Here is a 144179-nt window from a genome sequence, read left to right as displayed (position 1 = left end):
ATACAGAACATTTCCTTGACAACGGAGAATTATTCAGAAATGGGTACGAGAGCCAAGTCAGGACACTTAGAACCAAAGAAAATCAGTTTCCAGGACATTTGTATGAACTATGTCCTGGAAAGAGAAGCAGACATCTTTTTAACTGTAGTAATTAAGCAAATGAAGATATGTGGATGGAGTTTTGGTAGCCTCTTGCCTCCATTAGAGGGAGAATCTGTCTGGGGCTCAAGTCAGCATGGAAAAAGTTGAACCCAGAGATGAAGAGAAACTGGTTCTGATGACATAGCTTGAGAGTTATTCAAGCTTTATCTGGAGTCAGCCCTTACCCCTGGAGTTTTCAACATGTGAGTCAATAAATTTCCTCTTTATTTAAGCCAATTAGGCTTGGGTTTTTTGTAACATGAAACAATAAGAATCTGTAGCAGATTGTATTTTCCAAACATAGCTCTATCAATATATTTATTCAGTTCTTCATGCTCTTTTTGCAATGTGACTGAAACTCCTTCCACTGAGAGATGGAGGTCTATGTTCCTCTTGAGTCTGGGTGGGGCTTTTAACTGCTGTCACTAAAGGAGGTCAGCACTGTCATGCTATGTGATTTCTGAGCCTAACACATAAAAAGTGTTATAGGTTTCTCTCCTCTCTCTCTCTCTCTCTCTCTCTCTCTCTCTCTCTCTCTCTCTCTCGGTACCAGGGATTGAAACCAGGGGTGCTCTACCACTATGCCACATCCCCAGCCCTTTTTTAAAAAATAACTTTATTTTATTTATTTATTTTTTGGGTGGTGCTAAGAATTGAACTCAGTGCCTCACACATGCTAGGCAACCACTCTACTACAGAGCCACACCCCAGCCTGAAGCCTCCCCACTTTTCAAAACAAATTTATTTAGAGACAGGGTCTTACTGAGTTTTTTAGGGTCTTGCTAAATTGTTAAGGCTAGTTTTGAACTCAGGATCCTCCTGCCTTAGCCTCCTAAGCTGCAGGGATTACAGTTGTGCATTGCTGAGAGCCACGGCCGAGTCTGTATGGCCCCTGGCATTTTGCCAACAGTATTGATTGACAGGCGAGGCATTACTATCCGCCTCTGCCGCAACTTTTGAGTTCTCGCACTATTTTGGAGTTCTCGTGGGGATTTCCGGGGATTCCCTGAGAGTTCCCATTGGTTGGGGAAGTGCAGGAGGAGGGATTTCCGGGAGAGATATTTCCGGCTGGGGGTTCCTGGACAAGCCTCGTGGCGGCGTTCGGGAGGATTCCCCGGGAGCTGTGTGAAGTGTTTTCCTGCAGTTTAAAAATAAAGTTTGTTCCTGCTTCAGTGGCTCGTGATTTGTGCCCAGCCAGACTGCGGCATTTGGCGGCCCGTGCGAGGAACGTCTGAAGCTTCGGGGTAAGTGAAATTGCTTGCCCCTAAGGGAAGGCGAGAGAATGGGTGACCATTTTAAAAAACAATGTGTTCTTGTTTTGATTTGTTTTGTGTTTGTTTCAAGCTGCCTATCCCTAGAATTTTCTCAGGCAGATTGGGAAAAATGGTTGGCTCAAGGTTTGAAGTTGTTCGCCCCTGAGGAAGAGATAGAAATAGACCACAAATGCACATGTCAAGAAAATAGGAAAATTGATACAACGATTTTTTGTTCCGTTTTTGTTTCATTCTGTTTCGGTTTTGTTTTGTGTTATCTTATTGGGTTGAGTTATCTTTATAACAGATTAGAAATTAGTAAAAAACAAACTGAAAGAGTGTTAAGTAAATTGTTAGAGGTTCAGACCATGGAGAAAGACATTTTAGATCAAGCGAAAGAGAAGGTCTCTCAAGCTAGTCAGACAGAGGAAGAAAATTTAAAGGAAGAAAGCTTAGAGGAGAAACAGCTATTAGGGAAAAAGCTACAACAGGAGGCTGCTACAAACACCGTTCCATCACCAGAGGGCGTAATTCAACCAACAGCACCCCCTATGGAGATAGCTGAGTGGCCCTCAAACCCCGTAGTTGATAGATGGGATCCTGAGACAGGACCTCAAAGATTAGCATGCCCTGTACTTGAGCAGGCAGGAGGGCAGCGAATTCACCATGCTTTAGATTTCAAAACAGTGAAGCAGTTAAAGGAGGCTGTAACAACCTATGGTCCTCAAGCACCGTTCACTGTAAGCATGGTCGAATCCATTACCAACTTGGACATGACGCCAGCAGATTGGGCTAGTATGTGTAAATCTGTGCTAAATGGAGGACAATATTTGTTATGGAAGGTTGCCAATGAGGAATTTTGCAGGGAGACAGCTAGACGAAATGCAGCAGCCTGTTACCCTCAAAGAAATCTAGATATGTTGTTAGGAAAAGGACCTTATGAGGGTCATCGGCAACAAATTGAATATGATCCTGGCATATACGCACAAATTGCTGTAGATGCGGTTAGGGCATGGAAAACTTTACAGGGGCATGGAGGTTTACAAGGTCAATTATCTAAGGTAATACAAGGAACTAATGAACCTTACGCTGAATTTGTAGATAGGCTTATTCAAGCAGCTTCCAGAATTTTTGGGGATACAGAACAGGCAATGCCATTTATAAAACAACTGGCTTATGACCAAGCAAATCGTTGTTGCAGAGAGGTCATTAGACCATGGAGACATGAAGATTTAAACACATATATTAAATTATGTAGAGACATTAATGAACAAGGGCAAGTCTTAGCAGCAGTACAACAGGCTTTAGATGCCAGGCCAAAAACATGCTATAATTGTGATCAAACAGGACATTTTAAAAGGAGTTGCCCCATAGGAGGAGGGTTTAACAAAGCTAGATATCAAACAAATAGAATACCGGGTATTTGCCCACGATGCCGTAGAGGGAAACATTGGGCTAATGAATGCCGTTCTCAAACCACCATAGAGGGTATTCCGTTATCAAAAAACAGACAAGGACCAAGTGTTTACCCACGATATCGTGGAGAAAGGCATCGGGCTCCATTGCCAAAAAACGGACAGGGGGGCCCAATGCTCCAGGGCCCACGACCACAAATGTACGGGGCACTGGAGGAACCCAGAAACACCATGGAGGAACCCAGCAACACCATCAGGGTAGTGCCCAGGACACATTACCCATCAGATCTCTCATCAGACGAACCAGAGGGAGCGCAGGGTTGGACATCTGCGCCTCCGCCAGAGCAGTACTAACTCCAGAGATGGGAGTTCAAATCATTCCCACAGGAGTAAAAGGACCTCTTCCCCAAGGAACAGTAGGCTTATTGTTAGGACGCAGTTCTTCTACGCTAAAAGGACTTATGATAAGTCCCGGGGTAATTGATCCCGATTATGAAGGTGAAATAAAAATTATAGCTAGTTCTCCAAAGGGTATATCAGTAATTTCACCAGGAGATAGAATAGCACAGTTATTAATAATACCCAGCCTACATGATAAATTTTCCAGTAGTAGTATAGAAAGAGGTTCCAAGGGATTAGGCTCCACAGGTGTAGATTGGGCTATGCTGTCTTTAAATTTAGATTCTCGCCCCATGCTAAAACTAAATATTCAAGGACATGAATTTAATGGCCTACTGGATACAGGTGCAGACCTTAGCATCATATCTCGTCAAGAATGGCCAAAACATTGGCCGTTACAACAAGCCACTCAAACGCTTCGAGGCCTAGGAGTGGCAACTAATCCCCATAGAAGTGCAATGGTATTAGATTGGAAGGATCCTGAAGGATGTGAAGGAACTATACAGCCATATGTATTGGATCATCTTCCTATAAATTTATGGGGACGAGATGTTCTAGATCAATTAGGTTTGACATTAACAAATAACATCAATCCAAATGTGCCCACTATTAGGGCTAGACAAGGTTTCAGGAAAGAAAAAAGATTAGGAGAACAAGGCATAGCACCACCAATTCAAATAGATCAGGGAATAAATAGACATGGACTGGGTTTTCAGAAGGGGTCACTGAGGCAATAAAAATTACTTGGAAATCAGATAGACCAGTATGGGTTCCTCAGTGGCCCCTGACTAAAGAAAAGATACAAGCAGCCCATGACCTGGTCAAACAACAATTAGCGGATGTACATATACAACCTTCTGTATCTCCTTACAATACTCCCATTTTTGTCATTAAAAAGAAATCTGGTAAATGGAGATTATTGCAAGATTTAAGAGCCATTAATAATGAGATGGTTATTATGGGACCTGCTCAATCGGGGATTCCTCAATTGTCTGCTTTGCCAAAAACCTGGTACGTTTTAGCTATAGATATTAAAGATTGTTTTTTTTTCAATTCCAATTCATCCTGAGGATAGTCCACATTTTGCATTTACTATCCCTGCACTGAATCATGAAGGTCCTGATCAGAGATATGAATGGAAAGTACTCCCTCAAGGGATGGCTAACAGCCCAACTATGTGTCAAATTTATGTTAACAAAGCAATCCAGCCACTTAGAAATCAAAATCCTAAACTACAAATATTTCACTATATGGATGATGTATTGTTAGCACACAAAGATAAAAACACATTGCTAGAATGTTATGCCACACTTACAAATTTATTAAAAAATTATAATCTAGAGATAGCAATAGATAAAGTACAATTAAATTTTCCAATTAATTATTTAGGAGTTCTATTATCCTCAACCATGGTCCGTCCACCAAAAATTCAAATACGGGTAGATCAACTCAAATCACTTAACGACTTTCAAAAGTTATTAGGAGACATAAATTGGATAAGGCCTTATCTAGGCATACCAACAGGAGAGTTGGGACCTTTATTTGATATCCTAAAAGGTCCATCAGATCCAAATTCACCCCGCATGTTAACGCCTGAAGCAAGAAAGGCATTAAAAATTATTGAAACATATATGGAAAATATGCATTTGGATAGAATTGATATAAGTTTGCCTTTATTATTTATTATAATACCAACAAAAAATATTCCTACAGGAGTATTTTGGCAAGAAGGTCCATTATTGTGGATACATTTATCTTATTCTCCTAACACTATTCTTACTAGGTATCCTGAGGCTGTAGGACAATTAATACTCAAAGGAATAAAAGCAGCAAAGGGAGTGTTTGGAATTTCTCCCAATAAAATTATTACTCCATATACTATGGATCAAATTGATGAGTTAGCTAATGAGTTAAATACTTGGGCAATAATCATGTGTAAATCTAATGTTTCATTTGATAATCACTTACCATCTAATCCTTTGTTGTCTTTTTGGTCTTCCCATCCTGTAGTTTTTCCAAAAATGACAAGAAAAACCCCTATCATGAATGCTCCAAATGTATTCACTGATGGGTCAAATAACGGTACAGCAGCAGTAGTTACCCCTGATCAAACTTTTACATTTTTAGTACCCAAACAATCAGCTCAAAAGGTAGAGCTTAATGCAGTTTTACAAGCTTTTGTGATGTTTAAAGATTCTGTATTTAATTTATTCTCTGATAGTCAGTATGTAGTTAATGCTATAGTATCCCTTGAAGATGCTGGCAGGATTTCCCCTTCCTCTACTATTTTCTCTTTGTTTTCTGCTATACAAAGTCTAATCTGGGACAGAAAAGATCCATTCTTTATAGGACATATCAGAGCACATACAGGATTGCCTGGAGCCCTTAGTTTGGGCAACGATTTAGCAGATAAAACTACACATGACATACATATTTTCTCTACACTAGAAGAAGCTACACATTTTCATAAAAGGTTCCATGTCAATGCTAATACTTTACAAAAGCGTTTTAAAATAACTAAGGAACAAGCTAGACAAATAATAAAACAATGTCAAAATTGTGTGACCTTTTTACCACAAGTTAATCTTGGAGTCAATCCTAGAGGACTGATACCTAACCATATTTGGCAGATGGACGTCACACACTTGCCACAATTTGGAAAATTAAAATATTTGCATGTTACAGTTGATACTTCTTCCGGATTTTTGATGGGCTCCCTTCATTCCGGAGAAAAAACTAAAGATGTTATAGCTCATTGCTTACAAAATTTTGCCACTGTGGGCGTTCCAAAACAGTTAAAAACAGATAATGGTCCTGGTTATACTTCTACCTCTTTTAAACAATTTTGCTCATCATTTGGCATTACTCATATAATGGGAATTCCATACAATCCACAGGGACAAGGCATAGTTGAAAGAGCTCATCAAACTATTAAAATGTACTTACTAAAGCAAAAAGAGGGAATTGGAAAGGGGTATATGTCACCCAAAGATAAACTTAAAATAACCCTTTTTACTCTAAACTTTTTAAATTTGGATTCCTCAGGGTTTAGTGCTGCGGAAAGGCATATGTGTCCAAAAAATGTACATAAGCCTAAGGTACTTTGGAAGGATATTCTAACAGAACAATGGAAAGGTCCTGACCCAGTGATTGTCTGGAGTCGGGGTTCTGTTTGTGTTTTTCCACAGGGAGAACAGCAGCCGATTTGGATTCCAGAGAGATTAACTAAAACAATTTCTACAGGCCAAAAGGAAGATGATTTGACTCAAACCCATAACAGCTGATATCCAGAACTCCAGTTTGGCTATTCTTACATCTACGACAGTGATTAACCAGGATGCTTTTTTCAATATTTATTTTATTATTTGCCTTTTCCCACATCATAAAGTTCTATTTTATTTTTGAGCTCATACAGACCTAGGTTAATGTTTTTCTGATCAGTTTTATTTATTTATTTATTTATTTATTTATTTTTTATATTTATTTTTCAGTTTTCGGCAGACACAACATCTTTGTTTGTATGTGGTGCTGAGGATCGAACCCGGGCTGCACGCATGCCAGGCGAGCGCGCTACTGCTTGAGCCACATCCCCAGCCCCTGGTTTTATTTTTTGACTGTGGAGTTTTTAAGCATTGCAATGGAGATTTCACCTAGGTAAAGCTACAAGGCCTTTACTATTGTCTTATGTGTTGTATGTTATGTGTGCACACTTCTGTTTTGTGTTGTATGTCTGTATGTGCGTATGTCCATATATCATATATGAGGAGCGCTCATGAATAAATGGATCCAAATTTTTTTATTCACGTGATTTTATTGGTTTAATTTAGATTGGGTAAAGAGCTGTTGAAAATTGTTTTAATATGTGAACAAATAAGGAGGTTAACAGATCTGTTTGTTTACTTTCACCTTTCCTTCTCATTATATTTAATAATTCTGTTCAGGATAATGTAAATTGTTCAGAAAATTGTTTTCTTAGTGCCTGTTGGAATGTTACATAATTTTTTTCTTAGCATCATTGCCAGAATTCCTATCTTTATACCAGTGCCGGTGAAGACAAAGATAAAACCAAACTACAGCTTCTTCGATAGTTATCACAACAAACTGTAAAAACTGATGCATCAATGAATAATAACTCCACAAGTAATGCTCAATTAAGGAGTCGATTTACTTTGGGAGGAAACGGACATATTGACAGATTCCTCTGCTTTGAATTGCTTGCAGACCTTGCCTGGACTATGTATCACTTGTATGCATTGTGAACTATCTGTTGGTACAGCGAATTGTGGTAGTGCTGGAGTATTTTTGCTGATGGTGTCACCGGTGGTACAATTTTTCAAAGGAGCCCTCAGTTGGCTTAGTGTCATGGCATTTTGCATCCTCCTCCCTTCTACTAGTGATAGTCTAAAATTTGGGGGCCAACAGAGGTGAGGCAAAGAACCTCACCCCCCCCATTGGTGCAAAGGCCTATCCACAAGTATGGCTGTATGCTGGACCGGTAGTCAGTGATGGGTATGATCCAATTGCAGTGGTACCAACCTAAGACAGGAGGCTGACGCCTAGAGGTCAGTTCATCCGATGACGGGTAAGGACCATATGTTGAATTGGACTGCCTAACAGGCACGGTCCCTAAACCACATTGCTTGTTGTTTAATTAAACAAAAAGGGGGAGATGCTGAGAGCCACGGCCGAGTCTGTATGGCCCCTGGCATTTTGCCAACAGTATTGATTGACAGGCGAGGCATTACTATCCGCCTCTGCCGCAACTTTTGAGTTCTCGCACTATTTTGGAGTTCTCGTGGGGATTTCCGGGGATTCCCCGAGAGTTCCCATTGGTTGGGGAAGTGCAGGAGGAGGGATTTCCGGGAGAGATATTTCCGGCTGGGGGTTCCTGGACAAGCCTCGTGGCGTTCGGGAGGATTCCCCGGGAGCTGTGTGAAGTGTTTTCCTGCAGTTTAAAAATAAAGTTTGTTCCTGCTTCAGTGGCTCGTGATTTGTGCCCAGCCAGACTGCGGCAGTGCATCACCACACCCAGCCCACATTTTAATCTCTTGATGTTTCCTTTTGAAACCCAGTCGATATACTGAAAGGGAAACATAACCACTTGGGGAAAGCATGTGTAGGTGTTCTAGCCAATAACCCCAGCTAAGGTCTCAGCTATCAGCCAGAATCAATCACCAGATGTGAGTGAATGAGACTTCAGATGATTCAACCCCGAAGTTTTCAAGCCTTCAGCTGAGACCCAGACATCATGGAGCAGAGACAAGCCATTCTGGCTGTACCCTGTTGGATATTCCAACCCACAGAAATTGTGAAAGATAATGAATGCTTGTCATTATTTCACTGCAGCTAAGTTTTGGGGGTAATTTGTTCCGCAGCAATAGATAAACTAATACAGAGCCTTAATTAATAGAATTGATGTTCCATGTGAGAGTGTTTTAAGAAGAATAGTAGAATGGGAAATAAGATTGCAGAGTAGGAGGAGAGAATGGGAAATGAGAAAAAAGGAGCCAGAAAGTAAAATGCTCTAGAAAATTTCCATGAAAGTTTCTTCCTAGTATTAAAAAAGGATTAAAAAAAATGAATCCAAAGTACACAACAGCCATTCATGCCTCTGCTGATCATCAGAGGAGTAAAGGTTATGAGTTTGACAGAATGAAGAAAGAAAAGCTTCTGCTAATAGATTTTGTGAATTCCTCTGATCCCAAAAGGCATTAAGCAGGAATCAAAGGGGAATCAGTGAAACCCTTGAGAAGGCATTTAACTGAGAAGCATTCTCTGTTCAAAATCTGCAGGTTCATTGCCTCTGATAAAGATCAGCCTGTTTAGCCCTGCACTGAGGGGTCTCCTTGCCATTTCTGTTTCCCAGTCCTCTCCTTCATATTCCCAACACTCTAGCAAAATTACACTACTTGATGTTCTCAAACTTTCCTTCATTTTGCCATCCCTAGGCATTCCCTCATGGGATGGGAGCTCTGGAACAGCAACAATGGTTACAGTGCTCTTCAGGGCCTGTATGCATTCTTACTCAGCCAAAGTAGAGAAGCCTCCTGGAGAGAGGCATCAATGGGGAGGCTCTAGGGCCTTGTGATGGTTAATCTTGGTTGTCAATTTGACTGCTTGACTGAATTGAGCTGCCTAGAAAATTCATAAAACATACTATGGGGCGTATGATGTCAGAGACAAATGGCATGTGAATCAGTCAACTGAGAAATGTGGATCAAACCAACAAAAATATGTGGGAAGCTCACACCTGCCCACTGGATTCTTCTTGGTCTTGATTTCCGCCCCGCCCCCTTTTATTTTTTGTACTGGGGATTGGATCCACGGGTGCTTAACCACTGAGCTACATCCCCAGCCCTTTTTAATTTTTATTTTGAGACAAGGTCTTCTTAATTACCCAGGCTGGCCTTGATATCCTGCCTCAGCCTCACGAAATACTGGAATTACAGGCTTGTGCCACTGCACGCAGCTCCACATAATGTTTTTGAGATTCATCTGTGCTTTTATGTGCAATAAATATTTGTTTCTTTCTTACTTCTATTTTTTGATACCAGGGATTGAACCCAGAGGCACTTAACCACTGAGCCATTTTCCTAGCCCTTTTTTATTTTTAATTTTGATACTGTGTCTTGCTAAGTAGGGCCTTACTAAATTGCTGAGGCTGGCCTTGAACTTGTGATCCTCCTACCTCAGTCTCCTGAGCCTCTAGGGTTACAGGCATGTGCCACCATGCCCAGCTATTTGTTTCTTTTTATTGCTGAGTAGTATTCCTTTGTTTATAAAACTATTCGCTTATCCATTCTACTGTTGATGGGCATGGGATTTGTTTCAAGTTTAGAACTACTAGGAATAAAGCTATATGAACATTCTTTTTTAAAAAAAGTTTTTGTAGTTGTAGATGGACAGCATGCCTTTATTTTATTTGTTTGTTTTTATGAGGTGCTAAGGATCAAACCCAGTGCCTCATACATGCTAGGCAAGCGCTCTGCCACTGAACTACATCCCAGCCCCTATATGAACATATGAACATTCTTAAACAATGGTAATGGAAGTATGTCTTTACTAGAAGTAGAATTGGTGGATCATTGAATAAGTACATGTTTAACTGTGCAAGAAACTGCTATAAACAGTGTATCTAAGTAGTTGTGTCATTTCTTGCTTTCACCGACAGTGTATGAGAGTTCCAGGCGCTCCACCCTTACCAATGTTTGTTAGTTTTTTGGTATTGTCAGTGGGTGTGAAGTCATATCTCATGATTTTAATATGCATTTCCCTGAGATATTGAGAACCTTTTCTCAAGATGTTTATTCATATATCTTATTTTATGAACTATCTGTCTTTTTCTTGGGCGGTATTGGGGATTGAACCCAGGACCTCATATGTGCCAGGCAAGCACTCTACCACTGAGCTACATTTCCAGCCCACATTCACTTATTTATTTTGAGTCAGGGTTTTACTAAGTTGCCCAGATTGGCCTAGCACTTGTGATCCTCCTGTTTCAGCCTCCTGAATAACTGGGATTATAGGTAAGTGCCACTGTGCCTGACTGTCTTGCTATGTTTAAAACTGACTTACCTACAGACTTCTTTGTTTCAGAGGTTACAGAAAGACTTCAGAAGTCCACCTGGAATTCATCTGGTTCTGGCACATGGGTCAAGACAAGAAGAAAGACCAGGTGCCTACAATACAAGGGATCTGAACTTTCTTAGGGGTTAGACTATAAAAGATTATGAAAGAGTTGCAAGTTGTGTTTTTCTTGTTTTTTGTTTGTTTGTTTGTTTTGTTTTGTTTTGGCATTGAACATGATACAGTGCACCTGGACAAAGAGCAGAAATCCTGACTATCATAACGTAGTAGTAGTTGGTAATCTTGTATGCAAATTAGAAAGTTCTGGCCCTCAGAATCTGATTTAATTGGCAGAAGTACAGTCTGGGCATTTGGAGGTCTAAAAACTTTCTAGAGGATTTTAATATGTAGCCAAGGTGGAGAATCACTGACTTAAAGGATAGACATTCTCTCATTACTAAGCATCTGCTATGCTGTTTTGCTAAGCCACCAAGCTAATTTAAACAGAATATTAGAGGTTTTTTTTTTTACATAAATAAATTGGAGGAGTTAGGGATTTTTAATTTTTTTTATCAACTTCAAATATCAAACAGTACAAATATGAATCATGATCTGTTACTTTTCTGTCTCCATAATTCTTTCAAGGCTTCAATAGGTACAACAATCATATTTTAAATAAGTGAGGATTTAGCACTCATAGTTCTCTCTAAACATATTCACCTAGCAGTTAAAATTAAATAGAAAAATTAGATAGAAAAGTATTTTATTTTCCTTCTCCCCCCCCCCAATATTGGGTCTCACTGTGTTGCCTAGGCTGTTCAAAAAAACCATCTTTATTTTGTATAACGCTGATATGGAGACATCCCATGTATTTGTAACTATGTCAAGTTCCATCCCAAGGAACACCAGGTTTTAAATTTGGAAAAGGTTGTGGAGAAATTATGATGAAGGGCAAAAGTCAGCAAACTATGGATAGTAGACCAAATCTTTCCTGTGGGCCAAATCCAGTCTGCTACCTGTTTAAAACCTATGAGATGAGAATAGCTTTTACAATTTTAAATTATTGAAAAATTTAAAATGAGGATAATAATTACATGAAAATCAAATTTCAGGTCTTTTAAGTAATTTTTTTTAGTTCGTGTCTTTTATTAACTCATACATATTATTTTTTGAAAATCTTTATTTTTTAGTTGTAGTTGGACACAATACCTTTATTTCACTTATTTATTTTTATGTGGTGCTGAGGATTGAACCCAGGATCTCGAACATGCAAGGCGAGGGCTCTACTGCTGAGCCACAATCCCAGCCCTCATACATATTATTTATTGGGATTGTTGAAGCAGTAAGTCAGACAACACTTGCCACAATAATGTCTGTCAAAGCGGCTGGCCATAAAAACTCCACAGATATGTTTTTTCATTTACTTATTATTTATGACCACTTTTGTAGTCTAATAGTGGAGCTGAGTAGTTGTAGTAGAAATTGTATGGGCCACAAAACCAGAAATATTTACTGTCTGACTTTGTGGAAAAGGTTTGTTGATACTTGGTTTAGATAAAGATTCTCTGAATGGAGAAGGGGAAGAATTAAAAAATCGAGGCACATGTAGATACTATGGCTCTTTCACAAAGAATGAGCCCTGTGCTCCCCACTTTCTCACTAGCCTAGTATCTGAGGGAGAAGGCATAGATAGTAATAAAGAATAGAACTTCCAGGGCTGGGGTGTTGCTCAGTGGCAGATCATGTGTATAGTACGCATGAGACCCTGGGTTCAAGTTCTCCAGCATCAAACCCTGCCTTCCACCCAGAAACCAAAACAACAAACAAAAAACCCTTCCAATTTGTTTGGGTAACCTGAATATAGAGGGGTGATCCTCTTTCTGATTAAAGGAGTGTATCCACGTGGGTAGTCTGATACAAAGTACAGCCATGGGAGTGATCAGAAGAATTTCATAAGGCTGAACAAATGGACTTGGCAGTTTTTCTCCAGAATTCTTTTTGTAGCCCCGGTTCTTCCAACTGGAATGGATGCGTTGGCGTAGAGTCCAGTCTTGGCATGAAAACCACTGTGGATCATGTGCCTTTAAGTTGAAGTTTGCATGAGTATCCTGATTATTAAAAGTCATTCAGTTGTTGAAGGATGTCTAATTGCAAAGTTCGCTCAGTCCTTGCTTTGCAGTCTATTTGTCAAAGTTTTCAGGATGACACAGAATAGGTAGTTGAAATTTGATGTTTAATGTGTTGAAAAGTTTGTTTGTATAAAATGAGAATCTTGGTCAGATCTACATTAAGAGAAATTTCCCAAAGAGGAATTATAATATTTTTTAGTTGTTGGTGGACCTTATTTATTTATTTATATGTAGTGCTGAGAATCAAACCCAGAGCCTCACACATATGAGGTAAGAGATCTACCACTGAGCCACAAACCCAGGCCAGGAATTATAATTTTTTAAATAAAAAAATAATAGTACTTTAGCTTTCTTGCAGGGGAAATACCTTGAGCCATTTTTTAAAAATATTTATTTTTTAGTTTTAGGTGGACACAATATCTTTATTTTATTTTTATGTGGTACTGAGGATAGAACCTAGTGCCTTATGCATGCTAGGCAAGCGCGCTACCACTTGAGCCACACCCCCAGACCCGAGCCATTTGAAAAATAGTAATTTCTTCAAACCACCCCAAAACTTAGTGGGTTAAAAAAAAAGTATATTATTTTCATGATCCTGTGGATCAGAAGTCCATGTGTTGTGCTTCTGTTTCACATGACAATGGCTGGTGTCACCATTTACCAGCTTGCTCAGTTCCAGAAATCTTTTTTATTTTTATTTATTTTTTTGTACCAGAGATTGAGCAGGGGTGCTTAACCACTGAGCCACATCCCCAACCCTTTTTAGGGTTTTTAAAAACTTTTTTTCATAGTTGTAGATGGACAGCATGCCTTTGTATATTTAGTTTTTTTATGCAGTGTTAAGGATTGAACCCAGGGCCTCAACACATGCTAGGCAAGCGCTCTGCCACTGAGCTACAGCCCCAGCCCTTAATTTTTTTATTTTGAGATAGGTATGTTGCTAAGTTGCTTAGGGCCTTGCTAAGTTGCTGAGGCTGTCTTTGAACTTGTGAACCTCCTGCCTCAGCCTCGCTCTGCTGGGATGGCAGGCATACACCACTGTTCCAGTCCTGGTTATTTAGCTTCATGTCTGGGTCATGTTAGTTGTAAAGTTTGTGATTAATTCAAGGGTTGAGATAATCATCTCCTGAATGAGGTAAGATTCAGAGCTGCCTTACTTTCCCAGCAGAATGTCAGTAGAATTCAGAGGGGGAGTAAAAGTGACCAAGGCCTAATGAGACATAATAAGAAATGGTTACAGATATATAAAAGACTAAAACTGAATTCTATAAAAACAAGCCACAGATGCCTGGAACACATTTCAACTTCTAGCAATATGGTGTAGTGATAGAAAGAGAATGGGATTTGGAGCTAGAAGTCCTCATTTTGACTTCTGGCTTTTGTACTTAAAAGGTATGGAATCAAAGTCAAGTGTAGCTGGGCGTAATGGTGCATGCCTGTATCCCCAGCAGCCCCCGAGGCTGATACAGGAGGATTGTGAGTTCAAAGCCAGCCTCAGCAATGGTGAGGCGCTAAGCAACTCAGTGAGACCCTGTTTCTAAATAACATACAAAACAGGGCCGGGGATGTGGCTCAGTGGTCAAATGCCCCTGAGTTCAATCCCCAGTACCAAAAAAAAAGTCAAGTGTAGTGGCTCATGTCTGTAATACCATCTACACAGGAGGCTGAGGCAGAAGGATTTCAAATTTGAGCAACCTTAGCAATTTAGCTAGACCCTGTCAAGGAAGAAAGAAAGAAGAGTTGGGGGTGTAGCTCAGTGGCAGAGTGCCTTCCTAATAAACTAAAGGCCGTGGATTCAATTCTCAGAACTGCAAATAAATAAATAGAATATAATTTAAAAAGAGGTATGGGGTCTTTGAGTCATTTGATCTCCCTAGACTTCAGTTTACTCTCCTTGAAATCTATAACAGGGGATACTTTGGAAGCTTTTTGTAAAGATTAAATATGTTGATATGTGCTGTATTTTAAACCACAGCACACTGCAATTATGATACAATTATTGACAAGAAAACTAGAAATATTTGCTATCTGAGCAGCCTCTAACTCATCCCAACCAATTTTTTAAAAAATATGTTTTCAGTTATACATGAGCACAATATCTTTATTTGGTTTATTTATTTGTATGTGGTGCTGAGGATCGAACCCAGTGCCTCACATATGCGAGGCAAGTGCTCTGTCACTGAGCCACAACCCCAGCCCCCAACCAATATTTGATGAGCATTTTTTATGCAATATATTTTTAAAAGAGAAAGAGAGAATTTTTAAATATTTATTTATTTTTTTAGTTTTCGGTGGACACAACATCTTTGTTTTTTTATTTTATATGGTGCTGAGGATCGAACCCAGTGCCCCGCGCATGCCAGGGGAGCGCACTACTGCTTGAGCCACATCCCCAGTTCTTTATGCAATATTTACTGTACAAACTCAATTAAAAAAAATTTGTTTTTAGTTGTAGATAGGCAAATATTTTTATTTATTTATTTTTATGTGGTGCTGAGATTTGAACCCAGTGCCTCACACACGCGAGGCAAGTGATCTACCACCGAGCTACAACCCCAGTCCCAACAAATTCAATTTTATTGTTATAATTTTTAGGACTTATACTTTTTTATTGTGCCAATTTCAAACATGCACAAAAGTGGAAAGAATATGTTGGTACTTTCAAACCTCAGTGTGCCTATAGGTCACTCAGAGATCTTGTTAAAATGCAGATTCTGATTCAGCAGGCCTGAAGAGGGGCTTGGAATGCTGCATTTCTCACAAGCTCCCAGACGATACTGAGGCTGCTGGTGTGCTGATAATGAAAGGCAAGGATATGATAAAGTTCCAAGTACCATAAATCAGCTTTGAGAATTATTAACTCTTGACCAGTTTTGTTTCTGTCTCCTTTTTTTTTTTTGTACTGGGGTTTGATCTCAGGGGCACTCAACCACTGAGCCACATCCCCAGACCTTTTTTAAATTTTTATTTAGAGACAGGGTCTCACTGAGTTACGTAGGGCCTCGCTAAGTTGCTGAGGCTGGCTTTGAACTTGTAATCCTCCTGCCTCAGCGCCCCCAGCCTCTGGAATTACAGGTGTGCACCATCACACCCAGCTTCTGTCTCCTTCCTTTTTTTTTTTTTTTTTTTGGTTCTAGGGATTGAACGCAGGGGTCCAGCAACTTAACCACTGGGCTACATCCCCAGATCTTTTTAAAATATTCCTTGTTTTGAGATAAGGTCTTGCTGAGTGGCTGAAGGTTGCACTGAGGCTGAATTGCTAACATTGTTCTAGAACTTGGGATCCTCCTGCTTCATCCTTCCCAGTCACTGGCATTGTAAGTGTGGATCACCATGCCTGACTGGTTTCTACCTTCTTATCTCTTCTCCTTCTTTCCAGGTTATTTTGAAGTGAGTCTCAGACTTTCTATCATTATCTGTATTTCATTATCTATCTTTTTTTGGGGGGGATACCGAGCATTGAGCTCAGGGGCACTCGGCCACTGGGCCACATCTCTAGCCCTATTTTGTATTTTATTTAGATACAGAGTCTCACTGAGTTGCTTAGTAACTCGCTTTTGCTGAGGCTGGCTTTGAACTTGTGAACTTCCTCTCTCAACCTCCTGAGCTGCTAGGATTACAGGTCATTATGTATCTTTTTCTATTTTTAATATTTTTTAGTTGTAAATGGATTTTTATGTATATGCAGTGCTGAGGATTGAACCCAGTGCCTTAACACATGCCAGGCAAATGCTATACTACTGAGCCACAACTCCAGCCCGCCTCATTATGTATCTTTAAAAGGTTTTTTTATTTGTTTTGAACCCAAAGGAACTTTACCACTGAGCTACACCCCCAGCCTCTATTTATTTTGAGACAGGTCACGCTAAATTGCTGAGGATCTTACTAAATTGTTGCAGCTGACCTCGAATTTGTGATCCTCCTGCATCAGCCTCCCTAGTAGCTGGGATTAGAGGCATACACTTTTTAAATTTTTAAAAATTAATTAATTAATTATTACTATTATTATTTGGTACCAGGGATTTAACCCAGGGGTGCTTAACCACTTAGCCATATACCCAGCCCTTTTGAGGGGGGTCGGGTATCAGGGATTGAACTCAGTGGCATTCAACCACTGAGCCACATGCCTCATTTTTTTTAACATTTTTTTTTAATTGTAGTTGTACCTTTATTTTATTTTAATGTGGTGCTGAGGATTGAACCCAGCACCCTGTTTGTGCTAGGCAAGTGCTCTACTGCTGAGCCACAAACCCAGCCCCACATGCCCCATTTTTGTAGTAAGAGACAGGGTCTCACTGAATTGCTTAGTGCCCCACCATTGCTGAGGATGGCTTTGAACTCGCATCCTCCTGATCAGCTTCCAGAGCTGCTGGGATTATAGTCATGTGCCATAGTGCCTGGCTATCCCCAGCCCTTTTATTTTTTTTAATGTATGTTTACTTGTAGATGGTGCAATAAATTTATTTTGTTTATTTAGTTTTTTATGTGGTGCTGGGGACTGAACCCAGTGCCTCACACATGCTAGGCAAGCGCCCTCCACTGAGCCATATCTCCAGCCACCCAGACCCTTTTGAGACAGGATCTCACTGAGTTGCTTAGTGAGATCCTTGTTAAATGACTGAGGCTGGCTTTGAACTTGCTATCCTCCTGCATCAGCCTCTGGAGTTACATGGATTACAGGTGTGCACCACTCTGCCCATTTTAAATTAATTAAATTTTTGAAAGACCCTGTTGGGTTTGATTAAGGGAAATCAGACACTGGGGTTTGAGGAAACATATAAATATCAATTGATGTGCAATCCTATCATTTATCATTTCTGTAGAATTTTTCCTTTTTAAAAAAGTCTTATTTATTTACTTTTTGTGGTGCTGGGGATTAAGTCCAGTATGTCACAAATGCTTTAGGCAAGTGTTCTACCACTGAGCCACATCTCCAGCCCCCTTTTTAAGTTTATTTAAAAAATTTACGTGTAATAATTCTACAAATAATGGGATACAATTCAGTGTTTTGATACATGTATACATTTGTATACATTGTGTATGTACCTTTCAAAACACTTCAAAGGCTGCAAAAAATTCAAAGTATTGACTTTGAAATATAATCACAATATTATCATAACATATAACCACAATTATATCATCAATATTATATACATATATATATATATATATATGTGTGTGTGTATTCAAATATATATGTATTCATATATATATATATATATATATATATATATATATAATATTTGAATATTTGGGAGGAAAAGGGAGGAGGCACTGCTACATTTCAATCCCTTTTATTTTTAATTTTGAGTCAAGATCTTGATAAGTTGCTTAGGGCCTCGATAAACTTCTGAGGCTGACCTTGAACTTGGAATCCTCCTGCTTCAGCCTTCAGCGTTCCTGGGATTAAAGGCATGCCCACTATGCCCTGTTACCCATAATCTTTTTAAAGGATTCATCTCTCCAAGTAGTAGAATCCGTGATTGTGGTATGCTGCCACCAAGTGGTAAAAGTATGCCACAGCCACAGGTTTAAGTAGTAAGAAAGGAAAACTGCTGTGAGATCCCAGAGAATAGGACTTGTCTTCCGTCATTGAACCTACCATAAATAGCTTCAGTTCTTAAATATGATACTTCAAAGCTACTCTTTCATTTTAAAAAGTTTTTTGGTAGTTGTAAACAGACAGAATGCTTTTATTTGTTTAGTTTTTTTTGTGCTGAGGATCAAACACAGCACCCCACACAAGTGAGGCAAGAGCTCTGCCACTGAGCTACAGTCCTAAACCTCTTTCATTTTTTATTTTTTGTTGTACTGGGGATTGAATCCAGGGATGATTTACCACTGAGCCACATCCCTGTTCCAGAAGCTGAATTTTCACATACATACCAGTTATTTATTTATTTATATTTATTGTGGTGCTGAGGATTAAATCCAGTGCCTCCTATGTGCTAGGCAAGCACTCTATCACTGAGCTACAAACTCAGCCCCCAAGTTATATTTCTTAAAGTTTATTGGGCTCCTCCTGTGTACCAAGTTGGGATCATCCACCCAGAAACAGTCTCTGGCTTCCAAATGTTGTCAGGAGAGCAACATTTGGCCCACCAGTAATAAACCTGGGTGGTAAGTGGCCTGCTGCAAGGGTATTTAAAGCTGTATGGTCAGAGAGGTGAAGTATGCTTTGTTCTGGGACTCACAACTCAGGCTTTGTGGATTCAGAAGGCCCCAGTTTTTAGGATGCTCACAGCAGTCACTAAACTTCAGTTCATTTCATGAGTGTATCCTTCAAGGGACATTCACTTCATTTTGGGTGCAATGGTGCATGCCTGTAATCCCAGCTACTGGGGAGGACTGAATGTTGAAGTCAGCCTCAGCAATATAGTGAGAACCTATCTCAAAATAAAAAATAAAAAGGCCTGGGGATGAAGGTCAGTGGAAGAGTGCTCCTGGGTTCAGTTCCCAATTCCACAGGGAAAAAAAAGAATCCACTTTTTATATATTACAGACAAGCATATTGGTTTTTTTCCTCCATGTAAATTACACAATATTACAGATATTCTATGATTTGCATTTTCCCAATTCATTTAATGACATTACCTAATACTTTTTTTTTTTTTTTGGTACTGGGGATTTAACCCAGAGGTGCTTTATCACTGAGCTACATCCTAGTCCTTTTTATTTTTTATTTTGAGACAGAGGCTTCCTGAGTTGCTGAGACTGGTCTTGAACTTTTGATCCTCCTATCTCAGCTTCCGGAGTGACTGGAATTACAGGCCTGTGCCACCACACCTGGCTGCCTAATACTTTCATAGCATATGGCAGGTACTAGTCTAAACACTTTGATTTCAGAGCTATGCAGTAACTCATTTTATCCTCACAACAACCCTTTATGGTTTGAACCAGGAAATACCAATGCAGACGCCACTTTTTTTTTTTTTTAAACTGGGGATTGAACTCAGGGGTGCTTTACCATTGAATTACATCCCTAACCCTTTTTATATTTTATTTTGAGGTATGGTCTTGCTAAATTACCTAGGACCTCAGTAAATTGCTGAGGGTCTCATTAACTCGCTGAGGCTGGCCTTGAACTTGTGATCCTCCTGTCTCAGTCCCTGGGTCACTGGGATTACAGGTATGTGCCACTAAACCTGGCTACCAAACTCTTTGATATTTGGCAATTTGTTAATAAAACATGGTATCTTATCAAAGTTTCAGTTTGTATTTCTTTTATTATGGGTGAAGCTGAACATCTTTTCATATATTTGAGTCATTTTTTTCTCATCTGATTATGTCTTTTACTTATAGTAATTTTGGGTTAGTTTTCTTATGGATTTAGCTTTCTTATTGATTTGTAGAAACTATATATTAAAGAAACTAGCCCTTTATTGATTCATAGTGATAAATATTTCCCAGTTTGTTTGCTTTTGAATTTATTTTGATTTTTACCATGTTGATTTTTTTAAAAAAATATAATTTAGTTGTAGATGAACACACAGTATCTTTATTTATTTTTATGTGGTGCTAAGGATTGAACACAGTGTCTCACACATGCAAGACAAGCACTTTACCACCAAGCTGCAGCCTCAGCCCCACCATGTTGATTTTTTTGTATGTATATTTTTAGCTGTTGATGGACATTTATTTTATTCATTTGTTTTTATATGATGCTGAGGATTGAACTCAGCCCCCATGTTGCTTTTTTATAACTTTATTTTACTTATTTATATTTTTATGAGGTTGGTGTTAAGGATCAAAACTAGTGTCTCACATGTGCTAGGCAAGTGCTCTACCACTGAGCCACAACCCCAGCCCCATGTTTATGTTTTCACATTTTTATATAGTTTATTATTTTTAGATGTAAAAATTAGTTTACAAAATGAAGGTGAGAGATGGGGATATAGCTTGCGGTAAAGCACTTGCCTAGCACATATAAGGCCCTGGATTTGATCCCCAGCAACCTCCACCCCAAAGAACCTAACAACTTGCACACAAATGTTCATAGCAGATTTGTTAGTAATAGCCCCAAACTAGATCATTTCATGTCATTCAACGGTAAATGGTTAAACAAACTGTGGCACATATACATACCATAGTGTATATTCTGCAATACAAAGGAATGAACTATTTGGACACACAACAACCTGGATGAATTTCAAAGGAGTTATGCTGAGTAAGTAAAAAGCCAATTCCAAAAGATTAGATCTGTAAACCCTATTTATAAACCAGGCACAGTGGCGGTACATGTCTGTAATACCAGCAACTCAAGAGGCTGAGGCAGGATGATTGCAAGTTCAAAGCCAGCTCCAGCAATTTGGAGAGGTCCTAAGCAAATTAGCTAGACAGTGACTTAAAATAAAAAAATAAAAGGGCTGGGAATGTGGCTCAGTGATTAAGCACACCTGAGTTAAATCCCCGTTTAAAAAAAAATTAAATTACAAAACCTTAGGTGTACACAATATCATTTAATTTAATTTTGTTTTTATGTGGTGTTGAGGATTGAACCCAGTGCCTCATGCATGCTAGGCGAATATTCTACCATTGAGCCACAACCCTAGCCCTACAAAACTTTTCTGATATTATAAAACTTTAGAAATAGTGGTTGCCGAAAGTTAGGATATAAGGTGGGGGTCAGGGTAAGTTTGGAATAGGTATGGCTATAAAAAGTGTTGATGGAACTTTTCATTATTTTGACTATGGTAGAGAATACATGAATTTACACAGGTGATAAAATTATATAGAATTTAAGGAACTCAAAGGCTTGAAACACAAAGTAATAATAAGGAGATAGAAATGTTAATTACCTTGATTTGATCAGCACACATTGTATACATGTATTGAAATATTACATTTTTATTTTCCCTAAATATGGCCAATTGTTTTAACCAAAAATTTATTTTAAAAAAGTTTAAAGAGATGGAAATGCCAAGTATCCTGATTTGATCTTTTTTTTTTAAATATTTTTTAGTTGCCAATGGATTTTTTACTTTGTTTATTTATATGTGGTGCTGAGGATCAAACCCAGGGTCTCACACATGCCAGGCACGTGCTCTACCACTGAGCCACAACCCCAGTCCCTTCTGATTTGATCTTAACATATTGTGTACATGTGTGGAATTATCACAATGTACCCTATAAATGTGTACAGTAAAAATAATAACACAAATTTTTAAAAAGGTAAAAAAGATGGCACAATATAAAGATGAAAAATATATAGAATTTATTGCATACATATATAAATAAGTACCTTGGGAAAATCTGAATAAAATTTTGGATTATTTAATGAATGTCAATAATCTCTGACTTTTTTTCCTCATTTTTTATGATGCTGAGGATTGAATCTAGAGCCTGTACATATGAGGCAAGCACTCTACCAACTCAGCTATATTCCCAGCCCAATATTCTGATTGTAATATTGTATCATAATTTTGCAAAATGTTACCAGTGGGGGAAATTGAACCGAGCATACAAGGAATCTCTGATTATTTCATACTATTGAATGTGTATTATTTCTTCTTCTCCTCCTCCCCCCCTCCTCCCTCTTCCCCCCTCCCCCCCCTTCTCCTCTTCCTCCTCCTCCTCCTTCTTTTGTGTTAGAGATCAAACCCAGGGCCTAATGCATGCTATAGGTAAGTGTTCTCCTTCTCACCTACATCCTTACACTTTTTTATTTTATTTTGAGACAGTGTCTCACTGAGTTGCTTAGGCTGGTTTTGCACTTGTTATCCTCCTACCTCAGCCTTCTGAGTAGCTTGGATTATAGGAGTTCACTACCATACTTCCTTCTTATACATTTTCTTAACAAAAATGGGGCTATGCTATTTATTATCTTGGTAGTTTATTTTGTTGACTTAAAAAACAGATATGCTGGGGGCTGGGGTTGTGGCTCAGTGGTAGAGTGCTTGCCTAGCATGTGTGAGGCACTGGGTTCAATCCTTAGCACCATATGAAAAACTAAATAAAATAAAGATATTGTGCCCGTCTACAATTAAAAATAGTTTAAAAAACCCAGATATGCTTCTGTGGTATTTAGGGTTGTTAGATATAGTAAATAAAAATATAGGATGACTAGTTAAACTCAAATTTTGGATAAATAATGAACAATTTTTTAGTTTAACCATGTCTCTAAAGTGTTGGCATTTTATTTGGCAACCCCAATGGCAGTGTAATTATATAATTTTTTGAAATATTGGTTGCATAATATTCTACTTTAGATTATTTTGCCTTTGCTTTTTTATTATTTATCTTTGCATGCTGGGGTCTAGCACTTTCCACATGCTAGGCAAGCACTTTCCCACTCAGCCATAACCCCAGCCCCACCCTATGCCTATTAATGAAGGTGACCTTTAGATTGGTATTCATCATTATTCTCATTAATATATAAAGTCTCTTATATTTGTATGGTACCTAAAATTTTAATTCTTCAAACTTCTCCCATATTCAGTTCAGCAAACATTAACTGAGAACTATGATAGAAAAACCCTGGGCTTTGGATCCCTGGATCTATTTCTCACAAGATACTGAAACTCCTTGAGCCTTAGTTTCTTCATCTGTAAATGAGAATAGGAATACCTAGTTTATAGGACTAGAAATAATATTTGTATAAACCCTAATATAGTGTCTAGCAAAGAATGATAACTCACAGAATAAATCATTGTTTATTTATAAGTGCTATTAAGATACTCTGGTGTGTAGTAAACAGAAATTTAAAAAATTAAAAACATGTAATCCAGAAAAAATTAAAATTATTTATTTATTTGGTACTGGGGGTTGAACCCAGGGGTCATTTGCCACTGAGTTATATTCCCAGCTCCCTTAAGAATTTTTTTCCCCCTTTGGTACCTAGGGGGAACACTTTACCACTAAGGAACACTTTAGGAACACTAAAGAACACTAAGGAACCTAGGAACACTTTACCACTAAGCTCCATACCTAGCCCTTTTTATTTTTTTTATTTTTTTATTTTTTTAAAGAGAGAGTGAGAGAGATAGAGGTAGAGAGAGAGAGAATTTTTTAATATTTATTTTTTAGTATTTGGCGGACACAACATCTTTGTATGTGGTGCTGAGGATCGAACCCGGGCCGCACGCATGCCAGGCGAGCGCGCTACCGCTTGAGCCACATCCCCAGCCCCCCTTTTTATTTTTAATTTATTTAAAAAATATTGAGGCACAGTCTTGCTAAATTACTTGGGCCTTGATAAATTGCTGAGGCCAGCCTGAAATTTTTAATCCTCCTGCTTCAGCCTTCTGACTTGCTGGGATTACAGATGTGCACCATGGCCTGGCCCCTTTTAAAAATTTTTTAGACAGGGTCTTGCTAAATTGCCAAGACAGTCATGAAATTTGTGTTCCTTCTGCCTCAGCCTCCTGAGACACTAGGATTACAGCATGGGCTGCTGCCACATCAGGCTCTGAAGTTTTATTTATTTATTTTTACATTTTTATTGTTGGTTGTTCAAAACATTACATAGTTCTTGACATATCATATTTCACACTTTGATTCAAGTGGGTTATGAACTCCCATTTTTACCCCATATACAGATTGCAGAATCACATCTGTTACACATCCACTGATTTACATATTGCCATACTAGTGTCTGTTGTATTCTGCTGCCTTTCCTATCCTCTACTATCCCCCCTCCCCTCCCCTCCCCTCCCCTCCCATCTTCTCTCTCTACCCCATCTACTGTAATTCATTTCTCCCCCTTGTTTTTTTTTTCCCCCTTTCCCCTCACTTCCTCTTGTATGTAATTTTGTATAACCATGAGGGTCTCCTTCCATTTCCATGCAATTTCCCTTCTCTCTCCCTTTCCCTCCCTTTTAAAATTTTTTTAAAATATTTATTTTTAAGTTTTTTTAAGGTGGATACAATATCTTTATTTCATTTTTATGTGTTGCTGAGAATCGAACCTAGTGCCTCACGCATGCTAGGCAAGCACGCTACCACTTGAGCCACATCCCCAGCCCTCTGAGGTATTTTTGATAGCTTATCTTTTTCTTTTCCTTTCCTTTCCTCTTTATTATTTTTTTTAAAGCCATCTCTTTTTCTACCAGGACTATGATCCCAAACTTAGTTTTGTGTGTCTTTCCTGCTCACTATTGGATTATGTATACAAATCAGGTCATTGTAGACTGAGGTTGGCTTACCTGGATGACCTCAGAAAACACATAGCAAAGCTATAAATGAGGTATTCAGACACAGGACTGCAACCTTTGTTTCTTGTTCCACTGATGACACAGTTACTCATGGCACTGAGATTCATGACATTCATTCTGTCAGCAGAAACACACAGATCTCACTTTGTCTCAGCAGGCCTAGCATACTCCTAGGATGCTGGTGGAATGGTTTTCACTGAAATGTGAATCCAAGCCAGGCATGGTGGTGCATGCCTGTAATCCCAGGGGCGCCCGATGCTGAGGCAGGAGGACCACCAGTTCAAAGCCAGCCTTGGCAATTTAACGAGGCCCTAAGCAACTCAGAGAATTCCTGTCTCTAAAATACAAAAAAGGGCTGGGGATGTGGCTCAGTGGTTAAGTGCTCCTGTGTTCAATTCAATCTTACGAACACGCCCCCCCCCCAAAAAAAAAAAAAAAAAGAATAAGATGCAAATTCCTTCATCTCCCTTTCTTAGTCAGCTGCTCTCATAACCATAGCCTGTGCACAAAGCCATTCCTTTCTTGGACACTCTCTATGTTGTGCTCCTCTGCTTCTGCTACTTACCAGCTCTACCTTTTATGCCACACCCCTCCCTGTAGGCTTTTATTTTGCTCCACCTAACTTGCTTTTCCTTCCTTCCTCCTTCCCTCCCTCTCTCTCCCTCCCTCCCTCTCCCTCTCCCTCTCTCTCCTCCCTCCTTTCTTTCTTTTTTTTAATATTTATTTTTTAGTTGTAGTTGAACACAATATCTTTGTTTTATTTATTTTTATGTGGTGCTGAGGATCGAACCTGGGCCGCGAACATGATAGGCGAGTGCTCTACCGCTGAGCCACAACCTCAGCCCTCTTTCTTCCTTTCTTCCTCTCTTCCTCTCTTTCTCTCTTTCTTTCTTTCTTTCGTCTTTCTTTTCCCGGGAATTGAACTCAGGGCCACTAGACCACTGAGCCATATCTCCAGCTCTTTCTCTTACTGCGTTGCTTAGAGTTTTGCTTTTGCTGAGGCTGGCTTTGAACTCGTGATCCTCCTGAGTGGCTGGAATTACAGGGTGTGCCACTGTGCCCGGATAACTTGCTTTTCTACACCGAGACTTCTGAATGTTCTTCTTCCCTTGTCGATGTATTTTTTTTTCTTTCTTTCTTTCTTTTTTTTTTCAAGGTCCAGAGCCAGTACAAAATATTTCAATCTCTTGGGCAGAATTAAATGCTCCCCCTTTTGAGTTCTAAACCTCATGGCTGCATGCACTTGTATATAGCACTACTATTTGATCCTTTATTAGCATTGGTTATCTATTAGCTCCTGTCTTTGAACTCCTTCAAGCAGAAGAAACATCTCTTTTTTCTGGCATTACCTTGAACAGGACCCGGCTTAGGGTAGACACTGGTGACTGAAGAAAGAATAAATAGCACCAATTACCCTGTGTGAGGGGGCAGACATTCGGATATAGAGATTATGTATGTAAGTACACATTAATTGTTCAAAAAAATGTACTGGATTTTATTATTGCTGCTAATGGTGTTATTATTGATAGAGATGTTACATTTCTAATGGCCTGATCCATCCAGTTCATGACTCTCAAAACAGGGAGCAGTGGAACTGTAATCTAACCTATTTATTTATTTATTTATTTTTACCAAAGATATCATTCTTTAATGACAACAACACTTAGAAGTAACAATAATAACACCTGTAGGTAACAGTAGTCACGCCAAAGGTAGGATGTGCATTTACATTACACCTGGTTTCTTGTTCCGGTGGGCTTGGGAATGGGTGGAGAAAGAGGGCTGGCCAGACCCTCTTCTTCTCCTCTCCAGCCTGGTCATCTGGGTTCTCATGAAAGAACCCTCTTCCATTCAGTAGAGGGGGAAAGTTCCTCCTTAGTGAGCAGTGCCTCTGAGATCTCTGTCCATAGCTGGCTCCGTTCAGCGGGCTGCATCTCTCCCTGGGATTCTGGAAGCACTGGGGATGACTGAGCTAGGGCAGCTGCCTTCCTTCTGGGTGCCTCTGGGGTGTGAGGGTCTTGCAGGAACGGAGGCCGTTTGCTGCTCTAGCAAATGCCAAGGCCATGGGTGGAGAGACGAGCCCCAATATGGGACTTCTGGAGGATCCCCAGTGGGCAGGACTGGAGAGAAGCAGCTCTGAACGCTGCAGAGGGACAGCAGCCTTACATCTCAGACTTCCACACACTGTAGATCCAGTTGAGACAGGCTGTGACCTTGGTGTACACTCCTGGGGTACTTGGGCCCCCACAGCCATGTCCCCAGCTCACAATGCCCACCACCTTCCAGTGGTCAGACTGGTACATCAGGGATCCACCACTGTCACCCTGGCAGGTGTCCACACCACCTCCTGGGACGCCTGCACACAGCATCTTCTCAGTGACTTCTCCCTGGTAGGCATCCTCTGCATTGCACAGGGTGTGGTCAATGACCTGGACTGACGCCTGCAGCAGTGTGTCAGACATCTTCCCACCATTCTGCTCCATAAAGCCCCAGCCGACAACCCAGAATTGGGTGGCTGGAGCAAGCTCCTTATCAAAGAAGGGCAGGCAGATGGGCCTGATTGTACCTGAAGCAGTGGGCTGCCGTGAGGATCCACTGGGGATCCTGGATGCTTCCTCCACAGATGTGTTGCTTGTTGTACTGGAGGCTGACCTGCCAAGGCCAAGAATCCACCTAACCTCTTTATTGTTCATATGAGGATAGCCCCTAGAGGGTAGGGCTCTTCTTTCAGGTCTCAAAGCTCAGAGCTCCTAACTCCTGGCACTGGGTTGTTTTCTCTTGCTCATAATTGTCTTTAACTTAGTGATATTCAAACTGTTTTGGATATATACACTCAAAACAATCTTGAAAAATTTTAAGTAGATGTGTAAAATTTTTTCATCATAATTTTGAATAGTTGCAAAGGATGTAATTTATTGCAATTTTTTTAAAAAATGGGATTATTATAAACATTTTCAAAAAAGCTTTTTTTTTTTTTTTGTACTGGAAATTGAACTCAGGAGCACTTTACCACTGAGCTACATCCCCCGTCCTTTTAATTTTAATTTTTAAAAATTGAGACAGGGTCTTGCTAAGTTGCTGAGGGCCTTGCTGAATTTCTGAGGCTGGGTTTGAATTTGCAATCTTCCTGCCTCAGCCTCCTGAGTCAATGGGATTATAGGCATGTGCCACCATATACAGTATATTGTAAATATTTTCAAATGTAGGTGTGTAACATCACTCATTTAAAGGTATGTAAGAAGTTGGAAATATTTGAATGATTTGATACCTACTGTCATCTATTGAAAAAAGATCACTGTACAATACACAGCCTCTTATTTTGCAGTGCTGCGGACTGAAGCTAGCGACTCACCCAAGGGTTCTATCGCTGAGCTACATCCCCAGTCTATATACTTTTTTTTTTTTAAGTCAGGCTGTTACTTGCTACATATACTACCTCTTTAACATTCACTTATTTCGCCTTTTTTCTCCGAGTTCATATTTCTATCTCCCAGAATCTTATCTATATCTATCTATATCTATAAAGAACCTCAGTATGGTATTTAGGCTTCACTAGCCCCATTGTAATCATATGCAACTTTATCTTATTCTTTCTTTTGTGGTGCCAGGAATTGGACTCAGGGCCCAGGGCATCCAGTGGGTAGTAGGCAAGTGCTCTACCATGGAGCTACATCTCCTGGTCCCAAAATGCTATTATTATTATTTTTGCAGCCTGGGTATGAAATCCAGGACAGAATGTTATCTTCATGCAACATTTTTTTTTTTTGCCTTACAATCCTTTATTCAGCACCCTATTATATTTTATTGTAATAAAAATATATAAATTTAAATTTAATATATTTTTTCTTTCCTGTGGCTATAATTCTTAAATTTTTTCTTTGGTCGGAGGTATCACTACAGTTATAATTTGTCCAGTCCATCAAAAATTATACAAATAATGGGGTGTGCTGGCTAACACCTGTAATACCAGCTACTGGGGAGGCTAAGGCAGGATGATCCCAAGTTCAAAATGGTAATTTAGCCAGACCTTGTTCAAAAAAAAAAAAAAAAAGGCTGTGGGGGTGATTTGGGCTGGAATCTAATTCAGTAGTAGAGACCTTGGCTAACATACCGAGGCCCTGGGCTCAGTCCCCAGTACTGGGGGAAAAATTACATAAATAATGACCAAACAGTAAATATATCAGAAAACTACTATTGTGATGCTGGGTTGGTGTTTATGGTGGCATACGTTAGCTAATGGACGATTAATTTGGTTCCTGGGGATTTTATTCCTTGTGACAACAGATTTAGTAAGATTCAGGAGAGGAGGGTGGTATACCTGTCTTTTTGGGTGGGAAAACCGCTTTTAGGCAGCGGGAGGACGAAAATGAGAACTGTGACCACTAAGGACTTCTCTGGCAGATCAATTCTAGGGGAGAACTTAAAGAAAGTTAAGTACGTGGTAACTCTGCACGTCAATGCCAGTCTGGGAAATCTTCACCCTCCGGAGGGTGCACACTCCAGTCCAAAGAAGAAGAGCTTGAGTCACTCCTCAGCCGTCCACGTTGGGGCGGGGCCAAGCAATTGACGCCCCGACACGTCCGCGAGGCCCCCGCCCCACCGGAATCCCGCGCCCGGCGCGCTCCCGAGAGCTGTGCGCCCCGCCCCTCTGGGACTCGGCGGCGCGCACGCCCCGCCCCTTCCGGCCCGGGAGGTTTGATTCCTTTGGCGGGCGGAAGCGACCAGAGCCTGGCGAACGAAACGATTCCTAAGGTCTTCTGGCTCACGCCGCTTGGCCTCGGACGGCTGGCGGGCTCTTCAGTCCTTCCGTCCCGCCCGACCCCGCCCGGCCCTCCGCTCCTCAGGTCAGTTCTCTCGTCTGTCTTCCGCAGCTGTAGCTGAGGGCCAGGGTCTCGGCTGTGCGGGGCGTGGGGTGTGGCCGGCCCTACCCGGTTCGCTCCCGGCTCCCGGGAGACGGGAGGAGTTTTCTGGAGACCCACATTACCGGCCTAGTACCCGATGAGATTCTTGGCTCATGTGAACCTCGGTTTCTCCCCGGTGAGGAGAATGATGGAACCGGCTTCACAGGGTTATCCGTGCGTGCCGCCCAGGAGACTGATACATGTGAATTCCCATTCCTGTTTCCTTGACCAAAGCTGTGTCCAGGAAAGAAGCTCCAAGAAGGGATTTGCGTTATTTCTTTCCGTACAACTCACTCCAGTGGTGTATTTCCGTTAAAAAAAAAAAAAGTAAATATGTTGCCACCCCCTTTTCAGAGTCCAGATCCTTCCTCTCCCTTCACCTTAAAGTGGTGGTGTAAAAGGCTTACTAAAAGGGTGCATAGAAGGCTAAAGCAATAAACGCAGCAGCAGGTCACTTCCACCAAGAAGCCTGGGGGTGGGGAGGGCGAGGGGGAAGGGACACTCCCTGGAGAAGGCATCCCAAGAGAATGATCAAGCCCCGGATGAGAAATTGTTCTTGAGTTTCACCTTTGGCATTTCTCTTTGATTAATGTGATAGGGAGAAGGTCAGGGTAACAGTTTTTTAATAGTTCTTAGTTGTCGATGGACGTTTATTTTATTTATTTATATATAGTGCTGAGAATTGAACCCAGTGCCTCATTCATGCTAGGCAAGTGTTCCACCCCTGAGCTACAAGCTCAGTTCTCTCTCTCTCTCTCTCTTTTTTTTTTGTTTATGTTTTGTTTTCTGTTTCTCATGAGTGTGGGAGAAATCAGAAGAAGCCTCCTTATATCTTCATGGGGCTTGTTTCACCAGTTGATCTCACCATTCTGCATAACTACTATGGTTCTACTTAGATGGGCAGATGTCTCTTTGATCTCCTCAGAAATCTCTGCAAGAGAGCAGGGCAGGATGCTAATTAACCATATTACAAGGCTGCATTATAAGCCATTCTGTGTTTTCAGTTGAAATTATTCTCATTAGTGTCTCATTAAACTCTCTAGATGTGATATTTGTATTTTGCAGCAGATAAATGTGTTTTTAGCATAGCCCCCAAAATTCTCTTAGTAACTAAACACCCCAATTTGTTGCTGCCCTATACAATTTAACCATAAACCACCTCCTCATTAATTCTAGCCAGAGAAGTTGAGTTCTCAGTTATGTATATCTCCAATTCTTCTATTTATTCACATCTGAAAAGGACATTCAGGTGTCTGATTAGGATCTAGTTTCCTCCTTTATTGTCTACAATGGCAATCTTCCACATTGACTAATAATGTAGTTAGGTTATCCCAATCACAACTCTTTCTGTGTTATATATTCCAGATTCTAGAGGATAACCAGGACACTTAAGAGTATTTAGAATGAGTTCCACATCCACAAAATTTAAAAATCAAGTATAATCTGTTATCAAGGTAGCAAACTACTTCTCGCTCTTGCCGCTTGGCCCCGGATGGCTGTCAGGCTCTTCAGTCCTTCCTCACCTGTAATTTCAGCTACTTGGGAGACTGAGGCAGAAGGATTGTGAGTTAGAGGCTGGCATGAGCAATTTAATGAGACCCTGTCTCAAAAAAATAAAGCTGGGTGCAGTGGCGCAAGCCTGCCCCAGCTACTCAGGAGGCTGAGCCAAGAGGATCATAAGTTTGAGGGCAGCCTTGGCAGCTTAGTGAGACCCTGTCTCAAATTAGAAAGTGTCCAGGCAGGTGGTGTATGCCTGTAATCCCAGCAATTTGGGAGGCTGAGGTAGGAGGATTGTAAATTCAAAGCCAGTCTCAGTAATTTAGTGAGGCCTAAGCAACTTAATGAGTCCCTATCTCAAAAATAAATAAAAATAAAAAAGGGCTATCGATGTGGTTCAGTAGTTAAATGCCCCTGAGAAGTTATGATGCCCTTATATCTCTAATTTGAGGAAGTGAATTCCAACATCATACTACAAATTGCATTTTCTTTCTGAGGGTGACAATTCAAAATAGCCCAGTTCTTTATGTGGAGGGCAGTAGTGGCTCTTAGTACTCTTCCTGAATCCTGCTATTTTCCCTTATCCATTTCCATCTTAATGGTTTTTCAGACTTTGAAATGTGTCAGCCCTGCACTGAGTACCCCAGTACTGCACTAGTTGGGGCTTTGCTCTCCAGTGGATCTGCTAGCTTATTTTTATAGCAGACAACTTTCCACAGATTAATAGTCCAACATTCCTCTATTTCCATTTCCCTGCTCTTTTTCTTTCCCTCATCAGGATCCCATAGATTTTTGAGCTTTGTGTTGACCTTTGGACTTTAACTGCTATAATTGCTTGTTTTAGAAATTCTGAGTCCTGTTTTCACACTTTTTTGGTGATGGGGCTCCACTTTATTTTCATATTTGTCCCATTGACTAATGCTTTTTAAAAGATTTCTGAATTAGTGTTACTATTAAGAGTGTTTCTAATTCTACGCCTTCAGGTGCCCAGTGAGAATTAGTATGTCCTCTGTGATTGTGATTTTTCCAGCAGAAGGAGAGATGTTTCATTTTTTATCACCAATTTTCCCTCAGCACCAGGACCTGACTTTGACTTTGCTTCTTATTCTATTCATGCAGGTTCAGGTAGATTAAAAGTTCAAGCTCCTTATTAAGTTGTTTCAGTGCCATTTCTTCCTGGGAAATGGCTAATACCTTTTAAATGGTGCCCATTTTCTTTTTCCATTTCTTCTTTTACATTCAGCCTAAAATGTTTTTTTTTTTTTTTTAATGCTGTTTCAATTTTTTTTTTTTTTTTTTTGCTGAGTTTTGTATTTTTTCTCCCAAAGCTTTTCTAGTTTTCTTCAGTGACTTTTTTTTTTTTTTTTTTTGTACTAAGGATTGAACCCAGGAGCACTCTACCATGGAGCTACATGCTCAGCCCTATTTTTCATTTTAGACAGGGTCTTGTTAAGCCGGGTACGGTGTCCCATGCCTGTAATCACAGTGAGTTGGGAGCTGAAGCAGGAGGATAGCAAGTTTGAGGCCAGCCTCAACAATTTGGTGAGGCCCTAAGCAACTTATTGAGATCTTGTCTCAAAATAAAAATAGAAAGGGCGTAGTGCTCTTGTATTCAATCTCCAGCACCATTAACTCCTCCTAAAACAACAACAACAAAGAAAAATATAAACAGGGTCTTACTTAGTTGCCTTCGCTGGCCTTGAATTGTGATCCTCCTGCCTCACTTTCCTGAGTAGTTGGGGTTATACAGGTATGAGCCACTATACCTGGCTTCACTGGCCAAATGTTTAAAGGCTTTTTACTGATAATAATTTACTTTTTCTCTTCAAGGAAAAGGATTCATGAAATTAGTGCTTTAGACATTTTGAAATAATATTTAAAAAATAATCCTTTGTAATTCTTAGAGTTTTGATAATTTTATTCAGATTTTTCTCTACTTCAATTTAAGAAGATGACCCATCCTTATTCTAATAAGGACCTACCTTATTAATCTGTCTTCCTTTATAAGCTCACCTCACTTCTGAGGTTGAATTTGTACTCTAGGTGTCCCAAATTCATGATGACCATTATTAATGTTTCATAATATGCTGGTAATTCAGCCTTAGATGAGGACAGGCTATAGAGCAGAGAACTTGAAGATAGGGAACATGGTGCTTGCCATCCATCAATTCCAGAACTTAAATGGGTTTGTGAGAGGTTTACCTGTTTATGAAATGAGACTGGCTCTAGAAAGAAATGAACATTAGTACCAACACTCCACCATTGAGAGGGAGTGATCAAGATGCATGGGCTTTGTTCTTTCTAGGTAGAACTCTGTCCCAAGTCCAGTTGGTTGTGCATGTGCTCTCTTAAACTACTGAAGTGTTAGAATGGGTTCCTGGAATCCTGAACCCTGTGCTGGCATAGCTAGTCCACTGCTAGGTCACCAAGGAATGGACCAGGCAAAGTAGGATTTCATCATTAAATAGGCCTTGGCCTCACACCCCTTTGTGAACTCTGGAGCCCCAGTATGTTGTGCAGGACTATGTGGGAAATTCTTTGTAACTGACACAGTGAACTTTCCTTGAGTCCCTGAGATTCCTGCTTGGCTTTCTAAGAGATATGGGGACCTCTCTTGCCATGGTTGGGATCCCAAGGCTTTTTTTTGCCATATCAGCTTTTGGAAAGAAGAGCCCCTTAGAGAAACCATTTCTGTATAGGTTTAGAGAGCTTTAACCCCGTGTCATATTTATATATAGAATGCTCTATTTTGTAGCACTTAATTTCAAGTCCTAGGATTTGACCAATGTAGCAGCACTTTTAGAAAATTTATTAGCTGTCTACTTTCTAGAAACTTTTTTTATTGAGTTTTTCTTTCCTTCCTGGTTTCCATGAAACTATTCTTCTAATGCTTACTTGTTAAGTATTCTTGTCTTGCCTCTTTCTTTTGCCACTCCCAGCTATAGATTTGGTATGAGCCTTTAAACATTTAAACATTTTAAAGATTTGTACCTCTTTTTCCCCCTCCCTCCCATACTGAGGATTGAGCCCAGGAGCACTTTGCCACTTGTATTGCACATTCCCAGCCCTTTTAATTTTTTTTTAATTTATTTTTTATTTGTTCTTTTTAGATACACATGTGGCAGTAGAGTGAATTTTGACATATTATACATACATGGAGTATAACTTATTCTGATTAGGATCCTAGTCTTGTGGTTGTACATGATGTGGAGATTCACTAAAGTGTATTCACATACATACATTGGAAAGTTATTTCTGATTTCTTCTACAGTTTTTCCTATTCCTATCCTTCCTCTCTTCTCTTCATTTCCTTTTGTCTATTTCCCTTCCCCACCTTGTTGTGTTGTGTGTCAGCAAGCCCCCCCTCCCCTGGCTTTTTTTTTTTTTTTAGGTACTCGGGATTGAACCCCAGGGGCACTCAGCCACTGAGCCACATTCCCAGCCCTGTTTTGTATTTTATTTAGAGACAGGCTCTCACTGAGTTGTTTAGTGCCTTTGTTGTTGCTGAGGCTGGATTTGAACTGAGATCCTCCTGTCTCAGCCTCTGGAGCCACTGGGATTACAGGCATGTACCACTTAGCAGCAAGCCCTTTTAATTTTATTTTGAGACAAGATCTCCACATGTTGTCCAGTCTGACTTTGAACTTGTGGTCCTCTTGACTCAGTTTCCTGAGGACTACAGGTTTGACTTTCACTTTTAAGTCTTCATAGATGTGATTGATTTTATGTATGGTGTGAGATATAGAGATCCAGTGTTCATTTTTCTATAAGCTAACCAATTGTTTAAGCTCCAAATATGCATTTCCATTTGCTTTTACCTCTAATAACAGTCTTTTATTTTTATTTTTTTAATACCAGGGATTGGACCCAGAGGCTTTATACCATGAGCTCCATCCCTTGCCTGTTTTTATTCTTTATTTTGAAACAGGGATTCCATAAATTGCTGAGACTGGCCTTGAACTTTTGAACTGTTGATCCTCCTGTCTCAGCTTTCTGAGTCACTGCTATTACAAGTCTGTGCCGCTGTGCCTGGCCTCAGACAGTTTTTATTCTTTATTTTGAGATAGAGTCTCGCTAAGTTGCTGAGGCTGGCTTGAGCTTGTTATCCTCCTGCTGCAGCCTCCTGAGTCCCTGGATTACTGATGTGTGCCACTGTGCCCACAACAATATATTTTTTAAAGTTTTATCTTTTCATGTTTGAGTCTTCTTTTTTTTTAAATTTTTGCACTGGAGATTGAACCCAGGGGCACTTAACCACTGAGACACATCCCTAGCCAACCCCCCACTTTTTTTTTTAATATTTATTTTTTAGTTTTAGTTGGATACAATACCTTTATTTAATTTATTTATTTTTATATGATGCTGAGGATTGAACCTAGGGCCTCGCATGTGCTAGGCAAGCACTCTACTGCTGAACCACAACCCCAGCCCCAACCATAGCCCTTTTTTATTTTTTGTTTTGAGACAGGGTCTGGCTAAGTTGCTTAGTGCCTCACCAAATTGCTGAGGGTTGATTGAACTTGTGATCCTTCTGCCTCAGCCTTCTGAGTCATGGGATTACAGGCATGTGCCACTGTGCTGGGTTCATATTTAAATCTTTTTTTTTTTTTTTTTTTTTGGGTACCAGGGATAGAATCCACTAAGTCACATCCCCAACCCTTTTTTATATTTTATTTAGAGACAGGGTCTTGCTAACCAAGTTGCTGAGTCTTTTTTTTTTTTTTAAACATAAACCAGTAGTGGTCATTTATTATAATATTAAATATTATATACTGTACATAATTGTACATGCTGTACTTTTTTCTTTTTTTTTCTAATCCTGGCTTTTGAATTCACAGTCCTCCTGCTTCAGCCTTCTGAGTCACTGGGATTACAGGTGTGGGCCAATGTGCCTGGCTTATGTTTAAGTCTTCATTTGGAATTGATTTGTATGTGTGGTGTCAGATTGGAATTCAGGATAGTTTTCCCCCTATGGCTAATTGTTTTTTTCAGTATTAATTTTATACCTAAGTCATTCATATTTCAAATTCAAATGGAAGAGATAAACTGGCTCTATTTCCTTTATTGGTCATGTGGTATTTCTGTCTTACAGGTTCTTTTTGTCATTTTGAAAACACTTCCAGGTGGACATGAAAGATTATGATGAACTTCTCAAATACTATGAATTATATGAAACTATTGGAACAGGTAATTGCTATTTTTTTTTTCTTGGAGGCAGAGGATAGATCAACTATTTGAGAGTATAGTCTTTTGAGGCTTTTTAGTCTAACTTATTCTGTATTAAAATTTTCTACCTAAGAAAAAGTGGAGCAAGGGTAGAGGAAAGTAGTAGAAGGGCTTTATATTGCAAGGACTTTGACTTGTATCCTAAGTAAGTCATTGGCCAAAAAAAAAAAAAAGGGAAAGAAAGAAAAAAAAAATTAAGTCATTGGAGAGTTTTGAGCCAAGGAGTGGTGTGACCTTTGTTTTCAGTGGGTCACTGTGTTTTATGGTGAAAAGATTGTGGGGAAGAGGGAAAGGGCAAAGGTAGAGAGAGGTTAGGAAGCTATTGTAATAATTCAGGTAAGTGACTCTGGCAGTGATGGTGATTTAGGTGAGGATGATAGTGACAGTGATGAGGTAGTTATTGAGGTATAACATGGTAAAACATGTGAAGTGCACTGATCTTGATAGGTTGATCAAATATATATATCTATTTATATTCACTCAGGTAAGAGAGACCATTTCTAGTCAGTACCTGCTTTTCCCCCATGTAAACATTAATATTTTTCCTCCACAGTAAACCAGTGGGATTTGTTGATGTTTTGGCTATGGGGTATTATAAAAGAGAGGAAATAAGGATGGTTCCAGGGTTTTGGGCCTGAGAGCACCTGGGAAAATGAAGGTGCTTCTTACTGAAATGGTAAAGAATTTGGAACAGGCTACCAGAAGCTTCTTTTTGGAAGTGTTAATTTGAAGATTGAGAAATCTAAGGAGAAACATTTATTCTGCTTTTGACCCAGTTTTAAAGCATAATTGCTTATCCTCCGAATTTTAAAACTGAGTGGAAGTTTTATATAATTTGTCTTTGGTCTCAGCAACTTTCTATTATGTTCTAGCAATGTTAATTATAAAACAGTTGTAGCTGGATGCAATGGCGCATGCCTGTAATCCCAGTGGCTTGGGAGGCTGAGGCAGGAGGATCACTAGTTCAAAGTCAGCCTCAGCAAAATCGAGGCACTAAGCAACTTAGTGAGACCCTATCTCTACATGAAATACAAAAAATACAAAATAGGGCTAGGGATATGGCTCAGTGGTGGAGTGCCCCTGAATTTAATCCTTGGTACAAAAAAAAAAAAAAAAAAAGTGAACAGGTGTTTCTGCTTGAGTCCTTGTTTATCTCTTTGTCATAAATTTTCTTGTGCATAGGTGGCTTTGCAAAGGTCAAGCTTGCCTGCCATATCCTCACTGGAGAGATGGTAGCTATAAAAATCATGGATAAAAATGCACTAGGGGTAAGTTTAAAATTGTTCTTTTAATATTCTCCTTATAGAGCAGTTTTGTGATTAAAACCTGAATATCCTAATTACTATTCTTAGAATAATATTTTTATGCCTTTAAAAAATGTATAGAGATCTGTGGTTTTAAAGTAGTCTGGGTGGGTGGGAGGGTTACTTTGTCCTTCAGATTTTAATGTAGGGCGTTTGAACTCTGTAACATTCATTTTTTTTTTTTGGTGGTTGTTTCATAGTCTTTTTTTTTTTTTTTTTTTTTGGTGGCACTAGGGATTAAACCCAGGTCCTTGTGCATTTGAGGCAAACACTCTACCAACTGAACTATATCCACAGCACTGTTTCATAGTCTTGGAGGAGTTTCTGAGTATTAATATCTCCCATTTTTACCCTTTCACAATACTCTCACTCACGTTGATATATTTTGTAGTATAGATAAGTAGATAGATAAGTCTTAGATCCCAGCTTTTTATTCAAAGTGACTTTAGAAGTTATCTAATGAATCCTTTTTTTAATCAGTATTTTTTTCCTTTCTGAGAATGCTTCCAGGTTTGAGTTGTTCATTACCTACTAAAATAGACCATTCAATTTGTGGTTTTGGCTATAATATATATAAAATTATTATTATTTTTATATTGAAGTAAAACCTGTTTCTATTGATGGTCCTTTTTGTGCGTTCTATGCCTTTCTAGTGTTTGAAGTTGTTAGGAGTCTTCATTTTCTAATTCCCTCTACCATCCTTCATGTGGTTTGTTTCTGGACTTAATTTTTGTTTCTAGTCTTCTCCTGAGAGTTAGTGAACTCTAACTAGTCTCTAAGTATATACCTGTGGTTTGCCCTCCCTCCCTTCCTCCCTCCCTCCCTTCCTTCCTTCCTTCCTTCATACTATTGGGGATTGAACCAGGGGTGCTCCACCACTGAGCTATATTCCCAGACCTCTTTATTATTTATTTTGAGACAAGGTCTGGCTAAGTTGTGCAGGCTGGCTTCAAACTTGGAATCCTTGTGGCCTTAGCCTCCCAAGATGCTGGCTGTTTCTTTTTTTTGAGGATCAATTTTGAAAATTAAGTTTTTTCTCTGACTAAAATCTTTTAAGTATTAGAAAAGAAATTTCTAATTTCAGACTAGCTGGGCATGGTGTTGCATGCCTATAATCTTAGCAGTTTAGGAGTCTAAGGCAGGAAGACCACAAGTTGAAGGCCAGCCTGGGCAACTTAGTGAGACCCTGTCTCAAAATAGAGTAAAAAGGGTTAGGTATGTATCTTAGTGGTACAGTCTTGCCTACCAGATGCAAGGCCCTGGGTTCCATCCTGGTACTCCCCCCCCCCCAAAAAAAAAAAAAAAAAGTTAAAGAAAAATGACTTTTTCTTTTGGATTGAGTTAGTATTATAATTATTCATAGTTTACACTTTAGTAAACAGTATAAACATTTTAAGCCTTGCATGTACTAAGCAAGCACTGAGCTATGTCCCCAGTCCTTTTTAGATTTTATTTTGAGACAGGGTCTCACTAAGTTGCCCAGGCTGGCCTTGAACTTGTAACTCTTCTGCCTCAGCCTATAGGCATATACCCTGTTTGCCCAGCTGTAACATGCTCTTAATTATGAAACATAAAAATATTTTTTAAATGTTTTCTTATTGTTGGAATGAGACAGGATTTAGCATTCATTAATCATTACCTTATTTTTTATTATTAAGGATATAAGCCATGATTAACATACATAAATAAGTCACAGGAAACTAAGGAGTTTTGATGTAGAAATGTGATTTAATTCTTTGAATTCTCTTCAAGATATATGTTAAAAAATCTGACAATTATTGTTTTTCTTTTTTTAAATTCTGATTTGTTATACATAATGGCAGAATACAATTTATTTCATATTACACATATAGAGTACAATTTTTCAAGACACTGATTGTACACAAAGTATTTTCATACCATTCGTGTCTTATACATGTACTTAGGGTAGTGATGTCTAACTCATTCCATTACCATTCCTATCCTCTTATCCCATCCTTTCTCCTTCCTCTCCTTTGCCCCATCTAAAGTTCCTCCATTCCTCTCATGCTCCTCCTCCAATCGCCATTATGGGTTAGCATCCTCATATCAAAGAAAACATTTGGCCTTTTATTTTTTGGGATTGGCTTGCTTCACTTAGCATTATATTCTCCAATTTCATCTATTTACCTGCAGATGCCATTTTATTTTAATGCTGAGTAATGTTCCAGATAATTTATTTTTAATAATCTATTGAACAATAATTCAGTCTTCAATCTTTGTTTTTTTTTAGTTCTCAATACTATATTCATTAATCTAATAAAAGAACATTAAAACTCATTTTTCTTGGGCTTTTAAACATTGATTACAAATTTAATTTATTCTCTCGAGCAATTTAGATTTTAGTTTCCCCCCCCCCCTCTCTCTCTCTCTCTCTCTCTCTCTCTCTCTCTCTCTCTCTCTCTCTCGTACAAGGGATTGAACCCAGGGGCGCTTAACCCCTGAGCCACATCCCCAGCCCTTTTTCATATTTTATTTAGAGACAGGGTCTTGTCTAGTTGCTAAGGGCCTCACTAAGTTGCTGAAGCTTGCTTTGAACTTGCACTCCTCCTGACTCAGCCTCCCAAACTGCTGGGATTACAAGCATGCACCATTGTGCCCTGCTTGCAATTGATTTTTTTTTTTAATATGGAAAGCTTCATGAATTAGCGTGTCATCCTTGTGCATGGGCCATGCTAATTTTCTCTGTACCAATTTTAGTATATGTGCTGCTGAAGCAAGCACTTGTAATTGATTCTTGATCAAGACCTGTTGTCTGGTTACATAATTCTAGATAATTGAATCTTGAGCCCTTGATGATTAGCTTGAGTCCATTTTTTGGGGGGCGGGTACTGGGGATTGAATTCAGAGGCACTTGACCACTGAGGCACATCCCCAACCCTATTTTGTATTTTATTTAGAGACAGGGTTGTGTTGTTTAGTGCCTCACCATTGCTGAGGCTGGCTTTGACCTTATAATCCTCCTGCTTCAGCCTCCCAAACCGCTGGGATTACAGGTGTGTGCACCACGCCTGGCACTTGAGACCATTTTTATAATAAGGTTTTACTTGTTATTTCATGGGATTTCTAGGTTTCTGTCTTTTCAAACATTTCAGCTTGGCTTATCTTTCTCCCTAACCAACTTTTTTTTTTTTTGGATCGAACCTACATGTGCAACAACTCCATCCCATTTTGAGATAGGATCTTGCTAAATGACTGAGGCTGGCCTCAAACTTGCAATCTTCCTGCCTCAGCCTCCCAAGTTCCTGGGATTTTAGGCCTGCACCACTGAGTGTGGCTCTTGATTGGCATTTTGTTGTTGTTGTTGTTGGTACTGGGTATTTAACCCAGGGGCTCACTGTTGAGCCACATCCCCAGCCTTTTTTATTTTTTTGTTTTAGAGAGGGTCTCGTTAAGTTGCTTAGAGCCTCACTAAGTTGCTGAGGCTGGTCTTGAGCTTGCAAACCTCCTGTTTCAGCCTCCCATGTCATTGGGATTAGAGGTATATGCCACCATGCCTGACCTTTTCTGTTTTTGAGCAGTTTGTTTTAGGGCTTTTGATAGTTTTTCTGTATAGTATTGAAGCTGCTGGTGTAGATACTAGGAACATTTCCTATTAAATTATTGCTCATTTGAAATGATGTTTTGTCACAGAGTGATTTGCCCCGGGTCAAAACAGAGATTGATGCCTTGAAGAATTTGAGACATCAGCATATATGTCAACTCTATCATGTGTTGGAAACAGCCAACAAAATATTCATAGTTCTTGAGGTTAGTAGTATGTTCCAGAGACCTAAAACTTTTGGTCACTTTATCAATAGTTGAGAGAAAATTATGTTTCACCTAAAAGATTAAAATAAATGTTAAGTGGTTTGCCTGTTTGAGTTCTGTCTCTAGTAATTTAGATAATTAAAGTAGGCATATATAACAAATTTATGGTATATGTACTCTCTCTAATATACCCCTAATGAGGTGGTTTAGATTATTGGATAAAATAAGCTAGAATTTGGTCCCAAAGGGAAGGATCCATTTCAGTTCTATATGGTATATTGATTTCCTAGGTCTAATAAATATCTACAAACCTGGTGGCCTAAGATAGTAAAAATTTGTCTTAGGGTTCTGGAGGATTGAGTTCCTCCCAAATCAAGACATGGGCAAGATTGTTTTTTTCTGGAGGTTCTTTCCTGATTCCTGGTGTTTCCTGGCAATTTTTGGTGTTCTGTGGCTTATGGATACACCAAACCACTCCATTCTGCCTTCATTTTCAAATGGTCTTTTCTCTTTTGTGTGTCATTGTGTCTCCAAATTTCCCTCTCATAGGAACCCAAGTCATTGGATTAAGGCCCACTCTAATTTAGTATGACTTCTTCTTAATTGGGTTATTTTTACAAATAACTTTACAAATGAGGTCGCATTCATAGGTCCCACATTAGGGCTTGAGCATATCTTTTTTTGTGGGGGGGGGGCAGTTTAATTCACAGCATATAGAGTTTCCAGTCTATGTGTTATGCAAACTAAACTCTTTCAAGTTTTAAACTGCCCTTTGTGGCATTAAACATAGTTTTGAGAACTTGTGTCATTCATCTCTTAGTTTTAGCCAAAGAATGTGTAGCTACACACTGTTTTTACAGATTAACGCTGTTTTAAATACATTTTAAAATTTGTGTTGAAAGTTTTGGACCTAGAGCTATTTTTATTTTACTATAGATCTACCCATATGGTCTGCTATAGTGATTTTAAAATCTTTTTCTTTGGAGGCAGGGTCTTCCTATGTTGCCCAGGCTGTACTCGACTTGAACTCCTGTATTCAAACAATCCTTTCTCAATCTCCTGAGTAGCTGGGATTACAGTGCATGCCACCATACCTGGCTGAAATTCCTAAAAAAAATAAATGAAAACTCAAAATATTCATGAACCTTGGACAAAATTTAAAAGGTACAAGAGAATATATGTTAAAAATAAAATCCTCTCTACCCTGTATCCCATTTATCCAATTCCTTTTCCTCTGTGTCATTCACTATTTTTCTTGTTTCTTATGGATACCTAGAAATATTTTACATATGTATGTGTATGTTTGTGTGTGTCTATGTATGTATAGCCTATGATCACAAACTATAGTACTTTGTACCTTGTGTTTTTCCCCACTTAACATTTTATTTATTTATTTTTTATAGTACTGAGAACTGAACCCAGGCACTCTACCACTGAGCTACATCCTCTGTTCTTTATGAAAATTTTATTTTGAGAGGTCTTGTTAAGACTGACCTTTAACATGCTGTGTTCCTTCTGCCTCAGCTTCATGAGTAACTGGGATTATAGATGTGGCCACCAGGCTGGGCCCACTTAGCATTTTAGCTTACCAATTATCTATGTACATTCATGGAGATTTTAAATGTTTTTTTCTCTTTGTTGTTATTTTTGTATTTTTAAAAAAAATTTAAAATTTTGGATGCTTTTTCTCTTTATTATTTTTTATGGAAAAATATGAAATAGTTTGTTTTCTTCATATAAATCTTATTGGATAGAGTTTTAAAAAATTACTATTGAGGCATAATTTGCATACTGTAAAATGCACAATTAGGTATACTGTATATACTTATGTACTTATCACCTGACTCAAGTTATAAAACATCTCCATCATTCTGGAAAGTTTTCTCCAACCTTTTCAAAGTAAATTTTTATAGCAGTACCTGCTCTGCCTTTCCCAGTAACCACTGATTTCTTTCACCATAGATTATTTTTACCTCCTCTAGAACTTAATGTGAATGAATCATATAGTCTGTACTCTTGTGTGTTGTTTATTTTGCTCAGCATAATGCTTTTGCAAGTCACCATATCAATATGTTATACTCTTTTGCACTTTGCTTTTTTAATAATACCTGATATTGTCCCATATTAGTTTGTAAAGAGCTCTCTCTCCTTTTTTAAATTGTTGCTGTGAATTTCATTTCTTCTTTTTAAATTATTGCCACGAATTTCATTTTATAACTGTGACATAATTTATATAGTGCGAGCATTTGGTTGTTGCTATGGTATGAATGTCAGTGTCCCCACCAAATTCTATACTGGAATGTAATCTCCAGTGTGATAGTATTAAGAGGTAGGGCCATAAGGAGGAGGGGTGAGAACTCAATTAGTTCTCCTATAAAAGAAACTTCAGGCAACCTGCTTATTCCCTTCTGCCATGTGAGGACACATAGCTAGTGCCATCTATGAGTAACAAGTCTTCATCATACATAAAATCATCTGGCACTTTGGTCTTTGACTTCCTAGCCTCCAGAACTGTAAGCAATAAATTTCTGTTCTTTATAAGTTATCCAGTGTAAGGTATAATACCATGGATGGGCTAAGACAGTTTGTTTCCAGTTTTCTGCTTTTATAAACAGTTGTTGTTTCAGTGAATGATGTTTAATATGCATCATTGTCAGTTTAAGTATATTTGTAGGAACAATTCTTTGAGGAACTGTGAGGTCAAAGGCTATATGCATTTATAATTTTAATTGACATTGCCAATATAAATTTTTTTTTCCCAAAATGAAATAAAATTTTAATTGGAAACCGAGTTTACAAAAAGTATTGCTGCTCTAGAGAAAGGATGGAAAGCCTAGAGCTTTGAGCTCTGGAACCTCTTCTCCCCGCAAACACTGAGGTTCCTCTGTGCAACCCGAGTCTTTCTAATGCAGATGGAAAATCACTAGTCTTTGGACAGCAACCAACAATAATTACTGGAGAAATAATTATTGCTGCTTTAAAAAAATTCTTAGATAACTATTGGGCATGGTGGTGCATACCTGTTATCCCAGTGACTTAGGAAGCTGAGGCAGGAGGATTTTAAGTTCACAGCTAGCATTAGCAACTTTGTGAATCCCTATGCAACTTGGAGAGGCCATGTCTCAAAATAAAAAATAAGAAGGGCTGGGGATGTGGCTCAGTGGTAAAGTTCTCCTGAGTTTAATCCCCAGTACCAAAAAGAAAGAAAGAAAGAAAAAAAGGTAACTGTAGTAAATGGAAGCATATTAAGATGAGAATGGGTTGTAATTCTTTGCTATAAAAATATAAAACCCTGAGTGAACCTTTTAAAACCACAGTGTAGTTAGTTCTACTTTTGTTTACTGTTAATAAAACTGTTCAAGAAAAGAGTTATTGTTCTCATTCCTGGAATAATTATTGACTTGTTTGATCCTTAGAGTGTATTTTTGAATATGCTCACTCATCTCCCTTGCCTTTAAATTTGAATTAATATCTGACTTCAACGTAATTTTTTTAATATTCCTCTGAAGTTATTTCTGTAAGCTATAACAATATCTATTTGACTCTCTTGCTGTTGAAGTACTGCCCAGGAGGAGAGCTGTTTGACTACATAATTTCCCAGGATCGCCTGTCAGAGGAGGAGACCAGAGTGGTTTTCCGTCAGATAGTGTCTGCAGTTGCTTATGTGCACAGCCAGGGTTATGCTCACAGGGACCTCAAACCAGTAAGTGACTGTGACATACTTTCATATTTATCTGAGAGTTCAGCATTATCTAACTGGTGTTTTCGGGCTTCTAGATGTTCTGTTTAAGAATCTATCTAAGCTTTGCTTCTTTTTCTTTATTATTATTATTTTTTAATATTTATTTTTTAGTTGTAGTTGTACCCAATACCTTTGTTTTATTTATTTATTTCTATGTGGTGTTGAGGATCAAACCCAGGGCCTCGCATGCACTAGGCGAGTGCTCTGCCCCTGAGCCACAATCCTAGCCCTACTTCTTTTTCTTTTGTTCCAGTCAGAATCTATCCCATTTCTTTTTTCCTCCTTTTGAATTATGGTAGACTGTTTGGATAGATAGCATTTTTTCTATCTGTCATTTATATGTCATTGTAAAAGTCCTTGTAATCAGTATTTTATTTCTAACAAAAAAGAGTCATAGAGGGTTTCCGTTTGGCTGTTTTTCTAACACTGTGCTCCTTTAATTTAAATCCATCTCCTCAGGAGTTCAATGGAATCAACAGACTCCTTTTTTTTTTTTTTGGACTGTACTGGGGATTGAACTTGGGGCTCACTACCAGTGAGCTATATCCCTAGCCTTTTTTTAATTTATTTTTTTTAATTTTAAGACTGGGTCTGGCTAAGTTGTGGATGCTTGCCTCAAACTTGGGATCCCCTTGCTTAAACCTTCTACAGACTTGACTTTTTAAGGATTGCGGAATAAAAATGTGAATATTCTTTTTCAGTCTGCAGGCTAGTGGGTGATAGTAAATATGGATTTAAAGGTTCAGGGACTTAGAATTGGTCTGAGAAGATATGGCAGTTTTGTTATCCTTTTTTATCTTTTTATACCCAACTTTTCAATTTGAAAATTACTCTTTAGGTTTAAACTTTCCTTTGGCACAAATTGTGTTTGCTTTTAGTTGGCCCTCAGAGTACCAGTGAGAAATGGTTTATGCTGGTGTGTCCTGTGGTGAAGTGGTATACTTATCAACATTCCTTATCTTTCTCCTTTTATATCTTATTATTTCACTACTTTCCAGTGATTTTTCATCTTATTGTACCCAGGATTTTCAACATTAATAACCTTAAATCATTTTAAGAAATGGCTAGAGGTGGGATGTAATATAAGGAAATAAGAATATAATTATTGCTGAGCATGGTGGCGCATGCCTGTAATCCTAGATGCTTGGGAAGCTGAAGCAGGAGGATCATGAGTTCAAAGCCAGCCTCAGCAGTGGCGAGGTGCTTAGCAATTCAATGAGACCCTGTCTCTAAATGAAATACAAAATAGGGCTGGGGATGTGACTCAGTGGCCGAGTGCCCCTGAGTTCGATCCTGGGTACAAAAAACAAAAAAAGAATATAGTTATCAAAATATCTTTGTTTTCCTAGGAAAATTTATTGTTTGATGAAAATCATAAATTAAAGCTGATTGACTTTGGTCTCTGTGCAAAACCCAAGGTAAGTGCAGAAATAAAAATGCATTTATTTCCTTGTAAATGCACCCCTTAATGTGTTATTGTGCTCTGACTTCCACTTGGTCTTCATTGAGCTTAATTGCCTCCATTGTGAAGAATGTTAAATTTGCCAGTCGTGGTGGCGCATGTTTGTAATCTCAGCAGCTCAGGAGGCTGATACAGGAGCATTGCAAGCTCAAAGCCAGCCTCAGCTATTTAATGAGGCACTAAGCAACTCAATGAGACCCTGTCTCTAAATAAAATACAAAATGGGGCTGGGTTTATGGCTCAGCAGTAGAGCACTTGCCTTGCAAGTGCAAGGCCCTTGGTTCCATCCTCAGACCACATAAAAATAAATAAATAAATAAATAAAGTCATTAAAAAATTAAATAAAATACAAAATAGGACTGGGGGTGTGGCTCAGTGGTTGAGTGTCCCGGGAGTTCAATTCCCGGTACCAAAAAAACCCAAAAAGAATGTTAAATTTAATTCCAAGCATCAGTAATTTGTATAAATCCTTTAGATGATTCTAAAATAGGTAGCCAGGATTGACAGCCACTGGTCTAGGTCTAGTGTTGGTCCTGTTGAAGACCCCATGGGTAAGCTGTGAGAGAATTTGTAGCACCAAGGCCACATGAAGTCATTAGCATGAATGCTAAATAGATCATGTGCTTGCAGTTTGAGTGTATTGCCACTAGATGATGCCTTTGTTCATAGGGCTAGGAGTTGAGAATTTGTTATAAACCTATTTGTTATTCAAATGATTATGTAACTAAGAATTAGTTATATTTCGTGAAAATCCCCTTTCCTTAGGAAAGAAGAAGGAAAATGTCCAGATGAACTTCTATATACCATTAGGTATTTCTCTAATTTGCATTCCATAGTTAAGCACTGGTATTCTTCAGCATAACTTCTCTTTGAGGTGACTTTGAACTTCCCAGGTTTGCTTTCTGCAGCAGATCTCCTGTGTGGCTGCCTGTTGGAGGTTTCTTCTTGAGTTCTCTAATGATGGTAGTTACAGTCTCTAAAATGAGCTGTCTACACTCATTAAGAATGTCAAAATTGCAGACTTGTCTTGGCCCTTTGTAGTCCCATGATTATTTCCTGTCCCAGTCAGAATTAGCTAGGTGCAAAGGGAAGCAGATTTTGCCCCTTCAGTGGAATGTTTGATTCTTTCTGATCCTCTTCCCTCCCTTGGCTCTTCAATGACTATCAGTGGAACCTTGTGTTTGGGAAGCAAATGCTAGAAGGTATTATTTTTTTCTAGACATATAAAGATTATACTTTGAACAGATAAGCTTGTTTGAGTCATGATGTCCACAGCAGGCAGTGGGAAATGTTTGTGACAGACTTCATTACCCTTTTTTTTATGGCTGCCACAGATTTGACCCGCATAGAGCCATCTAAGAAAGCGGGGGTGGCCTGGGAGAGAATTGCCTCCATCTTCTGTGAAGAACTCATTTCTGGGCATATTTCATTTATAAATGAGATCTCAGTTTCACAAGTCCTTTGCCAGCTGTAAGACTATAGGAGTTGGGCAGTAACTTCATTTTCGTTGTCTTGATATTTCTGTGGAGGAGAGGAGCATGAGCAAATTTCTCAACAGATCTGGGAAGCTAAGTTGGTGATTCTCTTATAACTGAATCTAGAAATAGGTCGTCAAGGCCCTGTGCTACATACAATTTTGCTTTCTTTCCTCTAAGGAGAAAGAAGCTCTCTGAATTTGTAAGGATTTAATATTGGAGATAGGGGCTGGTAAAGACATGATCATTTCTTTTTGAGTATTTAAGGGTGGGAAGACACAGGGGCTCGGATGTATGCTAGGCTGATTATTGTGCACATGAATATCTAGGGAAGTATGAACCTGACTTGACTGAGTGAAGGAGAAAAATATTTCATTTGTGTCAGGTGGTAGTGGTATAGGAAATCCAGAGAAGCAGAGAACACATGTGCATATAGACATATATGCAAAGAATATCAGATTGGCTATAGAAGTCTTTTCCTTATTTGGGAAAATTCTTCATTTAACTTCTTTTTGTGTTCAAAGAGTGTTTATCAAGGTTCAATACTCTACTTTTTTTTTGGCATTGGGACTGCATCCAGGGGCACTTAACTACTGAGCCACATTCCCAGCCCTTTTAATTTTTCATTTTGAGACAGGGTCTCACTAAATTGCTTAGGGTCTTGTCAAGTTGCTGAGGCTGGCTTTGAATTTGTGATCCTGTCTCAGTCTCCCAAATTGCTGGGATTATAGGCATATGTCACTGTGCCCAGCAAGATTTAATACTGTTTAGGGCTGTAATTAGTAAGTGTTTCACTTAAAAAAAATATTTTTTAGTTGTAGATGAATACAATGCCTTTATTTTATTTATTTGTTTTTATGTGGTGCTGAGGATGGAACCCAGTACTTCTAGGTGAGTGCTCTGCCACTGAGCCACAATCCCAGCCCTAAGTGTTTCATTTTTATCTTATTGACAGGGTAACAAGGATTACCATCTACAGACATGTTGTGGGAGCCTTGCTTATGCAGCACCTGAGTTAATACAAGGCAAATCATATCTTGGATCTGAGGTAATTATTCATTGATTAAATCAGTATAATCAACATATTTATTGGTGATTTATAGTTGAGTGACTCAAGCACTGTGTATTGGGGATATAACAATGAAGTAAGTAATCTTGTTAATCAAAGAGTTTAGTCTGTTTGGGAGTGAGATTTATAAACTAGTAGATGGAATTAATAATTTGTGATAAACATAATAACCTGTAATATACTTTTGAAGGAGGGATATATTTCTGGTGTCCTTATTGTGGTTACTTTTGTATTGAACAATGCCATAGTTTGGACTGGTTCGTCCAACTGGGTAGAGTACAAGGTCAGGATTGCAGCCTTAGTTTTCAGAGAGGCCAATTAGCAGAGAGAAAACCTGTCTTTTGTCCATAATTGACTTTCCAAGGCCAGCAGTCCAGGCTTCACCGGCTTTACAATTGCTACTTCAAGCTCGTTTGTTTTTCCTGTTTTCTGCAGTACTAGTGTTGCTGATGTTAGTATCATAAAGTTAAAAAAAAAAAAAAATTAAGTCATCAATAGCTCAGAAAGTGCTGGGTGGAACAGTCTTCTTTTTTTAAAAATTAAATTTCTTTCTTTTTTAAGGTGTTGATGAGATATTTATTTATTTATTTATTTATTTATTTATTTATTTATTTATTTATTTATTTATGGTTCTGTGAATTGAACCCAGTGCTTCATACTTACTTGGCTAGGCAAGCACTCTACCACTGAGCTACAACCTAGTTCCTGGAACAGTCTTCTTATTTCAGGATTTCAGGACATCTCCAGATCTTTAATATGCTCTTGTGCAATGTGATCCTTTGGGAGGGAAATGTCACAGGTAGCAGCTTGTCCTGATTTTATTTGCTTATAGAATTCACTTTTCATGTGGACTATCTTTTGGAACTACTTTTTCTGCTTTCTTCTCTCATGTAGGCTTTGATACATCTATGAAAATCTTTTCTATTATTTTCTTCATCTTTTAGTTTAACCCCAGACATAAAGAAACTTTTGGGAAATACCAAGTTCTTATTATTTTTTTCTTTTTGTGGTGTTAGGGATTGAACCCAGGGCCTTGCACATGTTAGGCAAGCACTCTACCAACTTAGCTATATCCCCAGCAATACGAGGTTATTTAGTTTGTAACATGAGAAGATGGGAACTAACTTGGTTTTGGCAACTTGATTTTGATATAATCTCAAAGGTATAGTATACGATAAAAATAGCATGAGGAACTTTGATATATTTTTATTCAAATTTACAATTGTTTAATTTTCCCTATTTGCTTTATTTTGTCTTTGTGTATACATATCTATATGCACATATTATTAATTTTCTCAATCATTTGAGAATAAACTGGAAGACAGGTGTGGTGCACACCTATAGTCCCAGAGATTTAGGAAGCTGAGGCAGGTGGATCACAAATTTGAGACCAACAAAAAAAGGCTGAAGATGTAGCTCAGTGGTAGAACGCCCTTCAGTTTAATCTCCAGTACTCTGTTTTTGTTTTTTTTTTTTAAGTTGTAGAGAGAGACAATACTTTTTAAAAAAATCTTTTAAAAAATACCTTTATTTTATTTATTTATTTTTATGTGGTATTGAGGATCAAACCCAGTGCCTCACACGTGCTAGGCAAGTGCTCTACCACTGAGCCAAAACCCCAGCCCCAAATCTCCAGTACTCTTAAAAAAAAAAAAAAAAAAGTAAACTGGAGACATGTCCTCTTTTCACTAATTATGCATATCTTTCCCCAAAGCAAGGCTCTTTTCTTTTTCTTTTTTTTTATTAATTGTTCTAAACATTACAAAGCTCTTGACATATCATATTTCATACATTTGATTCAAGTGGGTTATGAACTCCCATTTTTACCACATATACAGATTGCAGAATCACATCAGTTACCCATCCATTGATTTACATATTGCCATACTAGTGTCTGTTGTATTTTGCTGCCTTTCCTATCCCCTACTATCCCCCTCCCCTCCCCTCCCCTCCCCTCCCATCCCCTCCCATCTTCTCTCTCAAGGCTCTTTTCTTTTGTAATTGTAATTATAAAAACAAGGGAATTTCATGTGGATGTAATTTATTCAGTTACAGTCTATGTTCAGATGGTGTTTCTTATGTCAATGATGTCCTTTTTAGCTTTATCCCTGCTCTCTGCTCCCCATCCAGGATCACACATGGCGTTTAGTTACTGTATCTCTTTAGTATTCTTTAGTTTGCAACACTTCCTTAGGCTTTTCCTTGAGCTGGTAACGATGGTCAAGATTTGAACTGAGTGAAGGACTTTTCCATATTTGTCTAATCTCCCAGAAGGAGTGATACTCATAAGCCTAATCTTACAAGATTCTTAGAAGGCTGGTGATAAGGCCTTACTAGTCTGAATGTGTCTGAGTTTTTTCCTACATAATTTTGTTTTATTTGTCCATGTTAGTTGACTTTCCATCCTTCTAAGACAGTGCCTTTAGGACAGTGTACTAAGGAATCATCTGGGGTACTTGTTAAAGCATGCAGAGCTCAGAGCTGTACCCTTGGAAATTTTGGGTTGTTTTTGAAGTTGGGGATTTAAGAATCTTCATTTTAAAATAAGCAGTTTTTTAGGTGTTTCTCATGATTATGGTCCAGATCATGCTTTTAAGGACATGTTTCAGGGTAATATCTCAAAATTCCTTTAGTAATATCTCACAGGAAATGGTTTTAAGTCCCTCTTCTAGTTATTTTTTTATTTTTTGGTAATTGATAACTTATAGACTGGATTTGCTTTGGCTTATGATTTTAGTAGATTAATTTATTCTTACATCTAATTTGAAACTGACGGTGCTTTGAATACTTTTTCTGCTTTCTTCTCTCATGTAGGCTTTGATACATCTATGAAAATCTTTTCTATTATTTTCTTCATCTTTTAGTTTAACCCCAGACATAATGTCTCTGTTGACTTCTTACGGTACTTGACAAGGTCATGTTAGCTTACTCTTTCCTGTGTTGCCTCTTTGCTTTGAATGAGTGCCATGCCATCATGCCTCAATTTATAGATTAAATATTTGACAACTCTCTGGCATAAATTGTTAATTTCTGACCTCCTACAACTTGGAATCAAAATCACATGTCAGCTTAAAAGCACATTGTTCACTTGTGGCATCATAATAGAGTCCTAGTAATTTATGTGATTCAGTGAACAGGACAGAATAACCTGGGTTATTCTGGTATAGGTATTATCCAGATGTGTGATGCTGCCTGTTATTTAACTTTATTTCCCTTTTCTTTGTTTTTGTTTTATATTTTATTTTTTTAATATTTATTTTTTAATATTTAATATTTAGGTGGACACAATATCTCCATTTTATTTTTATGTGGTGCTGAGAATTGAACCCAGTGCCTCACGTATGCTAGGTGAGCGCGCTACCACTTGAGCCACATCCCAGGCCTCCCTTTTCTTTATATATATATTTTTTGTGATATTGGGGATTGAACCCAGAGGCACTCTACCACTGAGCTACATCTCCAGCACTTTTTATTTATTTTACTTTTTATTTTTGGACAAGGTCTTGCTAAGTTGTCAAGGCTGGCCTCAAACTTAAAATTCTTCTACTTCAGCCTCTTAAATCACTGGGTCCCCCTTTTTGACTTCTTTAAAAAAAGGCTAGGGTTGTAGCTCAGTGGCAGAGTGCTTGCTTAGCATGTGTGAGGTACTGAGTTAGATCCTTAGCACTGCATTTAAAAAAAATAATAAAATAAAGGCATGTTGTCCATCTACAAGTACAAAAAAAAATGCCATCCTTATCTCTTAAAATTTTTCTAAGGATCAAATGAGAGTGGGAACTATTACTGATTGTGTAATACAACTTTTACTGGTTGTGTCAATACTGATCAAGTCAAATCCTGCTTGAAAATAACAGTTACTGATTAGGGCTCATAGACACATGGATATCTCACATAAAGGTTAAACTCCATCCTTCAAAGACAATGTCATTAAGATATTGGAGATTTATAGGGCTATTTGTGCTGGCAGGCTAGTTTCTAGCCCCTATATTTGAAAAAGTCAATCATTGAATTTTTTAAAAAATAATTAATTTATTCCAATTAGTTATACATGACAGCAGAATGCATTTTGATTTATAGTACATAAATGGAACACACTTTTTCACTTCTGGTTATACATGAAGTAGAGTCACACCATTCGTGCAATCCTACATATACCTAGGGTAATGATGTCCTTCTCATTCCACCATCTTTCCTACACCCATACCACCTCCCCTTTGCCCTTTCCAAAGTTCCTCCATTCATCCCATGGGCCCCCCCTTAATCCCCCATTATGGATCAGCATTCACTTATCAGAGGAAACATTTGGCCTTTGGTGTTTTGGGATTGGCTTACTTCACTTAGCATGATATTAAAATTTCTCTAAATAGTTTTTACTGTGTAACTTAGTCACATTTGTAGATTGCCACGAAATTTTCAGACTTGTTTTGACATCCCCACACCTGTTTACATAATCCTCATATGTAACTGAGATCCTTAGTAGCTCTATAGAATTGCTTTCAGAATCTGAGACCTGGCCTCATTCTTTATCATGCCCAATCCATCCAAGCAAAATAATTTTTTTTTTTCCTATTAAGTGTTAGCATATAGCTAAGAGGAAAGTTCCTGGGTGGTCTGCCACTGATTGGGTGACTTTGGACACACCTGCCTTTCTAGACTTCAGGGTTCCAGACTAGAATGAGCAGGTTGAATTGGATGGTCTCTTAGCTCTATTTCAGCTTTTTAAAGATTCTGTGGTTTTATTAAGTATCTTATCATTCTGAAATGTGTTCTATATATATATATATTTTTTTTTTTTTTTTGAATGATTTTTTTTTCTTCCTCTTAGGCAGATGTTTGGAGCATGGGCATACTTTTGTATGTACTTATGTGTGGATTTCTACCATTTGATGATGATAATGTCATGGCTTTGTACAAGAAGATTATGGTGAGTATTACAAGGCATAGAATTTCTTTTTTCTTTTTTTTTTTATAAGTTTATTTCTTTATAAGTGGTGCTGAGCATCGAACCCAATGCCTTACTCATGCTAGGCACTTGTGCTCTACCACTGAGCCACAACCCTAGCCCCAAGGCATAGAATTTCAGTGTAAAAGTTTTTTACTTATTATACTTTATGCTTTTGGAATGAAGAAAAAATTCTGGAATTAGGTAGTGATGATAATTTTGTGTTTAAGCCTTTTTGTGTGTGTGTTGCTGGGGATTGAACCTAGGGCTTTGTGCAGGGTTAACACATGCTCTATCACTGAGCTACAATCCCAGCACCCAAAACTTTATGAATATATTAATATCTAGTAAATCATATACTTTAAAAGAATAAGCCAGGTGTGGAGGCATATATCTGTAATCCCAGTTACTTTGGGAGGCTGAGGTAGGAGGATTGCAAGTTTGAGGCCATCTTGTAGCATGTATGGGGCCGTGGGTTCAATCCCCAGAAACCCCGCCCCCCTCAAGTAGAAGTGCTTCAGAAAAGGATGTGGGTGAATGCATTCTGGCAGAGTAGACACTATGAGCAAAGGCATAGGGATGGGAGAAGTATGGGAAGGAATGGTCAGAGATTATTGTGGCTGGACATTGAATCTATACCATCTTTAGGTTAGAAGATTTCTGAATTAACTCTCATTTCTGGAATGTAGTATAGAGTTGAAAGTGGCAGTTGCAGTTGGCTTGTTGCTTAACCCCTAGAAAGAACATCAAGTCTAAGGGCACTGGGTTGTTTAATTTTTCTTTATTTAACTTAATTTTTTCCTATGATCTGTCTTGGAAAAAGTCTTTAAAATTGATTATTAAACTATAGAGAGGAATTTGGGAAGAGGTGGAATCACAGTTGTTCAACTCCTTAAAGGCTGAGGAGCTCTAATTCTGCTGGGTCAACAAAAAAGTAATGATAGCAATAGTGGTTACCACCCCTGCCTTGGGGGTTGTGTATGCATTTTTCTCCTTGGTAAGGTGAGATCCATGGGCTTGGGCTGGAAGCCAGTCTCCTGGAGTGTGCTGATGTAGCCAAGACAGCTTGCGTTTTCTCTCACTTTTCTTGAGATTCCTCCAATCCTTGGAAGGTAGCAGTTTTTGCTTTGGTTCCTGCTTGCTGACTATAGCTTTATGGGGAGCATTTGGGGAGCTGGTGGAGGGTTTGAATAGAGAAGTGCTATGATTTGGTTTAGTTTTTAATAGGATTGCACTGGTTGCTGTGTGGATAGACTGTAGGAAGCAAAGAGGAAAATCAGGGTTACTGGGGAAGCAAAGAGGATTATCAAGATGACTGTTTGGGAGGATATTATAGTGATTCAGAGATGTTAGTAATGGAGATGGCAAGAAATGGATGGATTCTGGATGTCTCTTTTTAAAAAAATTTTTCTGTTAGCATAAAGTAAAATTGGCCTTTTTTTTGAGGTATTGAGTCTATGAATTTTATAGATTTATGTAACCCCCCATCATAGTCAGAATGTAGAACCTGATGTCTTTTGTCTTTTGAAGGTATAACTAACATAATTTGCTGATGTATTGAATGAGTGGAGTAGCCTGAGTGACTAAAAAGTTTGGAGCTGCCATTAACTGAGATGGGGAAGACTTGGTAGAGAGAGGGGATGACCATAATTCAGTTTTGGACATAAAGAATGTTTCTATTTTGTCTAGCTTTTCATATTCGTTGGCATAAGGTTGTTATTTATCCAGCTATAAAACCCATAACCTGGAGGTAACAATGTTAACATATTTATCAGATTTTTATGTTTTTTTTTTTCAGACTTTAGTCTATACATGTATATGGAATCATATATTTTATCCTTCCCTCCCTCCCTTCCTTCCTTTTTTTTTGTGATACTAAAAATTGAACCCAGGGTCTCAGCTTACTAGGCAAGTACCCTTCCACTGAGCTACACCCATAGCCTTTGTATTTTCTTGTTGGGTTACCTGCTTCCCAGTTTATTTTTGCACAGATGGCAGCATACCCTAAGCATACTGTTTTGCCTCTTGTTTTTCTCTCTTAACAGTGTATTGGAAATCATACCACTTCATATCTAGCGCAGAGCCTCTTCATTGCTTTTGGGTGGTGGGCAGTATTAGAAATTGGACTCAGGGGTATTGTGCTTGCTAGTTAAGCACTCTACCACTGAGCTACATCCCTATCCCTATTTATTTTATTTAGACAGGGATGGCTTCAAACTTGAAATCTTCCTGCCTTAGCCTCCCAAGTAGCTAGGATTATGGGGATGTACCACCACACCTGGTTCTTCATTCTTTTTAATGACTGCACAGAACAGTATATGTTTGTACCATAATTTATTTAACTGATCCTATGTTAATGGACATTTAAGTAATTTCCCAGTGGTCATTTTGCATATTGTGAACATATCTGTAAGAAAATTGCCAGTTCTCAGTACTGCAAAAACGATAAATCAAAAAAAGAAAGGAAGAAAAAGAAAATTGCTAGAAGAGTTGCTGAGTCAAAGGATATATGATTAGAAATTTTCATACATATTGCCATATTACTTCCATCAAAGTTTTATTGGTTCATACAGTTACCAGCAATAGCAAGACGGTACCAATTTTCCGTACCTCCATCAATATAGTACATCACCTTTTTGCTCTTCATATTTAAGATTATTATTATTATTTTTTTTTGCTGTGCAGGAATTTTAACTTTTGTATACGTGTGTGCAGTACTGGGGAATTGAACCTAGGGCCTTGCATGGTAGGCAAGAGCTTACCACTACATCCCCAGCCCTCAATTTTTATTTAGTCAAATCTACCAATCTATTTATTTATTTATTTATTTATTTAAATTGTTTTTCTGATTTTCTTTTTTTAATTGATTTTATTTTTTAAAAATACATGACAGTGGAATGCATTATAATTATTATTACATATATAGAGCACAATTTTTCATATCTCTGTATATAAAGACCAATTCATGTCTTCATACATGTACTTTGGATATTGATATTCATCACATTCTACCATCATTGCTAACCCCCTGCCCCCCTCTTTTCCCCTCCCACCCCTCTACCCTATCTAGAGTGCATTTATTCCTCCCATGCTCCCCCTACCTACCCTGCGATGAGTCAATCACCTTATATCAGAGAAAACATTCGGCATTTGTTTTTTTGAGATTGGCTAACTTCACTTAGAATTATCTTCTCCACCTTCATCCATGTGTAAAACCCTGAGTTTGATTCCCCAGCACTTTTCCTGCAAATGCCATGATTTTATTCTCTTTTATTGCTGAGTAATATTCCATTGTGTATATATGCCATATTTTTTTAATCCATTCATCAACTGAAGGGCATCTAGGTTGGTTCCACAGTTTAGCTATTGTGAATTGTGCTGCTATATAGTTTACCAATCTTCTATTGTCAAGTTTGGAAAGGCTTTCTGACTTAGGTTACTTTTTAGAGTTTACATGTTTTCTTTTTCTTCTTCTTCTTTTTTTTTTTTTAATGGTATTGGGTATTAAACCCAGGAGCATTCTACCTCTAAGGTACATCCTTATCACTTCCTCCCCACCCTTTTAAAAAACATTGAGGCAAGATCTTACTAAGTCACTCAAGCTGACTTTGAATTTGCAATATTCTTGCTTTAGCCTCCTGAGTTACTGGGATTACAGGTGTGCGCCACTGTACCCAGTTTATTTTAGTGTTTTTATGGTTTCATTTTTTTTTTATATTTAAATATTTGTTCATCTGGAATTTGCTTTGGTGTAGTTTCTTGACTTTAAACATTTTTTAAGCTAAAAAATTAAAGAAATCCCAGTGACTTAAGAGGCTGAGACAGGAAGATTGCAAGTTCAAGGCCAGCCTTAGCACCTTAGTAAGACCCTGTTTCAAAATAAAAAATAAAAAGGGCTGGGGATGTGGCTCAGTGGTAAAGTGCCTTGGGGTTACATCACCAGTACAAAAAAAAAAAAGTTATAGTTTGTTTTCATATTCTAGATTCTGGTATGTATGATTTGAAGCTCCTTATTAATAATGTATGTAAAAATCCTTATTTCAGATAGTCTTGCTAATTTCAAGTTTTGTACACAAACTGTCTTGTCTAATTAGATCTTTTTTTAACCTCCTGCTCTGCATGATGGACTGTACTAAGAGTAAAGGTGTCAGTGCTGTGATAGTTGTTTACTTGTGCTTGTATTCATAGTCTTATCTTTTTAAGACTTTAATCTGTGGTTTCTCTGCAGGAATCTTCTCTAACCACTTGCTATTTTGTGAGGATTTAGTTTATTTAAACCACATAGTATAATCTGTAAATCCATTTAACTATATTTATATGAAGCAAAGTACTTTACAATACAAAGAGTAGTGAAAGGTGGCACTACTGTGTTCTGTCATGTGTCACTGTTTCATTCAAGGAAGAATGTGCTGTTTCCATTTTCCTTAGGAGTGTCTTACTGTAGGTTTTAGAGTGACTAGTGAGGGTTCACACCTCAGTACCTCAAATAAAAGAAAAAAAGATTTCATATATTGTCTGTATTTATACAATTATGTATACATTTTTGTGGGGTTTACATAATCCACACATTTTGTGGACTCTGCCCCCTCCTCCTTTAAACATTGAAACATTTATTTATTTATTTGCAGTGCTGGGGAATTGAACTCAGGGATTTACACATGCTAGGCAAGTAAGTGCTCTACCATTGAACTACATCCCCAGCCCACTTGAATGCTTTGTTTTATTTATTTATTTACTTATTTGGTATTGGGAATTGAACCCAAGGATGCTTAATCACATCCCCAGCCCTTTTCATTTTTTATTTTGAGATAGATTCTCATTAAATTGCTTAGGACCTCATTAGATTGCTGAGGCTGACCTTGAACTTGTGATCCTCCTGCCTCAGCCTCCTAAGCCTCTGGAATTACAGGTGCACTCCACCATGCCTGGCTGAATGCTTTCCTTTAAAGATTGCTTTACCTATGGCAGCATGTATAGATCTTTCTTCTTCTTCTTCTTCTTCTTTTTTTTTTGTTTTTTGGTGGTGTTGGGTATCCAGGGCCTTGTTTGTGCTAGACAAGCTCTGCACCACTGAGCTACATCCCCAGTTCTTAAAAACATTCTTTATAAAGAAGTAACTAAGCTGGGTACAGTCGGGCATGTCTGTGATTCCAGCCACTCAGGAGGCTGAAGCAGGAGGATTGTGAGTTTCCAAGCCAGACTTAGCAATGATGAGTGCTAAGCAACTCAGTGAGACCCTGTCTCTAAATAAAATACAAAATAGGGCTGGGGATGTTACTCAGTGGTTGAGTGCCCCTGTGTTCAAAACTCGGGGGGAAAAAAAAAAAGAACTAAAGTTCCTTTGATTGCTTCTCCAATATCCTCCTTCTTTCCTAAAATCCATTTACATTTACTCCTACTTGTTTGCTCCATAATTACATGTGCTCAGTAATACAGCACATTCTCAGCATGTTCGAGACCCCATATTCAATCCCTAGAGCCACCCTACCACCACCCACACACACACACACAAAAACTAAAGTTCCTTTGACTGCTTTCTTCAATATCCTTCTTCTTTCCTAAAATCCATTTACATTTACTCCTTACTTATTTGTTCCATAATTACCATTTTACATTACTGTGGTACATTTGTCACACTTAAGGAACCAATGTGGATATATTACAATTAACTTTGTACTCTGTACTTTGAATTTCATGATTTTTTTTTTTAATGTCCTTTTTCTGTTCCAGGATCCTTCCAGAATGCCATATTATAGTTAGTTATCATGCTTCTTTAGTCTCCCTCTGATCTCTGATAGTTTCTGGGAATCCAGTATATATTTTCTCAGCTGATTTATCTGGTTGTCCCGATACTATGCATCAGTAATTTATTGTTTTTCTAATTACTTTAAATGATAATTTGATTATATACTAAATTCCTATAATTCTTCCGTTCTTCTTCTTTTTTTTTTTTTTTTTTGGTACCAGGGATTGAACCCAGGGGTGCTTAACACTGAGACACATCCCCAGCCCTTTTTTATATTTGGATACTGGGTCTTGCTGAGTTGCTTAGGACTTCACTAAATTGCTGAGGCTGGCTTTGAACTCACAGTCCTCCTGTCTCAACCGCCTGAGCTGCTTAGATTACAGGTGTGGGCCACTGTGTGAGGCTGTACAATTCTTTGTCTTTGCTTTTTTTTTTTTGTGGTGGTGGTGGTAGGGTGGCCCTAGGGATTGAATATGGGGTCTCCCACATGCTGAGAATGTGCTGTATTACTGAGCTGTTCCCCCGACCCTTTGGGGTTTTATATTTCATTTCATTTATCTTTTTGTCTCTTCTTATATCTAATTGTTTCAGTTACTGTACCTTTTAAATATTGTTTATTAAATATCTGGGAGAATTAACTTATTCTGTTTTCTCCCCAGATTTTTTCTGTTTTTTCTGCTATAATTGTTTTCCCTGGTGTACTTTTTAAATGGAATGTTTAGAAAGGTAGTAGATCCACAATTTCATTGAATAAAGTCTATTACATGTTAAAAATGGATGGTTTGATAACATATCTTTAGTGTTGATAATGGTGAATGAATGAGCCAGATTTGGAGACCTGGCCTTGGGTGGGTTTTTTTTTTTTTTTTTTTTTTTTGCATTGTATGAGGTTCAAACCCCTTCCAAGGTTCTGTATTCTCATGGCATAGTAATACAGTGCTGTTTGCTGTTTATTACTTGATCTTTTTATTTGTTAATGCCATTTGAATCTGTGGGTCTTATTAGTACTTTCTTTTTCTTTTAGACAATTATTGTTACATTATGGTGTATCTACAATGGTGTATTCTACAGATATAAAAATGAATGAGGGGGGCTGGGGTTGTAGCTCAGTAGTAGAGTGCTTGCCTACCACATGTGAAGTGCTGGGTTTGAGCCTCAGCACCACATAAAAATAAATAAATAAAAAGTATTAAAAAAATGAACGAGGGACCTCTTTAGATGTTGATAATGAAATGGTGTCTAAGATACATAAGTGAAAAAGCAAAGAGTAGAGCAGTATGTGTAATGTACCATCAGTTTTGTGAAAGGTAAAGTAGCTGGGTATGGTGGTACATGCCTGTAATCCCAGCTATTTAGGAAGCTCTGACAGGAGGATTTCAAGTTCAAGACCAGTCTCAATGAGATTCTTTCTCAAAGTAAAATTTAAAAAGGGATTGTGATGAAGCTCAGTTTCAGAGTGCTTGCCCCAGCTTGGTTGAGGCCCTGGATTTCATCCCAAGCACCAGAAAAAAAAAGAGGGTATATTCCTCTTATTTGCTGACGTATGACAGAAGGTGGTAGATGATGATAATTGCTATTTCCTTTGTAGAGGAAAATTAGAGGAGAGGGATAGAAGGGAGACTTCATTCTATGCCAAATACTTTTAGATTTTGAAGCATGTAAATGTTTTTCTTCTTGTTTGTCTAGTTACTCTGGCTAGGACTTCCCTTACTATGTTGAATAGAAGAGAATGTGAGCATCCTTGTTTTATATTTCTGATCTTAGAGGAAAAGCATTTAATCATTTCATACTGAGCACAATATTAGCTATGGATTTATAATATGTTGAGGAAGTTTTCTTCTATTCCTAGTTTTTCTAGTGTGTTTATCATGAAAACATGTTGAATTTTGCCAATACTTTTTCATGTGTCAGTTTAGTTGATTGTATTGTTTTTTTCTTTGTTTTGTTCATGTGGTGCATTACATTGATTTTAGCATGCTGAACCATCCTTGTATTCCAGGAACAATGCCACTTGGTCATAGTGTATACTCCTTTTAATATGTTGTTGAAGTTGGTTTGCTAGTGTTGAATTTTAAAAAGTAGAATGATAAAGATTTTAGTGAGTTTGAACCCAAAAAGCTAATGGGGAGAGTAGGAGAGGTGACTTCTGCAGGTCAGGTCTGAGACTTTGTCTATAGGTGTACAGAAATAGAATTCAGTGGGACTGCAAATTGGTGCAGCTAATGTGGAAAGCATTATGGAGATTTCTTGGAAAATTGGGAATGGAACCACCATTTGACCCAGCTATCCCTCTCCTCGGTCTATATCCAAAGGACTGTGTCCCCAGCGTACTGCAGGGACACAGTCATATCAATGTTTATAGCTGCACAATTCACAATAGCTAAACTGTGGAACCAACCTAGATGCCCTACAGTAGATGAATGGATTAAAAAAATGTGGCATATATACACAATGGAATATTACTCAGCAATAAAAAAGAATAAAATAATGGTATTTGCAGGTAAATGGATGGATTTAGAGAAGATAATGCTAAGTGAAGTTAGCCAATCCCCCCAAAATAAATGCCGGATGTTTTCTCTTGATATAAGAAGGATGATTCATAGTGGGGTAACGAGGGGGGAGCATGGGAGGAATAGACAAATTCTAGATAGGTCAGAGGGGAAGGGAGGGGGCATGGGGTTAGAAATTATGGTGGAATGTGATGGACATTATTATCCAAAGTACATGTATAAAGACATGAATTGGCGTGAATATACTTTGTATACAACCAGAGATATGAAAAATTTGCACTGTATGTAATAAGAATTGTAATGCATTCTTCTGTCATATATAAATAAAAAAATTTTTAAAAAGTAGAATTCTATGCTTTTTTGAGATGTGCTCAAATCTCTTCTGCCTAGAGCATCTGCACCAGTTGTTTTGTTGTATTTCTTTGTTGTGTTTTCTACTCGCCACCTGCTTTTTTTCCTCCAAAGGGATAGAGCTTTCTGAAGTGGGTATCTTGTTTATCTTTATGTCCCTTTGCACATGGTTGCTCAGGAAATAATAAATTGTTTGCTGGCATGCATATTCTTATTCCATTGTAACAAAAGTAATGCTTAATATTCATGAGCTATTGTTATTTGCCAGGCTGTGCTCTAAGTGAGGCATTTTCTATTATTGTTCCCCATCTATAGTAATTTACTCAGGGTCGTAGAGCTAGTAAGTAGCAGAGCTGGGATTTCAAACCATCTGTTGAAGCTCAACTTCATTCTTTCAGCTCTAGTCAAGCTCAGTGCCCAGTATTGTTTCTCAATTCTAGTTCCTAGTTTCATGAGAATCAGAAGCCTACAGAAGTGCCTCCGAACCCAAGCTTCTTTTTGTGCCCATGAACTTGGGAGTGCTCCCAGTCATCCCATCTTTTCAGATTTACCTATATTATAAGTTCTCCTAATTCACATTAGTATTATTATGTACCAGCTTTTCTACTCTCTTTAGAATGTCACCCAGTAGAATACTTACTGGTCCTGTTTTTTTTTTTTTTTTTTTTTTTTGTATCAGTAGTGTTAAAGTATTGCAGTAATCAGGGTCCATGTTTCCAGGGTCCATTCTAGCCCCGAGTAGCTCTAATTTCTTTGACTTATTTATTCACATTCTGTTTTTCTTGTTTGTTTCAGCCTAGCATTCTCTTATGTTAAAATTTTGAACTTGATTTTCCTGTCGTGTGGTGACAACTTTCTCTGTGAGCATTGTGCTACTAGTATATTTCTTAAATATTTCTGATCTAAGTTGTTGATTTAAAATACTGAATAAATCTTTCCTTGGTACTTCCCGTGGAAGTAGTAGCATCCATCTCCTACTCTCAAAAAAAGGGTCAAGAAGTGTAACTGGCGCCAGTTAGGCTGGTAAGTCAAAAGTAAACATAACTGGTGGAAACCCAGACATATGAACGACAGGGTATGGAGAGATTCAAGGGTTGGATCTTGATGCTTAACAGTGATTATGGGGGAAAAAAAAAGGAAATAAAGCATGTGCTGTCCAGTGGCTTCTAGAAGTTCCTGGTCCATAGTGTCAAGGAGCTGGAATCTTCCTGTGCTGAGATTGCTTATAATGTTTTCGCTTAAGAGTAACAGGGGCTGGGGTTGTGGCTCAATGGTAGAGCTTTCTGAAGTGGGTATCTTGTTTATCTTTATGTCCCTTTGCACATGGTTGCCTCACATGCTCAAGACCCTGGGTTCGATCCTCAGCACCACATAAAAAATAAATAAGTGAAATAAAGGTATTAAAAAAAATATGTGGACATAGCAACCTAGCAGGCCATCAGAGTCACCAATCACAATGCTAGACTGCACAGTGAAAAAATTGAATATATGGCTCAGCATGCATTTTATTTGTGTTTAAAATAAAAGCATTAAAACTGCAGGGAAAACCAGAAACAAAACCCAAGAACTGAATAGAACAGGACAACCCCTAAGTATTTGGGTATTAGTTTTTAGTCTGTCTCCAATATACCTTGTCAAGATTTTGTAGTCTTATCCCCAGAAAAAAATAAGTGATTCTACTGAAATTGAATTATATTCATGATATTCCTAATTTACTGACTTAAGCTTGAGGTTTGCTGTGTTTTTCCATATCCAAACTTTAAACTGTTATGCTGTTTATTTGTCTTCACTTGTTGTTACTGCAAGTTCATATTTACATGGCAGCCGTGGAATTAATGCTATTAATTATTAATATATTGTTCCCCAGTGTATTTATTTATTTGAATGCACTAATGGATTCTGAATTAATCTTTTGGGGGTGAGTGCTTACCTTCAAATAATGTGAAACGTTACAACAGTAATGTCCTAATAGTAGATGCTAGATCCAAGTTTTGATATTTTTGGCAAATCCAATATCTTTTGCAGTGGAATGAATGTGGTAGAGAATGTCTAACACTTGTTCAGTAGAGATTTGGCCTTCCTAATTAATATTATTTACTAATACTGTACATTCTTTGTTTCTCCTGCTCTGAATTTCATTTTTTAGTTTTTCATGTATTTGCAAGTTGAAAATTGATTCAAATTAGGACTTTTATGCATTATTGTGGAATTTAATTTCACACATTATAGATTTTGAAATTTATTGTAATCTTGGCTCAGAACTATTGTTCCGAGTCGCAGTGTAATACAGTCTGCTGGTTGAATCTAATTAAGGTGTCGTATCACTTGCATGCAGTATGTATCTTTGCCTAGAATGTTCTAAAATTCCTCACTTGGGAATAACATTTCCCTCCGTTCTTGCCTTGATTGAAAAAAACCAGCAATATTTGACACACTGTATGTAACTCTTGTTTAAGAGGCAGGCTTCATTTATCTTTTGCATTTGTTCACTATTTTAACCAAAATGCTCAACTGCAAATTCTGGCATGATTACTAACAGATTGAGTATTAATATTATTAATGTCACCTATATTCATTTGCTATCACTGCATTCAAAGACAAGCATGATGTACTCCAGTTCTGGTACAGAAATATTAGAATAGTATAAATAATTTAGTAAATGTAAGTTAAATGGCTGTACAGTTTAAAATTGCTGCTGCTATGCGTGTGTGTGTGTGTGATTGTGGATCGAACTCGGGGACTCACCAGTGCCAGGCAAATACTCTACTACTGAGCTGCATACCCAGCTCCAAATTGCTTCTTAACAGTTATAATTTATAATTTTAAAGAAAATGGGCAAAAAAATAGGCAAGCTGTCTCTTTATAAGATTATATTTTTATAATAGAGTTATAGAGTTGATTGCAGTACTATGGTTATGTGTTGGAGAGATCGCCTGCCTTTCTTAGAACTATGTGAAAAGTGAACAGTTTTAAGCCTGCTAGAATTCCCAGGATTATCTTGCTTAGCCCACAGATCTTTTTTACCCCCTTCCACTTGGCTTTTACCCGCTGTTGCCCTTGCTCTCATTTGCAAGGTATTCATCCTTTAAATAAAGAAACAAAAATCATCCAAAGACTGTACAGAAACAAGGGTTAAGGGGCACAGCCTTGGTTGACACTGGGCATTTTGTTGAGATGCTCTTCCCCAGCAGAATTGTTCCCTAAGGTTTTTTCTGTTTGGTCTTTGGATATGTATTTTAATATTTAAATAAGTAGCCTTTCTCTTTTTACTTATAGTCTTTCTTAGACCTTTTCAAGCACAATACGATAGAAGAAGTATCTCTTCTGGTCCTACTTGGCTATTTTTTGCTTAATAACTGTTTCTCAATCTTGGCACTTTTGACTGACTTTTTGTACCAGGTATTCTTTGTTGTGTGTGTGTGGGGGGGGACTGTGCTGTGCAGTGTACGATGTTCAACAGTATCTATGACCTTTACTGACTCATGCCAGTAGTATCCCCCAAATTGCGACAATCAAATGTCTCTAGATACTTCCAGATGTGTCTTGTGGGACAAATGAGAACCAAAGTCTTGTAACATTGAACAAGTGATTAATCTCCCTTGCTGAGACTTAGTTTCCTGATTTGTATAATGTGGTTAATAATTCTTGCCTACTCCACAAGATAAAATACACGTGTTTTGTGCATTTTGAAGTGCTGTGTAGAGATAAGATGTTGGGTGAAGTCTGGCAGCAGAACCCAGCTCTGGACTCACTTTTTGATGATAATCCAGTGCAGAGAGTAAAGCTGAGAATGTCAGAGGATGGTGATGAGTCACAGGCCTCGTGACTTGCTTGTGGATGGTATTCTGTCCAAACAGGGTAAGTGCGTGGGTGCGTTTCAGGAGGTGATGTGACCAGAGCTTGACTGGTTGATACATGTTCCTTACCAGGCAATCCTGAGATTCTGAAGCAGTTGCAGTGAGGTAGAGCCCATTGGGCAGCATATAGCATTCCTCAGAATGGCCTTAGCCTTTTTTACTATACTGACTCTTTCGTCTTTGGCATACATGGCCAACATGCCCATCTTTAGAATACTACTACTCTTTTGAGTATCCCTATCTCCCTCTCCTATTTATTTTGGATTCATTAAACATTTATGGTTTCTTATGTGCAAGGTATATTGTGCTGGGTGCTTTCATACGCATACTCTTTTTATTCCTTTTTAATACTATAAGTGGCATTGCTTTACAGATAGCAACTGTTAGAATTATATAGTATTAGTGGTTGCAACAACAATAATAGAAGAAACTGACTTTCTGAGTTCTTACTGTATACCTGGCACTGTGCTAAGTACTTTATATATATCAAATCATTGAAGCCTAACAACAATTCCAACAATTCTATGCAATATATACTATAATTATACCTTTTATAGATGAGGGAACTGAGGTATAACAAGGTTAAATTGCTCCTCCAAGGTCACATTGCAAGTAAGTGGTAGAGTTTGAATTTGAACATAGGCAATTTGTCTTTGGAGCCTATTCTTTTAGAAACCAGGGTCAAAGAAATTAAATAACTTGTACAAGTTCATGGAGCCAGAAGGTGGCAGAACTGGGATTCACACATAATGCATGGCTCTAACTTGTGTCTGATGCACTAAACCCCACATTTTTTCACTTGTCCTTCCTGCTTCTTTCTGGGTAGAATTGCTAGAGTGGAGGTGGGCGTGGTGGTGCACACCTGTAATCCCAGTGATTTAGGAGGCTGAGACAGGAGGATCATAAGTTTGAGGCCAGCCTTAGCAACTTAGCAAGGCCCTAAACAACTTAACCTGTCTCAAAAAATAAAAGGGTTGGGGATGTGGCTCAGTGGCTAAGCGTCCCTGGGTTCAATCCCTGGTAACTAACACACACACACACACACACACACACACACACACACGCTTGCTAGCATGTGCTAGAGAAGCATAGGGAATCTCTTAAAATGATACTTCAAGAATTCAAAATGGGATGCTAAAAGGCAAAAAAAAAAAAAAAGGAACTTGAAATAAGTCTAGTGGATCTTTCTTCATTCAATACTTTTTTGATACTAAAAAGTAATACTTTTTACTTTGATGTAAAAATACATCGGGTTCTGTGGAGTACTTCTACTTTTAGTTAAGAGTACTTTTGTTTTGCATGGTAGTTTCTGAACTTTAAAAAATAATTTTTATATATATATATATATATATATATATATTTAAAATTTATTTTAGCTGTAGATGGACACAATATCTTTATTTATTTATTTTATGTGGTGCTGAGATTCAAACCCAGTACCTCACACATGCAAGGCAAGTGATCTACCACTGAGCTACAACCCCGGTCCCTAGTTTCTGAACTTTAAGGCATACTATTTCTTTTAATTTGGTGGTTTGGATTATGGGCCTGCTGTTTGGAGCAGATGAGAAAGAGCTGGAACCTGGATCCAGACTTATCCCTGTGGTGGGTAATGCTGGTGGGAGAGAAGTAATGTAAAGCCAAACCCTTATAGATGGTGAATCAGTTTCCTAGGGTTGTTATAACAAAGTACTACAGTGTGGTGGCTTAAAACAAGAAATTTATTCTTGCACAGTGGGGAGTGGGATATTGTTCAGCTCAGCACAGATGGGAACCAGAGAGTAAGCAGCAAATAACACTGCAAGTGGTCACTGTGAGGGAAGACCACCTGGAATACGTGGAGGTCTTGACCAGTGAGTGAAGCATGAGGGAGGACACACTAGGAGCAGGCTGCAATCAGAAACTCAGGTAGGCCATGAGCATTTGATCAGAAGGGAGGAGGGTCCTTGTTCCAGGCTGGTCTCTATTCTCTGTGGGACCTTGGTAAGAGCAAGCTGAAATATTTGAGACCAGGCAAATGGGCAGTCTGCCAAGAATGAGAAAAGTCAAGTTCCCAGGGTTGAGATCATGAGAAGCCTTGCTTTCAGGAATAAGGAAAAGCTCAGCTATAAGAGGGGAGCCATCTAGGCCAGGGCCAATAATAGAACAACTGTGACTTAATGCTAAGTCCCAGAGAGTTGGCCCAAGCATCTAAAAATCCCTTCTTGATTTTTGGAATTAGGGATTGAATTCAGGGGCACTTAACCACTGAGCTATACCCCAGCCCTTTTTATTTTATTACTTTTAATTTTTAAAATTTGTTTTATTTAGTTATACATGACATTAGAATGCATTTATGCATTTTGAGAGAATATGGTAAGCAAAATAAGCCAATCCGAAAAAACCAAAGGCCGAATGTTTTTTCTGATATTCGAATGTTAATTCACAATGGGAGAGGGCTAAGGAAGAATAGAGTTACTTTATTTTTTATTTTGAGACAGTCTCACTAAGTTGCTTAGGGTCTTGCTAAATTGCTTAGGTCCTCACTAAGTTGCTGAGGCTGGCTTTGAACTTGTGATCCTCATGCCTCAGCCTCCTGAGCTAATGAGATTACAGACATGAACCACTGTGCCCGACTAAAAATCCCTTTTTTCTAGGGATGTGTGTGGAACAGATAGTACTGGGCCTTCACATTGGGGTTCAGATGGCCATATAGGAGTGGCAATAGTAAGAAAAGAATTAGGAACTTCCTCACTGTAGTTCAGAAATCTTTAGTTTCTGACTCTGGCAAGAGTTAAGGCTCCCTGGTAAGAGTGGGCCCTCTGCATCATATTGAGTGCTTTAGATAGAGGGAGGATGAAATTTTTAATATTCAAACGTCATCTATAAAACGAAAGCAGTTCCCTTTCTAAAATATATTTTTTAGGTTAGTTTGTTTACTCTCATCAGAGTTGCTTTGACATTGGCATCTTTTCTGTGTAAGTTTGTTGCTTGTGCTTCTTTGGGACTCAGATTGCTTCTTTGATATGGAAATCCAACCTCCTGTGTGGTCTTAGGACTCTGAATGACCCATATCATCTGTTTCTTTCCTCAGTTGGACTGATTTTTGTAAGAATTATGTCCTAGATAGTTCATGAGAACACAGAAACCAAATGCTGATGTTAATCAGTTGCTTCTCCTATTTAGTGTCCTTTACTTTTTTTAATTTTTAGATATTCATGATAGTAGAGTGTACTTGGACATATACATCCATGGATTATCATTTATTCTAATTAGGATCCCATTTTTATGGTTGAACATAATGTGGATATTGTTTACATTTTTTTGTTTTTGTTTTTTGCTCTTGTCCTTGTTTCTCTGGACTAGGAATTTGTTTTATTAGTTTTGGAGACTTTTGGAGTTTGCCATATATAGTTCTTAGTTTAAGTTTTTAAAATTTTTTTTATTTTAAACATTTATTTTTTAGTTGTAGTTGGCCACGATACCTTTATTTATTTTTATGTGGTGTAGAGGATCGAACCCAGGGCCTCACACATACTAGGTGAGTGCTGTACTGCTGAGCGACAACCCCAGCCCCATTCATAAGTTTTTGTATGCCAGATTATTTGCTTATGATAAATTGCTAGAAGTGAAGTTGCTGGCTCAAGGATATGTAATTTTAAATGCTCCCCCCCCCTTTTAAAGCTTTTAATACATATTTCCAAATTACTTTTCAGAAAAGTTCATACTTTCTAGTTGGATATATAATCATTCTTGTTCCTAAACTCTTATGAACGCTGGACAATTTTTTTTTTTTTTTTAACAGTTTGTCAGCTTGAAAGCTGGATATAGTGGTGTATGCTTACAGTCTCAGCTACCTGGGAGGCTGAAACAGGAGGGTCATTTGAGCTCAGGGATTTGAGACCAGCCTGGGCAACATAACAAGACCCTGTGTCAAAGAAAGAAATAAAATTTGTCCGTTTGATAGTTTGAAAGACAGTAAGTAGATTATATTTTTACTTAAATTGTTATTTATTGTTAGATTAATTGAACATATTTTTTGATTATTCACAATTTAAAAGTTTTTTGGGGGGGATTTTACCTGTGACTATTCTTTGTCCATTTTCTTCTTTTTTAAAAAATATTTTTCTAGTTGTAGATGGTCACAATACCTTTATTTTGCTTATTTATTTTTATGTGGTGCTGAGGATCGAACCCAGTTCCTCACACGTGCGAGGCAAGTTTTCTACCGCTGAGCCACAATCCCAGCCCCTCTTTGTCCATTTTCTTTTGTAATGTATGCTTTTTACCTCATTCCTCCATTTATTTAACAAAATTGAGCCCATGCAAGGGTCAACTACTATTCTAGGTGAACAAAATGGACAAAGTAGACAAAAATTGCTATGATTAAGGAGCTTATATTTGAATGTAGTGAGGCAGAAAATAAATAGAATATAATATGACATGTGGTAATAAGTACAGTAAAGAACATTAGATGTGAAAGGGAGATAGAGGATGTCTATGGGGCTCAAGGGGAGGTCTCACTGACATCACTGGCATTCAAGTGGAGACCTGAAGATTAACGTACAGGCTCTGCTAATACCTAGCCAAAGTGTTACAGGCAGAGGGAACAGTGGATACAAAGGCCAGAAGACAAGACTGTTTTCTCTTCAGACTGTAGTTTGGTGATTAAGGGGGAGAATGAGGAGGTAGGTTTGAAAAGTAGCAAGGAGAGTGACTTTGGAGTCAGTATAAGGAATTTGGATTTTGTTCTGAGCAAGTTGGGGATCCATTAGAGAGTTTTAAGTAGTGACATGACATGACTTAACCCAATGTGTTCAAAGAACATTGGTGGTGGTAAGTGGAGTCTAGACTTTGGGGAACAGTGGTAGAATCTGGGACTATTGCAGTGTGCCAGATGACTTGACTGAGGTTGGTGGTAGAGGGTAAGTAATTCTGGATGCATTTTGAACAGAGCCAGTAGATATTGAGTGTGGTGTGTGAGAGAAAGGGTAACAATGATTCCAAAGTTTTTGGCTTGATAAACTAGTAGAGCACAGTTCCATTAACTGACAGGAGAAATGTGGGAAGAAAATATTTGGTGGTGGTGGTGGTGACATCTTTCTTATTTATGAGATCTTTTAAAATGGTTTTGTATTTTCACTTAATCTGCATGAAATTAATGATGTACTGTCAATGACAGTTCAACCTTAATTTTTCTCAAATAATTATCTTGTTATCCTAACATCACTAAACTTTTTTTTTTTTTTTTCTCTTTTGGTGCCATACCAGGGATTGAACCTAGGGTTGCTCTACCACTAAGCCATACTCCCAACCCTTTTTATTTTGAGACAGGATCTTGCTAAGTTGCCAAGGCTGACCTTAAACTTGAGATCATCCTGCCCAGCCTCCTGAGTGGCTAGGATTACAGACATGTGCTACTGCGCCTGGTACATCACTAAACAGTTTGATCTCTTCTGTGAGAAATTATTGTGTTATTTCCTCTGAAAAGGGAAAGAAGGATTCTAACATGTACGAGTGTTTAGCAACCCCTGGTCTTCTCTTTAGTTGATGACATTGTGATCATAATTTCTGAGTACACTGGGTTGTAAATATTTGTCTCCTGAGTCTTTTTCATTTCCCAGAAAAGGTACTTGCTTTAGAAAGTAGCTTTTATCAGTTTGTCTCAATGAGTATAAATTCTTCCTTGTGAAAGATATATGACTTATTTTTAATCACAGTCTCTGTCCTGCTACAAAATACACTTTGCTTTGCTTTTTTGCTATTTTCTTTTTTCTTCCCCTTTCCTTTCTTTCCTGGATTGAACCTAGATGTTAGGTAAGCACTCTATTATTGAACTTATTCCCATCACTCAGATTTATTTTCTATGGCTTCATTACTTTCAACTGATAATTGAGATTATAAACTGCAGTTTGCTTCAGCAATCAAATTGGGTACAATGGTTTACTTGTTGTCTGTGTACTCATACTATGAATTCTCAAGCCCTATAACATTTGCATTTTCTACAGTTACATTCTCTGTGTTCCAGTCCTTTTCTTTCATTTGAATAATTTAGAGGTGATGATGATATTTAATTTGCTGGATTTCCTTCTTTAAGGCAAGAAAATGGATTTCTTATTATTAATAATTTTACTGAATCTCCTAGTTGGGTAAAGTCTTCAAATTTGAAGCTAAACCTATAGTATATCATTACTTTTGAAATTTGGGTCAAGGCTGATTGAAAATAAATGTCTTCTTTGCTTTTTGTAGAGAGGGAAATATGATGTTCCTAAGTGGCTCTCTCCCAGTAGCATTCTGCTTCTTCAACAAATGCTGCAGGTAAACTTTGTTAAAAATAATAAAAGTCTATCATAATTGTTTGATTTAACTTTAAGGTATCTATTTTACTATCACATTTATCATTATTTATTAGCTTTAAGAGGATTCCATCTATCAAATCAACTTTGCAAATATCCTCCACTAGTCCTGCCCCCTTTCCTTCCTTTCTGTTCTTTTTTATGGGAGATTGAATCAGGGCCTCTCACATGCTAAGTCAGTGTTCTACCATTGAGCTATACCCCTAGCTGGATCCTTTCTTAATGATGTAACACCTCCACCCCCATTTTTTTGATCTGATATGGTTTTTCTTACTTTTTCTTGAGTGTTTTTTTTTTTTAATCAGCTCTTGTTTCACTTGCTTCCATTGTCTTGTTCCCACCCTTGTATTTTAGATATACAGAACACACTGAGCGAATGCTGGAACAAGCTGGTATACAATTGAGGGAGTCCTGTGATCTAGTTCAGTGGTTCTCAAATTTTAGTGTGTGTCAGAATTGCCTGATGGGCTTTTATTTATTTATTTATTTGGGTATTGGGGACTGAACTCAGGGGTACTCTGCCACTGAGCCACATCCCCAGACCTATTTTGTATTTTATTTAGAGACAGGGACTCACTGAGTTGTTCAGTGCCTGCTGAGGCTGGCTTTGAACTTTTGATCCTCCTGCCTCAACCTCCTGAGGCACTGGGATTACAGGTGTGCGCCTCTGTGCCTGGCTTCAATGGGCTTTTAATACATAGCTTACTTGGCCCTATTCTTAGAGTGTCTGATTCAACAGATCTAGGGCCAGGCTGAGAATTTGCATTTCAAACAAACTCTCAGATGATGCTGGTGCTGGTGGTCTTGGGACCATACTTTGAGAACCACTGATTTAGTAGAATGAATCTCCAAGAGTGAAAAATAGGAGTACTGAAGTCTAGGTATCCACCCTACTCATCAAAACCTAAACTGGTGTTGATCTGTAAAATAGGAGTTTTGAGCCTGCCTCACTGCTATGCAGTATTAGAAGGATAAAATGAGATTGCTATGAAACCATTTGAAAACATGAGTATCTTACTAGTGCAATATTTTATTCATTATGTATTCAGGAATATCTTCCACTTTTTCCATCTATTAAGCCATTTCCACCTCGTTTATTCAAAATTTACCTCAGGCTCACCCACCTTGATTAAGTAGGGCCAGACCACCAAATCTCCATAATGAGATTGAAAACGCCTCATCCTTTCTTCTGGACTCCAAAAACGTAATCTTTGTTGATTAATTTTTCTCTCCTCACATTTGAAAATTACAAATGGGAAAGAAAGGTGTGCTTTTCAACTTGTTCTGTGTGAATGTAAGCTCATCGGAGGTAGAGATTGCTTATTCAATATGAATGCCCTGCATTGTGACTGCTTGAATATTAAATTGGTGAATATTTTCCGTGAATAGGTTTTCCAGCAAAAGACTATTACATCATACAATAGATTGACTGAACTTCATGAATAATGTCCATACCAATGAAGTTCATGTTTGTTAAACATTTTTCTTCTAAGCCTGTGTTGGTTGCTATAGTTTTCTTGCCCCTATTGCCTTTTTAAAAGAATTTATTCCAAGGCCATTTTAAGGTCTTTGACAGCATTTTTGTGATAATAAAGTTTACATCTGTTCTGGTACATTTTGAGTTCTCAAGAGGAAAGGTGTTCTATGTTCTCTATTTGAAATATTAATCTATAGCTGCTTCTTAATGACCACTAGGTGGACCCAAAGAAACGGATTTCTATGAAAAATCTGTTAAACCATCCCTGGATCATGCAAGATTACAACTGTCCTGTTGAGTGGCAAAGCAAGAATCCTGTAAGTAAAATGAAATCCAATGGAATTTTAAAAAAATATTTGATCTTTGTGTGAATTCAGGATTTACAGTGATGTAATCTAAATACAAATGCAAATGCATTTTGTAGGTTTACTCATGATATTGTTATTTAGGAAACTTATACCTGATAATATGTTTGCTTGATAATCTCTAGTACATTGAATAGTTCCTTAACCTGGGCCACATATGAGAATCACTTGGGACCTTAAAATAAAACAATACCTACTCCGCACCCAAGAACACTTAATGAGTATTTTTAAAAGCTTCCCAGTGTTTCTCATGTGTAGTCAGGATTAATGCTCTGGGAGTACTGGGCAAGTTACTTAATTTTGCTAAACCTATTTATTCATCTGTAGAAAGTAGGTTAAATCAGTTCTACTTCCCCAAGTAGTTATGAGGTTACAATGGTTTTCAAACTTTTTTGTTGGGGACTTTTTTACATCTTAATATTTATTTATTCATTTAAAAGTAACAGTAATAAACCTATCACATACATATAATAATGTAGGTTTTTTTGTGTACTGGAGATTGAATCCAGTGGTTCCTCTCCACTGAGCCACATTTTTTTTTTTTTTTTCAGACAGGATCTCATTAAGTCATTTAGGGTCTTGCTAAGTTGCTGAGGTGAATCTCATACTTGTGATGCTCATGCCTCAGTGTTCTGAGTCACTGGGATTATAAGTATGTGCCACTGCATCTGGCCATGTCACAAATATTTTTATAAAGAAAAGAAGATTGCAAGTTAAGACCAGTCTCAGCAATTTAATGTGGCCCTTAGCAACTTAATAAGACCCTTTCTCAAATTAAAAAGGGCTCGGTATGTATGTAGCTCAGTAGTAAAGCACCCCTGGGTTAAATCCCCAGTGCTCCCTGGCCCCTAAAAAAATTCTTTTTTTTTTTAGCAAGAGTGGCATGTTTTACATCTTTGCAGTTTTTAAAAAAGTTTGGTTTAAGCAAGGTGCAGTGATGTGCACCTGTAATCCCAGCAGTTTCAGAGGCCAAGGTAGGAGGACTGCAAGTTCAAAACCAAAGCCAGCCTTGATAACTTAATGAGACCCTATTTCAAAGGAAACAAACAAACAACAACAACAGAAATGGGTGGGGATGTGGCTCAGTGGGTTTAATTCCTTGTATCACCACCAACAAAGTCTGGTTTAATAGAAGACACCTGTATAATTGACTCTTTCTGTATTCAGTCTGAATATGTTATTTTGATGAAAGAATACATGAAGAAAATGTAGCCTCATGCAGTCATAGTAGGAAAAGAAGAAATATTTTAATAGCCCTTTCAGATATTCTTGATACTCCATTAAAACTTGACAAGTGGTGGTTCCTTCCTTCCTTCCTTCCTTCCTTCCTTCCTTCCTTCCTTCCTTCCTTCCTCCCTTCCTCCCTCCCTCCCTCCCTCCCTTCCCTCCCCTCCCCTCCCTCCCCTCCCTCCCTGGAGTTGAACCTAGGGACACTCAACCACCGAGTCACATCCCCAACCTTTTTTTTGTATTTTATTTAGAGACAGGATATTGCTGAGTTGCTTTGTGCCTTGCTAAGTTGCTGGGGCTGGCTTTGAACTCATGATCTTCCTGTCTTGGCCTCTCAAGCTGCTGGGGTTACAGGTGTATACCACTGTGCCCACCTTGGATTTTTTTTTTTTTTTTTTTTAAATATTTATTTTTTAGTTCTCGGCGGACACAACATCTTTGTTTGTATGTGGTGCTGAGGATCGAACCTGGGCCGCACGCATGCCAGGCGAGCGCGCTACCGCTTGAGCCACATCCCCAGCCCCCCACCTTGGATTTTTAAAGATTAGTTACATGTGCAATCTGAAATATTATTAATGAATTCTTTATACTCTATCCCACAAAATCCACTCATTGGTCCTTTGACTCTTCCCCATATATTGGTCATTTGGGAAATTCTTGTTCACTGAGCTGGGCAGATCTTCCTGATGTTGATACATTTCACTGTACAATATTTTTAAAAAATCACATTCCAACACTTCAAAAAAAAATTCACATTCCTTAAAAAATCGCTATTAATCTCATCAGAAAAATCTTTAAGTATTGGAAAGCTGTCAAGTTCATGGTGGCAGATACAAGTTTTCCAAAATTGTAATTAAAAAAAAAATCCAAATTATATCATTGGCAATAAATACTGTCAGTTAATTTCCTTGTGGTATCAAATTTATTTTAAATTTGATAAAATGTCTGCTAAGTATCCAAGTATAAATTAATAACAATAGTTTTTCAGTGTTTTTTCAAATAAAAATAGTGTTCTATGAAAAAAAAAAAAAAGACTAATTGAGCTAGTAACAGCCACACAGGTGCTTTTTCCAGACAGCCATCACACTTTTGTGTTCAGAATCACATCATGCATACTTTGTGTTTTATCACACACAATAATAAAAACGTGTACTTGAGGTTGAAACTTAATAGGACTTAATTGTGTTTACTTTTTTGGGGGTGGTGGTGATTGAACCTTGGGCCTCACACATACTAGGTAAATGCTCTACCACTGAGTTACAATTCCAGTCCCTGTCAAGTATTTAATTGAAACTGACTGTTACTGTAGTATGCTGGTTTTAAATCCTTTGGGAATATACCGAGGCATGGGATATATGGGTCAAATGGTGATTTCATTCCAAATTTTCTGAGGAATCTCCATACTGTGTTCCAGAGTGGTTGCACCAATTTGCAGTCCTACCAGCAATGTATAAGTGTACCTTTTTATATGCCAGCAAATGGATGGATCTGGAGACAATCATGCTAAGTAAAATAAGCCAGTCCCCAAAAGCTAAATGTTAAATATTTTCTGTGATACATGGAAGCTAACCCACAATAAGGGGGTGGTAGTAAGTGGAATAGGAGTTCAGTAGCTTATACAATGGTGAATGGAGGGAAGGGCAGGGAGGTAGGAAAAGGAAAGACAGTGGAATGAATCTGACATAATTTCCCCATGTACATATATGAAAACAACACAGGGAATCCCACCTTCATGTACATCCGTAAGAATGGGATCCTAACCAGAATAAGATATATTCCTTGCTTGTAAATTATATCAAAATATATTCTATTGTCATATATAGCCAAAAAGAACAACAACAACAACAAAAAGTTGAAAGCCATTAAAAAAAAGAAAAAAGAGATTCTGGCTTTTTTTTTTTTTTTCCTGAAATGTGAGTACACAACAAAAAATACAATATCTTAGTACAGTTTGGTGCCACCGCACTGATTTTTACTAAGGCACCAGCATTGTTATTCATTATTGCTTTGCTGTTGTACCATCAGTGCAAATGTCAGGACTTTGAAAAATGAAAAAATAGTATTATTATAAAAATAGTTTTGACTTTGGAGACCCTTAGGGTCTACAGATCACACTTTGAAAAACAGTCTAATATATAAGCAGGAGAATTCAAAAAGCATAAAGTGCTATTCATGTTTAAACAATTATTTAAATATTATTCCTATAAAATCTATTTTTAAACAAATGGCATCTTAATCTTGGTATGAAAGAATGTGGATACTTTGTTTTATTTGTTAACTATTGCTACATTAAAAAACAAAAAAACACTTTAAAATCTAGTAGCTTGGGCTGGAGTTGAACTCAGTGGTAGAGAGCTTGCCTCTCATGTGGCCCAGCAAATAGCTGGTCTTTTGATTGAGGCTTAGACCAATCACCCTTGCTAAAATTACCAGATGACTGAAGCCTCATGAGCGAAGCCACACAAAACCAGCGTGAGAACTGCCCAGTTAAACCCATCCCAAATTGCTAGTCCCAAGAATTGTAAATTGATATTATTTTAAACTACTAGATTTTAAAAATTATTTTTAGTTGTAGATGGACACAATATCTTTCTTTTTATGTGGTACCGAGGATCCAACCCAGTGCCTCACATGTGCTAGGTAAGTGCTCTACCACTGCGCTACAACTCCAGCCCATGATATGTTTTTTGATTGAAACAAATGAAGAAAATACAGCCTCGGATACATATATTATAGGAAAAGGGATAAGTATTTTGGAAGTCTTTTCAGATAGTTGGGGATATTCTGATGTTCCACCAAAAGTTCTGTAGTGGAGCAGGACATGCACATAGATCAACAGAATTGTTTATAGGAAAAGGGATAAGTATTTTGGAAGTCTTTTCAGATAGTTGGGGATATTCTGATGTTCCACCAAAAGTTCTGTAGTGGAGCAGGACATGCACATAGATCAACAGAATTGTTTAAAAGTGGTTTCAGACATGTTTGCTTTCTAGAATAATTACATCAATCCCAGTAGCCAACTGGTCTTGGAAAAATAGACTTTGCTTGGTTCAAGCTCCTTCTCAGTCTTTTCCCCACAATTATCACCATGCAATCTGCACTAAAATCCTTCTTGATTCTCTTTTGGCTCTCAACTCCTAGAATTTCTTTTCTTCATATTCTTCCTGGCCCTCCATGATATCTTTAATAGCAATCAAGCAAACACAACTTAATCCTAGTAATTATCAACACTAAGAGCCTAAGGACTATGCAGGAAAAGAGCCAGCGAAACTGATGTGCTCCTTGTAAGGTAGAGAGTGGGCGGTACAAATGCCTGTGTTCAACCATTGGGGGTCATTGTTTCTCCATGTGTGGAGGGCTTTGCATATCTTCTCAGCCATGATCCTGACTGAATAGGATACACAGAAAAGATACCAAAATGAAGAAAGTCTCTTTCAAAAACCCAAAAGTTTTTTATTTGGTATAAAATAAAATACATAGCTTGGCATGGTGGCGCACACCTATAATTCACGCTCTTTGGGAGGCTGAGGCCAGAGGATCACAAGTTAGAGGCCAGCATCAGAAACTTAGTGAGATCTTGTCTCAAAATAAAAAATAACCAGGACCCACTTGAATCAAAGTGTGGAATATGATATGTCAAGAAATTTGTAATGTTTTGAACAACCAACAATAAAAAATTAAAAAAAAAAAAAATAACCAGGGCTGGGGATGTAGCTCAGTGGTAGAACACCCTTGGGTTCAATCCTCAATACTGGGAAAGAATTTTTAAAAAGTAAAATATATAAAGTTTTGGGTGTTGTCAGAGTACATGGTTTTCCTTACATCTAATTTAATAATTGCCAATATTTGTTAAGTATTTATAATAGTTTTCTATTATAATAAGGGCCACTATAATTAGTAGAATAATTATACAACCCTATAATATAGATACAATTCTTAGAATAATCTTTAAGAGTCAGGCATTGTGCTAGAGACTTTTTTAAAAAATTTTTTTTGTAACTCATTTAATCCTCACATTAACACTAGCCTTCTGAAGTAAGTATTATTTTTACCTCTATTTTTCAAATGGAGCAACTGAGACACAGAATCATTAAGTAACTTGCCTACACTCAGACAACTAATAAGCACAGAACTAAGATTTGAATCCAGACAGAAGGGCAGTGCCACGGAATCAATCTGATAGGTCAACTGGTTTAAGTTTGGGGCCTGTATCCTCTGCACCTGCATTCTTTGTGACAAGACATGCACACCTGGTCTTTACTAGAGCAGAGTCATAGAGAGGTGGCATTGTGGCATGATAGAAAAAGCCTTGGGCTAGAAATGAAAAAATGTGGTCTTGGGTGATATCAGTAGTCTTCATTTTATCATCTCTAATGTTGGTATTTTGATGTCAATCTCCTATGAATGTTTGGGTCCTGTTTTGCCACTTATAGAGTACTTTTACATGTAGTACCACTTCTCTATTTTGTCTGCTTTCCAGAGCTGTTGCAGGATCAAATGACTTATATACAGAAGAGCTATATGGGATTGTTGTTGCTTTTTGAAATATTTGTTTTTTTTTTCTTTCAGTGTTGTTTTATCAAGAATAAGTTATAAAAAGTAATTCATATTTACTTGGATATTTAAGGTATACATGCTGTAATAACTCTGTACATGATTTCCTCTTTCTATTTCTATGCACAGATCTAGTACCCAAGTATTGTATCAAATAGAAGTTATATTCAGTTCCATTTTCTTCACTAGTGAACAGGAAATGTAGTAGGCACAGATAATCCAAAATAATTGATTAGATTTTTATATGCATTTTTGTTTTTAACCTAATTCGAATATATGTGGCTGAGAATTCAGAGCACATAAAACAAAGTATAGAGCCCCCTTGGAAAGCCCATCTTGATAAGCCATGGTTTTCAGACCCTTTGTCTTTTCTACCACCCCTTTTATTTTTCCAGTTCAGGAGCCCAGCAGAAAAGATAGCACCTTCTTCTTACCCTTGCTATACAAACCTTGTAGTAAAAGTATAGAGTAGGAGGCTGTGGAGGAGAGAGGATTTTTTTTTAAGGGAGTAACTTAAGATCATGGAGAGAATCCCTAAAGACTTACTTCAACAATGATGACAGGGATGAGAAGATACTAAACTGGGTGTTAAACTGTTTGGGCTTCTGAGGTTGAGATCATTCAAAAGGGAAAATCTACAGTTCTGGGAGCTGCCCAAAGCAACACAATGAAAACTTATTCTTAGCATTTTGAACTTGCATAGTACCACTATTTTAAACCTTTGTAGTCTTCATTTTGACTGTTACACATGAGGTTGTGCTTAAACCAGTCAACAGTGCTAGTTTGTCTTAGTCTATTCAAGTTGCTGTAACAAAATACCATGCATTAGGGATGAAATTTATTTCTCACATTTCTGGAATCTTTGCATTTCAAGATCAAGGTACTAGCTCATTTAGTGTCTGGTAATGGTCTGCATTCTTATTTATAGTTGGTTCCCTTGCACTGTATTCCTCCAAGGTGGAGTGAGGGATCTCTCTCAGGCCTCTTTTATAAGCCCCATTTCCTAATATTGTCACATTGGTTTCAACATATGAATTTTAGGGGGACACAAACATTCAGACCACAGCAAAGTCATTGTCTTTATTGTTTTTCTCTTTTTATGATGGCATGATGATTTTTCTCTTGAACCCATTGTTACTAGTATGTCCTTAAAAAGGGAAAGTCATGCTATTGTTCTGCTTTGTGCTGACCAAACCTCTTTTTTGTTTGGTTTTGAATACCTCATTGTTTTGTTTTAATAATTTTTAGTTGTTGATGGACCTTTATTTTATTTATTTATCTATATGAGGTGCTGAGAATCGAACCCAGTGCCTCACACATGTGAGGAAAGCCGCTCTACTACTGAGCCACAACTCCTGCCCACTGAATACCCATTTTGAAGATTGATGACAACCTGGCATTTGTGGTCTAAAAAAAAGTGGCAGTGGGCTGGGAATGTGGCTCAAGTGGTAGTACGCTCACCTAGCATGCGTGAGGCACTGGGTTCAATTCTCAGCACCACATAAAAATAAAATAAAGATATTGTGTCCACCTAAAACTAAAAAAATAAATATTAAAAAAAAAGTGGCAGAATGATAAGTGAAGTTGGGGCTGGGTTGTGGCTCAGCAGTAGAGCGCTGGGCTAGCATGTGCGAGGACCTGGGTTTGATCCTCAGCACCACATAAGAATAAATAAATAATTAAAAAAATGATAAGAGAAGTTAATCATTTAAACAGTGGTTGAAGAAACTGGAAAATAAAAAACTTGCATGACTGGGGATATAGCTCAGTTGGTAGAGTCCTTGCTTCTCATGCACAAGGCCCTGGGTTCAATCCCAGCAACACATACACACACACACACACACACACACACACACACAAAGACTTGGAGAGGAAAGTTTGCCTATAATAGCAATATTCAAATTTATGAAAGGGTCTTCTAACAAAGACGAAATAAACTATCAGTAAAAACAGTTAACCATTTTGTAAGGGCCTAGTGTGCTTAAATGTTGTACTGGGTACTCCCCATATGTTACATATATTGCAAAGACTGTACCATCTTCCTTTTACAGATGATGAAACTGAGATTTAGAGGTATAATCATGGTCACATAATTATAAAGTGATATCACAATTAAAATCAAAGTTTGTTAAATCACAAAATCTGGGCTGGTTGCCGTGGTGCACTCCTGTAATCCCAGTGGTTTGGGAGGCTGAGGCAGGAGTATCGCTAGTTCAAAGCTAGCCTCAGCAATTTCGTTAGACACTAAGCAACTGAGCAAGACCCTGTCTCTAAATAAAATATAAAAAAGGGCTGGGATGTGGCTTAATGGTACAGTGCCCCTGAATTCAATCCCTGGTACCAAATTAAAAACCCAACAACAGCAAAAGAAAATCTGTTAGCTGTCAGGCTATACCAACTCATAGTGGGTAGTCAAAGGGAGACAGACCTCAGGCAACAGGGAAAAGCTAACCATCTGAATGATTCTGAGTTTCTTGCATAAGAGGACTTGAAGCAGGAAGTAAAACATTGCTTCCTGGGGCTAACATGAAGAGAATGTCTTACTTTGGGAAGGTGAACTTTAAAATTACTTTCCTTAGGCTTCTCTTCAAATGTGATCATTTGAATTCCTTTCTAGGTCCTGCCTTTTTGTTCTCAGTGATCTGATTCAGTTCATTTTTGGCTCTATTTTTGGTGCAGTCCCATGATGCAGGGATCTTAATACTTTGACAATTTCCATCCCTAAGTAAAATGAAATTTATGTAGAAACTCTGATTCATTTCTTTAAAAATTATGGTTTTCTGTATATTCAGCACAGTGGTTACTGTGTAGCATCTATGGCATCATCAGGGGGCTCCTTGGATTGTATTGATTGAAACATAACCTGAGGTACAATATGCTAGAGGTCTGAGCCACTTTTTTTTTTCCTTTTTTTTCTGAGCCACTTTTTAAACACACTGTTGTACCACTGACTTGATGGCTGCTCTTTGATAAAAATGTTAGTGTAGCTCTTACAGTTGGGAAGGGGTACAAGTCTCTTTGCTGCACAAAGACATTTTAACAATTGTTCAATTGACAAGTGGGATAAGAAGAACTGGGAAAGAAACCTATCATCTTGAAATGCTTATTGTTAATTGATTATATCTTAAAAAATTATGAGGAATGTTGGGCTGGGAATGTAGCTCAGAGGTAGAACGCTTTCCTAGCTTGAATGAGTTCCTGGGTTTAGTCCTCAACACTGCAAAACCAAACCAAAACCAAAATCAAACCAAAAAACCAGACTTAAGGAATGTTGATTTTCTTTATTTTCTACATTTTTTTAAATTGGTTCATTGTAGTCATAATAATGATGGGATTTGTTGTTTCATATTCATATATGTACACAGTGTAACAGTATAATTTAGCCAGTATCGCTCCCCAGCACTTTCCCCCTCCCTCACTGCCTCAGCAGTGTTGATTTTCTTAAGGAATATGAATGCTGGGCAGTGATGTTGACCCCAAAGTTTGACAGATTCATATTGTTTTTAGCATGTTGGTGTTTGGTCTTATAAAACAATTATGATGATTTTTAAGTTGGAAAACAAATAATTTGTAATTTTTTGTTAATCAAATTTACAAAATTCTTTTTTGTAGTTTATTCACCTTGATGATGATTGCGTAACTGAACTTTCTGTACATAACAGAAACAACAGGCAAACAATGGAGGATTTAATTTCATTGGTAAGAAATACAGCATGAATTTAAGAATAATATCTTTTGTTTCATTGTTTATCTTATTAGTATATTAAAATAAGATAGCATTTCCAGACCTGTAATTTTGTCATCAATGTAAATATTGTACTCATGGTTTCAATGCAATTTTTTTTTGTCTACATGAATACTCTTTACTTAAGACATTGATTAAAGATACTGATAGGGAATAAATAATTAAGGAACAGAGCAAACTAATCCACAGAGAATTGACAGTTCTTATTTTCACTACTTTAAAGTTCTTAACATAGAAATGTGGTTCTGCTGTAAAAAGTGAGTTAAATACAGCACAGTTTTCTTCTTAACTAAAAAACAACCTGGTAGAAACATAAATACCATGAAATTATCAAGATTTCTGATGTTGCATCATTTCAAAATGTTTTAGATGCTCAATGTCTGGATTTTTCCTGGATTTTTCCCCTAGAGACAGGCATTCACAGGTGTCTTTGAGTGCAATCTAATGTGATAGGCGAGGATCATACCTAGCTTTGCTTGTGTTTCATACTATGTCTTTTGTCACTTATGATTTGTGTTTGTTTTTTCTGTACTCCAACTTGGAAGGTAGAAATTTTAATTAGATTTTAAAAAATTGAATAAAGCTTTACTTAAAGCATAATTCTTTTTAGTGATTAAAAAGAATTATGCTTTAAGTATAATTAAATGAATGATCTAATGAACAAAGACTCTGAGATATGAATGGAAAATCTAAGTATTTACTGTTTCATGGGGAATGCCTTTAGAAGAATGGCAAGAATTGGAAATTGCTGGAAGATATGATGTCTTTATTCTTGTAACAAAGAAAATTTGAAAAAAAAATTATGCCTTTCTCTTTGGGATGATCTTAAATAGAAGACTGTGTTTCCAATACAAAAATTTTCTTTTAAAATTTTATAAGTTTTGAACACCTACAAGAGTAAAGAAACTTGTGTTAACAATGAGTTTCAATGCACTCATCACCCACTTTCCACAGTTGTTAATGTTTTGCCAGTTTTAACTATATCCCAACCACTTCTCCCTTCACCTTTTCTAGCTGGAATATTTCAGAGAAAATCCCAGATATTGTGTCATTTTATCTAGGAAAAAATTTATGAGATCCACTGATTTTAAAAATCAGAAACTTGAAAGTAGGACAGCTAGGACAATGGTGCATGTGTGTAATCTCAGCTGCTCAGGAGGCTGACGGGGGAGGATCACAGTTTTTTTTTTTATTTGTTTTAATTAGTTATACATGACAGTAGAATGCATTTTGACACATCATACATAAATGGAATATAATTCTTATTCGTCTGGTTGCACATGATGCAGAGTTATACAGGTCATGTAATCATATATGCACATGGGGTAATAATGTCTGATTCATTCTATCATTCCTACCCCCAAGCCTCTCCTCTCCTCCCTTCAGTCCCCTCTGTCTAGTCTAAAATACCTTTATCCTCCACCTTATTGTGAATTAGCATTCGTATATAAGAGAAAATATTTGGCCTTTGCTTCTTTGGGATTGACTTATTTTGCTCAGCATAGTATTCTCCAGTTCCATCCATTTACTAGCAAATATCATACTTTCATTCTTCTTTAAGGCTGAGTAATATTTCATTGTGTGTATATACCACAGTTTCTTTATCTATTCATTTGTTGAAGGGCATCTAGGTTGGTTCCACAGTTTAGCTATTGTGAATTAAGTTGCTATAAATAGTGATATGTCTGTGACACTGTAGTATGCTGATTTTAAGTCCTTTGGGTATAAAACAAGGAGTGGGATAACTGGGTCAAATGGTGGTGTCATTCAAAGTTTTCTGAGGAATCTGCATACTGCTTTCCACAGTGGTTGCACCAATTTGCAGTCCTATCAGCAAGGTATGAGTATGCTTTTTTGCTCACATCCTTGCCAATATTTATTGTTGCTTATATTTTTGATGCTTTCCATTCTGACTGGAGTGAGATGGGATCTCAATGTAGTTTTGATTCACATTTCTCTAATTGCTAGAGATGTTGAACATTTTTTCATATATTTGTTGATTGATTATATTCTGTGAAGTGTGTGTTCAGTTCCTTTGCCCATTTATTGATTGGATTATTTATTTTGGTGGTGATGAGTTTTTTGAGGTTTTTATATATCCTGGAGATTAATGCTCTAGAGGATCAAAAATTTGAGGCCAGCCTGAATAACTTATCAAGACTCTTTCTCAAAATAAAAAGTAAGAATGGCTGGGGATGTAGCTCAGTTTAGAGTGCCCCTGGGTTCAATCTCTAGTACTGCCAAAAAAAGAAAAAAAAAATTTACGTGGTATCCTTTATCATAAAATCTCTATATTCCAAACTTAAAAGTAAAACATGAATTAATTGCTTTCCTTACTTCGGTTTAGAAAAGATAATGAAGCATATTAAAGATTATTTTCTGTTGGTATATCTCTCCAAAGATCTTTTTGAGTTGGTGTTGTGGTTCAGTGGTAGAGCACTTGCTCAGCACATTCGAGGTCCTGAGTTCAATCCTCAGTACCACATAAAAATAAATAAATAAATAAATAAAAGGTGTTGTGTCCAACTACAATTGAAAAATAAATGTAAAAAAAAAAAAGATCTCAATTATTCTGAAAGTTAAATATGACTGATATTGTGCCTGCAAGTAATAGTTTTTCTTCTTTTATATTTTTATTCTTTTTTAAAAAAGATTTTTAAGTTGTAGATGGACACAAAAAACCTTTATTTATTTGTTTTTTTTCCCCCTGTGGTGCTGAGGATTGAAACCAGTGCTTTTCACGTGCTAGACAAGTGCTGTACCACTGAGCTTCAACCCCAGTCCCTATATTTTTATTCTTAAATATATGTTTATTCTCATGTCCAGTTGTAGGGATGACTAGGATACAGGCTGCTCCCTGTAGGTCAGATATTCTCAACCTTGGCTGTATATTGGCATCATCTGGCATCTTTAAAAAAGAATTCTGATTTGCAAGTCCCATCCCCAGAGGTTATACCTCAGTTGGTGTGAGGTATGACCTAGGCAGTGGAATTTTTAAAAAGCTTCTCATATTATTGCATTATGCAGCTAGGAGTTAAGAAACCCTGTTTTAGTTTTTTACTATTCAAAGTGCAATCTAGGACCAGCAACATCAGTACCCCTAGGGTGCTTGTTAGAAATGCAGAATCTCAGGCCCCTGCATAGACCTACTGAATCAGAATCTGTATTTTAATAAAATTCCCAAGTGATTCACATGTACATTAAAACTTAGGAATGTTGGTCTAAGTCAGTCTTTCTTAATCAGGAGTGATTTTTGCCCTCCTCGGGGTATTTGTCAATATTTGAAGACATTCTTAGTTGTAAGAGCTGGGATGTGTGGGTAGAGGCCAAATTAATTAATTAATTAGTGGGTAGAGGCCAGAGATGTTGCTAAACACCCTACAATACACAGTACAGTCCTTTATAATAAAGAATTATCTAGATCAGAAGTTAGTAATACTAAAGCTCAGGTCCCTAGTCTAAGTAATATCAGAGAATTCACATTAGTTTTAAGTATTTTCTAATGTGAAGAGCCCTGAGAAAACCAAATTTGAGATTAGGTATGGCCTATTATAATTGTGGCATCTTGGAAGCTCTGCCTTTACTTTGGGGGCTTATTAGACAGGACACAGAGAGAATGATACATTGTGATCCATGCTGGTCTGGTACTGCTGATCTTTGTGTAAATACAGAAAAATATTATTCCCAAATATCCATCTCTTGCAGGACTCTCACTTTATATTATGTATGTGAGCACTTCTGAACTGCTTTTTATATGCAGTAGTCAGAATCTCCTGTGATTCATGATTTTGAGCCCCACTGGGATTCTTAACACTGGTGCCTGAGCTTTCCATTTACTACTCTCCTTACTTTCCCCCATTCCTTCAGCAGCAGGTGGCTCTAGATTGTGGGAGCAGCCAGTTATCTGAAAGGGGAAGTTCACTGACAGTCAGGTGTGCATGTGAGAACATGTTCAGACCAAGACAGATCCCTTCCCTCACCTCTGTGATGCAAACACCCTTATGTTTAAAGATTGAGGGTCTCAGGAAGAGGGTCAGGTGAGGGGTAGAGGGCTACTCCTCAATTTATCTAACCCTGCTTCTTTAGCCAGGTGCCTATGAACTTATTTAACATTTAATTGATGGTTTAAAAAATGTTTTAATTTCCTAGAAATGGAAACTTCTTTCTAATAGGGTAAATTATCACCTTTATACATTTGACTTTCAAAAGAGGGAACTGCCTAAAAGGTAAGGGAGACGTTAGTTATGTTAGGCTTGTGGATTGACATCACCTGAAAGCATAACTAATGTGTTGATTTATCTGTTATTGAACACAGAACTCCCTTGTGCATTTATCAAAATGGGAAGTATACAGTGGCTCTGCTAAAGAAGTTTATAAAAAGTTATTTGCTTTTTTTTTTTTTTAAACTGAGGGAAAAGGGAGTATAGAGAATGGTTGTGTATCTCCTAGGCATGCTTAGGGGAAACCCATCTATCTGGGTGTGGTGGCACACGCCTGAAATCCCAGTGGCTCAGAGTGTTGAGGCAGGAGGATCACAAGTTCCAAGCCAGCCTCAGCAATTTAGTGAGGCTCTAAGCAACTCAGCAAGGCCCTCTCTCAAAATGAAAAAGGGCTGGTGATGTGGTTCAGTGATGAAATATCCAGTGCCTTGATAAAGTTAGGCCATTGCTGATAAGAAAGTGACCGCTTTTTTCTCATCCATTATCTGTAATCAATTTGCAGCATCTCTTTCAAAAAAAGTTGGCTAGCACACAGGACACAATAGATGTGGGAGATGGGGAAAAATCTTTAATGTAGTTGTGGGAAAGTTGAGGGTGATTATAACTATTTAGTTGTCACCCAATTCCCAGGTACCTTCTCCATGAAGCCTTTTCTGTTCTTCTTTCCCTCTGCCTTATCTGGATGAAAGGTAACATTCTACAATAATTTGTCATTGGTGTTTTATACTTTACCCACTAGATTGGTTGGGCCATCTTGTAAATTTCAGAGCATATACTATGATTGGGGCCATTTAAAATATTAAATGATAAAACTTATTAATAAAAACAGTTGGTAGTTGACTTATTTAAGTCATGTACTTTGTGAGGGAATGCCACAGCATTAAATACTCAGTACTGACCATTTATGGTGGTGCACACCTTTAATCCCATCACCTTAGGGGCTGAGGCAGGAGGAGGACAGCAAGATCAAGGGCAGCTTGGATAGCTTGGTAGGGTCTGTCTCAAAAATAAATGAGAAAAGAATAATTAAAAAGTACTGGGGCTATAGCTCAGCCCATAGAGTGCCCCTGGGTTTTATCCCCAGTACCACAAAAATTAAAAACCTGCATTAACATTAAAAAAAATTTTCAATACTGTTAAAATTTAACACTGTTGTTTGGCAGAGCCTTCTGTCTTACGAGTACATTATTTAGAAAGTTTCAACTAAAAGTGGTGGATTGAGGAGATATGTTTCCACCTAATACATCCTGAATACTCACTAAAGCAACAAAAAGGGATTTTTTTTTAAAAGGAGCAAAAAACTCACAAGGACAGGGCTGGGGTTGTGGCTCAGTGGTAGAGCGTGTGTCTTGCACATGTGAGGTGCTGGGTTTGATCCTCAGCACCACATAAAAATAAATAAACAAAATAAGGATATTGTGTCCGTGTATAACTGAAGAAATATTTAAAAACAAAGATAATGAAAGAGGAGACAAAGGGATGTCAATAAAATTTTCAAAGTTAAAAAATAGATAAATGGTAACTGATTCAACATTTTAGGGAAAGTGGAAAGCTCAGTGCCTAAAGTGGGAAAAGGCAACAAGCAAATTGATTAGTGCCCAGGAGTTCCAGAAAGGCTCAGGAACCAGAAGTACCCGGAACCTCTGAAGTTAGGAGGTGAGAAGGACTGGAAGCAGATTGATTGAAAGTCTATATTAGGAGCAGTGTGGACCCTAGATCTCTTTCTGTATTTTGTGCTGCATGCAGCCACTTATTCCTCACCCAAGTACTCCCCGCAACAAGGTTGGGGATTTTTACCTCTTGAACCGGACATAGCTCAAGTGGGGGTGATCAACCATTCTAAAACAGATGCATGGACACATAAAGTTTTTATATTGAGCAGCAAACTGCCCTCTCTAAACCCTTTCCCTATTCAACTCTGAGAATGCTGGAACCAGGGTTTTATCTTATTTTCAATGAGGGTGATGAAAATATTGTAAGATTTATCTCTAGGAAACATCCAGGAGGAAAGACTTACTTACCAGTGGTTATGTGTTCAGGTTCTTGTTTGTTCACCTTAGAGAAAAGCCCTCAACAGCACTCATCCTACCCATTGAGGCTCTAATCAGCCGTGTAATATAATTCTTCACTTTTAAATAGAGACAGATAACCAAAGATCAACAGACATTTGAGGAAAACCTCTAACATGAAAGTCAGAAATCAAAATAAATGGAGTAAGGTAGGTGGGAGGAAGATGAAAAGAAAAGTAAAGATAATCAGAAAAGACATAATACAGGGAATGGGAAAAAATGTCTTAAAAATGACAATATTTTCAGAAATGCGAGAAGCTGTTTTATTCTCGAAATAGGAAATAGATAACTAAAAGAAGCAACTTTCAAGTGACAGTTTTTGCAAATCTGAACTATGCCCACAGAAGTGAAAACTGCAGTAGAAATGTTTGAAAATTAAATCATAATGTAGAACCTAAAAACAAAGAGATACAAAAATAGAAGAGAAAGAGTAAGAAATGTCCAATATATAAACAATAGATGTTGCAGGAAGATAAAACAGAAGGAAACGGGAAGAAACCATCAAAGAACTATTGTAGAACTAAAGTATAAAATTTCCAAGGGTGAAGTGGGGATTAACTAGGGCTTGCCATAGTGGATGAAAATAGATCTATACCAGGCCTTTTCTAGTGAACTTTCAGAAAGCTGGGGAAAAAGAGATCTAACAGGTTTTCAGAGACAAAGCAAGAGACTTGGGGATGTGAAAGACTAGATTTTTCAGTAGATATATTAGAATCAAGGGGTCCCTAATATCTTCAAAACCATGAAATTATGAAAATTATTATTATTAGAATTCTATAATTGGTCAAACCAGAATCAAGTATGAGGTTAGAATGCTTTCATGTATTTGACATGCAAGATCTTAAAAAGTTTCTCTCTCTGGCACCCTCAAAATTACTGAAGAATGGCTTCCATCAAAACAAGAGTGTAAACCAAGAAAGAGGAATACTTAGGACCTAGAAAAGTGGGGGTGCATCTTAGGATAGAGGTGAAAAGTATTCCTAGATTGACAGGTGGTAGGCTGAGTAAGAAGCCAGTTCAGGGTAGAACATGAAATGCAGTTTTTGGGTAGAATGTTTCCAGAAGGGAGGAGACAGGTTAGCAGATGTGCTGTGAACATATTGAGAGGAAGTCTTTAGTGTTGAAACTCCTGGTTAAATTAGAACAATGGACTCTTTAAAAATTTTTAACCACAGAAAAAACAAAGTTTTGTGAAAAGTAGAAACAAACCATAGCACCCTATGCACCCTATGTAGTTTAGCTTCTGGGCTGATACTTCATATGGCCATATTGATTGTTAAAATATCAATAGCGTCTTGGGCCTGGGGTTGTGGCTCAGCGGTAGAGTGCTCGCCCTGCATGTGTGAGGCGCTGGGTTCAATCCTCAGCACCACATAAAAATAAATAAAATAAAGGTATTCTGTCCAACTACAACTTTAAAAAAAATACTACAGTCTTTATATTCTGATGGGTATAAAAGCAGTACCACAAGTATGCTCCCTGTTACCTTTCTTAAACACCTAGGCACTACTTTCTCTACATCCCACAATTAAAAGGTTAGTAATTGTTATGGCAGGAGTCCCTGGGTACCCTGGTCACTGCTTGGCCTCTTTTCTGATTGGTTGGTGTCAGTGTACCAATTAAATATTTAGAAAATTATCCCTACTTAGTTATGAATAATATTTGTATACTCATAATGTAAATATTAATCCAACTAAAAATTATGATAAAATTACAATAGGAGGATTCAGAGAGATGTGTATGGAAGGGAATGTCTTATAGTGCAGCTAACTTCTTATTTTCCATACTAGGAAATCTATGGATAACATCTGAAGCTGAAAAAGCTTAAAACTATATAAGCAGTTAATTTAGAAATTTAGAATTAATGGCAGAAAAAATAGCTAAGTGTTTAGAAATTGTTCTTCCTGTGAAGTGAAAATTATAAGAGTCTAGAGGTGTGGTATAAAGGATTGCTATTTGTCATTATATGCCTTTGTAAAGCTGTCGACTTTTAAAATCCTGAATGTCTAGATCATTGAGAAAAAAAAATTAATAGTGTTTTAGTAGATATTAATAATGTTTTAAATAGAACATTAACAAATAATTTTAGTCATCTAAACAGCTTGATTTCTTTTTCCTCCAGTGGCAATATGATCACCTCACAGCCACTTATCTTCTTCTTCTGGCCAAGAAGGCTCGGGGAAAGCCGGTTCGTTTACGGCTTCCTTTTTCCTGTGGACCTGCTAATGCCACCCCAAAGGTAAATGCTAGAACCTCTCATGTGGATGCTTGCTAGTCTTGCCATGTACTACAACTCTGATGTCAAGGAGCCAAAGATAAATATTTTAAGACATAAACATTTTCAAGAGGAAAATAGGAAGTTTTGAATTTGAATTTTTTAAAAAATATTTTTTAGTTGTCAATGGACCTTTTTTAAAAAAATTATTTATTTATATGCAGTGCTAAGAATCGAACCCAGTGCTTCACACGTGCTAGGCAAGCATCTACCATTCAGCCATAACTCCAGCCCCTAAATTTGAATTCTTAAAGTTTGAATGTTAATGTGGCTTTTTGAAAACCTTCTCCCTCTACCCTTTTTACTCACAAAAGCAACTCATAATTATTGTAGAAATAGATTAGCTAAAAGGAAAATAGAATTGACTTGTAAACCTACTATGTATAGATGACATAGCTAATATTTTACTGTCTCCAATCTTCTCTAGTGTACTTGTTTATATAATTTATGCACACACAAGTCTTTTAGAGGATGTGTAATTGAATTGTAGGAAACAATTTTAAAGATCTGTGAATACAAGGTATATATGGCCCTTGTCAATCATGTGCTACATGATTGTGTCATATGTCTCAACCAGACCTAATCTGCTTCTCTGCTTCACTCTGTAGTTGGTCTTTTTTTTTTTTTTTAATATTTTTTTAGTTGTCAATGGACCTTTATTTATTTACATGTGGTGCTGAGAACTGAACTCAGTGCGTCACATATGCTAGACAAGTGCTCTACCACTGAGCTACAACTCCAGCTCCTGTAATTGGTCTCTTGACCAAACTCAGAACTAAAAGTATAGTGCAAGTGGCTGTTATGTAAAGAGATCTTTGAAGTGAGATAATCTTATTCCTAGGATGGTGTTCTAGCTATTTTTGGAATTTATTGGGTTGGTGAATACCCCATGCCCAGACAGATCTTTTGTGTGTTGACTCCATGAATCAACCTATCATCCTTCTGTCACAGATTCATTTAGGTCCAGGAGGATACAAAATCATGAGCTTTGCATCTGATTAGGTAATTGCAGAAAGGTATTAGATTCCTCTCTACTTAGGATAATCACTTAGCTAAATTTTAAAATTTATAACACGTCAGTTAAGTTGTCTGAGACATTTTCCTGAGTCATTGGATTTTCTTATATTTGACTTGGCATGATCTCAGTTGAGATACTTAAATATGATTTGTAAAGTATTCAAGTGAAAAATATATGGGAAGATATTTACTCTTATCTTCCATTTACCCTATAATGAACATTTTTTCTAATAATTTCATTATTGGGTTAGTCATTGAGTCAATTTTTATAGCAGATAGACTTGTGTGTGTGTGTGTGTCTGTGTGTGTGTGTGTAGTTGTAGATGGATAGCATGCCTTTTGATTGTTTTTATGTGGTGCTAAAGATCGAACCAAGTGCCTCACACATGCCAGGCAAACATTTCTGCCACTAAGCTACAGCCCTAGCCCCTCAGATAGAAGTTTTTTTTTTAAAATTTATTTATTTATTCTAATTTATTATACATGTCAGCAGAATGCATTTCAATTCATAGTACCCATATAGAGCACAATTTTTCATGTCTCTGGTTATACACAAAGTAGAATCACACCATTCATGTCTTCATACATGTACTTAGGGTATTGATGTTCATCTCATTCTACCATCTTTTCTACCCCCATGCCCTCTCCCTTTCCCTCCCTCCTTTTTGCCCTATCTAAAGTCCCTCCATTTCTCCCATGCTTCCCCTGACCCCCATTATGGATCAGCATCCACATATCCCAGAAAACATTCAGCCTTTGGTTTTTTGGGATTGGCTTACTTCACTTAGCATGATATTCTCCAACTACACCCATATACCTGCAAATACCATGATTTTATTCTCTTTTAACCATAGATAGACCTTTTAATGTCAGGATGTGAAATTGAAATCAAATTTGGGGTCTTTTTTTTGGTTTTCGTTATATTTATTTATTTTTTCTTTAGTATATATGACAGTAGAATCCATTTTGATATAGTTGTACAAGCATGTACATCTTATTCTAATTAGGACCCCATTCGTGTGGATGTACACTTTGGGCCTTCTTCTGATCTTTATTCAAATCATTGAGCCTTGAAGCAAGCCACATGATCTATTTGTACTATTTTCTCCTTTGATAAAATCACCCTTTTCCTCAAAAATTCTGAACTATCAATCAATAGATGGCACATTCAGTGAAACAATAATACAGTCTGATCCAAGATTCATAAAAGATCACACCATCATCAACATTGTTAGCATTTCAGGCCCCATGCTGGATCTTGGGAAACAAATCTATATAAAGTGTGATACTTGCTCTTTAACAGTCAAGTTGAGGTATGATTGATCTATCTATCTGACTATCTGTCACACTCTATTATAGGGCCAGATGGTTGCCCGGTAAGTGGCTAAAGTTATGCTGTAGGGGATTTTGAGAGCAGGAGTGATAACCATGAGAAGTTTTGTGAAAACCATGAAAATGAGTTTGAAACTGGACTCACTTTGACTCAGCTGAGTTTAAAAAAAAGGAAAAGAAGGAGCATAGTAATCAGGATAAGATAAATAGAATTAGCAAAAGCTTAGGCACATCATAATGCTTAATGTATTCTGTTGACAGTAACTAGGCTTGTTTGCTTAAAATCAAAAGTTCAAGTAGGGGAAAAGTAAGAATGAGAGAACAAGAAAGTTGGAAGGGTGGGGAAGAGCTAGAATGTAGAGAGCATGTCAGAGTTTTAGACTTTGTACAATAGGTAATTGAGAACCATCAACTTTTTTTTTTTAATATAAAGGTTTTTCTTTCTTTCTTTTATTTAAGTTGTTGATGGATCTTTATTTATTTATTTTTTATGTGGTACTGAGGATCGAATCCAGTTCCTCACACATGCTAGGCAAGCATGCTACCACTGAGCCACAACCCCAGCTCAGGAACCATTGATTTTTGAGCAAGGAAGAGATAAGACTATGATTTTGAAAAATTTACCTGTGATATATAGAATTGTTCAGTCAGGGATGGTATGTGTTTAGTTATTTCCTATTGCAGGACCCATGACGGCCATCATTTATACAATACTGAACTTTCCCCCACTGAGCCTAGACTTAACTTTAGTATTTTCCTCATCTTTGCATTACATGCAGCCAGTTCTAATTGGGCAATTCTGTAGAACTCTGTCACCTGGTTGAAAGGGTGGGGGTGGAAAGATAGTTAGCAAAGCCACATTGTCTGCATAGTTCAGGTATAAGCTTTGTCTTGGAGTAATGGCAGTGGGTCTAGAAAAGAAGGATGAGGTATAATAAATTCAGGTAAACTTACTTGGCCAGATTAGCATGATGAAGGAAAAGGAAGGAGGGAGAAATAAAAAAAATACAATAATACTCCATACTCTTAGACTTTAGGGTGAACATGGTATACCCTTTGTTTATAAAGGGGAAAGAATGAGGGAAAATACATTAGATGCTGATGAAAGTGTTAGCACAGAACCCCAAGTGTCATGTCTGTGGGAGATGTTTCATAAGACTAATTTACTCCTGGTAGAAACAATTAATGTTTTGTATGTTTTTATGTAAAACACCTGAGTTTCAAAAGTCATTTCCTTTCCATCTTCTGCTTTGTCAAAGCTTTTTATTTGTAAATTTACAAACAAGTTGTCTGATATTGTAGTGATTGTGTGATACTGATAAGCTAAGTAAGTAGTATGCCATATAACTTAAGAATGTTCTAAGACACATTGTTTGAGAGTGAAAGAGTCTCCTGAAAATTAAAATAAAAACTTTTGACTTGTTGTTTTTGTATTTGATGGTGAGCTCATCCAAATTCCTGTCTTTTATTTGTTTCTGCTTCCAGGACCTTCCTCTGTGCCTGGAACATACTGTTTTAAAAATCAAACAGTGTTGCTATTATCTCTAATTTCTTTTATCTTTTAATTCAATAGTCAAAGAATCTGAGCTTGGAAGATGTGACAAGTGATGAAAATTATGTGGCTGGACTAATAGACTATGAATGGTGTGAAGACAATTTATCAACTCCCCAAACACCACAGGTTAGTAGTTGTTATTACTATTTAAGGCAGAATAGGTCTCAATTATAAAAAAACACCTAGACTAACATGATGAGATCAAGTGTGTGACTGCAGATTTATTGAATAACAACTGAAAGTATTATTGAGAGATTATTGGAATATTAATGAAAGGGAAGGCAATTATTAGCAAGTTTAAAAAAACCAAGATTGAGCCAGGTGTGGTGGTGAATGCTTATAGTTCTAGTGACTCAGGAGGCTGAGGGAGGAGGATTGTAAGTTTCAGGCCAGCCACAGCAACTTAATGAGCCCCTGACTCAAGATAAAAATTAAAAAGGGATTGGGCTGTATGTAGCTCAGTGGTAAGGCACCTTGTGTTCAATCCCCAGTACCAAAGAAAAAAGAAAAGCCATGACTCCATTTTGTAGCACTATATTCTTCCTTTAAAAAAAAAACAAACAAAAAAAAACTTAAACATAATTTACATGTAGCTAAGTGGTTAAATCCTCCCTTCCTGGTATATAGATCTATGTTACTTGTCAGTAGAACAGACTAAAATAAAATAATCTACATGAATTAAAAAGAACTGGATATACATTTTCAAATTTCCTGGTATTGCCAATAATAACCTTTTTAAAAAAAATTTAAAATTTGTTCTAATTAGTTATATATATGACAGTACAATGCATTTTGACACATTGTACACAAATGGAGCACAGATAACAACCTTTTGATAGTATCTGATGTTTAAAATGTGTGGTACTGAGGTTTGAACCCAGGTAGTATTTAATTTTAATAAAAATAGTGCAAGGTAATTTGGAAGTGATTTAAGCATGCTGCAAAAAAATTGACTTTTCTTTTTCAGTGTGCTTTGTCTGGTAACTTTCTTTTTTCCAGTTTACCAAGCACTGGACAGAATCAAATGATCTGGAGTCTAAATCATTAACTCCAGTATTATGCAAGTCATCTGCAAATAAATTAAAGAACAAAGAGAATGTATATACTCCACAATCTGCTGTAAAGAATGAAGAATGTTTTGTATTTCCTGAGCCAAAGACTCCAGTTAATAAGAACCATCATAAAAGAGAAGTACTCACAACACCAAATCATTACACTACACCCTCAAAAGGTATGTGCTAAGTGAATTAGGCAATGATCAAAATGTTTCAAATTTCATTGTTCTTACTGTGTTAAACATATATCAGGTCAGAAATTGCTAGCATTGCTGTCAGGAATTTCTAGAAGTCAAGTTGCTTCTTATTATATGCTATTTGTATTATTTGAAATGAAAGCATATTAGTTAACTTATAATCATTCTCAGATAATACTGAGGGTTTTTTTCCCCACATTTAAAATATTGAATCATAGCATCATAGGGTAGCACAGTTGAAAGAGCGAGTTAAAGCTTGTCTAATCCAACTCTCATTTTTTCACATCTTAGACACCTGACTCAGAGGGCTGAAGTGATTTTCCTAAGGTCATATATTCAGGTTTAGACCTTGCTTGCTTAGTTACTCCCATTTAGAATGACTCAAACCAAAGTCTCTGCAGAACCCTTCTGGATACTCATCTGGATCTCCACATCTGGTTTCTGGTCCTGTTTTCCCTGTTGTTATTACTCGCCAAACACAGTAGATAGGGTAAATCTGTGATGTCCCTCTAGGTATCTAAGTCTATGTCTAGTAATCACAACTCTCATTGCCCTTGGTTTTCTCTTTAGTTTAAGTATCACCAGTTATTTAAACGGTTTCCCTTAACCCTTTGGTTACTGGCCTCAGCTGGATATATTCTACTTTTGTCAATGTGCCTGTTAAAATATGGTACTTAGGACAAAAACCCAATTTTCTAGGGTTACTAAGAAAATTAAACAAGATAAGACAGTCTTACCAAGATAAGGTAGTAAGTGTCATAACAGCAGACTCAGTCATGTTTATTATAGCTGCGCATAGTATGTAGTAGGGTCATATTTGCCAAATGAAGGAATAAATTAGGGCCTAAATGAATTTTATTTACCTTGATCCAGTCCATGTTTCTTTTAAAATGACACCTAAGCTTTATTAGCCTTATTTGTACTTATAACCTAGTACAAAAAAACTTTAAGAATTAGAGTCTTTGTTTTATTTTAAAATCCTGGGAACTCAAATTCTGAAGCATTGCCTTGTGAACTGCTGCTAAACTGCTTTTTACCATTGTGCTTCTAGTTTGGTAATGGAGTTGATAACCAGTTTCAGTGGTCAGTCTATTATCCATAAATATGTTATGGAAGACTTTGCCTGATTATTTGCTAGAAGTCCCATTATTGTGTTAATGGCATTTTTATTTCATCAATTCAAGTCCCAAAAATGTGAGGCCAGTTTTGTGTGATGAGTGTTTTTGTTTGGCTTCCTGTGTTACAAGGGTTCAATGTGATAACAGCTACATGTAGTAGGATCCCAAGGTTGCTATGATTTTATCTTTTTCCAATGAGGTATCTCATTCCTCTGTTATTTCTCTCAATATAACTATAGTGTCCTTTATGAGTCATAGATTGGTCAGGGAAATAAGATGAACCTTAGCTCACCTTATTTTATTAGTGGATTTTTAAAAAACCTGTTGACAATATAATCTTTACCATTATTGATACTTTTTATGTAACTGAAGGTTTTTAAATGTGAATGGTTTGAAATTTATTATCTTTTTAAGTGTCATCAGTTAACGTATCTTGTCCCTGTGAGATTGTGTTGGTCAAAAAGCTTTTATTAGCTGTTTTTCTTTAAATGTAAGAGCTGCCTAAGAGGGAAAGTGGCTGAAGCTATAATTGATAGCTTCCATTAGTGTATTTTATTTTTGCTGTGAGTTATTTTTGACACAAACATTAATTTCATTTTTGTGATTCCTGCACAATCCAGTCAGTGAGAGTTTTCAGAGGACAGCTATGTGTAGTAGCAGATACTTTCAGGACACAAAGATGAAAATTATTTTCATGGGTACTTCTGATTGCTATTATTTTCTTCTTATTGTGGAACTAGAGAAAATAAAGCTTAATATTTATAAATAAAATCAAGCCTACAGTCTCTCTTGAAAAACTTGATATCATATCTTTGTTATTATAAAGTAAATATTATTTCTAAAAGGTATAAAACTCTTAGATCATGAATGAAAAGTTAACTATTTAGTAGTAACCAGATTTGTTACTGAAAAATTGATACAAACTATCTGAGATTCAAATACCCTAAATAAAGTAAAGCACAAAATTCAGGAATTGGGAAATATAAAAAATAATGGATCTCATATTTCTTTTTTTTTTTAAGTTTATTTAATTTATTTATTTTTATGTGGTGCTGAGGATTGAACCCAGTGTCTTACATGTGCTAGGCAAACACTCTACCATTGAACTACAACCCCAGCCCTCATATTTCTTTAATAATTTTTATCAAGCATTTTCAGGGGACTGATCACTTTGCCTAACAGAAGTTGAGTAGGGCTGGGAATGGAATTAACACCTTATAATGCTACATCAATTATGGCATAAACTGGGGCCCTTGAATGAATATAAATTGATTTTTATTTGTAGAAGGAAGAATTATTAATCATGAAATTTATATTTGAATGATCTTTTAGATGTATCATAATAATATCATAAAATGTATGGCCTCAGTTTGCAGGAAAGAAAAGAAGAGCCACACATCAAAGACAAAATGATTTTGTTTTTATTATAAAACACATGGATATACTTCCTTTGAAAATTTGATCTGGGGCTGGAGATGTGGCTCAAGCGGTAGCGCGCTCGCCTGGCGTGCGTGCGGCCCGGGTTCCATCCTCAGCACCACATACAAAGATGTTGTGTCCGCCGAGAACTAAAAAATAAATAAATATTAAAAAAAAAAATTTGATCTGGGGGACTGGGGTTGTAGCTCAGCAGTAGAGTGCTTACCTAGCATGTACAAGGCCCTGGGTTCGATCCTCAGCACCACATGAAAATAAATAAATAAAATAAAAGGCATTGTATTCAACTACAACTAAAATATAAATATTTTTTAAAACATTGAGCTGCGTGCAGTGGCAGTATACCTGTAATTCCAGCAATTCAGTAAGCTGAGCCAGATGGATTTCAAGTTTGAGGCCAGCCTTAGGTATTTAGCGAGACCCTGTCTTAAAACAAAAAAGACTGGGGTTTAAGACTGTGGTTGTAGCTTAGTGGAAAGCACCTCTGTGTTTAATCCCTAGTACAAAAAAACTTTAAGAATTAGAGTCTTTAACATCATTGGGTAAATAGTAACAATATTTCAAGTCAATAGGTAATATATACAGTATTGGTAGAAATTTTGGAACCATAGTACATCATCTACATATGGTTTTTGTTTTTTCTAATAGCTAGAAACCAGTATCTGAAAGAAACCCCAGTTAAAACACCAGGAAATTCAGCAGGAAGAGACAAGTTAATGACAAGTGTCATTAGCCCTGAGAGGCGGTAGGTATTCAGTTTTTCAGACTCTGAGATTTTTTGCTATATGTAATGAGATTTCTCTTTTTATCTTTGATAACTCTAATTAAGGGGAATCATGACATATATGTTCTATAGGAATGTCTGCAAGATGATGGTCTGTGACCATTACCAGAGCTGTTGGCTCTGCCTTCTTCATGAAGTGGAATTATAACTGATTAGCAGTGGGACTGGCACCGTTTCTTAAAGTACAGATGGGAAAACAATGGCCCTGCCTCCAGCTATCTAGAGTTCCCTCTCTGAGGCCCATCTTTCCTTGCTCATCTGCCAGTAGAGCATAGGTATCTACTCACAACAGCTTCCCCCAGATAGTAGAGATACTAACTGGGTATTTGAAAGAAAACCCACCACTGTAGGATGAAATATTCTGCAACAATAAGGGCCACTGTTTTTTATAACTTTTTAAAAAGCATGATACATTTTGGTGGACAGTTACAGTGATTAGAACATGTAAATGACACTGTAGAATTATTACTAATTTTCTTGATGTGCTAATGATATTGTGGTTATGTAAGACAATGTTCTTATGGAATTGTATACTGAAATGTTTCAGAGTGAAGTGTCATGGTATCTTCAGATATCTCAGCAAATATTCACATACATTTAATGTATTTATACACATTGAAGAAAACCAATGTGATAAAATACTAACAGTTGTTGAAACTAGGAGGACATATAGGTGTTTGTTGTATTATTATTCCCATTTTTTAGTATATTTGACATTATTAAAAAGGGGGGGTGTAGTTTTGTCAACTAGCACTTGCTTGGGGTGAGGGGACTGACTCCTCTCCAGTGGGATATGGCTTTAGTTCCCCCGAGGATGAGATGATCTGGCCCAGGCACACCTGGTTGAGGCACTCCAATGTGTGTAAAGGGACACAACAGGGCCTGTAAGGGCCCAGCAGGCAGGGAGCCCAATGCTACTTGTACTTTGTTTTTTTAAGGTGCCGCTCAGTGGAACTAGATCTTAACCAGGCACATATGGAGGATACTCCAAAAAGAAAAGGAACCAAAGTGTTTGGGAGCCTTGAAAGGGGGTTGGATAAGGTCATCACTGTGCTTACCAGGAGCAAAAGGAAGGGCACTGCCAAAGATGGGCCAAGAAGGCTAAAGGTAAGTGTATTGGAATTCTCTAATATAGATTTCAGAAGATGACTGCTTTTTGTTGTTATTCTTTTTTTATTTTTATTTTATTTTTTTGTAGTTGTAGATGGACAGCATGCCTTTATTTTACTTATTTTTGTATGTGGTGTTAAGGATTGGACCCAGTGTCTCATACATGCTAGCCAAGTGCTCTGCCACTGAACCCCAGCCCCAGCCCTGTTATTGTTTGTTTTTAAGAAAAATACTGAATGAACTGATTGGTGTTTTTTATTTACTTATTCTTTCCCCTGAATTTTGGAGCACTTACTATATGCATTTTCCTATGCAGTGGACTTTGGGAATGTAGAGGTAAATCACATAAATTCTTTCAAAAAGCATATGACTATAATTCAAATATTAAAGATCAGATGGAGGGATTAATCATCGAGGCAACATGGAGAGGGGAGGTGTGGGGAATGAAGAGCTGCCTTAAGGGTTGGGGGCTGGAGCTTAATTGTTGTATCTCTGGCACATAGAAGAGTCCCTGCCACATAGGTACCTTGGCAGGCCCTCACAAAATATTAGCATGTGTGAGAAGTTGATTTAAACTTTGAATGTCAGGTGTGTGAGGAAAATAATGAGGAACAGGCTGGGAAGGAAGGCCAGGAGGTCCTAAAGGGCCTGGCTGCCGCAGTCTGGCTGGGCACAAAATCACGAGCCACTCAAGCAGGAACAAACTTTATTTCTGAAACTCCTGCCAATGCCATGCACGCTCCCAGGAAATATACCGAACCACACACCTGGTGTTCTCCAAGGCCACACTACTCCAACAGGAAAATCCCTCCTCCGGAAATCCCTCCTACCGCACTTCCCCAACCAATGGGAACTCTCCGGGAGTCCTGCTACAGCTCCAAAGTAGCAGGCCAAGGTGGACAGCAGGGGTCTAATATCCAATTGAATGCAGATCTTAACATAATAATATCATCTCAATGGCTTGCTGGCGTCACCTTTCAACCAAAAACGCCATGCATCATTCCTAGTTGGCTATGGCTCTCAGCACCTGGCTAAGAGGTTTGGATCCTTTTTTGATAGAAGTGTCTGCCTTAAAATGGGTTAATCTGTCAGTAGTATGAACAATATATTTAGTAGGGAAGGAAAGGAAAAATAAACTGTTAGTAGATATAAAATGCTTCTTCTTGGATTCTCTCTGAGCATTCATTCAAACATCCAATGAATGGTGTTTCTATTGGGTGGAAGGGAAGAAGTTAGTTTAGAGGTAAAGGGATGAATAAGACACAGCTCATTCCCTTGTGGAACCCATAGAGCAGCAATGAAAACAAGCTAGAACACTGCTCTGACACCCTGGGTTCAGTGCTGTAATAACTATAAGTTCCAAGAGGGTGGGACCCAAAGGAGGGATGATAGTTCTTGTGATTTGGGGACTGGGTCTGTGTTTAGTTTTTGTACCAAGACTCTGAGTAATTTTGCATGGTCTAGGAAAATGCTGAGCAGTTGCTCAGAAAGGTGCTTGTGAAGAAAATGTTCTGTGGTCCCATTTATGCCCTGCCTCAAAATGGAAGATGGAACTTGCCAATTAGTATTGGTTGTTATCTTGTTGAATTGATAGTACACTGGGAAATTTTATGTAATGTATGGCTATTTATTCACTATACGTATTTTATTTTATTCTGAGATTTCTTTATTTGGAGACAGGCAGTATTTCAAATTCTAACATTGGGATTAAGAAAAACGTGAAATAAGTAAAATTAAAGAAAGTTATCCAACTACAGGTATTATTGAGAAGCTAAGCAGATATCAAATATTAACGGGTAATATTCTAAAACTTTACCTATGTATATTGTTTGGAACCTCACTGCATTTTTCTAAAAAAAACTGCTGTGGTGTAAATTGGTGTTTCAGGTAGTCTCTGAGCACTTCCCCCATGTAGAAGAAAAACCATGAAGATTGGAGATCAGGAGACCTGGGTTCTAGCACAAGTTTTATATTGTATAGTTTGGACAAGTACTTTTATCCTGATTTCTTTAGTTTCTTCATTTGTGTAATCTGGAGATAATGCCTACCCTGGCAACCTCATAGAGCTGAACTGTACAAACAAGCTGTACAATTGGATATGGCATTGCACATGGAATGCTTTATTAGTATAACATATCATTCCAATGTTAGGGATTTTTATCATTGTTGAGCATTTTAACCCCAGTATAGCAGAACCATAGTCTTAATTAGCACAAACCGAAGATCTGAAGCTTGATATAACTTTGCATTTTTGAGTCTTTTTAATGCTGTAAGTTTTTGAAGGCCTGAAGGACTGGCTTTAGGAAATCTCATTTTTTTCTACTAACTTCTTATATTAAAAAAATAACCTTATAGAAAGGGGTTCTAAGAATAGTAGAACAATTAGTTTTTTTTTTTTTTTGGGGGGGGGGTGCACCAGGGATTGAGCTCAGGGGCATTCAACCATTGAACTGCATCACCAACCCTATTTTGTATTTTATTTAGAGACAGGGTTTCACTGAGTTGTTTAGTGCCTCGATTTTGCTGATCCTGCTGTCTCAGCCTCCTGAGCCACTGGGATTATAGGTGTGCACCCTACCCTAATTTTAGTTTTTAAGATAGCAAGTCATATGCAGTTAAAGCCACTTTTAGGAAGCAATCTATTAAAAAAAAAATCTCAAATTTAAAGAGATAAATTAGGATTATTCTTTATTTTATGAAAGCAATAAATTGTGATTTGGAAATGTGTGATTTATTATCATCTTAACAGAACTAATTTAGTTTGATGATGAGCCTTGGATTGGAAGCTAAGAGATAGATGGTCCCATCCTGATTGTGCTGCTTATTCCCTTTGTAATTTGAAGCTGAGGTTCCCAAACTCCAACCATTTAACACTTGCCTTCACAACATTTGCTTATTGACATATCCTCTGTACTATTTTTGATCTGATATTTTGTTTATGGTGATCCTCTTTTAAAAAATAGATTTATATAGGTATTATTGACATATAATAAGCTGTACATATCTGAAAAGTACAATTAATATGCTTTGGCATTATATTTATATATGCTTGTAAACTTAACACAATCGAAACAACTACCTTTTTTATTTTTATTTTTAAATTTTTTATAGTTTTTTTAAAATCTTTTATTGATTTTATTGTCTTCAATAAAATAATAAAATAATAAATTTTAATTTATTATTTTAATAAAATAATGAAATTTAAATTTATTTAAAAGAAGACTGTTATTTGTTTTTGTTAATTTTTATAGATAAGATTGAAACAAATATGTAAATATTAAAGTAAAAATATTTTTTCATGTGCCATCTGGAGTTTTCTTGGATATCTCCAGTGATAATTTATACCCCACTATGGAAAACTCTACCTTAAATTTACATTCTTTCTTTGGGGCACATAGGTCTTAATTTTGAAAATTAAGGAAGCTAGTTCTTTTCTACCTCAGCACTTTGTTATTTATAAAAGTAACTCAAATCTCAAAAAGACATAGAAAATATGATTTGGGCAGTAAGAGAACTACTAGGAATGTGCAGTTTTTGTTCTTTTCCAATACCTAGTAAACAGAGCCTATCATGTGATAAGTATCCAATATATCAAAAAATAGTTGTTTGCTTATTTATTTATTTATTTATTTTTTTGTGGTACTAGGGATTGAACCAAGGGATGTTCTACCAGACCTGCATCCCAGCTCAGTCTTGCTAAGTTGCCCACTTGTTAGGTGTGCACCACTGCACCTGACTCTAGTAAATAGTTGTTGAATAAGTAGTTATATGGATATCAATTATGAATGAATATCTTAGAATTATGCTGTCAGTCAATGAGGAACAAAAATAACATTACTTTTTTAAAGGAGTACCTATTATATTCATTTCCTTATTCAGTTGTCATAGAATCAGCTCCTAGAATTCTGTAATAATCTTTTTTAAAAAAATTTTTTTAGTTGTAGTTGGACACAATACCTTTATTTTTGTTTTTATTTTTATGTGATGCTGAGGATCGAACCCAGCGCCTTGCGCATGCTAGGTGACTACTCTACCGCTGAACCACAATCCCAGCCCCCTATTATATAGTCTTTGAATATTCCAGAAAGAATTAAGGAACCATCCAACTATATACAAGCAAACTTTCTAGGGCATTTGTTTCATATTCCCACAGTTTACATTTTAGGACTATTAATGTCTTTATCTTGATATGAGAAGGTAGAATTAGGTACAGCTTAAACAGGTAAGTTGAGGCTATTAAATATTTATGTCTTAAAAAATATTGATTAGGTCTGGCATGGTGGTGAATGGGCTATTGAGGTTCCTGATACAGGACTGCAAATTTGAGGTGAGTCTCAGAAACAGTGAAACCTCCTTGGGGGATGGGAAGGAGGGAGGAGGATGAAATTGGCAGGATAGTAAGATGGAAGTATAGAGTGGAATAACTTGGATGAGGTTCCTAATAAACATTGTTTCTCCAAGCTTCCCTAGCACCATCTTAATAGAATTAACCAAGTTCGCTGTCAATTCTTTCAGTATTTTTCTTGAAATATTTCTGCTTGAAAAGATGTTATATTGAGGAATTTTGGATCTCTAGATCAGATAGGATGGTCTTTGGGCTTATGTAAAGGTTTACTTCTTGTTCCTTTTTTTTTTATAGCTTCACTATAATGTGACTACAACCAGATTAGTGAATCCTGATCAACTCTTGAATGAAATAATGTCTATTCTTCCAAAGAAGCATGTTGACTATGTACAAAAGGGGTAAGAAGCAAAATTAGAGACGGTTGCATTTATTACTCTGTATTGGACTTTAAAGAATGTGAGTTGATTCTTTTCCCATCTTACCATTTAAAAAAATTTTTTTCCCATCATTTTTTGAAAAGCTTTTATGGTAGTATCATTGTTCATAATTTATTCTCTTCTATTTGAGATATTAAGCACCCCCTCTTTTTTTAAGCATTTTTAAATTTTTTGATAGTTTTACATGGAATTACCGCATGGATACAAACACAATGGTCTTGATCATTAACCTGCTCAAAAACTGGAGAAAGTTGAAAGCTACTAATATCTTCCCAGTTTCGGGTGCCTTTCTAACTTCCCGCTGGAATGGAGTAAGGAAGGTCATCATCAGTTCAGAATACCTGTTAAAATTTGTCCTTCTAGGGCTGGGGATGTGGCTCAAGTGGTAGCACGCTCGTCAGGCATGCGTGCGGCCCGGGTTCGATCCTCAGCACTACATACCAACAAAGATGTTGTGTCTGCCGATAACTGAAAAAAAAAAAAGAATTGTCCTTCTAACAGGGAGCGGGCAAATTTGAATGGCCGGAGCAGGCCCCATTAAGCATAATTTGTTAAAATTCCCCGGTAAGGGCTGGGGTTGTGGCTCAGCGGTAGAGCGCTCGCCTCGCATGTGCGAGACCCTGGGTTCAATCCTCAGCACCACATACAAAAATAAACAAATGAAATAAAGGTATTGTGTCCAACTACAACTAAAAAATAAATATTAAAAAAAAATTCCCTGGTAATTCCTCACTTCATTGTCTGACTCCTCTCTCTCAGACTGGACCCTTCCGTGGGCCTTTCCCTGTCGCCATCTTGACTCTCCCCCCTTTTTATATATATTTTATTTTTTAGTTGTAGTTGGACACAATACCTTTATTTTATTTATTTATTTTTATGTGGTGCTGAGGATCGAACCCAGGGCCTTCCACATGCTAGGCAAGTGCTCTACCGCTGAGCCACAACCCCAGCCCATAAGCACCCCTTTTGAAGTTAAACTTTTATCTTGGAATGAGAATATCTGAACTACCAGTTTTCTTTTAAATCCTGTTTTCCTTTGATTCTTTATTCTGCAACAATATTTATAGATTTTTATAGTGTGTATAAATTTTAATGTAAATGAATTAGACACTTTGAATAAATCAAAGATTTATAGAGAATCCTTCTCTTTGTGACTGGCTATCTCATAGTACTGGGTTTTCAGTACTTCAAACTTAAACTTTTTTCTTGCTTTTGAGTACTCTGACTCCTTGATGACAGTCTCATGGTCCAAACAGCCAGACCTTTTCTGCTTATCCAAGATCTTCATATTTCTAAGCAATTTCCACTAATTTATGTCTCTAAAATGTTTTTTTTAAAGTGACTAAGTAGATTCACTGCATTTGTTTTGCATCATCAAGACAAATTTGGCTCACAGGATCACATTTCAGTCCATGGTCATCTGGCTCCATTGCTTTGGGCCTGAGGCAAGGCAGAATATCATGGGAAGGGCACGGGAGAGGGAAGTAACTCACCTCATGGAAGCCAGGAAGCAGAGAGAGGAGAACAAGACGTAGTCTTCAGGGGCATGCCCCCAAAGACTAACTCCCATCCAGGTCTCACCTCCTATAGTTTCTACCGCCTCCTAATAATTCCATGAAATTGTCCTCAGAGCCCTCATGATTCAATCACTTCCCAAAACCCTATTACCTCTGAATATTGCTGCATTGTGGACAAAGCCTTCAAAGTATGATCCTTTGGGGGATACTCCAATCCCAAATATAACAGCTGTTAAAAGATTTAACAAAAATATGTAAATAGAATAGTTAGTAAAGAGTAAGATTTTAAGAGACTTTTTTTTTTTTTTTTCTCCCAAACATAACTTTACTTGTTTCTGTTTGCAGATGCTGACAAACATTACTAATGTGAACCTGGGTTTTCTTCTTTTGGCCTCTTTAGAACACATCTCTCTAACTTACTCTGTTCTCTTCATGCTTAGGGGCATATCTGTGATTCCAGAACTTCTGACTGAGTCTCTGTCACAAGGCTTTGGTTGATCATTGCTTCAGCATGTGATCTGATGTTAATCATTACTTTGTCTTCCTAACTTCCTGAGCAACCACATGGGTCTCTTCCCTGACCCTTTCGTTTTTCTTTGTTTTTCAACATCTTTGTGACAAAGTAGAAAGAAAAGTTTTTTCATTGTTGTGATATTGTAATCTCTGTCATATTACATTATTATCTTTTTCCAGTTAAGATAAATTGCTTTTAAACCAAATCATTTTATGCTTCATCTTTTTATCAAGAACCTTAACTATAGGGTGCTCCTTTTGGCATTTCTGATATTGACTTCTTATTTATTTTTATTTGTTTGTCTGCTTATTTTTAAGTGATCAAGCAACTTTCCCAAAACACTTGACTAACATAACTAGTAGGACAAAGAATGATGATAATTTGTGAAACCTCATAAAACATAACAGATTAAAAAACAAAACAGTGCCCAGTTATAGCTTTTAAATATTTAGGGAACCTAAATTTAAAATTAGTCCTTGTTTTTATTGGAAATTAGATAAAACTCTAAAATCAATGTAATTTAAACATAGTGTTGTTTATATGAATTCACTTTATGTAACTTTTCAAGATCATTTCTTTTTTTAAAAATATTTATTTTTTAGTTATAGATGGACACATATCTTTATTTTTATGTGGTGCTGAGGATCGAACTTAGTACCTCACGCATGCTAGGTGAGCGCTCTACCTCTGAGCCACATCCCCAGCCCCAAGATAATTTCTGTTTCTTAAGATGAATTTAAAGCTTCACTTAACTTAAACTGGGCCTTTCTGTGAGGGCAGGTAATGTGGCAGTTCTAACTACAAGTGCTCTATGTTTCAATTGTGGGGATGTATCATATCCTTAGACTTTCTTTTGCTTTCCTTTCTGCTATAAAATATTATAATGATCATTACCTCTTACTACCATTAGAAAATCCTCTAAAATACATGTTCTGTTGGGTTGGTGGCTTCTGCTTCATTTATAAGAAAGAAAGAACTGTCTAACAAGGTGCAACTACATAAAATATTTTTAATCTTCCTTGTACTTTGCTTTGTTGGGAACATTGTGGAAATGTCCTAATGTTCCTGGATTATACTGCTGAAAGGATTACATGGAGAATGCCAGATTTCCTGAGCATGAATGGCATGCATAGCTATGAAAGAAGGGCTTTTCTTTGGAGCAAGGGAGAATTCTGGTAAAGCCTTTTCATCCTTTTCTATCTTGGATTTTCCTTTAGCTTCTGGGAAAACACCAGTCATACTCTATCACTAAAGCATACCTAGGCCTTTTGGAAACCATAAGCAGTAATACATTGCCTAACGTGAAATAATGGCTTATTTCCCCACCAGCCTTTTAGAAGCTTAGAAATCTCTTGTATTATCCAAAATAGTCATGATTCTCCTACTAATTGGTATCTTATCTTGTTTTTCACAGCTATACACTGAAGTGTCAAACACAGTCAGATTTTGGCAAAGTGACAATGCAGTTTGAATTAGAAGTGTGCCAGCTACAAAAACCTGATGTGGTGGGCATCCGGAGGCAGCGGCTTAAGGGTGATGCCTGGGTTTACAAGAGATTAGTGGAAGATATTCTGTCTAGCTGCAAGGTGTAATTGAATGGTTTCCATCCTGCTTTGACAAATGTGGGTGTGATACATAGAGACTGATGTGATTGGTTTGAATTTAAAGTCCATTGGAATTACCAACTCATTTCTAAAGAGCTATCTTAAAGACTAATATAATGCCTTTTTGTTTTTAAGAAAAAGGTATAATTTTGTGGATGAATCCAAGGCAAGTCTGTCATTATCTGTTACTGTCTTTTTTAATCATGCGATGTGTATATTAATAAGTATTGACTTTTCTTGATTCACTTTCATATGTGAATGTAAGCTTTTACCTGTCCCTTTTAATGTGTAATTTCTTTCTGAAATAAAACTGTTCGTTAATATAACAGACTTTTCTTCTTTATATTTTATTTTGATCCAAATAAAATCTCTAATGGTTTCCTGACTATTAAGTAGAGACTGTTTGAGTGTGTTTTATCTGTTATCAAACATGCCTTGGGCAGAAAAACAGATAAGAATTCATTTGCATAATTTTTTTCCTGTCTCTTATTTAAGTAGGATTTATTGAAATCGTTAACTAAGTCACAGCTGTGGTTACCAGAGTTAAACAACATATTTAATATGTTGAATAAAAGAGTATTGACTTTAGTAAGTATGTTCAGTCAACAATGGTAAATATCTAAACTATGAACCACCATGAAATTTTACTTTATGGTAATTTCCCTAAGTCTCAATGTTGGCCCCAAATTTGTATTTTTATTTCATTTTATTGGTCTCTAAAGGCCAGAACTCAAGTTACATTTGTATAGATTTTACCAATTACACTAGTTGGAGAAAAATTAATACTATTTCGGATCAGTAGCGATTGAGTGTTTTGTCATGTATTTATTTAGTAATCATTTAATAGGTGCTTCTAAGCATTGAGTCCTGGAGCTTAAGATGATACTGTCTTGTAAACTTAGGGAGTTCAAACTCTACTAGCGGGGGCAGATGTGTAGACCAGTATTTATAGCATAGAGGAGATGATCTGAAGGTAGGAAAGATTTCTTGAAACAGCATTTGTGGGGCTGGTGTAGTAGCTCAGTGGTAGAATGCTTGCCTAGCACATGTGAGGCATTGGGTTTGATCCTCAGCACCATATAAAAAAACAGACACAATACCTTTATTTTATTTATCTTCAACTAAAAATATTAAAAAAGAAAGAAAGAATGAATGAATCAGCTTTTGTTCTTGAAGAATATATAGGAGTTTACCACAAAGGGAAGAGTGGAGTATGCCGTTCTTGATGGTGAAAAGAGTATGTGTAAAGGCATGAAATTATAAAATTGAATTAAATGTTTAGAATCAGAAAGTGGTGCAGGGAGGAACAGTAGGAGATGAGGACAGAAAGTATAACTCATAAAGGAATTACAATACTCTATAAACTTAAGTTTTTTTTGTCAGGGGAGAGCCATTTAAATAATAAAGGGAGGTTTAAGTTTTTCATATTAGCTTTATTGAGAGATAATTTACATATTGGAACATTGGCTTCTTTAAAATGTGTACAGTTCAGTGGTTTTTTAGTATATTCATAGTTGTACAACTATTATCACAATTTAATTATGTAACATTTATCCTAAAAAAGAAACCACTGGTGATGGTCAGTCTCGTTTTCCCATCCCTCAGCACTGGCAACCACTAATTTATATTCTGTCTCTAAAGATTCACTATTCTTGACATTTCATGTAAATGGAGCCATACATGTATTGCCCCTGGAGTCTGATGCATATTGGGGAGATTGAACCCAGGGGTGCTTTACCAAGTCCTTTTACTTATTATTTTGAGACAGGGACTCAAAATGTGATGGTCTTGCTAAATTGCAAAGGCTGATTTTGAATTTGCAATTCTCCTACCTTGGCCTCCTGAGTTGCTGGGATTATAGTATGTGCCACCTCACTCAGCTGGCTTTTTCTCTTGACATGAGGTATTCAAGATTTATCATGTAGTCATATTAGTACTTCATTCCATTTTGTAGCTGAATAATATTTCATTATATGGATATATCATATTTTACCCACTTATCAGCTGAAGGATATTAAGTTGTTTACACCTTCTTGTTATAAATAATGTTGGTGTGAACATTTGTGTATTTTTTTGTGTAGACATGTTTTCAGTTCTCTTGTGTATGTATCTAGAAGTGAAATTCCTGGGTCATTTAGCATTTTAGGGAACTATCGTATTGTTTTCAAGTCCATTTTACAATTTTATTTATTTATATATATTTTTTAATACATGTATTCTTTTTTTGCATTACAATTCTTAATACACATATATACCACAGTTTTTCATTTCTCTGTTTGTATATAAGGTATGTTGACACCAAATTCAAATCTTAATACATATATTTTGTATAATGATGACCATCACATTCCCTCATCCTTGCTAATCTCCTTCCCCATCCCTTTCCCTCCCACCACTTTTCCCTATCTAGAAATAATCTTCCTCCCATGCTCTCCTTCCCTACCCCACTTTGAGTCACCCCCCTTATGCCAGAGAAAACATTCGGCATTTGTTTTTTTTGGGGATTGGCTAACTTCACTTAGCATAATCTTCTCTAACGCCATCGATTTACCTGCAAATACTATGATTTTGTTCTTTTTTATTGCTGAGTAATATTCCATTGTGTATAAACGCCACATTTTTTTTTTTTTTATCAATTCTTCCGCTGAAGGACATCTAGGTTGGTTCCACAGTTTAGCTATTATGAATTGTGCTGCTATAAACATTGATGTGGCTGTGTCCCTGTAGTATGCTGTTTTTAGGTCCTTTGGTATAGTTCGAGAAGAGGAATAGTTGGGTCAAATGGTGGTTCCATTCCCAGCTTTCCAAGGAATCTCCATACTGCTTTCCAAATTGGCTGCACCAATTTGCAGTCCCACCAGCAATGTATGAATGTACCTTTTTCCCCACATCCTTGCCAACACTTGTGGTTGTTTGTCTTCATAATAGCTGCCATTCTTACTGGAGTGAGATCGTTATCTTAGAGTAGTTTTGATTTGCATTTCTCTGATTGCTAGAGATGATGAGCATGTTTTCATATATTTGTTGATTGATTGTATATCCTCTTCTGAGAAGTGTCTGTTCAGGTCCTTGGCCCATTTATTGATTGGATTATTTGTGGGGTTTTTTGTGTTTTGTTTGTTTCTTTGTTTTTGGTGCTTAGCTTATTGAGTTCTTTATATACCCTAGAGAGTGCTCTATCCGATGTGTGACGGGTAAAAATTTGCTCTCAGGATGTAGGCTCCCTGTTCACCTCACAGATCCTTCCTTCCTTCCTTCCTTCCTTCCTTCCTTCCTTCCTTCCTTCCTTCCTTCCGTCCGTCCGTCCGTCCGTCAATGGACATTTATTTATTTATATGTGATGCTGAGGATCAAACCCAGTGCCTCTCACATTCTAGACAAGCATGCTACTGCTGAGCCACAGCCTCAGACCCACAGATTATTTCTTTTGCTGAGAAAAAAACTTTTTAGTTTGAATCCATCCCATTTGTTGATTCTTGGTTTTAATTCTTGTACTATAAGCATCTTTTTTTTTTTTTTAATTTTTTATTGTTGGCTGTTCAAAACATTACATAGTTCTTGATATATCATATTTCACAATTTGATTCAAGTGGGTTATGAGCTCCCATTTTTACCCCATATACAGATTGCAGAATCACATCAGTTACACATCCATTGATTTACATATTGCCATACTAGTGTCTGTTGTATTCTGCTGCCTTTCCTATCCTCTACTATCCCCCCTCCCCTCCCCTCCCCTCCCCTCTTCTCTCTCTGCTCCCTCTACTGACATTCGTTTGTCCCCCTTATATTATTTTTCCCCTTCCCCTCACTTCCTCTTGTATGTACTTTTGTATAACTCTGAGGGTCTCCTTCCATTTCCATGCATTTTCCCTTCTCTCTCCCTTTCCCTCCCACCTCTCATCCCTATTTAATGTTAATCTTCTTCTCATGCTCTTCGACCCTACTCTGTTCTTAGTTACTCTCCTTATATCAAAGAAGACATTTGGCATTTGTTTTTTAGGGATTGGCTAGCTTCACTTAGCATAATCTGCTCTAATGCCATCCATTTCCCTGTAAATTCTATGATTTTGTCATTTTTTAATGCAGAGTAATACTCCATTGTGTATAAATGCCACATTTTTTTTATCCATTCATCCATTGAAGGGCATCTAGGTTGGTTCCACAGTCTAGCTATTGTGAATTGTGCTGCTATGAACATCGATGTAGCAGTGTCCCTGTAGCATGCTCTTTTTAAGTCTTTAGGGAATAGACCGAGAAGGGGAATAGCTGGGTCAAATGGTGGCTCCATTCCCAGCTTTCCAAGAAATCTCCATACTGCTTTCCAAATTGGCTGCACCAATTTGCAGTCCCACCAGCAATGTACAAGTGTACCCTTTTCCCCACATCCTCGCCAGCACTTGTTGTTGTTTGACTTCATAATGGCTGCCAATCTAACTGGAGTGAGATGGTATCTTAGGGTGGTTTTGATTTGCATTTCTCTGACAGCTAGAGATGGTGAGCATTTTTTCATGTACTTGTTGATTGATTGTATGTCCTCCTCTGAGAAGTGTCTGTTCAGGTCCTTGGCCCATTTGTTGATTGGGTTGTTTGTTCTCTTATTGTCTAATTTTTTGAGTTCTTTGTATACTCTGGATATTAGGGCTCTATCTGAAGTGTGAGGAGTAAAGATTTGTTCCCAGGATGTAGGCTCTCTATTTACCTCTCTTATTGTATCTTTTGCTGAGAAAAAACTTGTTGGGGCCTAGCCCCACGTGATGAAGATTAGGGCCTACTTTTTCTTATTAGACGCAGAGTCTCTGGTTTAATCCCTAGATCCTTGATCCATTTTGAGTTAACTTTTGTGCATGGTGAGAGATAGGGATTCAATTTCATTTGTTGCATATGTATTTCCAGTTTTTCCCGCACCATTTGTTGAAGATGCTATCTTTTCTCCAGTGCATGCTTTTGGCACCTTCGTCTAATATTAGTTGTAATTTTGTGGGTTAGTCTCTGTGTCCTCTATTCTGTACCATTGGTCTACCAGCCTGTTTTGGTGCCAGTACCATGCTGTTTTTGTTACTATTGCTCTGTAGTATAGTTTAAGGTCTGGTATAGTGATACCACCTGTTTCACTCTTCCTGCTTAGAATTGCTTTAGCTATTCTGGGTCTCTTATTTTTCCAGATAAATTTCATGATTGCTTTTTCTATTTTTATGAGGAATGCCATTGGGATTTTGATCAGAATTGCATTGAATCTGTACTGTGCTTTTGGTAGTATGGTCATTTTGATAATATTAATTCTGCCTATCCATGAGCAAGGTAGATCTTTCCAACTTCTAAGGTCTTCTTCAATTTCTCTCTTTAGGGTTCTGTAGTTTTCATTGTATAGATCTTTCACCTCTTTTGTTAAATTGATTCCCAAGTATTTTATTTTATTTTTTTGAGGATATTGTGAATGGGGTAGTTTTCCTCTTCAGAGGATTTGTCACTGATATACAGAAATGCCTTTGATTTATGGGTGTTGATTTTATATCCTGCCACTTTGCTGAATTCATTTACTAGTCCTAGAAAACTAGTAAATGAATTCAGCAAAGGTATAGAATCATATCATCAGCAAATAGTGCTAGTTTAAGTTCTTCTTTTCCTATAGTTATTCCTTTAATTTCTTTCCTCTGTCTAATTGCTCTGGCCAGTGTTACAAGAACTATGTTGAATAGAAGTGAGAGAGCATCCCTGTCTTGTTCCCAGATTTTAGAGGGAATGCCTTCAGTTTTTTTTCCTTTTAGAATGATGTTGGCCTGAGGCTTAGCACAGATAGCCTTTACAATGTTGAGATAAGTTCCTGTTATCCCTAGTTTTTCTAGTGTTTTGAACATAAAGGGGCACTGTATTTTGTCAAATGCTTTTCTGCATATATCGAGATGATCACTTGGTTCTTATCTTTAAGTCTATTGATATGATGAATTACATTTATTGATTTCCTTATGTTGAACCAACCTTGCATCCCTGGGATGAATCCCACTTGATCATGGTGCATCTTTTTGATATGTTTTTGTATTCGATTTGCCAGAATTTTATTGAAGATTTTTGCATCTATGTTCATTAGAGATATTGTTCTGAAGTTTTCTTTCTTTGAAGTATCTTTGTCTGGTTTTGGAATCAGGGTGATATTGGCCTCTTTTTCTATTTCCTGAAATAGATTGAAGAGTATTGGTATTAGTTCTTCTTTACAGGTCTTGTAAAACTCGGTTGTATATCCATCCGGTCCTGGGCTTTTCTTGGTTGGTAATCTTTTGATGGCTTCTTCTATTTCTTCACTTGATATTGGTCTGTTTAAGTTGTGTATATCTTTCTGACTCAATCTGGGCAGGTCATATGACTTTAGGAATTTATCGATGCCTTCACTATCTTCTATTTTATTAGAGTATAAGGTTTCAAAATAATTTCTAATTATCTTCTGTATTTCTGTAGTGTCTGTTGTGATACTGCCTTTTTCATTACACGTCATTTTACCATTTTATAATCCCACTAGCGATGTATCAGAATGCTCATTTTTCCACATTTCCTCCAACCCTTGCTGTAATGTTTTTTAAAATTTTAGCCATTCTAGAGGGTTTGATTTACTTTTACCTAATGATTAAACATCTTTTCATGTGCTTATTGGCCATTGGTTTTTTTTTTTTTGAAGAAATGTTTATTCAGATCCATTGCCTATTTTTAATTGGATTGTTTTTATTATTGTGTTTTAAGAGTTTTTTAAATAATCTAGATATAAGTCCTTTGTTAAGTATATGATGATACATATGACAATGATATGATAGTAAATATATGCAAATATTTTTCCCTTTCTGTGAGTTTTAATTTTTTTTCTATTTTTAGTTTTTTTAACTTTCTTGAGAATATATTTTGAGGAACAAAAGTTTTAATTTTCTGAAGTCTAAATTGTCAATTTTTTGGTAAGATACAAGATAAGGATCACTTTTAACTATAGAATATGACACAATCTGAAACACCTCATAATTTTTTTAACCATGAACATAATGCAAGCAAGTACACATAATGTAAGCACTTATACATTACTAGCTCATTTGGGCTTTGATTTGCATTTCCTTAATGACTTTGGAATATATCTCTGTTAATACACAGACAGACAAAATATTTATATATAAATATTCATATATTTACTATAAGTGATTCTGTTTTTTTTAAAAAAAAATCTATTTCATAATTGTAACATTTAAATTGGAGTTTTAAACTTTACTTTAAAATATATTTTAGGGGAGATCAGGCTTACTGATGTAATTCACCTTTTTAAAGTACATATTTTGATGAATTTTGATAAATCTATGTAGTTATGTAATTATCACCCTGTAGTTGAGATTAGAATATATATATATATATATTCTATATGTATAATGTGTGTGTGTGTGTGTTTGTGTATAGTAGTTGGACACAATATCTTTATTTTATTTATTTTTACGTGGTACTAAGGATTGAACCCAGTGCCTCACATGTGCTAGGCTAGCTACCACTGAGCCACAACCTCAGCCCTGAGATTAGAACATTTCTATCATCCCCAAAAGTTTGATCTTGCTCTTTAGTCAGTCTTTCTGCTTCCCAGTCCCTGGCAATTGCTGACCTTTCCTTTTCTACAGTTTTGTTTTGTCCAGGGTGTTACATAGATAGAATCAGTCACTGTGTGGAATGTTTGTGTATAGCTTCTTTCACTTAATATGATGATTTTGAAATTTATGTGGTTGCCTATCTATGTTAAAAGCTCATGGTTTTTTTGTTGTGAATAATAGTCCATCAGTTGAATAATACCAGTTGCATATTCCTAATCTGATAATCTAGAATGTTCCAAAATTTGAAACTCTGGCAACATATTAAGTGCTCACAATAGTTTAGATTTCACAGTCTGGGAATGTTGGTCAGTGTACTTGCCTATTTTTGTGAGACCTTGGATTCTGTCAGTACAGGAAAAAAAAAAAAAAATCCCCTTCCCCACCCCAGAGCATTTCAGGTTTTAGATTTTTTTAAAAATTAGGATACTTTTTTTTTCCAGGATACTTTTTTTTTAACTTGTAGATGGACAGCATGCCTTTATTTTGTTTGTTTGTTTGTTTATTTATTTATTTATTTTTATGTAGTGCTGAGGATTGAACCTAGTGCCTCACACATGCTTGGCAAGTGCTCTGTCACTGAGCTACAGGCCTGGCCCCATAAATTAGGATACTTAACCTATAAAATCTATGTGCATATCCCCCCCCCCAAAAAAAAAAAAAAAAACTAAAACTAAAAATCTGAAACATTTCTGGACCCAAGTGTTTCAGATAAAGGATTCTCAACCTATTCCAAAATATGTTTACCCACTTACCAGGTGAAGGACTTCTGAGTTTCCATTTTGGGACTTTTAGGAAAAAAGCTGCTGTAATCATATATGTGCAGGTTTTGTTATATGTATGTTTTCATTTCATTTGGGTAAATATCTGGGAATGGAATTGCTTAATCCTGTGGTCAGTGTATAATTGTATAGGAAACTATCAAAAATTACTTGAACATAAGAGAAATAATACACATATTGAACCATTGTTTATAATAGGAAAAAAATCATAAATTAACCAAACATGCATCAACATGGTACTAGTTTAAAGGAATTTTGACAGTGGTGTGTTATCTAGATGTGAAAAAGAATCAGAAAGATTTTTACTGATGAGACATAATTTCTGATAGATTATTTAATGAGAAGAACAAGGAGAATAATGTCCATAGTATACTTGCATTTATTTTTTAAAGGGATGAAAGACTATAAGATGCATACATATATAGTAAAAAATATAAACGCCAATATAAATGACTGTATACATGTGATTGTTTGCATGAATAGAGCTGAGGCAAAAGAAACCAATAATATTGGTTGCTTTACAGGAGCAGAATTGTGTTTTGGGGACATAGAGATGAGAAAGTTTTTGAGGAAGAAAAGTTTATTTTGGCACATGGTTTCAGTTTGTGGTCAGCTGGCTCCATTCTCTGGGTCCAAAGTGAGGCAGAACATCATAGTAAAAAGATGTAGTGGAGGAAAGATATTCAGCTCATGGTAACCATGAAGCAGGGAGAGGTAAAAGTGCTAGGTACAAAATAAAAACCCCAGAGGCACACCCCCAATGATCAGTGACCTATTTCTTCCAGTCATGCCCTTCCTGCCAACAATTACTGCCCAGTACAGTAGTCCTTTCAAACTATTAATCCACCAAATGTATTAATCCACTGTTAGGTCACAGTTGTCATAATCTTATAATTTCACCCTGATTATTGCTTCTTTGTCTCCTGAACTTTTGGGGAACATCACATATCAACACTAACATTTTTCCCTGACCTCCAAAAGCTCATGCCCATCTTATAATGCAAAATACATTTAGCCCTTTTCCATGGGCCCCTGCAATCAACAGTTCCAGCTTTGTCCAAAGGTCCAGGTCCAAAGTCTCATCTGAGACTCAAGACTCAAGGCTATGAGACCCTGTGTAAAGATTAAAAACAAGTTACATACATCCAATACATAATGGCACAGAATAAGCATTTCCATTCCAGAAGTAAGAAGTAGGGCTATGGAAAGAAAGACCAAAACCCAGCTGGGCAAAGTCCTATAGTTCCATGTCCAGCATCTGGGATGCATGGTGATGAGATGTGATCCCTGCAGGGCTTGTGCAGCCAAGTGCCTATGGCCTTGCTGGTTGCAGCTCACATGTTCTCTCTTTGAGACTGGCTCTGTCTGTAACAAGTAGCTTTCCTCAGCAGATGTCTCTCTTTTCTGGCATCTCTTAATTCAGAGGATCTCCATTAGCTTCAGCTTCATTCTCACAGCTTCACACATTGTCCACTCAGGGGCTATCCACAGAAATTCTGAATCTGCTTCACTTTACCTGGCCCCAGGCTTTCCTTTGAAATCTCCATGAAAGCCTCCATGACCCCCTACTTCCAGCATCCTGATTCCTGCAGAACCAGCACCATGTTGATGATGCCAAGGTCTGCCTCCAGCTTGAGCAGTAGTTGGACCCTCTTTATCACAGCTGCAGGGGCCTTTGAGTGTCTGGGCAGCTCTACACAGTGAAATGAATCCAGGGGAAACAACTTTCTAGCTCTCTTGTGTGAGCTGAGTACACCCATGCTCTCTTTTTAAATTAGTTTTCACTATTACACCCTTGAATCTGCTATGGTTGTGGTCTTTCTGATTCCTCAGGTGCCTTCAAGGCATTTTTCCTATTGTCTCTGTGCAAAGTACTTAGTTTCTTTTTAGTGACAGTGATCTCTTCAACAACCACACCTTTCTTGGCTCCAATTTTGCATGTTATTCTGTGGCCAAGCTACGGTTTTTTCAAATCTTTCTTCTTTGCCTTGTGCTGTCAGTGTTCAGAGTAAACCTAGCTAAAAGCTGCCAACAATACACATGCTACTACCTGAATACTGTGCTGCTTTGAAATTTCCTCCATCAGATTAGTTAGTCCATCACCTTTAGATTTGGCCTAACACAGTGTCTCAGGACATTAGCAAAAGGTAGACAAGTTCTTTGCCAGAATGTAAAATGAATGGACTCTAGTCCATTTCCCAATAGGTTCCTTGTTCCCCTCTGAAACTTTATGAGCACAGTTTTTACTGTCTGCATTCCTGTGGGCATTCTGAATGCCTACAAAAATAACCCATTAAGTCTGCTTATTTGGGCTGGGGATGTGGCTCAAGTGGTAGCGCGCTCACCTGGCATGCGTGCGGCCCGGGTTCGATCCTCAGCACCACCTACAAACAAAGATGTTGTGTCCGCCGAAAACTAAAAATTAAATATTAAAATTCTCTCTTTAAAAAAAAAGTCTGCTTATTTTATTCTAAGTCTTCTTTAGTCTTTTGCAAACTCCTGCAAACCAGTTCCAAAAGCTTCTGAAGCACATGGTCAGATTAATCACAACAAGAACCCCACTTCTTGGTACTAATTTCTATTTCAGCATCTTGTTGCTGTGACCAAAATACTTGACAAGAACAACTAGGATGAGGAAAAGTTTATTTTGGGCCCACAGTTTCAGAAATTCAGTCCATAGTCGGTGAACTCCATTGATCTGGACTCAAGATGAGGTGGAACATCATGATGGAAGACCCTGGTGGAGGAAAGCTGCTTAGCTCACGGCAGCTAGGAAGCAGAGAGATTGCATCTTTAATGCACCTTTGTCCCCTTGCTGCCCGTTTTTTGCAACCAAATGAATATATTCCATTTTCTAATAATAAAATTCCAATTAAGTAAAGGATTGTGCCTTAAAAGGGAAGGAAAAACAAAATAAAACCTCTACTAAATTGTTTACCAAAGTGGCTGTATTATTTTTTCCTCTCCAACAGAGTGTGTGAACATAACCATTTCTTTATATTCTTGTCAGCATTTTGTATTGTCTTTTTAAAAAAATATTTAATTTTTAGTTATAGATGGGCACAATACCTTTATTTTATTTATTTATTTTTATGTGGTGCTGAGGATCATACCTAGCACCTCGCATACTAGGTAAACACTCTACTGCCGAGCCACAACCCCAGCCCAAATTGTCTGTTTTTTAAGGAGTTTACCCATTCTATTATACATGCAGTAGTTCTCACTTTGTCTTTAGTTTATATTTCCTAATTACTAATAATGTTGAGTGTCTTTCATGTATTTATTTGCCATTCATATTTCTTTGCTGAAGTATTGTTTAAATCTTTTGTGTCCTGCCTTCTAAATTTTTAATACTGGGGCTGGGGTTGTGGCCCAGTGGAAGAGCTCTCACCTAGCACATGAGAGGCAATGGGTTCGATCCTCAGCACCACATAAAAATAAATAAAATAAAGGTTTAAAAAAATAAAAATAAATGATTAATACTTAAAAAATTTTAATTAACACATAATAACTACATATGCATGGGGTACAGTGTAATATTTCAATACATGTATACAATGTAATAATTAGATCAGGGTAATTGGTATATCCATCACCTTGAACATTTCTCTTTCTTTGTGTTGAGAACATATTTTGAAATATACAATTAATTTCCAACTATGGTTATTTTACTATGCTGTAGAAGGTATCCAACAGCATCCCTGTACTCATTGACCATCCATTCTTTTTTCTCTCTCCCCTTTCAGTTGTGCCTTTTTATTGGGCTATTTGTTTTTTTATTAAATTTGAGCTGTGAATGCCTTTATTCCCAGTGACTTAAGAGACTGAGGCAGGAGGATCACAGATTTGAGGCCAACTTCTTAGTAAGAACATTTTAAAAACAAAAGCAAAAACTAAAAGTAGATGTTGCTCAGTGGTAGAACATACCTGGCCCAACCCACAGCATAAAAGAATGGAAGGGAAAAAAATTGAGAGCTCTTTATATATAATTTTATATAAGTGCTTTATGAGACACATGCTTTTCTCCCATCAGGGACTTCATTTTCTTAAAAATGACTTTTGAAGAGTAAGAGGTTTTAATTTTGATGAAATTCAGTTCATCAACATTTTACTTTTATGATCTTATGCCATATCTAAGAAATCTTTGCCTAATTTAATAAGGTGATATAGATTTTTTTCTGTTTTTCTTCCAAAAATATTTATCATATTAGCTTTTATATTTTAGGCTGTAATCCATTTAGAGTTGAGTTTTGTAAAGGGGGTGAGGGTTTTTTATTTTTGTTTTGCATGTTGGTGTCCAGTTGTTTTAACACCATTTATTGAAAAGATGTGTCTTTTTTTTTTTTCCATCAGCATCTTTGTCATAAGTCAATTGTCTGTGTGTGTGTAGATCATTTTCTGGACTTTATTTTGTTTCATGTTTCTGCATGTCTTTCTTTACACTAATATGTCTTGATTATTACAACTTCGTAGTAAGTTTAAAGTCAAGAAGTATGGATCTTTCAACTTTGTTCTTTTTCAAAATTGTTTTGTTGTTTCCATACAGACTTTAGAATCAGTTTGTCATTTCACATAAGAAAACCTGCTGGGATTTTGTTTAAGATTATATCAAATTTGGAGCTGGGGTTGTGGGTCCGTGGTAACATGCTTGCCTTGCATGCGTGGGGACTGGTTTAGATCCTCAGCACCACATAAAAAAATAAAATAAAGGTATTGCATTCATCTACAACTAAAATAAATAAATAAATAAAAGATTATATAAAATTTGAAGATTTATTTATAGAGAATTAACATCTTAATGATATTGATTTTTTTGATTCATGAACATGGTATTTGCTTTTATTAATTTCATCAATACTTCCATGCTTTTTGATGCTTTGAAAGTGACATTTTAAAAACTTCAATTTTTAATTATTCATCACTACTATGTAGAAATGCACCTGAGTTTTATATGTTAACCTTGTGTTTTGTGATTTTTAAAAATTCTCCTGTTTTATTAGTTTTTAGGGGGTAGATTCTTAAGGATTTTCTGTGTAAATAATTATATCATTTGTGAATAAAACCATTTTCTTTCTTTCCTTTCAATCTAAATGCCTTTTCTTTCCATTTTTAGCCTGTTATATTGACTAGGACTTCTGGTGTGATGTCAAAATAAAAGTGGTGAAGAAAACATTCTTGTCTTGTTCCTGATCTTACCCATTCTTTCACCATTGAGTGCATTCACTATAGGTTTTTCACAGATGTTGGATTTCAGATCAAGGAAGTGCCCTTCTATTCCTAGCTTGCTGAGTGATATTTTTTTCCATGAGTGAATGTCGAATTTTGTCATATGCTTTGCCTGCTATACTGAAATAGTTTTTCTCTAAAATTTGTTCATGTATAGCAAATTTGCTTTTAATGTAACTACTGATATAGTTGGGTTTATAGCTACCATGTTACTATTAGTTTTTCTTTCATCTACCTGTTTTATATTCATCTTTCTCTTTTTTTCTTGTCTTCCTTTGGATAAAAATATTAAATATTATTTGTTATCCATTAACTTGTGTTAATCAGCCTTTTGTCACAGTGACTAAAATATCTTATAAGAACAACTTAGAGGAGGAAAAGTTTATTTTGGGCTCATGGTTTCAGAAGTCTCAATTCATGGTTGGCTAACTCCATTGCTCTGGGCTTGCTCTGCGCCCAAGGTGTGACAGCACATCATGATGGCTGAGAAAAACTGCTCAGCTTGTGGCAGCCAAGAAGCATAAGTGGGTGGAGCACAAGAGTCCAGGAACAAAATATAAACCCCAAAGGCATGCCCCCATGGACCTACTTCCTCTAGCCATACCTTACCTGCCTGCAGTTACCACACAGTACAGTAGTCCTTTCAAATTATCAATTCATCAAGTGGATTAATCTAATCATAATCTAATCATTTCACCTTTGAACATTACTGAATTGTCTCATACATGTGCTTTCAGGGGACACCTCAGATCTAAACTATAAGCCATATTCTACAATTGCTTGTTCTCTTTTTAGTAGTCATGCTAGATTATAAACATATATCATTACTATAGTCTACATAGCACTTTTCAAACAAAACAAAATTCTTCCAATAGCTTAAATACATTACCTCCTCTTGCTTTTTGTACTATTGTCTGCATTTCAAATTTCAAGAGACAATTATTGTTGTTTCACAGTCCTTACTTATTTCTATTACACATTTGCCATTTTTGTTGCTCTTTATTCCTGCATTTCCATGTTTTCCTCTGTGGTCATTTTTTGGACTTTGTCCTTTGCCAAAAGAACTTCCTTTTATATTCCTTTTAGTACAGATTGGTTGGTGGTGACTTCTTTATTTTTTAAAGACATTTTTTTTTATCTTTTATTTTAAAAGATTTTCCCACTGGGTATAGTATTCTAAATGGGCAAGTTTGTGTCCCTCTTTCTCCATTCAGCAGTTTAAAGATGTCATTCCATTGTCTTCTGGATTCTATAATTTATTTTGAGAAGTCAGCCATAAATCTTACTTACTTACCAATGTTCCTTCTAGCATCTTAAATTTTTTTTTGTTTTTGACTTTCAATAGGTTGATTATGATTTAGGTAAATGTTTGTTTTGTTTCTTGGAATTTCTGCTGGTTGGAGATTGTTGAGAAACTTAAATCTTTATTTTAATTTTTTTTTTTTTTTTTTTTTTTACCAGTTTTGGAAAATTCTCAGCTATCATCTCAAACTCTTCTGCTGCATTTTCTATCTTCTCCTGGGGATCCAATTACTTGTAAGTTAAACCTTTTCATTGTATCCCATTTATTATTTTTTTAAAGTGCATCATAGTTACACATAATAGTGGGGCTCATTTCAACATAAGCATACAAGCATAGTATATAATGTGCTTCACTTCAGTTCCCAGATCCTCTTTCCCTCCCTTCATTTATCTTTTATATACCTGTATATTTCCAATTCTCCTCTGTGTGCTTCAGTTTGTTTATTGACATGTCTTCCAGTTCATTAATTTTGTCTTTGGTTATGCTAAATCCACAATCATACTCATCTATTGGTTCTTAGGCATGGTAACTGGCTTTTTAAAATGTTTGTTTTTTGGTACTGTAGATTGAACCCAGGGCTTCCTGCATGCTAGGCAAGTGCTCTAACTTTGAGCTCTTTAAATCCTCAGCCTGTTTTAAATTTTATTTTTGAGACAAGATCTTGCTGCATTACTCAGGCTTTGATTTATGCCCTCCTGCTCAGTCTCCCAAGTAGCTGGTAATGGTATTTTTAGCTTTTAGATTTTCATATGACTTTTTAAAAAATAGATTTCAGTTATTTGGTGAAAACTTCCATCTTTTCATCTGTTTTCTTCATTTTGTCTTCTATTTTCTTGAACATATATATCAGAAAATTTTAAAAAGTCTTTGATAGTTCACAAACTAGAATCAGTATGGGTCAATTTTTATCATGTTTCCTTCCCTGTGATTTTCAACATGTTTCTTGGCACATCTAGTAATTTTTTAATTGAAAGCTAGACATTTTATATTAAAGACTGTCAAAGCTCCAAATCATATTTCCTTCAAAAGAATTCATTATTTTTTTTTTGGTGTTGAGCAGAGAGGATCAAAGGTAATCACCTTAATTCCATCAGGACTATGCTGATGCTTTCAGTTGAATCAAAGAATTCACCTGAGATCCTGCTGTGTTCACCAGGACTCATCCTCCCAGAAGGTCCTGAAATCTGTTTTATCTCTTCCACCCTATAAGATTGTATAGAAAACTGATTTCGGTTAGTTTTTGGCTTTTTTTTTCTTTTTGCTTCCAGCTTCACATGGCTCAAAATTTGTTAATATTTTCATATCTTGATGGGGTGAAACTGACTGGGTGTTTGAAGCACCTCAAGTCCCCAGTTAATTTACTCCAGCCCTGCACAAACTTTGTTGCTTCTCTGGTATTCAGCAGTGTCTCTCTCTCTTTATGGACAAGGACTGGACTCATCTCTCCACATAACTCTCCTTTCCAAGATTTTAGCTGTTTTAGTCCTCATTGCTTCAGCAGTTCCCTGATGCTTTTAAACAAAGAAAAAAAATTAATGCAATTTTCTAGTTGTTTGCAGGAACATTGATCTGTCACAAACCATTTCATCTTACTTTGAGAAGTTCTATTTTATTCTTAAATATGCAAGTTGAAGTTTACTGAATTTATTTTATGACCCACTGATAGGTTGCAACCTGTAGTTTATAAAATATTGGTTTAGAATGGGGGAACTTGGTGGCTGAGAGAGCAGCTAGGTAGCTGTTGCCTAGGGAAAAACCCAGGACATGGCTAGAATTATCAGAATTTAGGAAGTGATAGTTTATCGAAGGGGAATTAGATGGTGAAATAAAGAATGCTCTGATGTTTCTGACACACATGTAAGTAGATAGGCAAACCATGTACAACATAGAGAATAAATAATACAGGAAAAGATGTGTTTTAGGGAGTTAAGTTCACTTTCGCACACATTGAGTTAAAATGCCTTTATAACACCCAGGTGGAAACTAATCTGTGGAAAGAAATATGTATTTGAAACCCAGAAGAGATGGGAGCTGGAGATGTGAATTTGCTATTCATTCATGAATAGGTAGTTTCCCAAAATCAATTTTATGTATTTTTATCATTCATAACATTAATTCAGCTTAGAAAGGCTATTATTAGTTCTACTCATCAGACTAGATCAAGTAAAAATAGGTACTCTGACAGTGCTAAATCTTGCTTAAGAAAAATGAAATGTCAATGGTTCCCATATTATATAAAATTTATCACTTAGCTCTAATTCTGTAGGACCAGTTGGAAGATTAAAGGGATATAGAGGTGAGCTGAAGAAACTTAGAGGAGGAAGAGTTATTTGGGGTCACAGTTTCAGAGGACTCAGTCCATACATAGGTGACTCCATTGCTCTGGGCCCAAGTTGAGGCAGCATATTATGGGAGAAAGGTCACAGAGGAAAACATCTCATGGCAAAGTCAGGAGGCAGAAAGAGAGAAAGAGGGATGGGGGGAGGGAGAGAGAGAGAGAGAGGAAGAAAGATGCATCCTGCCAGGGCACGCCCAGTGACCCACCTCCTCCATCCATACCCCACCTCCCTATAATTACCACCCAGTCATTCAAACTAGGATGGATTGATTAGGTTATAGTTCTTACAATCCAATCACTTAACTTCTGAGCATTCCTGCCTTAACACATGAATTTTTGTGGGGAACTGGACACCATACATCTGAACCATCACAGAGATAAATATGATTTAAATTGTTGACCTTAAACTAAATTGATAGTTATGAGTCTGCTTCACTCTTCATTAACCAGTTACTCCTGGACTTCTTTGTAGGGTATCTATGAATTTTATGCCCAGAAGAAGAAAGTATGAAGAGATGATATAGGAACTTGTGAAAAATGGTTGAAGGAATTGGGAGTTTGGAACCTGGAGAAGACTTAGGGCATTCCCCTCAAATATATATATTTTTTAAAACTGGAAATTGAACCCAGGAGCACTTTACCACTGAGCTCCATCCCTAGTCCTTTTTATTTATTTATTTTTTATTTTGAGATAGGGTCTTGCTAAGTTGCTGAGGGTCTCACTGAATTGCTTATGCTGGCCTTGAACTTTCGATCCTCCTTCCTCAGCCTTTTGAGTAGCAGGCATGACAGGTGTACACACCCAACCTCAAATACCTGAACAGCTGTCATTTGTAGGAGACTATGGGACTAGTTTTGGATGACTGACAGGCAAAGTAAGTCCAGTGAAAATTTGGAGATAGGTCATACTTTTGTCCTTTGTATTATTTAGAAATGACTAGAATATAGCAGGGGACTTAGCATATATTTACAAAGCTGAACCATATTGACCTTAAGCTCACTATAAAGAACTTCCCAAACCACTCAAAGCTACATGAAAAGAAAGGGCTTCTTAGAAGTAAGAGTAGTTTCCCTATCACTGGCAATGTTCAGGCATGTTGGATGACAGTTTATGAGATATGTCATAGAAGGGACTTGAGTATTGAACTAAACCCCATAGTCCCAAAGCTCCTTTTAACTTTAACATCTGTTATCTAGTAACAATATGGAAGATAATGAATTAATTGGTTGGATTTGGGAGTAGATTGAATCTGGAAGCTTTGGTAGCAGCATTTTAGATAGTTTTGAATTTTATGGAAATTGGAAATGATAAGATGATGAGTGAGTTGCATAAGGTAAAATGATTGTGTTTGTTGGCTGGAAAGAAAATAATCATTTTGACAGCTGTCATGTATTGAGCACCCACTATTGCCATATAGTATGCTAGACAAGTTTAATCAAGATCTGGCCAATTATGTCATGCCAGTAAGCTTGTGGCCTCTTTTGGTAAAGTTTTGTTGAAACACAACAATACTCATATTGTCTGTGGCTGCTTTTGTGCCACAGTAGTAGAGCTGAGTAGTTTGGGCAGAATTTGCGAAGTATTTACTATGTGAGCCTTTATAGAAAAAGTTTGCTGATCTCAGATTTATATAAATGCTTTCAAGTCACCACCACAACCCTATATATTGTACCTATTAATTCATTTAAATCTATACATGAACTCTGCAAAGTAAGTCATTTCTTTTTTACAGAGGAGGAAGCTGACACACAGAGAGGTAAAGCAGTAACTCTCAAGGTCATAGAACTTATAAGTGCAATCGGTTTGAAACAAGTGTGACAGGCCCCAAAGCCTATATTCTTTCCTAAACTAGCAATAAAGAACTACCTCTCTCCTGAAGCTTCACTGTAGAGGAAATTATGATTGTACATAATATTTATGAAAAGATTACTTCTCCATAGCAGCAGTCTTACATAAACTGGTAAAACATAAGAAGACTTCACTAATTCAGACCATATTAAGTGTAATAATATATAATTGAATGTGTTATGTGATTCTTATTAGTAAAAGCAACAAGTTCAAAGTGTCTTCCTTTGAATGAGGAGAAAATGGTCCACTAAAAAAAATAAGAATTGAAAGATTTTCAACTTCTGGATTCCAGAGTCATTTCATGCATTTCAAAGATTTTCTTGTTGTTTAACAGAGGTCTGAGGTCCTAACACTCTTCCCCTACATTTAGTGTCTATCCTACTAACATGTTTGGGGTTCTAAATTATCAGGCTAGTTTGTACATTCCAAAAAACCTCAGCCATTTCCTTGATAAAGAGAAATAACTTGCTTTGAAAGATAATCCTAGTTACCATACACAGAGTCATAGAGCAGAAAGACGTAATTTCATAGGAGATTTTCAAAGAGGTATGGTGGTTAATGGGACATTTCTTGCATTTGTCCTGAGAAATATAACTGTCCAGAAGGCCAGGATGTACTGAAAGGTGAAGGTGGTGTGCTTCAATGTTTTAGTGTTTGGATAAAAAAAAAGATGGGGAAAGGGGCATCTGTTAGGATTTAAAGTTTTAATTTGATTTTTACAATTTAATGTACATTTAATGATAAATTTGATTTTGTTTGGGGCTAGGTGTTAGGAAGCACTGACTTATAGAGTCAGAGGGGCCCTTAAGAAGAAAGTTTATCTCCCTGCTCCTCACCCCCTCTCCTGTCCCTGCCATGTCCTTAGCTGAGAGGAAGAGCTTTTTTTTAGAGAGAGAGAGATGGAAAGAAATCACAGGGGACAAGTCCAGGGTGACAAGATCCACCATCCATCATGGCTCCTGACCACGAACAGTTGGAGCCTTTCTCTTTACTCTGTGAGTTTTTTTTTAATTAACCTTTTTTCATTTTTCCTACTTTAGAATTTCACATTATGGTCCTTTGTTCATTCTCCTCTTTTCTCTAGATAATGAAAATGGATATAATATGAACTTAAACTCACTTGCCCTGGGTCATTGCCAGTGCTTAATAAAAGTGTATTAGTATTTGTAGTAATGATAATAACCCACAGATAATGATGTCGCTAAAGACCAAAGGGTCCCCTTGTATGAGATGCACCCCCCCTTCCAGTCACCTAGCTTTGCCAGATTTAACGGAGACCTTGACTGCTTCAGATAGTCATTGTCCCTTTTAAATTATCAAGGTTTCATGGAGACGAGCATTCTTCACTTAAGGGATTTCCAGACTGTCTGATGTGCTGGGCTCTGGATAACCTTGTTCCTATGTCATCATATGTCATGCTGCCTCTTGGAAATTGTTTCCGATGTTTGCAAAAATGAACTACTTAAAGGAAAACTAAAAGAAATTCCCTTTGTTCATTTAATACATACTCGTGTGAGAGGATGGTGAAAGAAACGGAGGTGGCCCAGCTTTCCAGAAGTGAGCATGAGGAGCAGATGTAATAGGCATCTTCAAATATTGGAAAATGTGTGGAAGAGGGATTTGGCTGCTTCTGGGTAGACCTGTGGGGTAAAAAGAAGACCAAACATGTGGGTGTAATAGGAAGCTAGGTTTGAAAGGGGTAGGGATGTGGATCAGCAGTAAAGTGCCTGCTTAGCATGCTCAAGGTCCTGGGTTCAGTTACCAGTACCTAAAAAAATAAAAGAAGTCAGGTTTAATGTGAGGTAAGACATTTCCCTTAGTTCTCTGAGAAGGAAAAATGCTTGCCTTATAAGTGGCAAGTTCCCTGTCCCAAGATTCTCAAGCAGAAACAGGAGAGCCCCTCCACTGAGTCTGTTGAGGAAGGTTATAATCCTTACATGATGTTCGAACTCAATCATTTAAGGTTTCCTTTGAACCCCAAGAGGCAATAATTCTTTGAGATACTTGATGTGAGAATCTAGGTCCTGGATTTTAGGTTATAGAGTGGGAACCCCAAGGGATTCTTAATGAAAGCTTCAAGTTTAGGAAATGGCTTTAGAAAGAGGAAACTGAGCCCTTTCCAATGGCCAAATGTCTCTTCTTCCCCAAGGTTATATGAATGGGTCTAAGTCCTGGGAAAACTACAGCTGGACTCACGCATTATAAAATATGGCCCTAAAAAATAGAGTTCAAGGGAGATGGGAGAACAATATATCAGCAAAGGCAAGAACAAAGAACTTTGAAGGAGGAATAGGCAACAGTAGGAAGCTGCAGAGGCCGAGGAGGCTGAGGAATGAGAAGAGGGCATTGGGTCTGTCCTGGACAAACTGGGGGACATTTCTAAAGTGAAGTAGGGGTAGAAGCTTGACCTCAGAAGACAAGGGAGGTGGAGGCAAGAAATGCAGACCATATGCTCCTGGTTTGGCTAGAATGATTGAGGTGGAGGCTGGACCGGTAAGACTGATAATAATTGATGGCAGAAGGGAAGGAAGATGGAGATGAGAAATTTCTCTGTTAAAGATGGAGAGGCTGGTAGATTGGGAGAAAGAGAGAGGACTTCAGTATGGTATTTATAGTTTGTAAAGTACTTTTCAGGTCTGTGATGCAATTTGATCCCTTTAATACTATAAAGCCTTTAAATGTCATCTCCATTTTTCAGATGCACAAACAGACCTCATGCAGATGGGACTAACTTTAAAGGGAAGGGGCGAAGTCTTGGTTTAAAGGGGCTTTTAGAGCATGGCTGTGGAGGAGACTGCCAGAGGTGAAGAGTTTCCAAGTGCATAAGTGACTTGCTAAAATTAGTCACTCTTCACTGCCTCCAGCACCAATGACCATGACCTCCATTTGGGGGTTTTTCTGCTTGGAGCTTATCCCTTACCCTTGAATATTAATTTTCGTCTTCTGACTTTGACCCTCTTCTCTTTGTATTATTCTCATTTCTCTGGATGAGCTCATCTATCCTATGGCGTTTTTTTTGTTTGTTTGGGTTTTTTTTTGTTTTGTTTTTGAGGGGCCTGAGCCTTTTGTACCCAGGGCCTCGTGTTTACTAGGCAAGTACTCTAACACTGAGCTATACTACATCCCTAGGTCTTTTCATTTTGAGAGAGGGTCTTTCTTGCTAAGTTGCCCAGGCTGGCCTTGAACTTGGAATCCTGCCTAAGCCCCCTCGGTAGCTGGGTTCACAGGTGTATGCCATCATACCCAGCTTGTCCTATGACTCAGTGGCTCCCAAATCTGTACATTTGGACTACAACTTTGGTCTCAGTTCCAAACCCATGTCCATGTTTCCACTGTTTAGCTCCATTTGAATACTTCATAGGCACCTAACAGCCAATATTGCTAGACCTGAAATTATTATCCCCTCCAAATCCCTGTAGGGTGACATACATCTTGGGTTGCCTGATTGAGTCCCAGTCTCTGTTGTCCCTGCCTGATATTAATAGTACTCCCTTTTACTTCACAAGTGTCCTGGTTTATATAGCATATCACATGGTCACTCAATGCATTTTGGTTTGACCACCCACTCAAATGCCCATTTTTATTCTTACCTTTCTCTTGCTTGCCCCATATTCTGTATTGTTGATCTCATTTCGGCCACTGGAGGTTAGGGGAGTGTCTTATTCACTTGATATTCCCTGTGCCAAGCAGAGAGTCTTGCCTAAACTCGATAAATGTTTAGTTAAGAACATGAAAACGGAGTTAAAAGGATTAAGTCAAGAGCAGGGAAAGTTATAGACCTAATTTCTCATTCTACAGCTAAGTATGGAAAATGAGGCCTAGTATGGAAAATGGACATGACCCAGGTCACATGGTCAGTTAAGGCAGAGTCAGCATCAGACCCAGATTGCTAGAACCTCTTCGAGGCTATTTTCTAGGTGGTTTAAATCTTTTCCAAGTAACTAGAGGGACAGCTCAGCAGTCAACCTTCATTAGGGGTGTGTGTGTGTGTGTGTGTGTGTGTGAGAGAGAGAGAGAGAGAGAGAGAGAGAGAGAGAGATGGAGGTTTGGGATGTGGCACAGAGGGGAAGAATAGATGTTCTTGCTTCTGACACTGGGCAAGGAAGCCGAGTTGCCCTTTCATGGGTTATTTGAGAGGTACCCACTAGATTCCTTTGGGAATGTTTTCATCATGTCGTTGCCAGGCAGGAGTAAAACCAAACCTGATCTCACAGTATCTCAAGTGTTGTTGTTGTTGTTGTTTTTTAAACTAAGATGCAGATGCCATGAAATACATCCTTACACGACCACACCCTCAGTAGGCAGCTTTGATATAATTTATTTCTCAGTCTGACAACTGAGCATTGATGGATGTGAGGACTCTAGAAAGAGGTTAATGATTTTGATTTTGAAAATATCACTTCCCTTTTCTGAACCTTGGACACCTCATTTGTAAAATGAATGGGTTGTACTATATACCCTCACAGTTGCCTCTGTCCCGGAATCCCATCATATTAAAGTTCTTCTTCCCACTGCTTTTGAAAACTTAACACATTCATATACATCACTTTTTACATCTCTAACATATATAGTTTAAATATATATAAATATATAAAAAATAAATCTATAAAAATAAATATATACATAAATCTGTGTCTCTGCTTTGTTCCTGAATATCTCTCCTTTTCTTACATTTGATACTCAAGCTCATCATTCTTAAATGTTGAATCCTCTTTCTTTTCTAAACACTCTAATAAAGCTTATTATTTCAACCATTTATATTTAACATTAAAGTTTAATCATGAAGTTGTTAACCATAGAAAATTATTAAATAAGTGAGTTTGAAATGAACATAGAACAGCTGAAAAAAATGAGTAAGTATTTCAGAATGAGCACTTTGAAAAAGAAATTTATGCATAGAAAACAATGGAGAATTACAATTAAGAGCTCTGGGGATCTCGAACTGATTTGTCCAGCTATTACATAGTCATTTCAATTTAAATTAAAATTGTAACTATTTTCTAGTCTACTAAAAATATGAGGTGTCACATTAAGAGTTTTAATGGCGCGTCTCTAGGGAATGCAAAAATGCAAGATTGTAGCACATAAATAACTATATAGTAAAGAGCGAATAAATTCTCTGCCAAAAATGAATATGATAAAAGCAGAAATGACAGTGGATTATTTTATCCCCTCTAGTGAAGCGCAGCTCACACATTAGAGCAAAGAAACAGTTCACAGGGTGTCTAACTCTATATCACTTTGTCAGAGCTGATGAAAAGAACAACACAAAAAATTTTAACTGGTTGATAAACTCAGGCGTAAATGAGGCCATGTGTTTTGTTCCCAAAGTAAAAGTATTTTTTTTAGCCACAGAAAGTAGGTTGATATTAATATTTGATATTCCTAATGAAAAAATTGGATTAGTCAAGGTTTCAACCACTGTAGAACATATTTAAAGCAATCAAAATTCTGGAAGAGGTTAAAAAAGATTAAGTCAAGAGCAGGATGTGTGACTTCCAGGAGTAGCAAACCCTGGAGGGTGTGTGTATATGTGTGTGTGTGTGTGTGTGCGCGCACATGCATGTGTGTGTTCATGCATATGTATGTGTGTGTACCTGTGTGCTTGCCCATCTTAGAGTGGTCAGTCGAGGTGGGGAGAAGTTCTGTTGATAGGACACAACTTGGAACTTTATTGGAATATAAGTATAAGTTTAAAAGAAGCAGCATCTGGAGAAAGAAGAGAGTTAATTGAAGTGAGAACCTATGAGTTTGGTTGAGCTTCCTGGTAGCCAAGATAAAAAAGAAAATAGAGAATTTTTAGTTATTGTTGTCATAATGTTTTCCTACTTCTAACTTCTTGGAGCAATGATTTTCAAACTTGATTATATTTTAGAATGATCTGGACAGTTTTAAAAATACTTCCTAAGAAATTCTGTTTGATTTGTCTAGGGTGGGGCATGTGCACCTAGCTACTTTTTTTTTTTTAGATGGGGTCTCTCTAAGTTGCCCATTATGGCCTCAACTCACAAGCCTCTCATCTCAGCCTCCCAAGTTGCTGAGGTAACAGGTGTGAACTAACCACACCCAACTGCATCCATATTTTAAAAATACTCCTCAGGTGGGTTGGGTGCATGGCCAGACTTATGGCTCAGTGGTTTAAGGGAAATAAATGAGTAATCACTGTTCTATAAGAGATGCAGAAATTCTTTTTTTTTTTTTTTTTGGTACTGGGGGTGCTTAACCACTGAACCACATTCCCAGCCCCTTTTTTGTATTTTATTTAGAGACAGGGTCTCACCAAGTTGCTAAGTGCTTTGCTAACTTGCTGAGGCTGGCTTTGAACTTTCAATTCTCCTGCCTCAGCCTCCCAAGCTGCTGGGATTACAGGAATGTGTCACTGCGCCTGGCTAGATGCAGAAATTCCTTTTTTTTTTTTTTGATGGTGCTGGGATTGAACCCTGGGCCTTGTCTATGCGAGGCAAGCACTCTACCAACTGAGCTATATTCCCAACCCCAGAAATTCTTAAGGTAGCTAATTTCATATTGATTGTTAATATAAAAGGAGTATTGATTTGTAATTCAGTCGCGGTATTTCTAAAACAATTCAAATTTCAGGTTTCCCGCCACGTGAAATTACCGGCATTTGTACTTTCAGTAATCCATCTCTGAAAATCATATACTTTATATGGAAATATGGACTGGCAGCTTATTTTCCATTATTTTAAGTGGGAAGCAAATACAACAAATTGCTTGTCAACTCAAAACGTTTAACTACATTTTCCTAACACAACTAACACACAGCCAGATGCCTTTATTTAGTCACAAACAATCAAATTGGGGTGTAAAAATGCTTCCAACATCTCTTCTCGTCATCAAATGAGCAATAGTGTTGTTCATGTGCAACGACAAGACTTCTAGTACTAGCTTATCTGAGATGTGCCTCCCTTTTGCTGTTTCCTGGTATACTCTTCAAAATTCTGCGTGTAATCCTGATGGTCTCCAAGCTGAAGTTGGAATATAACTTGAGACTTTTTTGTGCATTGTTTTGTTAATAATGTCACAGTGAGTTTTTTTGAAGTCATATATGTATAAAATTTTCCTGTATGAATATTGGCTGAAATAATATATTGGAAGATATGTATGTTTTGTGAAATTTAGGAATAAAAACTAAGACATTCTAAAATGGATACAATGGCATATCTTGAGGCTAAGGCAGGAGGATTGTAAGTGTGTAGCCAGCCTTAGAAATTTAGTGAGACCATGTCTCCAAATAAAAAGTAGATTAAAAAGGGCTGCCAGGATTGGGATTGTGGCTCAGTGGTCAAGCGTTTGCCTAGCATGTGTGAAGCACTGGGTTCAATCCTCAGCACCACATATAAATAAATGAATAAAGGTCCATCAATATCTCAAAAATATTTTTAAAAAGACTGCTTATATAGCTCAGTGGTACAGTACCCCTGGGTTTAATCCCCAGTACTGCACAAAACAAAACAAAAAAACTAAGATATTCTATCAGGAAAATGTTAAACAGAAAGACTTTCTGCATTTTTGAACTCCAACATGGATAACCAGTGCTGAAAATTGAATAAGGATTTTCTTTTTTCTGTTTTTGACTTCAAGTAATAGAACATCCTCATTAAAGTGGGTATTCATAACACAAGTCAAGAAACGGACAGTCACAGAGTTGGTCCAGTAGCAATGTGATCAAGGGCTATTGCCATTCTCACTTGCTTTATGCTTTCCCACACTCACGGTGTTGGGAATATCTCTCTTCAGGGCCAAAATATGGCTGCAGCTGCTCAGAGCACCACATCTGCTGTTAACAGAGTCCAGAAGCAGGAAGGAAGGGCAATGCGAGAACTCCATCCTATTAGTCTCTCTTTATAGTGGGAAAGAAGTATTTTTCACAAACCCTCAAGCAGAATTCTCCTGACATCTTGCTAGTAGAAAAGGGTTACATGACCATTTGTAGCTAAAAAGGAGACTGGATTCTGCAATCTGTATTTGGGGTAAAATTGGGAGTTCAAAACCCACCTGAATCAAATGTATGAAATATGATATGTCAAGAGCTTTGTAATGTTTTGAACAACCAATAAAAAAAATTAAAAATAAATAAAAATAAATAAAAAGGAGACTGGAAAGGAGTTAATTCACATCTTCAGTCTCTGTAGATGTGCAAAGAAGTTGGATAGAGGGAAGGCCGTTGGAAAGGTCAGTAGAGGAAATTGTCAGTAGGCAAATTGTACATCCTTAGACAGGTCTCTTAACCTCTACAGGTTGACATGGTTTTCTGATAGCACTTTTGTTTGAATTTGAAGATGTCTTGATTAGGAAAAAGATTCTCTGGAGATTCTTGGGGTACGATGTCACATAAAATTCTCCAAAAATCTTGCAGTAAAGAAAACAGTTTAACTTTCTTTTTACAGTCAACTCAGTGTTTCCAAAATATATTTGACCACAGTACCTTTGAAGTTTTAATCAGTCAGAAACTTGTTACTATGCTGCGAATCCAATGTTCCATGGGAGTTTTCAGGAAACACAACTCTTTTTAGATTGAAATATCCATTTTTTTTTTTTGTACTAGGGATTGAACTCAGGGGCACTCAACCACTGAGCCACATCCCCAGCCCTTTTTTTTTGTATTTTATTTAGAGACAGGGGCTCACTGAGTTGCTTAGCACCTTCCTTTTGCTGAGGCTGGCTTTGAACTCAAGATCCTCCTGCCTCAGTCTCTCAAGCCACTGGGTGTGTGCCACCATGCCCAGGCTACATTAAAATATCTTGAAGACAGTCTTCATCTTTAAATTTTCAGAGTACTCAGTAGAGTTTCCAGCTAACTGTTTTTTATTTTTTAGTCACAGCTTTAATCTCACCTCCTCTGGGAGTACATCTCATCCATCCAAACTAGGTTTACATGGTGTCTCTCTATCTCCATCTCTGTGTTTATCTCTGGACCTGGTTTGTTACCTATCCTGTCTGTCCTCTTCTCCTCCTTCATAATACCACATTTGCAATAAATTATCAGGTATGATTGTGTCTTCTGTCTTGCTAGATAAACTGTAAGCTACCTGATAGCAGAGATAGTGTTTTGTTCACAGCTTTATATCCAGGGCCTTCCACAATGGCTAGTTCACAGTAGATGCTCAGTATATGTTTTTGAATCAATGTATATCTCACACATGGCAGAATATAGAAATATTTATATATTGAACACATTTTGTTTTATTTCCTAGCATGATCTCCCCCAATCCTCTTCTAGAATTATCCCCTAATCTCCTATTCTATCCATATGATGGTTCCCACTGGTAATTGGACCTTGAGTGGGCCAGTAATCTCTCTCCAAGAACTTTAAAAATTTGGGATGGATGGGTGGCCAGGTTTTTTCCTCCCGTGGATAGACATATAAGAGGCAAAGCAGGAATTCTTGGCTGCCATATTTCTTTCTTGTTAAACTAGAGAACTGGAGAAGACTTATCTGGAAGGCATGTGTATGTGTATGTGTGTGTGTGTGTGTGTGTGTGTGTGTGTGTGTGAATCATAGCTACCCATCCAGAGAGAGAGATAAAGAGAATGTTCTGATAAAGTCTGAGCTCCCAGGTTTTGCCTGTTTTTTTTTTTTTTTCTCATGATCCTGTTCTTGTGTTCCATGGATTTCTCTTTTTATCCTTATAATAACTTCCTCAGTCTTGCTTAAGTTCGAGTTGGTTTCTCCTACTTGTGAATCCTAACTTACATAGTTTGCTAAGGGAAGTATTTAGTGAACATGATTCAAGTGAACTAAGAAAGGGGACCTAGGGCGTTTGGATTTGTGAACATTTATCAAAGCAGTGAGCAGAGGGACTGAGTGAATTCAAACTGAGTGAACCATGGCATGTCAAGAAAAGGACATATTAATCTATTTGTGTGCAAAGTGGTTTTGAGGATCTAATGAGTCAAGAGGTGCGACTGTGCTTAAACACTGACATAGAAGGGAATTTTATGATGAACTCAGAGATTCATTCTGGGGTGATAAAAGACTACAAAAATCCCAAACCACAGGCATTATCAAGAACCTAATGGCCAACATTCTGTAACTGTCATCGTCCCATCTAATGCCCAGACCTCTTCTGCCTTCTCCTTGAAGAGCACTCAGTCCCACGCTGCCAAAGCACCTGGCTCATCTGCATTCTGTAGGTGTGTTCAAAGTCATTCAGCTTCTTGTTCCTTGTCTGCCCTACCTGGAGACATTCTCAGACAGTGTGAAGGACACTATCAGGCCACTGTAGGGTGACTTTGTGGCTGAATAATGCATGAAACCAGCAGTGGCCAAGTGGGAGCCTCCCCAAGTGAATGGTGGGTTGAGAACAGGGTCTAGCCTCCATCTGTGGGGACCTGACTTTTCCATCCATGGGATCTCTCAGACTGATGGCTCAGTCCATATGGATGAAATATCTTTAGTGTTTCCTTAAACGTGTCTTAGCTGGCTGGAAGTGGGGTATGGATGGTTGAATTAGTTAACAATGCTTAATAGTTTCCAAAGGATGCTTATGTCTCATTCATATGGGCCCCATGGTAGCTGTGGGAGACTGAGGGACCAGGGATTGGTAACAAACTATGTAAGTTGACAAGGAAACAGAGGCCTCAAGAAAATAGGACTTGCTTAAGAGAAGTTTGATCTTCTGGGTGGACTTTTCTTTTAATACTTCTAGATTAACTGAATTCACAACGTTTTCTGTTCTTAGGGCAAATTGGAATGTAAGGATAATTTCTCTAGAAAAAGTGTGGTATTCTGGTTCCCAAACCTGTCTTCAAACCAAGATAAACAAGGGAGATTTTTAAACAGGCAGATCACTGAGACCTATTTCTGGAAAGAATTTGTATTCCTAGAAGTTTCCCTAGGAGTTGCTGATGAACAGCAAGGTATGGGAACTATTGGAAGGGTGAGGGAGGCATGGTGTATAGGTCAGGCCCCTTTGTTCTGCTGTGGCTTTACACTGACCCTTTGTGGCCCCTGAGCCTCATTTTGTTCATCCATACAATGAAGGGATTGACCTAGAATGGGCAATCTCAAAAGTTTCATTCAGTGTTTACTGTCTGCATGTCCTATAGGCTTTGCAAATTTCTAGTCCCTGGAGGATCTAAAACAAAACGAACCCTGATAAAAATGGTTGGAGCAGATGTTTCGGTTGCATTCCCAATATCTGTTCTCTTCTCTTGTCTAACAGAATTCCAGTATTTTTTTTTTCCCGGATTTCTCTTGTGGCCATGAGCTTGGGGGAAAAATGACTCCATCTTCCCAGTCATGAGATTGACCTTGGGTGTTATGACCCATTTCTGGTCAATGAAAGAGGAGGAGTGTTTTCTAGAGGCTTCTGAGAAAGAAGGGTACTCATTATTCTTGGAGAACTTTGGGAAGTGACCCTCTCTTTCTTAAGTGACCTTGGGTATATGACCCATTTCTGATCAATGAAAGAGGAGGAGTGTTTGCTAGGGGCTTCTGAGAAAGGAGGATACTCATTATTCTTGGAGAACTTTGGGAAGTGACCTTCTCTTTCTTAAGGGGTATAAACAAGGAAGCAGACTGTTTGTCTTGGCAGCTGTTTTGCAAGCTCTTTCAAATGAAGTCCGTTATTGACTACAGAGCAGGAGAACTGCATTGGTCAGGGTAATTATCCTTAGCTGTTTCTTTCACAAACCCTCAAATATCAATTCCTTGACACAATGCCTGGTTTGCTTCTTGATCACCAGTTGGAAATCTGGAAAAAATATTTCATGTGATGTTATGGACTTTGTTCTCCCAAAATTCATTTGTTGAAATCCTAACTCAAGTATCTTAGAGTGTGAGGTACAGAAGACAGGTCTTTGAAGAGGTGATTAAGTTAGAATGAGGCTGTTAGGGTGGGCCTGACTCTAGCCTGACTGACTGTCCTCATGAGAAGAGGATACATAAAGATATAAGATAAGAAAGGATACATAAATTATGATACATAAAGAGATGCCAGGGCTGTGCGGGCACAGAGGAAAAGACCATGTGAAGGTACAGTGAGAAGGCAGCCATCTCCAAGCCAACAAGAAACCAAACCTGTGGACACTTTGGTCTTGGATTTCTAGTGAGAAAATACGTTTCTGTTATTAAGACCACCTGTCTGTGGTATTTTGTTACCGCAGTCCTAGCAAATTAATCTGTATGGTCATTGAGGAAAAGTAGCTCCTTCCTGCAGGTGGTTCTGCCATCCCCTTGCACTGGGTTCCTCTGGATCTGGTTGGAGATAAGAGAAACCACAATGGAGGACTGGGTTAGAGAGGTTTCCATGAGCCAGGTTTGGGGGTGGTGCACACTCCTACCCACCTTCCATCAGCTGGGAACTCAAAGGGCCACATCAACAGAGTACTCTAGCTGCATGCTCAGGAAATGTACTCTAGCTGCATGCTCAGGAAAAAGAGAAAATGGGTCAGTGAAAATCCAGTCTCCACAAAGAATGTCAAGCGTATGTGTTGGCAAGGCTGATCCTCCAAGGTGACCCACCCAGGAGTCTGCTCTACCTCTGAATCCAGTGATGCAGCCTGGGTATCTCCTTGTTGTTTAGGCCAGCTTGCGCCAGCCTTGCTGCTCGGCAGTGCTGAGCACTTCCTAACCAATGCCTGTCTAATCTCTTGTTTCGTCGCCCATTGCTGTGCTGGGGGCTGGGGGAGGGGCTGGGTTGTCATTTGAAGTGAAAAGCAGAATGACGGGGAGTGGATCTGGGCCTTTCTTTCCTAATAGAGTTGTAATATAGAATGTGGTGTCCTATAAAATGATTCTTAAACCTGATATCATAAAGCCAACAGAGTGTAAATTATTAATAAATTAAAAAAATTCTTTTCTGTATATCTCTCTCTTTCACAAATCCCAACATCTGACATCACAGTTACATATTTGTAGAGTGGATGAGAAAATGAATGAATGAAGTTTTTTTTTTCTTATTTTTGGGGGGGGTGCTCGGGATCAAACCCAGGGACTTGTGCATGTTAAGCACATGCTTTATCACTGAGTTACACCCCCACCCCTGAATGAAGGCTTTCTTGATGACTTTCAACCTTATTTTCCACCTCATCATTGTCACCTTACTTCTACCTCCTCTTATGTACCTTCTACTCCAGCCAAAAGGGTATGTATGTTGTCGGGACCAGGTCGTCCCTTTGCCCGTGTTCTTTCTTGTGAACGGAGAGCCTTTCCTCTGTTCTTTCAGGCCTGAAAATCCAGTCTCCCCAGAGACGGACTGTCCAGGGTATGTGTTGGTCCCCAATAGTAGAATGGCAACTCCATGAGGGCAGGTGTGGTCTCATCCACATACACCCTGTACCCTTGGACCTTGTCCTCTCAGAACAGGGCTCAGTGGCTGCTTCTTAGAACCTAAAGAAGCAGATGGACTGGAAAACTTCCTCGTAGGAAATAACCAAACAGCACCTAGCTGCTGAATCCAGGGCTTGCCCCTCGAGCAGATGACTCAAACATCTTGTCTGTTCTCCATTTCCTATTAATTTCTCCCCTTTTTCACTATGGTAAAAGATACATACTATTTACCATTGTAACCATTTAAGCATGAAGTTCAGTGGCGTTAAGTATATTCACGATGTTGACAACCACCATCTTTACCTATTTCCAGACCTTTTTATTGGTCTCCATAGATATTCTATGCCCATTAGACAATGACTCTCCATTTCTGCCTGTCCACTGTCCCTGGCAACTACCTGTCTACTTTTTATGTCTATGAATTTGACCATTCTGGGTACCTTATATAAAATAGGGTCTTATAGTGTTTCTCTTTTTGTGACTAGCTTATTTCACTTAGCATACTGTTCTCAAGGTCCACCCATGGTGTAGCATGTGTCAGAATTTCCTTCTTTTTAAAGGCTGAATAATATTCCATTGTATGTAT

General features: G+C 37.4%; 1 protein-coding gene, 1 non-coding gene and 1 pseudogene across 3 annotated transcripts; 1 reads left to right on the top strand and 2 right to left on the bottom strand.

Annotated features, from left to right (window-relative positions):
- Positions 1 to 26942: 26942 nt before the first annotated feature.
- On the bottom strand, positions 26943 to 33520 carry LOC124101286 (transmembrane protease serine 4-like; annotated as a pseudogene).
- Positions 29778 to 111517, top strand: Melk (maternal embryonic leucine zipper kinase). Of its 2 annotated transcripts, XM_046457340.1 has the most exons (18): positions 29778 to 29899; positions 36546 to 36640; positions 37862 to 37947; positions 41635 to 41751; positions 45311 to 45454; positions 46843 to 46911; positions 49386 to 49478; positions 54325 to 54423; positions 73134 to 73202; positions 74936 to 75034; positions 84479 to 84565; positions 93023 to 93139; positions 97098 to 97205; positions 98079 to 98310; positions 101535 to 101631; positions 102609 to 102777; positions 107420 to 107523; positions 111008 to 111517. In XM_046457340.1, the coding sequence occupies exons 2-18, from the start codon at positions 36583 to 36585 to the stop codon at positions 111183 to 111185; spliced, it is 1926 nt and encodes a 641-aa protein (XP_046313296.1). In that variant the 5' UTR covers positions 29778 to 29899; positions 36546 to 36582; the 3' UTR covers positions 111186 to 111517. The 2 variants fall into 2 exon arrangements, with proteins under 2 accessions (XP_046313296.1, XP_058434079.1); XM_058578096.1 differs by lacking the exon at positions 46843 to 46911.
- LOC124101471 (U6 spliceosomal RNA) lies at positions 40624 to 40725 on the bottom strand. The gene has a single exon (XR_006854621.1). It is a non-coding gene; the product is annotated as a U6 spliceosomal RNA (small nuclear RNA).
- Positions 111518 to 144179: the final 32662 nt, after the last annotated feature.

The sequence above is a fragment of the Marmota monax genome, unplaced genomic scaffold (genome assembly GCF_021218885.2).
Source record: "Marmota monax isolate L192 unplaced genomic scaffold, Marmota_monax_Labrador192_F-V1.1 WCK01_AAM20220418_F8-fsc00069, whole genome shotgun sequence".
Taxonomy (NCBI): Eukaryota; Metazoa; Chordata; class Mammalia; order Rodentia; family Sciuridae; genus Marmota; species Marmota monax.
The sequence above is the reverse complement of the archived record's forward strand: the minus strand, read 5'-3'. Positions and strand labels throughout refer to the sequence as shown.

What these genes read in the sequence shown, in the direction of transcription:
- Melk (XM_046457340.1), top strand. Translation starts at nt 36,583, where the DNA reads ATGAAAGATTATGATGAACTTCTCAAATACTATGAATTATATGAAACT. An exon ending in TGGATAAAAATGCACTAGGG is followed by an intron (nt 37,948 to 41,634) that starts GTAAGTTTAAAA and finishes GTTTTGTCACAG; the next exon opens with AGTGATTTGCCCCGGGTCAA. An exon ending in GTTGACTATGTACAAAAGGG is followed by an intron (nt 107,524 to 111,007) that starts GTAAGAAGCAAA and finishes TGTTTTTCACAG; the next exon opens with CTATACACTGAAGTGTCAAA.